General features: G+C 46.0%; 2 protein-coding genes and 1 long non-coding RNA gene across 22 annotated transcripts; 1 reads left to right on the top strand and 2 right to left on the bottom strand.

Annotated features, from left to right (window-relative positions):
* Positions 1–28,725: 28,725 nt before the first annotated feature.
* On the bottom strand, positions 28,726–72,616 carry LOC122185107. Of its 19 annotated transcripts, none has more exons than XR_006180748.1 (14): positions 71,288–72,616; positions 71,078–71,167; positions 70,183–70,252; positions 68,547–68,692; positions 60,998–61,107; positions 58,744–58,843; positions 54,572–54,668; positions 43,646–43,828; positions 41,198–41,535; positions 37,706–37,808; positions 35,687–35,814; positions 32,534–32,670; positions 31,146–31,326; positions 28,726–29,150 (listed from the first exon to the last, which is right to left on the bottom strand). It is a non-coding gene; the product is annotated as an uncharacterized LOC122185107 (long non-coding RNA). The 19 variants fall into 19 exon arrangements; XR_006180745.1 differs by having other exon boundaries at positions 28,726–29,169; XR_006180736.1 differs by lacking the exon at positions 28,726–29,150 and adding an exon at positions 45,932–46,070 and having other exon boundaries at positions 29,918–31,326.
* Positions 72,617–73,830: 1,214 nt separating this feature from the next.
* Positions 73,831–94,844, top strand: DELE1 (DAP3 binding cell death enhancer 1; the record flags this gene model as incomplete). Its single annotated transcript, XM_042880586.1, has 11 exons — positions 73,831–73,947; positions 74,053–74,173; positions 74,528–74,665; positions 79,861–79,916; positions 81,402–81,495; positions 82,210–82,352; positions 83,090–83,248; positions 84,901–84,993; positions 88,415–88,571; positions 88,805–89,069; positions 91,356–94,844. Coding segments are annotated over 10 exons (1,335 nt in total), but the record flags the coding sequence as incomplete, so codon positions are not given.
* PCDH12 (protocadherin 12) lies at positions 92,044–101,841 on the bottom strand. Of its 2 annotated transcripts, XM_042880635.1 has the most exons (4): positions 98,850–101,840; positions 98,362–98,456; positions 97,254–97,405; positions 92,044–92,869 (listed from the first exon to the last, which is right to left on the bottom strand). In XM_042880635.1, the coding sequence occupies exons 1-4, from the start codon at positions 101,604–101,606 to the stop codon at positions 92,508–92,510; spliced, it is 3,366 nt and encodes a 1,121-aa protein (XP_042736569.1). In that variant the 5' UTR covers positions 101,607–101,840; the 3' UTR covers positions 92,044–92,507. The 2 variants fall into 2 exon arrangements, with proteins under 2 accessions (XP_042736569.1, XP_042736570.1); XM_042880636.1 differs by lacking the exons at positions 92,044–92,869; positions 97,254–97,405 and adding an exon at positions 98,180–98,231 and having other exon boundaries at positions 98,850–101,841.
* Positions 101,842–104,638: the final 2,797 nt, after the last annotated feature.

A 104,638-nucleotide genomic window follows, 5' to 3' on the forward strand; every position in this document is an offset into this window, starting at 1 on the left:
CTTGATCTGAGAGATTTTGTCTCGCATCTAGTGTTAGATACCAAGAACCTATCGTTCTGTTGTCCAAAATAATAATAAGAATTGAAAACGAATTGTAAGAAGTGTTAAAGCAATGTGGAAGCCCAACCCCAGCCCTGTTAAACAGGAGTAACAGCTCGGTGTGGGAGTGCGTGCCGACACTGCAACCACTGCCTGCCCCTCTCCAGGCTCTCTGTGTAACTCAGTATGCTCCTATTGATCGGGTTGGCAGCTGGATGGCTGCCAGTGCCTTGTCACTTTGTGTGCTTGAGTGATATATGTACATGCATAACATCACTACATCATATCAGTAAAGATGTTCCTTCAGGTGGAAGTGACAGGCAGGGGCTGGTAGCCGCATATCTACGTGTGCCCATACAAAGAAGGATAGAGAATAATTAGTACAACACCAATTATCTGGTTTTTCTTGGTTTTTTTTTTTTTTACCTTTTAAGCTGAGCTATTATGTTATTTGAAAGTCTGTGGTTAGGAAAGCAAAGAACAAAAGGGACAAGAAAAACCGAAATTGTAGCAAGACTAAAAGTAATCTGATTTTAGGAGTTAAAAGGGATCCGGGGCTGGATAAGGCTCACTACTGAGTGGGCATGATAAAACTGATGGTGGTGATATTGAAAAGTCAAATATGTTCCAGAAATATTTCTCCTCAGTCGTTTTAAAAATAAAAAGCAGGACTGCCTATTGTGAGTTTAGAGATAATGAAATAGTTTTCATTATAAACTAACCGTGGTGGTTATTAAATTAAATTATTGAATCAAATGCATTTAAATATGAGATGCTGTGCAACGCGCTTGCAAGCATCTTGGAGCAGCTCCTGGGGAACTTGTGGCCTGATAACACATGCTGCAACAATGTGCAGCAGAGGGTGGGAAGAGGGGGATGCTCCATCACAACAAAGAGCAGAACCAGATTGCTGAAGTCATTTTGCTGAATGGAATTCCTACAGAAAATAGTGGGAGAGATGGCAAAACGTTCAGACAATGAACGGGGAATAATGTAACGTTATTCGGATGCACCTGCCCAATGACCCTCACGCAGTTTGTGTCCTTGGGAGTGTTAAGCAGTGAGGGTAACCACTGGAGCAGTTTTCTGGGTCCCTCTTGAAGCCCCTCGCTATGCTGCACAGCTTGTGGGTCATGTGGACTGCGTGGGGACACTGAGCTGAAATAGAAATTAAATCCAGGGGTTCAGAAGAAGACCCCGGAGCTTCAAAAGCCGCAGCTAATCCTCCAACGTACATTAACGTACTTAACTCCAGGTCTAAAATACCAAATATTACCACAAAAAGCCACGTGTCAGGGGAAGGCGAAGGCATCTCTGTGATCCTTGACTTAGGGAAATCTCCTCCTTGATCCCAGACCTGGCAGCCAGGTTAGCCCTGGGCATGGCAGCAATGTGCATCACCCCATCCAAGGCTCATCCAAGCATCTGATTGGGCTTGATGATCTGTGGTTGCACTTGATCTTTGGGGTCTTTTCCAAGCTGAGTAATTCTCTGTTGCTATGGTTCGATGATCTGGCTGTTCACCGATCCTTGAGAAGAAACAAAAGCAAACCCAAATCAAACAGCAAACCTCAATATCAGATTTTGCAACAAGTGGTAGGAATGACAGTTCTCCATGATACCACAAACCACAGGATGAAATGCAGCTGAAGCACAGCTTCAGGAATAATTCTCCTTGAATCCCCAAATTAGATACACGGAGAAAATGTACAGCCAAACTCAGCTATCACAAATGGCAGTTCCTCACCTTCCTCTGTCTGTGGCATGTTCAGATAGGTTTGGGAAGGTCTGGACGATGCCAGAAGTCATGGCAGGTGGGAGCTGTGCTGGTATCTGGGTCACGGTGGGCTCAGAGGCAGAAGGGCTCAGCTGGTGCCACGTGTGTTTTCACCAAGGGACCAGAGAAGGACCCAAAACACTTATGCTGGGAGCAGAGCTGCTGGCTGTTACACACTGATCTGCTCACCACCCTGCTTTCTTTTCCCTCTTCATCTTAGCACAGCGCTGCTCTGCAGTGCTTTGACTCAGCTTGTGAGTGGGAAAGCAAAGCACACTGCGACCTCAGGCTGCTCCATTGTCAGGCTTTGCTCAGCACTCCATTCCTCAGGGAGGCATGAAGCCAGCCTGTGGGTATGAAATGGGGCTGAGAAGTGATAGATACATGCTCTTCTCCCAGGACCTCCTCACACTGAGCCTGCTCTGCTGCAGCAGGAACCAGGAGCTTTGCTAATGCATCACAGCTTCTGCAGTGGGATTATAGGGTTCTGGCATTGTCAACTGTTCTTGGTACTTTTCCCTGTTAGTATAATCCCTTATTTTTTTAAAATTCATTTTCTTCCCACAGATACTTGGTGCACAAATACATTAAACGGGTTCTTAAAAGGCTTTTAAGTAAATACGTGACCGAGTGGATTTGCACTTCATTGTTCTTCTTTTGGTTGTGTCATGGAAAACATCAACTGCGGTCAAAAGAAGTATTTGCTTCTGTGATGGCATTTATCCATGAAGATGGTCCTGGTTTGGAACTGGCCATGGGACTCACTGCACCAAGCTGCAGCTCAAACAGCCTCGTGAATCCTGGGGTCTCTTAACCCTGGCAGTGTGAGTGCTCAGAACAAAGAGTCACAGCATCATCATGGTTGGAAAAGATGGCTAGAATCACTCATCCCCGTGCCCACCGACCACGTCCCTCAGTGCCACATCTCCACGGCTCTGGAACGCCTCCAGGGACAGTGACTCCACCACCTCCTTGGGCAGCTGTTCCACTGCATCACCACTCTTGCTGAGAAGAAATGTTAGAATTTTATACTGTCCTTTTCAATTGCTTATTGTCCTGGTTTGACACAGAAGTCCCAATGGAGCAGCTGGAATGGACCTTCGAGCTGAACACGAGCCCTTCATCCTGTCCAAAACAGTCTTCTGTTTCTCCAGTGGAAGCTGCCTCTGTACCTCCTCTGGCACTGCTGAAGGCTGCAGAGAGTTCTATGCCATCTGCTGGGCTCCTCCTATTGTCCCAGCACAGCAGCTGACAGGACATCAGTCCCAGTCCTGTCCTGTAGTGGAAATGCTGTCATGGACTGAAGCAGTGATTGAGCACCTGGTGGGAAGGCAGGATCCACCCCTTTCCAGACCTCTTTCAAGTGTTGGCAGTGGACGTAAGAGCTCTTATCTCTTATCTCTTATCTCTTCCTGAGATCCCTGCCTACCTGAGGCCTTCCAGAGACAGCGTTTTTCCTTCATTTCTGCATCTGTGGCTGCTGCATTTGGGCTCATTCTCATTTGCTGTAGCCAAAGGCTTTGCCATCTTCCTATTATCATCCTATTGTAGTCTTACAATAGGATACAGCCCTGCTCCTCAGAGCTCAGGGAAGTAGAGGTGAGAGGTCTTGGGGAAGGATGAGGATGAGAGATGGGGAAGGAGGTGTTCTGAAGAGCAGCAGCTGGCCCAGGGGCTCTCTGGCAGATGGTGACTTTTCAATGCTGAGATGGAAATCAAGAGCCCCTGCTGTGCTGCCAATGGATATAGTGAAATCTCCAGGCAAGCATGATGTTATAGTGCTTGCCTGTGCCTGATAAAAATGGATCCACCTCCATTGGTTCGTCCTCTGGAGGTAGGTCCACCTCCATGGGCTTGACATCACTCTTTGGTGGGTCTACGTCCATTGGTTCAGGCTCACTGCTGCTCTCCAGAAGCCTCCACTTCTTTGGTGAAAAGTGCTACGAAAAATGCTCTTTTAACAGGCACCTATCTTCCTACTAAAGCAGGATCCTTGCTGTCACTCATGTACATCTCATGCTGTTACAATTCTTCTTTGGACCTGACTTTTTAAATTCATTATTAATCATAGGAAAGTGTTTCTAGAAGTGGGCTGTAATTTATTTATTATCAAGTTTTCCACTGGCACACGATTTGTGCTGAAGTCCTCTTCCCCAGGTTGTGCCTTGGTGAATGCACACAGGCTCTGGAAGTAGGACAGCTCTGGTGGAGTCACTCCATCCCCAGCATGGTGCAGCTCCTGTGGCCACATCATCTCCTCTGTGCCACTCCTCCTGGTGCCAGTCCCACTCCCCTTCACCCCATTGCTTCCTTTGGAAGCCTGAGCAGTATCCCACTGCTTTTGGTGGCAATAGGTACAGCCTGGAGCGTATTGGACCCACTCACATTGTACACATCAAAATGAACACCCTTGATAAGTTCCTAGGGAGGATTTTAGGGAGGATTTTTTTTTTTCTTTTGAAAGAATTTAATCACTTGCAATTACCCATAGAGAAGGCTATTTGCTAGCCAACCAACAGATTTCTTTAAATGCAGAGTTTGATTTTTTTGGTTCTGTCCATCAGCATTTCCCCAGGATTTTGGGTTTTGTGCCCTTTCGTATGTCAGTGCTCTCCCCTATCCCAGCAAACCTGCAGACCACATACAGAGGGCAAGGCAGGATCTGATCACTGCTGAGAGCACTCACAAGAGGCTGTTCCTCCTGCAGACATCGTGAGCACTGAAGATAAGCTCCTAAAACTGGCGCTATAATCTGTAACGCCAGAAAAGCTCTCTCAGCCCAGCCCATATCGCATATTTTTTTACATAGGGGAATGCCATCTCTTTCAGTTCCTCTGCTCTCCCTCTTATGATTTACTTCTTTTTTTTAACCCATAAAAAGTCTGAAATGTCCTCTTGCACTTCTGTACAATTGTACCCAGGATTTTAATAGGAACATTTGAAAAATAAATACTAGCCAAGGAGCACATTCATTTTTATTATAGCTATTCTCTCTGCATATGCAATGGTGAATTAACTCCCTTTCTGCAAGTCTCTCTTGATTTTTATGTATCAGTGGAGAGAAGCTCAGACCATAAAGCTTGTTGAGTCCTGTAGATATTCGTGTTCTTAAATATGTAAAGATACCCCAATGGAGCCCGTACTGTTGCTCCTTTCTGGTGTGATTCTATTTTAGTGCATGTATTGCCAGTGATTTTCATTTTGTTTAATTTTCTTTAAAAGCTGAAAATCTTTCCAAAGCTGTTTCTCTTTCTATTTCTGAGGCTGCCTGTTATTGTTGCAGAGTTACAGCGTGGTATTGCCCGAATATAGGCAATTTTCTACTGCAAGCACATTATCATTATTCTGTCAATACATTTACTTCCTTGGAACCTCTGGGGCAGTGGTTGTTCTGCTCTAGCAAGCACCAGAAGTGGCAGAAATGTGCTGATCCCAAACCCATTTCAGGTGCCCTGGTCTGTGTTGTGCTATGGGGCATCTTGGAAGAGCCTCCATCTGCCGAGAGCCACCTCCCATCCTTGTGTTCTTTGACCTGATCCCACTGTATCTCTGGGTTCATAGGATGGGATTCTTGTGGGTGTACAGCTTGAGCTCTGTGCCTTCTTTATTGAGTTACTTTTATGGCAGCTCATATCCTTCTGGCTTAATCTCATTTTATGTCTTTTCCCTCTCCCAGTCCTCATAGTGGTAACTGCCTCTGATATTTAAATGCCCACATACATGATCAGTCTGTCCTAAGAATAACACTTCACCTCATTATTTAGTAAATGCTGGGTATGGTCTGCTTTACAAATGATCGGGGCTGCGTGGCGCTCCCGTTGCGTGGGCTCCTCTTCAGTGGTCACAATGGTAATAAATAGGTTTATTGCTATTGTCAGAGACATATGTTTTAAGGCCAACAGGGCCTTTATGATTATTTGGTTGGAGATTATGGATTGCTCAGAGCAGAATTTAAAGCACCGAGTCAAACCTAATAACGTGGAGGGGAGCGCACGTGAACTGAATGCATGACACAGAGGCAGCCCCATCCTGGAGCCCATCGAGCGCGGTGTGAGCACGCATGGCTTTAATTGTGCGAGCAGCCCTCTCCGGGCCGTGGTGCTTCTGTGAAGCAGATCTCCCAGGCTCGAGGTGGCGAGGCTCCTACATGCGCTCTCTGAAGAAATCACACATTATTTACAGCTCGGATTCTCGCTGCGTCGATTTCCAGCAGGCAGACCTTGGAGTGACAGCGTCTGCTGGCTGATGCGCTGCATAAACCGCTGCGGCCATACGGGCCCAGGGACAGCGCTGGGAGGGAGCTGCTCTTCCTCAAGATGCCATCCCCAAAATGACGTCCCCCCAGAAGAACGCATTCCTTGCAGGGTCTTTGGAGCCACTTTGCCGCACTGGGTCCTGCTGAGTTGTTGTGTGGCTGATTATGATGCTCTGCGAAGAGCTGTTTCACAACTATGATTTTCCAATTACTTAAATCACCTGGAACCGAGGACTAAACGGGTGTTCCCTGTTATTTCTCTTTCTATTTGTTTATGTGTGGAGCTTTTGGTCCCATTTTCTCCCTCCAGGGAGCACTTGTGTAACATCCAGTGGGGGATGTGCGATCCTGACCACCCTCCTGCTGCAGGTGGGCTTCGTTTCAAATGTACCACAGCCAAGTGTCGGCATCCAGGTATCTCTGAGACCAGGTGTCCCAACTGCTGTTTAAAGGACCACAGTGGGATTCACAAGGCAGAAACTCTGACACACCTGAGTGCTAACTCTGAGTGCTCAGGCACTTCCCATGTGAGCTGTATTTATCCCATTGCAGAGGGATGCTCCCCTTGGCACCAGTCACACTCTCCTGGGAGCTCACAGCCAGAGGCTTAGTAGCGAAAGAGTGTAATGGTATAAGCAATAGCGATCTGACTCAATGCTGTACACACAGCCACAGCAAATGGGGGCATCTCTGCTTGTCTCGAGCCACTTGACCACATGCTGTTGGTACCCCAAAGCTCCCAGGGCTTTGAGGCAGATCTGGGTGCCAAAACAAGACCCAGCCTAACCATTAGGCAGGAAGCATGTGAATGCGGTCAAAGCTCAGTAGATCGGATGGAGGAGAGCATATAGGCATTTCAGGTTGGATATTAAGAATAATTTCTTCTCAGGAAGAGCAGTAATGCATTGTTACGGGCTGCCCTGGGAGGTGATGGCGTTACCATCCCTGGAGATGTTCAAGGAAAGGGTAGATGTCACACTGAAGGACATCGTTTAGTGGGCACGATGGGGTGGGCTGAATGTTGGATTTGATGATCCTAGTGTGATTCTTTCCAGCCTTAATGACTCTACGATAAAGGATGTACGAATGGCTCTCCTCTGCTCAGGATGACTTTATGAGGAAATCATTGCTTCCAGACTTGTTTAAGGCAAGTGAATCACTGATGCCAGGGTTGCAGCAAATTGCACATCCCCTTCCCTGTCCTAGGATACGTTCCTCTCCATTGGTCAAAATTCCCCCATCAGAATCTGGGTAAGGATTTAACACAAAACAGTCATGATTGTTTTGAGAATGTAAGGTTTTGTTGGAGGAATTTCATCATTGCCAGCCCTTCTAGAGCCATTACCCATAAAAGGAAGCTGAGCTGGGAATTACCTATCGAGAGCTGTTTACCATATTGTGGCTTCTGTGAGAACAATGTTGTATAAACCACATACCAGTTAAGTTGTTTAATTAACTAATTATCTATTCAGAGTTTCTTGTAGCTCCTTTTATCTCTGTTCCTTAGCTACAGTACAATATGGAAATTAGAGGAAATTAAAACACTTTATTAGACAAAATAGAATTGACGAGGAAAGAAATAACAGCAAAAGAAATATAGGCCAGCTGATCATGCTGGCAATACGTGGGCAGTACTGGTGGTAGGTGGACGGTTGGACTAGATGTTCTTATGGGTCTTTCCCAGCCGTGATGATTCTGTGATTCTACAAGAAATGATGGTTGTAACTCTGGCTGTTAAAAGAGAGGAAGCATGGTAAATTAAGCCAGTAAACCCAAGTCACCCTGCAGCCAAGGCCTATGAATCTGCAGGTGGGTGCTGTGGGAGCACAGCCGTCCCGTTCTGCCCCTGAGCACAGCTGAGCAGACAACAACTACTAGCAGACAAAGCCAGGCAAAGTGGGGATATGAGCTCTTCCAGGCTCCATGTCCAGGGCTTGTTCTTCACAGCAGTTTCCTCCTGCACAGCAGCCTCTCCCCTCCCCGTGCATTAAGGAGAGCATTAAAGCTGAAGTCCTTCACACAACTTTACTTGAGGTACGTGCTTTCAGAGGAGTGTTTGGACACAAAGAACCGTCTTGTCACTCGGGTAAACAAGACACAACTATCAAGCTCGGTTTGGGGCTTATCAATTGGAACCAGCATGAAAGTGCATTCCCCAGCTCCAGCTTGCAGTCTCAGTGACTGGTTTCTCAAGATAAACCAAGAGCGCATTCAAGTAGTTTCCTCACAGAGTGATATGAAAGTCACATTGTTATTTCCCCACATCTTACAAGCCAGTTCCCTAAATAGGATTTCAGAGGAACAAAGTGAATGGGACGCTCATCGTGCAGGCAATGGGAGGCGGTACCAGGTGGGTCGGTTCCCCTCCCTCAGCTGTATTTTAAGCGCCCCCTATTTCTGGCAATACAAAAGCAGCAGTGTCCCAGGCATTTGGGTGAGAAAGCTCCAGCCTCCTGACCCCTGATTGAGCGCACAGCTAAAAGTGATCCTGCATGCCTGGTGACCTGCTGGCTCAGGGCCACCCCGAGCATCCTCCTCAGTGCGCTCAGATGCTCCGTCTCCAGGCCTTAACAAAGTCCCTCAGAGAATCACAGCCAATCGGGGGTGTCACAGTGCTGTCCCCCCCCCCCCCCACCCTTCACGCCTCTCAGATCAGAGCTTCGCTCTGGGCAAATGGAGCAGCCCTGCTCAGAGCCACGGATTTATTGTTGCTCTAATTACAGCCCTAACGGCCTCATTGCAGTGTAGCAAACAGTTATTATCCCAGTTACAATCATACTGACAATCACGCTCCGTATTAATACGGAAAAGCATCGTTAATAATGGCCATAAACCCCGCTGGTCTCATCTCCAGTGGAGCTCAGCCTTCTGCTGCAGTCAGTGCTAAGGTAAGGCCAGTACCTGTCTCCAGGCCAACACCAAGCCACCACGAAAATCACACTGCAAAAGCCTGCACGGCTGCTTTGGTCACAGCAGTGTTGCTGAAGAGGGATGGGAAGCTCAATGCACTACGAGGGCCTTCCTCCTGTTCTGTGATGCCTAGTGCTTTGGATATGTTATTATGCTCCTTCTATCAGTACGATAATAATTTCGGTTCAGTTTAGCACAATACTGCTTGCATTTAATAGGTCATATGTAGCAGATAATATAAACATATATTAACTTGTATAAGTTATCAAATATTTGAGCTAGCTCTCTTAAAAAGGATGTTTTCCTATTTCAATGCTCTTTTGTCACAAATGAAGCTTTAAATTGAAAGAGATAGAAAACCTCTTCAGGTGCTGTATGGATTTAGTTATCATTTAGGAAGGAAATGTGACATCTTTTGGATTTAAAATAACTTATTTTTCTTTTTTTTTTTAGGTAATAGTATTTATGCACAACCATAACACAAAGGTCTTTCATACAGCAGTTACTTGGGAATAATTTTTGCTGATGGCTCCATCCGGTTCCAGCTTGGCTATGGAGACATTGAGGACACGAGGATGGGGATCTCCTGGCCAGGGCTGGGTCTCCTCCTTCACCACGTCCCCTACATTTCCACTCTGCCACTCTTGCAGAGCCTTTAGCTACACAGAAACCTCCATCAGCTCCCTGGTTGTAGTGTCCATTCAATTACATGGTGTGACATTCCTCAGACTGAAGATAGCTGTCTGCTTTGGGTCCCAAAAACTTCCCCAAAAGCCCAAGTGTGGCGGAGAGTGGTACAAGGGATGAAAGCTCATTTTGATAATACATTGCAGTGTTCACACAGCCCAAGCATCTGCTAACTGCCCTCAGTTTTAGGTTTAAAAAAGAAAAATGGACTTCTTCCAGAGAGAAGTGTATGTTTATCTGCAGGCAATAATTAGAGGCTGATGATTCAGGGACTGCAAAAGGGATAGAAAAAAAAAAAAAGCTTGAGGAGGGACTGCAGGGAAGACAGCTGAAAACTGTCCTAGGAAAAAACAATACTGAAACCCAGCCAGGCTGAGCTTCTCCCACCTTTAGAGGTACGCTTTAGGGATGCCATGAGCTCCCCATCACTCTCTTTGTGCAGTCCCACCTCAGGCTGTAGACATCCCATGTGGGAATGCAGCAGCCTGGGCTGGCACCACACGGCTCCCTCGCAGCCCTCTGTTAGAGAAAGAGTGTTTGTCCCTGTCCCCAGATCCTCTGATGGCATCCCATCACCCAGCTGGGGTGACACCATCGCCATGTGCAGCACTTGGCCCCAGGTGTAACATGGATGGATGTAAACTGGGGCCATCTCTGTACAGCAGGTGTTTAATCCTTCCCTCTGCACTATGAGATGCTCACAAGTTCCATACAGACTTTCAATAGCTGATCCAGCAAGGCTCCTGAACACGCAGTGGGGCTTGACTGGTGCTATTTAATAGTGATTTTATCCAAGTTCACACAGGTATTGGATGGGGAAATGGAGAGAATGTAGCATAAAATAGATTTTTTTTTCTTTTTGCAGAAGCTTTAGATTAAATAAGTTTGTGGTAGCTGGTAGAATAAATTAGATAGGAGCTGGTGAGATAGTAGGAAGAATTAGAGGGTGCTTTCGTGAGTGAGGTCAAGTGAATCTGAGGGGAGAACGGTTTTGGGGCGGTAACATGGGGTTCAGTGGGAGCAGGGGGAGGGGAGGAGTGGCAGGGACCCCTCTGAAGACCACCTCCCCTTTACACACAGCCACTGGTGGTCACCATCTGTTTGCTCACCTCGGTGTAATGGCAACATCCACAACCTCACTGCAGCCACCAATTCCCTTCTTCTCATTTGCAGGGATGTGAAGCAGACTGGGGAAATCTTACTCGGTAACTTTGTGAAGAAATCCAGGAAAGAACATTAACTCTGCACTTCTCATCTTCATCAGATCACTGCCCTTTAAGTACACTCAAGCTCATTTTGCTTTTGCATTTCTTTGCAGTATCTACTGAGAGAGAGAAGTATTTATGCAAAACTATTTCTTTTTCCTGTATGCTTCTCCATTGCACTGCTATCATTTGCACATTAAAAAAAGCTTGTCCGCTATTTCCCTTTGTATTTCACCTTCACACATTAAAAAAAATTCTCCGTCCTCCCGTTGCTCGAGAATATTCTTATATGGGGAAGGGTTTTCATTAATCCTGCAGAGGTGTGGCCCCTTTGCAGGATCTATTGCTTCTCTTTGGGTGCCCTTCCCTGACCTGGCTGGTTAGACCACAGACAAGTCACTAATTAGGTTGTCTATTACCTCCTCCCTGAAACTCATTTTGGGCTGATTAAATGCATCTATAAACAGAGCTCAGCTGTCTCCTTGCTGCACGAGGAAAGCATTGCCTTTTCCTAATGGTGTTTTTGCTTTGACTGTAACATCTGGGACAGCACAGAGTCATTTTCTAAGGAACACAACGTGGTACAGACCTACTGATGCCTCCAGGCTTGCTCCTGGCCCTGTGCAGAGGGACCCACTCATCTGCTCTTGTACATCTCTTCTTTAAAAGCACTAAAACCACCAGACAAATCCAGAACAAGCCTGTGTGGCAGCTGAGCTGAGGTTACAGTGCTGAACACCAAGTACCAGCAGGGTGAATGCAGCTGGGCATCGATGGTGGCCAACCCAGAAAGCCACAGCATCCGCCATGGGTCAAAATGTATCTGTAGTCTTGCCAGGAAACTATCCACTTCTTTTGGCAGGTTGAATTCTTTCCATATCCAAGTAGTTCAGATCAGCACTGGGGTTGTGAAGGTCAGAAGGTGGCACAAGGAGCAGTTCCACTCAAAACATCTGAAATGAAGATGATAATGGCATCATCCCTGCACATAAGAGCCTGTGTTAGAGCCTTCTTCAAAGAGCAAACCTTGGGCAGCCTGTCTCATGACACCAAGGGATCTCCAATATGCAATTCTCATTTCAGAATTACTGGATACAAAGGGCTACAAAGATGACTGGGGGCATTGAGCCTCCTTTCTCTTATGAGGAAAGGCTGATAGACCTGAGACCCTTTAGCCTGGAGGAGAGAAGCTGAGAGGGTACCTTATGAATGCTTTTAAGTATCCAAAGTCAAGTGGATGGGGCCAGGCTCTGTGTAGTGGTACCCAGCAACAGGACAAGGGTCAGTGGGCACAAACTGCAGCACAGAAAGTTCCATCTGAAAGTGAGGAAGAAGTTCTTTCCCGTGAGGGTGGCAGAGCCCTGGCCCAGATTGCTGGTGGAATCTCCTCTGCAGATATTCAAGACCTGCCCAAATGCTTGACTGTGCAATCTTCTGTAGGGAACCTGCTTTAGCAGAGATCTGGACTAGGTGATCTCCAGATGTTCCTTCCAACCCCTGTGACACTGTGATTCTGTGATTCTTTGGAGTGCAAATGAGTTGCAGGACTTCAGGCTGGGACCAAAGCAGCTTCCTGCAAGTGCCTGAAAGTCGAAGAATCAAAGAATCGTTTGTGCTGGAAGGGACCCTCAAAGGTCATCCATATAAGCTCCCCTGTAATGAACGGGGCACCTACAGCTCCATCAGGTGCTCAGAGCCACGTTTAGCCTGAACTTGGGTATCCTTAGGTAGGAGAAGCTGAAGGATGAGGAAGGTCTCTGCATCTCAGTGAGTGGAACAAAGGAAAGCAGGACTTGGAGTATCGGTCTCAATTTCTAAACCTAAATATTCATCCATTGCACAGCAGCACCATGGAGCTACTTGCCAGAACTCAAGCAAAATGTCACCTCCTGGGACATGCCACCAGTCCCTTCCTTCCCACTGCATTATCCCCACAGACTGCATGATGGTGGAGGACAGAAGCAGTGCTGTCACGCATTCCTGCAAAGCCTTCCCTTTGTCGGGGAGCGGCCGCTGTCAGCAGGGATCTTCATCCCACAGCTGGGATGGGGACGACACCTCCAGCCAGCCCTGCACATGGGCACACGGAGTGACAGCTTCAGCTTTGCACAGTCCTGGCCGTGTTTTACGGAAGCTTTGAGTAAATGTGGAAAACACACAATTAGAGGCCATTGCGTGATTGATTTCTGGGCGCAGGGGCCTTTCCTCCTTGCCTGGAAGGCCTGGCAGGTATTATTTAAAGAGCTAATGAATGTTAATGGGCACATTATTTGCAAATCTTGAAGTGGAATATTAGATCAGGGCTCCTGTGTGTCACGGTAATCAGCTTTCCCTCGCTCGCTCTGGCTTGAGGGGGGGGAACACCCTGCAGTCGCTTTGTTGTATGCTTTTCAGATTAATATCCTTTTTCCAATCCAGCAGCTTTTCGCTGGGTGTTTCAGTCAAAGGAGCAGATGGCTCGCATGCTGCTTTTTGATGCCTGACCAAAGGGATTGTCCTGCTCAAAACCGCCCCACCGGGAGCACGGAGCAAGGATCCTGCTTCGTCTTCTCCAGAGTGAAAAAAGAAAGGATGTGGAGAAGGAGCCAGGGATGGGCTGGCAGCAGCTCAGCTTGGGAATGGAGGCTGGCCACTGAAACCCTGAGCTGTGGCAGCAAGTTGGTTGCATGGCAAGCGCCTGGACAGATCTTCATGCTGGGCTTGAGCCGTTCCTAAGCTTATCTTGCATCAACTATGAGACAGCCCTGCCCACCATCCCTATTTTTCCCACATATCTCCTTCCCTTCCCCTCCACTATGCCTACATCCCTCCAGGAGAACCCATCAGCCTGACCTTTATGCAGGTTGGTGGCTGCCAGCCAACACCTTGGTGTGCAGCAACAGGCAGAAAGCCCCTGCTGAGAACTACAGGTGAGGATTGGATCTTCTCCACCATGCTCTCAGTGAGAACAGAGGAAAAGATTCATCTCCTCCTCCATCTCCTGGATTTCCCACAAGTCCCAGAAATGTGTCACTCTGGGTCTGACTTTCCTAAATGGAGACTTTCCCAAGCTTCTGACAGAGGAATGAAGCTGCTGCACAGCGGGAAGCACATCTCAGCCTGGCTCAGATGTGAACTTGCTCCACAGCTCTCAGCATGAGCTGCAAAAGGACACACGGCCACTGGGTGATAGAGGGCCATATTTAGGTGCTGGGAGTGTTGGTACTCCTGCAGAGAGCCACGCAAGATGGAAACAGTGCCCCCACCCTGGGTGCTCACAGTCGCACTGCAAGCTCATGATGGGGGAGGCACAGTGACTCATCAGATCAATGCCAAAACAAAATTCATAGCCCTTGCTGTACATTTCCTGCATCCTAGTTGGTGAAGCAGGAGGATTTCTACCCAGTCTAAGGAGGGGAAGAGTTTTCTGCTCTGATATGTTTGCTATGTTGCCTCCAGACGTCTTACTGTCTGCCACCCGTACTCCTTAGCATATTGGTGCCAACCCACTTTGTATTAACAGCAATTCAAATGTTAGCAGATGCTGTCCATGTTAATCAAAAAGAAGCTTAATACAAATATATGATTACTGTATGAGTATTGTATAAGTGATATTCGGCTGTCTTAAGCTAAAATAACAATATACACTTTTATCCAATTCTGATACATTTATAAATATATTTAAATGGGTATAAATATTTATAAATAGTTTCTGTAATCTCCTGTAATTAGGCTTTAAGCTCTGTGACAGGCAGCATCTTTTTGATCTGCATGCGCTCGCCGTGTGTGTGTGTCAGGTTTCTCTATTAAAGGCAGCGGAGCCGTGCGGGTGCCTCTGAGGAGCTGCATTGCTGGAGGCAGCAGGACAGAGCGACAGAGGGACACACCGCCAGGACCGGGGCAGCAGGGACACGTTGTGGAGGAGCTGTTCCTAATTTCTGCTTTGAGACTCTTTTGATCGCAACTCTTTTTTGGTTTGGGCAGAGGGGCAGCAGGTAAAGGACGATCCGTGACCGTGTCATGCCGTCAGGAGCTCCCAGAGGCACCTCCTTGTGCTTGGGAGCCCTGCTGAGCCAGGGATGGGTGCCATACTGCTCCGTGCCCATCCTTACTACTCAGGGCTGGGAGATGTCACTCAGGTGCCTCCTGGTCATTCAGCAACACCATGCGGTGACACAGTGCAGGCAGGACAGGATGCTCTGCCCGTCCTGCTTCAGGGTCCCACAAGCTGAGCAGGGGACATGAAGCCTGGATGGCTTTTTGGATGAATTCAGGCAGTGGGCACCTGCTGGAGAGCCCACAGCAGCCATTTGGGGCCAGTGACGCAGCTCATGCTCTGGGCAGATGCTACCAAGCTAACTCATGCCCTGTGGGCATAAGGAAGGTGAGGAGAGGACGGAGAGGCAGCACTTGAGTGGCCCCATTCACATCAGTGTCCTGGGGATGTCCATGTGCACACAGTGGGGGGATGTCCTCAGCTCCCACAGGTACCACCCTGCAGTCTCCACCTGTGTGCCTGGTTTGAGGGATGATGGCTGTGCCCTGACCTGCCTGTCCAACCACAGACACAAAAGCACATGAGAGGAGTGAGCTTTGTCCATGGCCTTGGGGGAAAACCTCTTCCTGGGAAGGTGGAGAACCCTTTGCTGTTGGATGGGGAGGTTTGTGAGATGGAGACAAGTGCTGGGAACTGGAGCAAGACCAGACCCAAGCAGGACTAGGGGATGCAGATTATTGCCTTCTGCAGTTCACATCTTCAAAAACAGGAGAAGCAACTGAAAAATACACACACTGCAAGCTGAAAAGTTACTGAGTGATCTTTGCTTTGCAGCTTTGCTTCTCAGCTGTGTATCTTTAATCTTACCAACGTCTTTAATCAGAAGAAAATCTGCTTTATCCCTAAAACCCGGGGTCTGAACATGCAAACAAAAGGAGGAGATTGCACAGAGGGGGTTGTATCCTCTGACCACAGCCATGGTCAGTAGCCTTTAAGGCTCCAAGTGCTTTGTGGGGTTATTGTTATGTAAGTGTCCTGTGGGGCTTTGTGTTGTTGGTTGTTTTTTTTTTTATGAGTTAGCATGGCTTTCTACCGATTTGTTCTTCCATGGGCTCGTGGCATAAGAAATCACACAGAATTGATATGGGAAAAAGTATTGAGGCCATTCTGCTTCCCATAGCACACCTCTTCTGCAACACAGTCTTCCTTGTCTGCTTTTCTCCCTCTTCCCTGTGGCCGAATGCTCTTGACAGCTTTTAGCAGTGATAAGAAAGCTCAGAGGAAATGAAGAGACCAGGAAATAATCCTGCATTCAACCTACAAGATGGGAGCAGGGACGGCACTGGGGGATTTCCGCAGCCCTCCTGCTGGCACAGGGCCCATGATGCCACCTGCAGATAGATGATGGTCTTGGGCAAGGAGTGGGATGGAAGCCATAGGCTAAACATGAAACCTGAAACAGTGCTCCTTCCCGTCCTTCAAAAAATTTGCATCTTGCTTAGTCCAAAATATTCCCTTAAAATGGTAGCACTGATTAAATTTTGTGAACTGAGAAATGCGGAGGAAGGGTCTGATTTTTAATTTAGAAGATGTCAAAAGCATGTTTAGAGTTTTAAATTACTTCTTTTTTATTATTATTATTTTAATGCACAACCTGAGGATTTTAATTGCTTTTTAGCGCCGTCTCTCTTATCAGGAATAACACTCGATGAATAATGGAAAATCTGGGTTGCCACCAAAGAGGTCCCAGACCTGCAGAAGGGATGGTTGGAGGAGAGGTAAGACCTGGGCCGCCACCAGGACACCTTTATGGGCATCCTGCAGAGGTGAGACCTATGGGGAGCAGCCCAATGGTGGCCAGGTATGCAGAGGGGAGTGCTGAAGATGCAAAGATGGAAGGCGTTGGGATGAAAGCATTGGGGTTGGATGGATGGGCACGGCATATTGGCTGGGTGATGCATGGCAGCGTGAGTGGAGAAAGCTGTTTGAACAGGGTGGAAACCAGCTCTGTGCTGAGGGACTTGGAATACTCCCAGAGCAGAATGGTAAAATGTCTGGACAACACAAAAATAGAGCTCCTTCTTGGGCCAGCCAGGAGAAGCGATGGTAGATTCAATCCTGCGCAGGCAACGGGGCTAATTTAAAATGTGATTGAAGGGCCTCTCTAGAAGTGCCCATAATGTACTTAAAGTCAGTAGCATTACAGGACTTTTTTTTTTCGTTAAAAAAAAAAAAGGAAGAAAGAAAAAAATGAAAAAGTTCATTGCGACTTCATTTCAAAAAGGCGATCCACATTAAAGTGGTGAGCTTGTTAAAAAGAATTAAAAAGCAGCTGTCAAAAGGGTAAAATTCTTCCAGGGGACATAGACATTGTTTAAAGATCTTCTATTAGATGATGAGAGCAGATCTATACAATTATCAAAAGAGACTTTAAAAGGGCAAAAAATTAGCTGTTCTCATTAAAGAATAGACTAAAGGAGTTTGTCAGAGGTAAAATAGTATCCTCCAGAAAGTGGAAGTCGTGTCCAAATGAGGAAAATAAAGAAGAGCACAAGATGACAAATTAAGCTTAAAACTACGATAAAGGAGAGCCCTTTTTTTATTAGCAGCTTTCTAAGGTATAGAAATCCCATAATTGACCCTTTTTGTCTATCACCTCGGCAGCAGGAGCTGTGCAGGGCAGGGGAGGGTCGAGGTGTGGGATCAGAGCTGAATGTGCAAAATGGAATAGTACTGAATGGGGCCCCAAACACCTCAACAGTCAGAGCTGATAGTGAGAAGCTGCAGCCAAACGCCTCCGGACAGCAAAATAAGAGGGAATCCAGGAAATGTGCAAAATGATGAGCGTGGGTGAAGCCATCCATTTGTACTTTAAATAGTCGTGAGCCTTCAATGAGCTGTTACTGCCCGGGAAAGATAACCTGGACCTCGCATAGCCATCATGTTATGAAAACATCGCCTCAGCGATCTGTGATGGCCTAAAAAGTAAATTGAGCGTGGAAATTTTTAGAGGAAAATAAAAGTGTTAAACACAACAGAAGAGATCAATCTGTCATTGAGTAGATCAATAATTCACCTGCTACTTAAATACTGCTCACAAATCTGTTCCCTCCACTGGAAAGCAAAGAGAGGAAATGAGAAAGAAGGGTTGACGCAGAGGAAGGCGGCAAAGATGAGGGCTGGGAGCGGCTGGCAAGAAGGAGGGCATGTGAACCAGGCAAAAGAAATGCTTTTTCATAACGATTTTGCATAATTAAACTTCTGCCAAAGGGCACTGTAGAGTCTGGATGGGCGCTGGAGTAACTGAGCAGCGTAAGGAAGAGCATCACAGGGAGGTGCAGTGGGATGCCTCGGGTCCCGCTGGCCTTGCAGCACCTCCCCATACGGACTGTTGGCTCCTCTTAACTCCAGTTCTGGTTTGAAGCTTTGTGGAGGAATCCATCAGGAAACTCCTGAGATGGGAGAGCGGGGCCAATCTGCAACGCGAGCTCAGAGCAGAAGGAGGTCTGCATGGCACAGCAGGTCTGAACTGGAAACAGAGGGCTGCCTTTAGTACGTAGCATGGGATTTAGGGCTGAAATGGTGGAGTAACCATCCCAGCAGGTGTTCAAGAACCATGGAGATGTGGCACTTGAGGACATGGTTAGCAGGCATGGTGGGACGGGCTGATGGCTGGACTGGATGATCTCTTCCAACCCCAATTCCATGATTCTAAATACAGGCTCTTTCGCATTGTAGGGTACACCCAGGTGGTTTTTGGTGCTGAGGTTGGGCCAAGGTCCATAGTATCCCCTGCTGAGGGGCTCTGCAATTGCAAGAGATGCCACGGGTATCAACTGCCCAATTCGGCTACAATAAAGAGTTGGAAGCCCTTACAGCCAAACCCAACAGTCAGTTCTCACACATGCTGCACGTTTTTACAGCTCTGCCAACTGATTTATTGGAAAACAGAAAACTCTCAAATTCTCAGAGCTATAAATGTTCTTTGTTTCGGTTCCTTCCTGACAAGCGTATTTATGATGATCACAAAGGAAAGATCACAACAAATCCTGGCAAAAAATGGAAGCGAGAGGAGCGAGCCAAGCTGCAGATAATAAGTAACAAATCAGGAAAAGGAGGAAGGTAATGGTTGTGATTAAAAATCAGATGCTATGAAATAAAGAACAATTGATGAGAGAAGTGAAAGTATCCATTTAAAAAATCCGTATCCGAATGTGTTACGGACAACAAGAAAGCATTTTAAATTATCTGGAACATGAGAAATCCCAGCAAAATGATGATGGTAGAGATCCATTTTTTGATAGATGTGGTAGTGCTGCCAATAATAACGCAGACGACGCAGAAGGGCCCAAAACCTGCTCAGGGCCTAAAACACTAATACAACATTTTTTTCAGCTCACAGTCCCCACCATTTTCTATTCCAACAGCAAGCACACAGCAGTTACCAAATTGTTAACAGTTTAAAAGATGTTAAGCTGCCACCCTTAATTAGCTGAAATGATTATTAATTTTTAAAGGCTTTCAATTAATTTTTAAACCTGTTTTCATCAGCACAATCAGCCAACTTGTTTATAAATTTGGGAAGAAAAAGCGCTAAATATTTTACAGGAATGAGGGAGGGGTGGGGGGAAAGGAGGTGGTGTGGTACTTCTTATGAGCTTGGATAAAGGATGCATTTCCAAAAGCAGTTTGGGAGCCTGGGGTTTGCCTTTGATGTAGAAATTTATTGCCTTTGTTATTCTCCAAAAAAGTCGTGAGACATTTTGATTTGTTGGGTCGCAGTGGGTGGGAGGTGATGAGGAAGGTTTGGTTCGTGCTTTGTGAGGCTGTGGGTTATTCTGGACATTCAGGATTTTCCCCTCAGTCAAATCACCGTGACTCAAGGAGAATACTGGCAAAATAGCCATAAGATTACCAGGGTCGCTGTGACCCTCGTTTCATTATAAATCCACACGCAACACAAACGAAATGATGTTTAACCAGGGAAATGATGCACTCCACCTCTACCACAAAATATGAGTGTACAAACGTGAAAATTTGGGTTCTAAAAGGCCATATTTAAGAAATAATGCCCTCACCCCCATAACGCAGCACTTCTTGCTTGGCCAGGCTGGGGAGTCTGTGTTTGACAGAGAACAAATTGCTGCTTGGCATCCATGCCTCACGTCAGTGCTTTCTGGCATTGCCATCTGCATTTCATCAGGATCTTGTGTTAGCTGTGTGCTGGATCGTGACACCAAGCAATGGTGGGAACAGCTGGACTGACCTCAAACTTCCCCAGGGCAAAGCCACCAGTGTGTGAGGGCACTGCTTTCAAGAATTGCACAAGATTCACTAATTAAACGGATAGATCTTTTTTTGCTATAGGTTTTGTATGGCAGAAATATATAGCCATGATACAAGGTTACACGGAGCCAACAGGTTCTTGGTCTACATCTGCACCAAGCCCAAGCTGCAGGTCGTCCTGGTCAAGTGAGGGGTGGGAGCGGGGATGCAGGTTCTGCTAAATTCCATGCATCCCCCAGGGGCTAACAGAACCCCACTGCAATAACACTGTGTTTGAAACAAAACAGAGCACACTGTTCAACAAAAGAAAATAAGAAAATGCATCAACAGCGTAGCTGGGAAGTTTCAGTTTTAGCCTCTCTTCTGGTCCCTCTCACTCCATATTGAACACATTCACCATCTTTTGGCAACTTAGTGCTTTTCGAGGCAGTCCGGACACGTGACATCATTCATGTTGATGCAGTATAATCATTAAAGATTATTTTTTTTTCTTTGCCATAATGAGTTTCATTTTGAATAAAGTGTGCTGATGGGAGATATCCATCGTGGTGGGAGCATGTGGTTCCCAGCACTGCAGCGGGAGTGGGGTGCTCCATCACCTGCACCCCTGGGATGAGCTCCCCAGATTGGAGCCACAGCTGCTGCTTGTTCATCCCCACACACATGGGGCTGCTGGGTCCTGGTAGGCACCGGCAGTGGACAAGCAGCCAGGGACGGCTGCTCTTTGAGCCAGCTTGTTTGGGAAGCTGATGAGACTGCAGCAGCTGGGGTTTGAAATTGGGTGCCCTGCAATGCGTGGCCTGAATCACGCTTCCCCACTTCCAAAATCCCAGGAGAGCAGCTCAGAACATAGCAGTGGCCACACTTCCAGCACAACTAAATGTGTAAAAAGAGACAGAAAACCATAAAAATAAGGCATCATCCAGCACCAGCGGTGTTGGCTGTTGTTCACCATCACTGGTGCATATCCTGGCCCATTTCCATGGCAGATGCTCTCAGGTCAGGATGGGTGAGAGGCACAGGTTCTTCCAATCACCAACTGAGCCCTGAAGTTCCCACCAGTGGGCAACACCTTAAAGCTGAGCTACACAGGGTGCAGAAGGACAGGCTCTATTTGAACATGGTGAAATATTTGTCTTGTGTTCGTACAGACCCAGACTGGCTTGCACGCCTGTTTGCCTAACTGATGGAGGCTTGATAGCTGCAGCGGGGAGCTCATTAATTGAATTCCAAAGGGATTAATTACGGCAGGAATAAGAGGGCTCTCTGTCATCTTGCAGGTTTTTCCATGCTGCTGGATTTGAGGGTCCTGGAATGTGGTGGAGGCAGCTGGAGGAGACCACAGTGATCTGCTGTGATATTGCTGACCTGCTGGGTACAGAGAGGGGTAGAACCAGCTCTGTGTGGGACGCCATCTGCTGTTTCCTTTATCTAGACACTGGAGAGGTGTTGAGGTGAGTGGAAGGAGGTGGGGATGGGTCTGTGCTCCCCTCAGGACGGCAGCTGGATGGCCAAGCATCAGCATCAGCAGGAGGCTTGATGTGGTGAGACCTCAGGCTGTGCAACCAGCAGCACAGTGCCAACCATGTTCACCATGTTTTATCCCCACCACATCATGGAGTGCTTTGCAGGCTGGAGCCCAAGAGCTGCATAAGGAGCTCAAGAGCTGCAAAAACGTGCCCTGGTAAAGTGCTTGGCATGCAGGGCGTTGCTGCAGAGCATTTCCTTTGGCCCTGCGACCCATCCGGCTGAGCCCCAGGGAGGGACCAGGATTTCCTGTGTTTAAAAATACACATTATTATATGCATATATATATAAACATAATCCTCCTTCCCTCTTTCAGAAGTCAAAATTAACTCCAGCTGTGCCAGTGATACAGTTCACTGTGCAGACCCACAGATGTGGGAAGGTGCTGCCAGAAAAGCAGTGAGGGGCTTAAGGACTTCCCTGACCACCACAGCTGCTGGGAAAAAGGCATTCTGTGCTGCTACATTCTACACCAGCTCCTGGCCCTGTCTATTCAACAGCTTTTACTGCTTGACCCACCATGCAGAAAATGGTTCTTGGCTGTTAGAGTGTTTTAGCACAATTGCGGGAGGACTTTTTGCCTGGCCCTGACTGTGCTCTGCCTTAGGGACATGGTGGCACTTTGAGGACGCCTGAAGCAGGAGCCTTGAGTCCCATCACCCAGCGCTGCTGATGCTGCAGGGAGGCCAAGTGATTTTTTTCATAGGGCGAGGAGAAGGCTGGGCTGCTGGGTCCTGGAAAAACAAATGGAGGGCCTCCCTGTGTGCAGAAATGGGAGGTGCATGGATGCCACCTCCTTGTGCTGCCCACAGCAAGGTCCTTGAGGGTAGGAAAGGCTGAGTTGTGAGGGGAGCAGCATCCACATCTCTGTAGCATCAGCCATGGCCCTGGGCACCAGCCCCTCTCCTAATCACTGTATGCTCCTCTCCTGGTGGAGCATATGGCTCCCCTTATGCTGCTGTCGTGTCCAATCTCACACGGTGGCCCTGGTGCTCTTAATCAGCAGGCAAGCATGTGGATGCCTTGGGAAGTGAAAGGTTTGGACAGGGGATGGAAGCAATGTGTTGGTTCCTCCCCACACATCTTTAGGTTCTTAGGCAAAAAGTGCAAAGTGCAGCTCAGAATTCCCCTAGATGCATTTCTCCTCTGTGCTGGGGTTGGAGCATCCAAATGAGGGAGATCCCAGGATGTGGGAACAGGATGAGGAGAGGCAGTTTGGCAGGAGGAGGGTTATTGCTCCCAGCGTACCCTACCAGCACCCACACAGCACCTCTGGGGCAGGAAGAGGGACACACATCCAAAATGTAGGAAATGCCTTGCTGGGAAGGAGCTGAGGTAAAGGGAGAAGCTACTCTAGCCAATGTTTAATAGAAAAAGGACTAAAGCTAGAGACAGCTATAGAGAAATAAGAAATCCATTTTTTAATGGATTTGCCTGTGCTTTAGACTGGTTCCAAAAAGCTTGGAGTGATCCAATTAACAAGGTAATGAGTTGCTGAGATATTTACACTGCTTCTGGACAAGGCTCTGGTCCAGGGTATTAATTTGGTTGGGAGGGGGTGCACATTGCAGATAAGTTTCCATTTTTTTCCTTGTGGTTATATTCAGACTCAGACATTATTGGGTTCTTTTTTCAAAGGACTCCCATTATTTCTGACTTAGGGTTTGTTCCCTGTGGGTGTCAGCTCCCCTTCAAAGGAAAGAAAGGGGCTTTTCTGGGGGCAGCAAGGCTTTATGACGATCCAGGGGATAGCTGGGAGGTTGCAGGACTGAAAGGAAACCCAAAAGAAAGGACCTTCCTCCTGGGGGTAGAACATCGCTATTCCAGCTCATTCCCTACTTTCTATATTTAAAGAAGTTCGGGTGTTCTGATAAAACCCAGCTCTTAAGTTTTGGGGTACTTTGGCACAAAACCCTGGGAAGAAGGTGCAAGCAGGCTCTCCTCGAGCTCAAGGACCTTATGGGGTTTTGCTGGCCTGTTATCAGTAATAGAAACAGTGGGAAAGCAACATCCCCAGCAGCTTCAGGTTTCATTTCTCCTTTAGCCCTTGGGTCTCCAAGGTAAACTGTTATATTGCCAACATTGAGTGCAGTGTTGTTTGAAAGTAGTAAGGCTCCAGATCATCAGAGGTCAGGTTGTATTTGATTTTGGCCAATTGGCAATTCCCTGTGTTTGCATCTGTTCCTGGAAGTAAATGTCTTCTTGCTTTCTGCGCCAATGCCAGCAGCAGCCAAAAGCTTCCCAGGCGCCTGAGTGAGGGGAGGTCTTTACCAGCACTGCCCTAGGCTGGGGAACAGAACCTGAGCCCCCATTCCTGAGGCTTAATATTGAGCTGCTTCCAGCATCCCTGGCTGCCAGGCAGGAGAACCTGGATTCAAGCCTCAGATGGAGCAAAAATGGTTGAACCTTGCAGAGAAAAAAATGGGTTTTGTGTGTGTACGTCTTAGCTTGCAGCTGCAATCTATCATCCTGCTGCTTCCTGCAGTACCTGGCTGGTCTGTATGTGTGTGTGGCCAAAGTTCCCAGGCACCTGGAGAAAGGAACAGGGTTAGTCCTCAGGATCCATGCATGGATGTGTTCTCTCATCCACGATGGATTGGCACAGTGTGTTTCCTGGGCAATGCAGGACTTGTCCCATGAGGATAAACCAGCTGCCTGTGGGCATGAAGTCCAACCCGAGCATGCTGAACACATCATTCTTTTGGTCCTACCGGTGGTGTCAGTCCTTTGGGTGATATATCTTGAGCTGGTACGTTCTACCTGAAGTTTTGGTCAGACAGTTTTGCTGTGGGCAGTAGGGGATGGCTCAAGATGACTGTAGATTACTCTTGAAGATCTATCCCAGAATATGCCCTGGGAAGAATGGACAGCACACAGTCCTTTGAAATTGAGTACTCTGCCAAAAAAATTACTTTGGTCATTTACTTTAATTCCTCCAAGTCTTGGTATTGTCAACAACTTCTTGGTTGAGTCCATTTTGCTGCATTACTTCTGCTTCGGATGAAGACCTTGAGAGTGTAAAGTTGGCTGACTTCACCCAAGGCAGAACACTAGATTGTGCTGCAGACATTTTCCAACTAGCAAAGGGGATTGACTTTAAGAGTAGAGGATTGCTGCTGAGAGTCTTCTCTGACCCAGGAAACTATGGATTACCTGCAAGATGTATTGGAATGGCTGGTGGCCAGGGGCTTCTCAGCCTTCAACTAAGGCAAAGCAAGGGAGGATGGAGAAACTCCTTTGGAGCAATTGCCATGTCAAAAGAGCTAACACAGCTGGAGGCTTCCTGCTCGCCAAGAGGTGCTGGCAAACCTCAAGCTCACTCGTCAGAATAGGGAAGTACAAGTCTCTGGGCCCTGTTGCTTGCAGGTATCTGTTGCCACTGGATTTTCTGGTAAAAACACCTCACTAATTTGTTTTCCAGATGCTCCTTCCCAGAATAATTCAGCATCAGGACTGCAGAGATCAGTGTCCCAAGGAGGGATGCTCCCCTTCGTGGCGACATCCCGAGCAGCAGCTGAACACCTCACAGCATGCACACATTTGGGAAATGATGGTCGAGTACAACTGTCCGAACAGTACTGCTGGATGCAGATCTTTCCACAGTGCCCTGCAGGATCTTCTTCCTGCATCTTTGAGTGATGATAGAGCTGGGAAGACCTTTAAAAAAGATTGATTACACACTAAGAAAACAAGCTTTTTTTTCTTTTTTCTCATTTCAGTCCGAAGAGTTAGGTTTCCTAGCTTTGTTTTTCAGATTTTAAAGAAATACACACACCTAGGGGGAGGCAGGCATGTTTCATTAACAGTTCAGCACAGTCCAAAACATGACAGCAAGCCTCCATTTGAAATTACCGACACACCAGAGCAGCCCTGCTGGGCTCCCTCTTTGCAGAACTGCCAGCATCGCTGAGAACTCAAACACCTGAACGTGGAGGCTGCCTCTCTATCTCCATTAAGGCTCTTTTCATGACACAGCTTATTGTCAAGCACTGTTTGCATCTCTTGCCTTCTGACCAATAATTGTTGCCGTTGGTTTGCTCTTATCCCATTTATTATATAGGTTGTTTTATGCGTTTTTATTGCTTCTTTCACCTTTCATCTAACCAAGGTGTATTTTTTCATTGCCTTTTTAACCAGTGCAGTTGGTATGAACGCATTTAGAGCATCTTTTAGAACAGTCTTCAACAACTCTAAATTAATCACTCAGAAATATTTCCTGTGATGTTCCTACCAGTTCCTAAATATTTTCAGCTTGGGCACAGTGTGTGCCTGTCTTGGTGCCCAGGCACATATCGCATTTGGGCACAGCAATAAAATCAGGGCACGACGTACCAAGATAGCTGCTAATAAGGAGTTTAATTTGGTGATCAGTTCACCCTAAGCCATTAGAAAGGGGGCAAAGATGGTAATATCCTGAAGGCAATGAATGCTTTGAGCTGGAAAATAATCAGGGAATGTTTCTGAAGCTTCAAGGATATATGATTAAGAGCCACCCGAGGTCTCCCAGGAGCTGTGCCTGCAGCCACAGTAGTGTAGGGTGCATTTATCTCCCTTTAGGTAGAGCAAAACTCGAGTCACTCAATCTACATCACTCCCTTCAGGATACAGTCTGGGGACAAGGAGGAGAATTCTCCTCCTTTGGAAGAGATAACTCAAAAAATCCCCAGTCCAGGAGCTCTGCTTGAGGAGCAGCACGTTGCCGTGCGCCGGGTGTTTTACGGGAGATGCCGGGGGCTGGCTCCTGCCTCCTGGCACTTCCTTAGAGAGAAAATAAATCTTGAATTACCTTGTTTTCATTTCCAATAAAACTGCATGCTGACAGTTGCCTTGGAGCTAATAATCTGATACGGTGCTGTGCATCTGTGAGTGTTTGTAGCATGGGTGTGCTGTTTCTGTGCTTGAGACTGACAGGGCAGCTCTGTATTGTTTTCCTACTGCTATATTGTGTTCCCAGTGCATCACAATAAAAAGAAGTGGGAAGGCGGGTGATTTATCATAATACAAAAATGAAAGGCATAATAATGTAAATTATGCACGTCATTAACCACAACCACTGCTCTACAATGGACATAGGTTCTACAAGAAAATCGCCCTTAGGATGAAGCTACGACGACTGTCTCTGAAGGGCTTCTTTGTAGGCGATGGAAGACCAACAAGAGGTTTGGAGAACTAGCTGAGAGTCTCATCAGTGCAGTAATAGCAACACAAGGCACAGGGTTGCACGTTCCCCCTGTACCCATGAACGTGTCAGGCACTGTGGGTGGGATCTGTATGGTTACAGTGGTCATGGAGCAGTAGCTCTTATCTCCATGTCTACTCAAGGCGAGCGAAGTCAATGGCATGACTCACTCCATCCTACAGATGGCAGAACAAAGATAGGTCAACTACATGGCACCCCAGCACAGGAAGCCCAAAACAGCCACCTTGGGTGGTTGTTTCCACCACTTCCATCTCTAACGTTGCTCGAGGTGAGCCCTATCCCACGCTGCTGTGTTCTCAAGAAACATATAGGGGGGGAGCTCATGCTTTTCCCTCTTCGAAGAAGAGTTTCAACTTTTTCATCAGATCATCTCCATCACAGGGAAGTGGTGGCACTTTGCAGCAGAGAGTGGGATTTCCCAGCCCCCTCCTACCACCCAGATTCCTAACACTGGTTTACAGCAACTTAAACCTTCCTGCGTAGAATTTTCCCCTGTAAAAATTAGACCTCATGAAAATAAATAATTCCCACAGGAAATTTCAATTTGATTACAAATATTGACTTGCTTGGGGGAAGTTTTTTCAAAAGAAAAATCTATTTGGAATCAACATTTTCAAATTAAACATGTATGTTTCACTCTGTTATAGTACTTAACTTGGAAAAACACCAATTTTGTTTCCTGTGGTTGGGGATTTTAGGAGTTGCTTCCATCCATATTTTTCTGCATGAGCTGAACAAAAGATATGTTTTTAAAACCGGGCAAAGCGGGGGAAAAAGATTTGTTTTAATTGTGAAGGATTAAAAAATGTAATGAAAAATGTTGTAAATCACTTTAGCGCTTCTAAAAGAAAAAGGAAAAAAAAAAAGCATAAATATATGTATTAAAATGGAGCAATTTAGTGAGGATGTGGCAGCCAGAAGACAGATGCAGGAAGGGCTTGGTGTTCCACCAGCAGACAGCAGAGCTGTGGCATGGGCTCCCCCTTACTGCTGGGCTGAGCCCATGAGCATGGGACCTGCAATACCTGGAGAAGACTGACTCTTGAGGCATCGAGGCTGGGAGGTGTTTCTAGGGATGACTGTCCTCAGTTTAGAGGATATCAAAGGGTTGATATAACCATATCAAAGTTGTGCTTCAGACATCACTGTCATTCTTGGGTTCAGCCTGGCTGGACAAAAGCAAAACACAGCAGCTCAAGATATGCATTTTTGTCCATTTTCTCTCAGATTTGCTCTTTGCTCACTGAGAGACACCACCCCACTCTCAGAAACACTGAAGTCAAGCTGAATTACTTTGGAAACCTCATGCACTTCAGGATGGGTGCTCAGGTGTGAACAGGTTGCTTCTGCCATTTATGGATTAAACATAGGTAAAAAAATAGTTCTGCTGTGTCGAATGTAAGGGCTTTGTCAAGAAGGGCAAATTGTTCTTTGTACCAAAAAAAAACCCCAGAAAGCTCTATGTCCTGCTTGTTGTTGGAGGGGAAGGAGAGGGTAGGAGGAAGAAGGAGCAGGAGGAACAGCACCTTTCTGATGTAGACAAAGTTTCCATTTACTCTCACCAGTCCAGAGAGGGGTTCTGATGCAGGCCAGCCTTCAGCCCAACATGCTCTGCCAAAACAGTGTTCATTGTATAACTAACAAATGACTGTCATTAGTGACACTGCTTGGAGATGAGGCCTCACTGGGAGCCTGGAGTGGGGACAGAGGGCTCTCCCCAGGGGGGGCCTCCCCAGGTCCCCCAGCAGCCATAGCTCAGGGCCCTGCTGAAGATAAGCAAGCTCATGCAGAGATGCTGCTCATTGGAGGCATCCCAGTCCCAGCCAGAAATTACTCCAGACAGGCAAAGTGCTTTTAGGAGCACTTTATTAATAGACATGGATAACAAACCACTGGTAACAAATGCAAAAAGCCCTTGGACTAAAGGGCTGTTTGCCCAGGCAATATCCCCACTGAGCTCAGCAGCCATTAGTCGCAGCGGGAGGCACCGGGAGCAGCGCTCACTGTCAGGAGAGCAGAGCTCCTACATCATGAAAATAAATGCCTGATCTATTTACCTTAGCAAAGGTGCCATTTCTGCACCTTGCCAGCTACACCCCACCATGCAGCCACCAGGTTCCAGCAAATGATTCTTGAGTCCTACAGAGCAGCCTGGAGATGTGGTTCAGCTTTTCCCTGTGCTTGGTGTTCGGTCGCTGCTCCAGAGGGCAGTGCAGATGTCTGGTCCTTGCTCTATGATTCCTCAATATTCCTTCTCAAACAATTGTTTGTGTTTCAGATATGCTGTTCTGTGCAGACATGATTAAGCTGTTTAGGGTGAATGATGTTGCCAATGAGGATAACCTCTCATAAGGTTAATTAATCATTTGTAAACCGACCTTTGGATGTATACATTATTCATGAGTACTCCTGAACTAACAGGCTAGATAATTTCCAGCCAGTGGGCTGTGTGTAGAAGTCTTCAGTAATTCCATAGCCGAGGGTAAGTGCAGTGGTGCAGAGAGGGCAATGCCTTCGGGCACCATCTCCATGCATGGTGCCTGTTTTGCCCATCGCTCAGAGCGGAGCCCTGCTTCGGGCTGGACCACAGCACAACAGCAGCTTTTCCTCTCCACCTGCATCTTTCTTCCTTGAAGCCTGACTGACCTTAAACTATCTTGAAGACTCCTCTCCAGGAGCTTGACATTTAAAAGTGCAGTGACAGAAAATAACTTCTTCTAAAAAATACGTGTAACTTATTTATCAGCACTAGTAGAGGGAGAGAAGAATTTAAATGAAGGCATACATATACATTGTGCTTCTCAATCGTGACTTTTTGTTGATGCTGTGCAGTAGCACTGCTTTGCCTTGAGTTGAGCTGCTCAGTGCATTACGGCAGTGGGTGAAGCTTTTCCCCACCTTCCAACCCTGGGCTGGCTGAAGAAGAGCAGAAATGAGGAGAGAAAGGAGCCCTCGGTCAGCCTAGGGCCAGCAAAACTACTAGGCAAGGCATCGGTCTCAGGGGAGCCGAGGAGCTAATTTAACATTTTCCAAGCACCAAAATCAAAAGGCAGGAAACAACAAGCCAGCATTTATTGAGAAAACACCCCATGGATCATTCTTTGTCAGACTGCATAAAGGGGGAAAAAAAAAAGAAAAAAAAAAAAGAAAAGGGAAAAAGAATAAAGAAACAAGAGACTAGCACTGCACAAATTGGTGAGCTCAGGACTAGGGAAACTGCCTACGTTTCTGCAGGGAAAAGCCACGTGCATCCCACATCCATCCACCCACCAGCCTGGCAGCAGCAGCCCCTGCCCAGACACCTTGCTCCCACCCAACGCAGCAGAGCCATGGGGGAGTCTCCCAAACGTGAAGTGCTCATGTATCTTTAATTATTGTTTCAGCCACGTAAATCCATGCTGAATTAAAATTCATGATGGTTCTAGGGTACAAGTGCAAACAATTTGTTCGGTAAACTTTGCTCTAATTGGCATTCTGAAAATTTCCTGTTAATCAAGCCCCTTGGGCTCAGTTTACCAGTGTAGTTCTGCCTGCCAATGTCAGTGCTCGGAGGGTGCATGCATGTATGCCAATTTTAAGGGTCTTTATATGATATTAACTCATACACCTTGTCCTCACATTAATTTGCAAGCAATTTTTTAACAACCTTCCTTGGCCTTGCCTTTTATCGTGCTGCTTCATTACTTGCGGCGAGCAAGCGAGCGGAAGAGCCATTGTAAAACTCAAAATTACATTCAAAACTGTCTCAGATCTGAATGCATCTGAAATTCCTCCCGGCGGGAGCCGTGTTTCCAGTGGCACTTGACTCCAAATGGCCATGGGGGAAAAGTGAAGGAATTCAGGCCAGCACAGTAAATGTCAGTTGTACGGGTGGTGCCGCTGTATGGAGGCTTCAGCCAAACCCACCTCGACACAGGGCTCTGCAGGTGGGGAACACTGTCGTTCTCCTGAGCCTACAGTATGAATATAAACTGAAGAGTCAAGGTATGAGCAGGCCTTGTCATCTCGGTCCTGATGTGCATGGAGAATGCTCCCAGCAGGCGTTAAAGCGTAGGGGGTGGGCTGCTGCAGATCACCCCTTCCAATGTGCTGCCCTGCATAGAAGGCCCATCCAACTCTGGATCTGTTCTCCAAGCAGCTCTCTCTCTCTGCTGCAGTCCCCAGTTGGTCCCACCTGGGGCATCCCACCGCCAGAAGGATTTGGAAGCTTTCCAGTGGCCCCCTTTCAGTTCTGCAGCCCTATCAGGCTAGTCCTTAATTCACATCCCAAAAGGAAAACCTACCTGAGTGTCTCTTCCCACCAGCACAATCACACAGGAGAATGGAAATAACAAAATAATGAGCGTCTGACAGATCAGGGAAGCTGTGGAGAAGCTCTCTTGGATGGAAATATGCTGTAAGGAAATGCAGAATTGGCAGTTCCCTGAAGAGACTAGAGATGGTGCACAACAGCAAACTGCTCCCCTGTGAAAGCAGATAAGAAGCATAATTAGATGGCATTACAGCAGCATCAGGGTCTAGAAGCTGGAAAGAAATTGTATAGAAAGTGGAAACAGGCATGTGCTGGGGGTAGAATACAGGAATAATACAGGTTCGCAGCATGCGAGCAGCCAAGGCTGCATGCTCAAGGTTTCAGGGGAAACCAGCCAGGGTCTGCAAATGCATTAGCTGTAAAATGAGAACAGCAAGACCTGTAGGTGCAGAACTGTCTGGGGAAGGACAGAGCGCTGACCAACTGTTCAAAGCAGGAATTTGCCCCCTCTTCTTCATTTCGGGCTTTAAAAAAAGGTTAATTGTGAATGAAGCTTAACAGAACCACCTTTGAAGGGAACGGTGAAGAAGGCCAACAAAAGGAAAGAAGTTTAAAGGCGTTTGGATTTATCAAATGTATTCAGAATGAGAGGATCTGATAAGATGCACCCAGGAACACTGAACTCTTGGTGATTATCTTCAAAATTTATGAAGGCACAGAGGTCCCTGGAGATGAGAGAAGCACCTTTCTTTAAAGTGGAGACATTAAGAAAATTTGGAATAATCAACACAATCTCAATTCCCTTCAAGAGGTTAGAAGAAAGTATTAAACGAGCAACTTGTAAGATGTAAAATGATGAATAAAATCAAAGAACATTGGTTTGTCAAGAGCCAGTCACGTCAACCCAATTTAATTTCCCTCTTTGATATGGCAACAAGCATACACGATGGCGGAGAAGCAGAAAACACAGATGTGAGACCTCTTGCATTTTCCCATGGGACAGCCCAAAAAAGGTGAGAAAATGCCCTCTAAAACCAATCAGAGCTCAACTGGCAGACTAACCTCTCTCAAAGAGGAGGGATCAAGAGGAGAGGAGGTTTCTCCAGCTCCAACCATCACTCTAGGGAAAGGACCATCGCCCTTCCTCTCCATACAGACAACGGGCCACGTTTCTCCAACTTGGCATCCCTGGAGTGTGGCCACATCCACAGCTTTGCCCAAGTAAAATCAAGGTTAAACCATTGTTATGCTGATTTCCAGCATCTCGTGTTCCTTTACCCTTAATTTCGCCATGACGTCGGCATCCCCACTCATATTCAAGTAGACATGTTTCTATGCAGCATTATCCCCATATTAACCTTAGGTGCTGATACTGAGCCAAGAAGATGCTCTCAGCGGAGCTTTAGGCACTCCACCCACCTTGACAGCAGAGCAAATCCCAGCAACCTGCAAAGTGTGAATGTGACCATGGAGGCTTTGCCACTCCGTTCCAGACAGATGGATGGATGAGGGCCCCTGCAAGCCGTGATCAAGGGACTTGGTGAGCTGTAGCACAGCTGCTGGAGAAATGCAGGAACAGAAGCTTTTGATACAGTTTCAAACAATGTGTAATTATCAGGTAGCTGAAAATTAGCCCATCTGTGCCTCGGGAAAAGACAATGAGAAGTTATGTGTTACTAATGGCTGAAAAGAGCTGGCAACACAAAACAGGGAATCTTCAGTAAACTTTTCTTTAAGGTAATATAATTACACGATGTAATCCCCAAATCTCCCAACTTTTTGGTGGCTTCTGATAAAGCTTATGAGGTCTTCATCCTTCTTTCATTTTCGTCTCCTCATTGCAGCCAGCGTGGATGTTAGCACTTCGTGCCATGCCAGCCATCTGGCTGGGCTACCTTCAGCAGCAGATGTGGGTGACATAAGCTGCCTTTGCAACAGAGCAGCTAACAACTTCTATCAGGTTTTCCTAAAGCAGATTGTAAATACCCGCATGCCTTTGCCACAGCCTCGCTATCTGAAAGCAAAGCACACAAACTTACAATACTGTTTTGAACAAAATTTCTATGCTGATAGAGTTGGCAGGCCGGAGTCCAGGTCTCTAATCCAGGTCAACACACACGCAAGCATCAGCACAGTTCAGATTTAGACCCCTTTTTGTTTTCTCTGCTTTTGGTCATTGCTGATCCAGCATGCAAAAAAAAAAAAAGGAAAAGAAAAAAGAAAAGAAAAAGAGCATGCTTTTTTTTTTACTGAAGTGCATTGAGGATCCAGTGATAAGGTCTTTGGGGGTCAGGGAAGCAAAACTGGAATAGCATAAAACTCATGCAAATAGCCTGGGCAGGGTAAATAGCTCATGATTTTTTTATTCATACTTTTGTCTGTGGAATAACTGGGAGCAAATTGCTTTTTCCTCTCCCAGTTCAAATTATTCAGAGACTTTTTCTGCTGATTTTTGCTATTCTCCCTATTGCGAGCGTTTGCTCTCGAAGATGGCCCGCTTAGCTCTGAATGGAAAGCAAATGTTGCCTTCACCTTCAGTGAACTTTGAAGCAATTGATTTTACCGGCATAAAAGAGAAGCTGAAAAGCGACCGCTCGTGGTTTTTGTAGAGGATGGGTTTTGCCATTTCACAACTGTCTGTGCATGAGGAAGAGGTGTCTCAGAAGAGAGATGACAGCCGCTCTTTCGTCTCGTCCCAGCTCAGCCAACAGCCCTGTCCTCTTCAGCAGGTGGGGCAAATCCCCACACTGTCAGCATCTTGCCAGCCACCACGCTTTAAACCATTCGTAATAGGGAGCATTCCAGCAAAATTATTCTCACTGGCTTTTGTCTGATAATCTGAGGTCAAGAAAACAAACTGCTTCCTCTCTGCTCTCTCCAGCACTGCGGCGAGAAATGCAGCCAAGCTCCGGCACCGAGAATAAAGGCAGAGTTGGCACAAACACAGGAGCTTCTTAAATGAGTTTGCCATTAGCCGGAAGGGCTGCAAATTGAAGCGAAGATAAGCCCCTTAGCATTTCCCTTCTTTAATCCAAGCCTCATAAAAGCGGAGATGTGTTCCTATTCAGTGGGCTTTATACAGAGGCAGGTATTTCATTTACCCAAAAACCCCTGGATCGGATAAATTATTAATGTTATTTATAAAGGCAATTCTGCCATTCAGCAACTTCTTTTGGATCCCTATGCTTAATCTCACTGCTTAGCATAAGATACACTCCAGTTAAAAGGCAAAATCACATTCCTTTACAAGGCCTGCAAAATAACGGAGTGCTGAGGTGCCTGAAAAAGGGTTGTAGTTTAAATACCGCTTTAAAGACTAATACATTTATCAGTGGCAAACACAAGCACTAACTTGTGCTTGCTTGCATCCTCCCTGCGTGCTGGCTGCGGCCTCATTCGCACGCATTGAGAGCCGTCAGATCTGCTCAGAGCGGCGGGGATGCAAAGCGCCCTCGTGCTAAAACAAGCCTTCCTAAGGCAGCTTGGTGGTTGGGTGAGGCAGCAAGTTTCCCTGTCCTCTCCTGCCATTGCCCTGCAGCGTGCCCCCAGACACCCACATTGGTTGTTGGTTTCTGCAGGATCCCCAGTTGCGAGGTGCTACCATGGGTACCGATGTCCTGAGGTCAGCTGATGGTGTCAGGATGCTCCAACACCACAAAATGGCTCATAGGGGACCCTGGGAGAGCCACCACCACCATCACAGATCATCTCGGCCCCAGGAAAGCCAGCACGGCGTATCACCGTGAAGAGCAAGGGAAGAAGCAGGAGGAGCTGGGAGTCCTGGGCTCAGCCGGCATCAAGATTTCAGCTGCAATCTGGGGCACAGTGCAGCAGCTCCCATAGCAGAGTGGTGGTGCAGCACTGCTCCAGAAAAAGGGAGAAAATGGGTATTTCAGGGTAAATGCTGAGGAAGAGGAGACTCAGCATCTCTGAAAACAGATCTGTTGAGTCCTCTAGGATAAGAACAACAGCTTCTTGCTCTCACATCAGAATTACATACAGAATTAACTAAAACATGATATTCTGAGAGCTTCTGGATGAGAAACATTCACAACTGATGTGTGGAAAAAGTGCAGTTGCTAACCAAACATTAGAAAGGACCTGAACTACATGACTAAGGAGAGTCAGCGTGAGAAGAGCTCGACACCAGGAAGGGGCTTGGAAAGCAGCAGCAATGCCAGCTACACAAACCCAACACACAGAAAGAATCCTGGCTCTCTTTCTTAGCAGGTAATTTTGAATTAGCTGAGGGAAGATGATGCATCTTAAAATGCATCTTTCTGAGAGTGTGGGGATCAAGAAATGGAGGCTACAGCAACGTGGCATCAGTGGGAATTTTTGCTAGAAGTGGTAAAAAGCAGAAGGAACACACCAAACCTGGCACTGTATTTGGACAGCTCGCATGTCTGACGCAAATAGCATTTAGAAATGCTACTTGAAATGTCAAAGAGGCCTCTTGGTGTAACAGGGATGTTCTCTCTGACCCACTTGCCCCCAGAAAACAGGGATGGCTGCAGCGGGGCTATGGATGGAGCATCCCTCAGCAGGCACATCCAAACAAAGGACACTCACCTCCTGGCTCCCATGGGCAACTCTCAGCCCCAGATACATCCTGGTTGCAGTCACAGCAGCTGTGAGCCATCCTCTGAATTTGAGGGCGATGCACATGTCACATGCAGGGGAAGAGTGCTGCCTGCAAGCTGCAAAGAGGTTTGGAAAATTTCTCATTAAACGTTTTCTCCATGCAATACATATGATCCCCAAATCCTTTTTCCAGCATTTTCCTCTCCAAAGCCTGCACTACAAACAGTTTAATTGAACAGCCAGCGCTGGCTGATGTTTTGTTTCGCCACAATTTGAACCAAGGCAAAGTATTTTTGTTTACTGAACTTGCTCCACCTTTTCACAGCAGGGTTACAACAGCAGCATGTATCGCTCACGGATGGTGCTGCTTCTAGGGAAGAAGGGCTCGGGGGGATTTGGGATTTGTGTTCTCTTCTGGGCTGGATGCTGAGGACAAGCGGTGGCTCGTGGGTGGCAGTGTGGTTTGCCTTTGATCAGCTGTGAGCAGGGAGGGCTCCTGTGGCTGCACTTGGAGCTGGAGATGCCTAAGCTATCGGTACCACAGAGCAGCATGCTTTAATGTCAGAAAAAAAAAAAAAAAAACTTATTATAAGATTGTAAGTTTGTTCAAGGAGCTGGAATGAAATATTTAAACACAGCACCACAGTATTTTATTCTCACAAAAATGCTGAAATGCCACTTGCAAATCAGAAATGTTTTAAAATTTGCTTTGAAATAGCAGCATTTTTGTGCAACTGTGAGGGGCTTTGTATTTTTTGTGGGTTTTTTGGTTTGATTTTGTTGTTGTTGTTGTTGTTGTTTCTACAAAGAAACAAATGGGAAGAAAAGAGCTGAAATATTGACCATTTCCTCACAAATGAGATGTCTGCTTCTCAGTCTGTTCTGGTGAGTCTGTTTGGAGCCATCATTCCCATCTGGAGCAGAGAGAATCAGCCTCGAGAGCAGCCTATGTTGTTGCATCCAGCATTCAAATTATATTATCTTTGTTCCTTACACTGACGACAAGACATTTAGGTTGGAGAACTCCAGTGGGCATTAGAGCTGCTCTGAAGGGCTTACATGATTTGAAGAAAATGTCATAAAAGAAACACAAGTTCTTGTATAAAAACACAGATGTCCTACTTTTTTATTATTATTGGGGCAGTTTTTGCTTTCTTTAGGTACGGTTTATTTGTTTGCAGTTTTTAATTTCCCTTTATATATATTAGACGTTGTTAAATATAGGAACTCAATTTGTTTCAAGCTCTGTTTAAAGTCTCAGTTACTTTCTTATGCATCTCCTGGCTGTTCCCAACCAGTGCACAGCTCCAGCCAGGCAGCCCAGAGCCACCCAAGTTCCTCAGCTCCTGGGTCCAGGCCATGTTCAGGCTGCACTCAAATTCAGTCAACATAAATTCAAATGCTGAATTCAAATGTCTAATGTCCAATTCAAATTCAGCATTGGAGGTTCAAAGTGCTATTAGGAAAGGGTTATTCACTAATAGTGACCAAGATATACTTGAATTCAGTATCTTAGCAGGATGAAAAAGCCTGAAATCCCCTAAGATGGTGACTGACTTTAAAAAGATCTGAATTGTGTACAGTTTGTTCATAGGGTTTTTAATACAAAATTCAAAGAACCGCAAGGATAAAATGTTGGCAAGAAGCATAAACACAGCTTAAAAATAACACATGAAAGTGTCAGAAGAAATGTATATCACTTATCCAAAACATTGACGATCAGAAATAGCTGATATGGTCGAAAAGAGAGGTAGTGTATGCGAACAAAAATCCTTCAAAACTGAAATGGGTCTGAACAGACAGCGCAGGCAAGGATGTGTCTTGGCCAGTTAAATGTACAGTGATAATGTCAGGGTAGTGAAAGATTCAAAGGCACGAAAGATAGCTTCCTCAGCAGCTGTGTGAGTGGGACAGACCCAGAGATTTTCTAGTCCCTAGGCAGGAGGAAGAAGCTATTGTGGTCACAGGTGTTCCTCCCCGGCTTCAGCTGTCCTATATGTAACCAACCTTTGGGAAGTCAGCAGATCTCCAGCTTGCAAGCTCCTCTAAATCCTCCTTGAGATACAATCCAAATGAGACAGCGTAAAATCTCACACAAGCAGTAGATGCACTGTAAAATAAGATAAATTCAGACCGTTTTAGCAGCGCAGCAAACAGGACCTCCTACCACCTCCTGCTGACCCCGATTCCCCTTCCTCCTCCCCCATTACTTCACCAGCTCACTCATGTTTTGGGCTCTGCTTTTCTGATTTCTTGCTGCTCCTCTCTGAGCCCACCCATGCACATTTATCTCCAAAGCACATAAAGCTGGCTGCGATACCACGTACTCTAAAAGCACATCCTGACACAGTTCCCACTTTACAGGTGGAACAGCACCAAAAACGTAACCGTGCTTGAAAACCTGCACACATCTGGTGGCACGTTAGCTGATGCTTTTGGCTCTGAGCTTTACTTCCTCACCTGCTTCTGGCTCCTGCAAATGGGAACGCAAAACTCCCCTGATCACCGTGCAGGTGATTAAGGGAAATTGCATTGCTGAAATGCTCTGTGGCTGCAGCCCTGCTTCAGCTCTTGTCTTGCCTGCTGGTAAGCTGCCAGCAAGAGGGAAGTGTAGGCATAAAATGAATAGCAGAAGAGATTGCAGGTAATTATGTTTCTTAAGCTGTTAACAGGATTGGCCATTTGATAAATGAGAGGATTTGGGAATGTTTTGTCACTGACAAGCCATTGTAAGATCAGAGTGGAAACAGGAATGTTTCCCTTCCATAGCACGGACAAGAGGGGAATTCTCTTGGGACACTTATACACTGTGAAATTTAGCCGCAACCTGGACGCCAGAGCAGGAGGAGAAAGGACAGACACAGGACTCCTCTTATGCATGTGACTCCTTTGGTTTTGGAGCTCCTCCAGAGCCTTCTTTGGTGTCCCCAGAGACTTTTGTCCTTTTATGGTGCCATCCACATCCCCACATGCAGTTTTTAGAGCCCCCAGGGTGCTAGATCTTTGTCTTGGTGCCCCAAATCCCTCTGGTTCTCTCGACCTTTTGGTTTGCTTTTGCAGTTCTCCTGCTTGCTGGAGAAACAAGAAGAAAATCAGCACTGCTGTTTGTTCCTCTGCTCCAGCATTGCTCCTCCAAGTGGTTCTCAGTGCCCCCAGAGCCCCTCCATTTCCATCCCTGTGCTTCCCAGGAGTTCTGTGTGCCTCTGGGGTCACTCTAAACCTTTTGGTACCTTCCCTATAAATCTCAGCCTGCTTTTAATGGCCCTCAGCACCCTCCATTTCTTTCTGCGTGTCCCCATTGATGCCCCTCGGGGGTATCCATTTACTTTTTGGTGTCCCCACCACTCAAGTCCCCCCATTTGCTCTGATTCCCTCACGAGCCCTCCATGGGTCTCATCCCTAAGAATGCACATGGGGCTGCTCTGGTTTGAAGGGGTTTACCCTGCAGTGAGGAAGGCGGTGTCAGCAGTGAACTGCATGGTGAAAAATCACCAGAAAAATCTTCTCAGATGTCAGCACCATGTGGCCAGTGGCTCCAGGATGCTCTCATAGATGCAGCTCTCTGCTGTGACCCCTTGGAGTCCTTCATCCTGCTTGGCATGGATCCTGCTTTCATTGCAGACCCTGACACTGGGGGGCAGAGAAAGAGATAAGGAAAAAACAAATACAACTCAACTCCCCAAAACTGATCTCTTCTACTGCTTCTCCTCGGATTGCACCAAGGCTGCCTTTGCCAGCCAGGACACTCTCCTTGCAGGATCAGAGCCTGAGGCAGCCCCTACCCATGTGTGGCAGCACAGGAGGAATGGAACACCCCCCCCAAAATCTCCATCTCGGCTTTTCATCTCTTTGCTTTACCTGGTTCTTAGCAGCTACAGCCAGATTACTAGTATTGCTTAGGTTTCCCTGCAGTTATCAGCAAGGAAGGGTTGCTGCTAGAAGCTGTGCCCCTCATATATCATTTTTCCAGCAGAGCACAAGCAGAGCCGGAGGTGACACACTCCCTGCTTCAGTTCTGACAGCAAGGGTTGGGTGCCCAAGGAAGGATTAGATCGGAGGCAATTAAGCTGCCTTCCTTTTTTTGCAGCATGTCCTACACTGGACAAGCAATAACAGAAATTCAGGAAGACAGAAGAGATGTGCACCCTGTCTCACTTTCTTCCCAGAGAGTGGAGAAGCAGCCCCCTATCTGTTGCATTGCCTCCTACTACACTATCCAGTGCATTTGTGTGGGGGAAGAAGCTTTCCTGCCCTTGCCTGGCTGCAGTTCCCAGCAGGCACTGTCAGCCTGCACCTGAGGAGGTGAGTGCACGTTTGGGTAATGTAGGTAGCAGAAGACACAAATAAGTTCTGGCAGTTTTACATCTCAGCTCTTCCCAACAGCAAAGTGGTGATTCAGCCTAAACAGCTGGATTGGAGAGGAAGACAAGACATGTGTTGATGCCAGCTGCAGTAGCTGTAGCTCCATCCCGGAGGAACACAGCATTGGTAGTTCTACACCAGTGCCAGCTCCCTGAGTATCCTGCCCACAAATCAAGATGCAACTAGTTGACTTCTAACCAACTGTAAACACCCACAAAAATTACAAAGGGATTCCCTTTGGGAAATAGGGTTGACCTGTTAATGCACTCTAGCATCCAGAGCACTTTAAGAACAGTGATTGCCAAAGATACTGGGTTATGTGGAAGCAGAAAACCTTCAGCTGTCCTTGCACAACCCATTGGGGCTGGAGAGCAAGGTCTGGCAACCTCAGCCGCCCTGGTTGGGCTTTGCTTTGCTGTGATAGCTTGTCTGGTGGGGTCTGACCCCCACTGTTCATCTTGGTGCTGAAATCTAATCTCCTTACTCTTTAAAGAAAGTCTCATTAAGGCTTCCAAATAAGGAACTCTTTAGAAAAGACTTCTCCTTAAGAGCAATGAGATGAAACTTAAGTGCAGAGATGAGCATGGCCCAACCAGAGCAGATGGGGTTGCCAGAGCTTGTTCCCAAGCCTCAGTGAGTTATGTGGGCACAAAAAAAGCCACTAAGGTTTCCTGCTATCACACAACTCAGTCCCTGCAGCAACTGCTGTTTAACTTCCAATTAAGCTGGCAGGGCCCCTGTCCTTCCAGATGCCCTGCTGTCCTTCCCCTGAAAAAATGCCTTCTACCATCTATTTAACTGCAGTGTTTATGAAGCACATTGCAACAAAGACTGGAGTTCTGTAAGAGCTGTGCTTGTTGCAGCCTTGATAAAATGGAGTATGGCACAAGCTGGGCTGAAGGTAGCACTGGTAAAGAAGGAGAAGCAGTTCTTTCCAGCACTGCAAAGAAATAGGAGCTGTTGCAGCAGGACAACCACAGTTTTTGGCTGCCCTCTTTTAGCTCCACAAACACAGCAATGAGATTTTTCTGAGAAAAGCTGGGAGTGAGACAAGCTGGGGATCAGCAGAAAGGCAAGGCCTGCTTCTGAGATATGTTAGCGAGGATTAAGTAAAACATGCACCAAACCAAAAGTCACCTTGTCTCAGTTGTGGCTTGCTCCACCTTCTGTTTCCAAGAGCAAAACCAACCCAGCACGATGCTCTCATGCCTGATTCCTGCTCAGCATTTCCTGTGGCGCGGCTCCCCAGTGAGGGCTGCAGGGAGCAGAGCAAGCTGGCAAACACTGGCCCCTCCCCCTGTGGCAGCTCCTTGAGGCGTAAATGAAGGCAAAATCCAGTTCTTTCTACTTCAAATATGATCTCTGGAAAACAAGATCACTAACGCTTTGCAGCTCCAGCTGAAGTCTAAAATGGTGGCCCCAAGCGGCTGGTGGAGGGGTGGACAAGAGGTGAAAAAGCAGTTAGCAGCAAGCACCTAGGAAAAGAAAATATGGGTTTTAACACAAAAATAGCAGGATAGCTACTCCCAACACTTCCATTACAACTAGTGGTACTCAGACTCCTGTTGTCACCCAAATAGAGGCAGGCATGAAAAAGTGCTCAGTGGGTTTCTGACCCTCTGCTCCAGCAGCCAAGCCTAAGACATCTCAGACACCCAGAAGGCTTGGCTGGGCCAGGCAAAAGCTCTCCCAAAGCTCACCCAAAACACATCCATAGGCGCAGAGGTGCTGTCTCGGGTGGGTTGCAGTTCAAGCACCGAGATGCCTGTTTTTGCAGCGCATTTAGGAAAGGAGGATGGTTTGCCAGCCTGCTCCTGGGGCAGATGGACAAGATGAGACTCCCACAGGGCTGACCCACAGTGGCAGCCTTTGCCATTTATAGAACCCTGACAGCCATGGGAGCTAGAATAACCAGAAAAAGCTTTTATCTACAGTGAAGAGCATCTGACAGTGGAAGGCCGAGCCAGCTGCTACCTTTCATCCCAGCCAACGCAGTGAGACATGCCCACAGGCACAAAGCCCACATGCCCAGCACAAAGTCCAGAAGCCAAATGCCCCCTCCAAGCAGCCTCAACTCAGCAGCTAATGCCCGCAGAGGGCAACCCTCCTGCAGCCCTAAACTTCTGCAAGAGATGTGCCAGGCCTTCTAAGTGTCCCTCTCAGTCACTGGGAAGAAAAATCTTCATCTCAGATTTAACTGTGCTCCTGCTTGTTTGACCCCAGCAGCCTTTCCCATGCTCCAGCTGCTGCCTCTGCAACCACACCTTGTGCTCTCAATGCACAGCTCTGAAAACAGCACCCCTTCCCACCACCTTGGCTGTGGGGGCTTTTCAGACTTTCCTGGGATAACTGTGCCTCTGGCTAGCAGCAGCAAATCCCCACCAGGCCTTCCATGGATCTTCTGGGATCAACTGACACACCAATAATGAGATGCTCAGGCCCCTCAAGCCACCTTGAGGTTTAGCATTGATCAGTCATCATTTTGGGGCACCTATTCAACATCTCCTGCAGTGCTCACGTCCTCCATTGCTCCCTGCACCATCAGTACTATGCTCCTTGCCTCACAGGGGCTTCTACTGCTTCACTGAGGAAAAACAGCACAAATTGCACTGAAAGCTACTCTTCAGTAAATGAAGGCAGAATCAGACCCACTTGGTATCTCCAACATCCCAGGTGCCAGGTCAAGTTCCTACCTCAAACTCCAACCCAGCAAATGGTGGCAATGAACTGGCTTACTACTGGGAGGAGTCTGGGATTCCAGCAGCTCTCCAAATGCCCTGCCTGGCAGCTGAGTGAATGCAACGGCACGAAATCTCTATTTTATTTAGCACCACCCAAGATTGTTAGCAAACGCAGCCACTAGGCACCAAATACAGCATTACTCCCAACCACATACAGCCCTTGGTAGCAGTGGGCAGCTGGGGAGCCCCAGCAATGGGCACATCCCCTGCCAGGGACACCTCTGAGCTCACAAAGCCATCAGAAGAACCCGGGCACAGGCCTTGACATCTCTGTCCTGCTCCCCAAGCTGTCCCCAAGGCTGCTGACACATGGAATAGCGTTAGCAGCTGGACGCTGGCAGTGGTGGAGCCGTCCTTCCCCCCAGCTCCCCCAGGCACCAGCAACCACATCCCTGTACACAGCTGACAGCTGGGGGAGCCCTGAGGAGCTCCTCATAGCACTCAGCTCTCAGTGCAAGGAGGACTGGAGCCAAACCTCTCTAGTAAGCTGCAGCAACACCAAAGAAGAGCCTGTGCCAAGGTAGAGGGCTGTCTGCTCCTGGGAATGGAGAAGCTGCCCCAGCTCCAAGAGGATATTTAAAATTATTGCAATTTCCAGAGAGGGAAAGGAAAGGAGCAGCAGGGCCACCACAGCCTTGGAGATAGACTGTGAGATGTTAACAATTCTTTTTTTACAGAGAAGGAAAAGACATTGCAATAAAACTTGCTTCTAACAATATATAAAAAGAAATACAGGGATTTGAAAAGGTGGAGGACAGCCTCACAGACATCTGTGCTTGTCATTAGTCTTTGTTCCTTCTCTTCAGAAGATTGTTCCCAAAAAAGAAGGGGAAAAAACCCTCACCCGTAGCTCTTCCACCAGCTTGAGAGGACTGCAGTTTTCAGCCAGTCCAGCTCTTCTCCCAGCAGCCCTGGCACAACCACAGCATCAAACTGCGCTGCTGCAACTCGAGGATGTGGCTCCTGCTCTAGCCCTCGGCTGCTGACCTCCGCCTCCCTCAGCCACAGCATTGCCAGTTCCATCCTGCTGGATAAATCATAAGTTTATTTTCTATTTCATCTTTTTTTGTGAAGAGAACATAGTATAAATACAGAGCTGCAATTAAAAAAACCTCTTTTTCTACCAGCAACCAAGGCACATAAGCTAACCTAGTTTGGTGTTGGCAACCCTCAGCCTCTTTCCTTGTGGTGCTGTTTAAATACCTGAGTTGACTTTCTTGGGAAGTGGTTAGTTCAAGATTGCAGTGTGAATGCCCTTCCCTAGAAAGACCTTTGAGTGACCTTGCTAATCTATTCATACATTCTTTCAGCTGTTGTCTGGGCTAAGCTCCCTATAGTTACCACAAAAAAAAAGCACTAAGATAAAGGAAGGTTGCTGAATGCTGACAAAGATAAAAGGGTGTCAATCAAAATATTTCTTACATTTCAAGTGACTTTTCCACTCCCTGGAACCCTCCACATGGTTTTCAGTACTAACCAGAACCCTCTGTTGGGCTTTTGGCACCCCTCACAGATCTCTCTGTACATCTTGGTTCTCAGACACCGTTCTTTGGAGTTTATCAGCCCAGTGGAATATGCTGCATACATGCACAAGGAGGCTCTGCAAATACCTGCACCAATGTCTGGGGCAATTCAGCTCCCCTGAGCACATCAGAACAGCAGCACAGATAGGTATTTAGAAACACAGCACAGATCAGGCCAGTCAAAACATACAGCTTTTCCTTCTGTGCTCTCCATTTCGCGTTCACCATCTTCTCACTCCTCCATGACCATAACGTGAGTCTATCTGTAAGAAGAGTTGTAAGGCTCCCCTGCTTGCTAGCAACCACAAACCCCATGTGACAGATGAACCACAAAATAATATGGAGGTTTTTCGTGTTCAGAAAGAAGTAGCCCTGGCAAACACTGTTGAAAGCAGCAGCCAAGCCTCTCTGCTGAAGGAAGGCTCAGCAAAGGCAGCACGCCTACCACACCATCTCTCTTCTAAACACCAGCCCCACTCTTCAGCCAAGACTGGAAAGGACAGGATGACCCTTGTCTTTGGTACCCAGCACTTGACATGATAACTGAGACTTTCTAGTTAATCTAGGGAAAGGAGTTTTGAAACAACTTGAAGGAAGCAACATGAATATGCACCAAATATAGTTGAAACCTGCTGTCTATTGAAATGGCTCATTAATACTGCACAGACAAAGCAAATGAGTGATGCTTACTGCAGAGTTACCAGTGAACATATCTGTGCTCAGATTATTGAAGCAGTGCAGAATATTTCACCCCATATGGTTTGCCTGAAGAGGCTGTTTCAGATAATGGTTCTCATGTTGTTTCCATTGAATTTCAATATTCCCCAGAAGATGCTCACTGGAGCACTCCAGAGCAACCTTGTGTCATTTGGTGCCGCGTGAACTGGCAGAATGCTGGGTACTTACAATTAAAAGTGGATTACAGAAAAATAATAATGAGGTTCAAATTTGAAAAGAGGAAGCATTAAATGTTTTCACTGGAATCAGGTTAGTAAACCTAGCTTTCAGCAGGATTTTTAAATGAAAAGTGTCACTCACAAAATAATTTTATGTACATGGATAAAATTAATCAAAATCACTGGATGAAAACTAGCAGAAAATTAAGTATCTACAAAATATGCCTAGGCACCAGAGATCTCTTGGCAGCAAGGATGGAAAGGAAGAACTGGGACTCACGCTCCATCTGCTACTAATGAAAATGAAGAGACACAGTGGTGAGAGTGCAAGACAAAGGTTCAGCACAGGAAAGCCCCTCAGATTGAAAGTGCTGTAACGGTAGTTATGAGAAAAGAGAGCCACTGGGCTCTAAGGTATAAAGAACACAAAAAAAATACCTACACAGCCAAATCCAAGGGCAGCATACCATGCTGTCACGCTACCACCTTGTCACCTGTTGGGGGTGCTACAGAAAAAACTTAGAGTGTAAGATAAATATGTATTCTCAGCCTGGTTAATTTGCTGGATTTCTAATTGATAGCTTGTGGTTGCAGAAATGTGCAGCCCAAAGCAAACACACGTGAGCAGAAAGAGAGGATACAGCACTACGGCAGGGGGTCTGTTAGTCCATGCACAATGAGCTGCATGCATGTATTTCTATTGATACGTACTCTGTGTTTTTCTCTGCCCATACACTCTGTGCAGTGTCAGCAGAGTGGTGCAAGGAGGCCGGAGTGAACATGAGAACAGCTCTGATGAAGGAATGAGGACCTCCAACATATGGTGATGCAGCACAGAGAATGTAAGTGTCTGCGGAGCACAAACAGCATGTGAAAGAGGGGGCAGATTCCCAACAACACTATTCTACTGCCTGCTGTACCTCCAGCCCTGCTGAAGCTGTACCAGGATGCCTCTCCAGACATAAGCAGCACAGGTAGCACTGCCCCCCCTGCACTGCAGAGCTCTTCCCAAGGTACCGTGGCCAAAGAGATGCTGTTCTGCTATCCTAATCCTCCTCTGGGTCTTCATACCTTCAAATAATGAGATTCTTGGTAACAGTAAGTCGCTGTCTTCCTTTATAAAGACCTAAAATAGATTGAATCTGAACACACTTGCTGTGCTGGTGGTTTCATGTATTTGCTGCTACATCTGCATGAGAGGTACCGTGTGGTGTTGAACTCAGTTCCACACTCTTAACAGGGAACACACAGGAACCAGCACTGTTCTTTCTGCCCCTACCCTACAGACTTTCCCTGTCCCCATATTTTTGCTTCTCTCCCTGATTCACAACTATTTCTCCATACTTTCTATGTCCTCCTATCTGCACTGTTTTTGAGTTCTGCCAGCCAGCGCTGGCTCCTCTGCTGTGCATTGCAGGTAAAATTCTGCTCCTGCCTGAAGCCAGGATGGTGCTTGTTGTTGGACAAGGTCTCTGTGGAATACATCGCTCAACACTGGCAAGTCTCAGCAGAACACACATAGACTAACACAATGAGACTCGTGACATGTCAGATTTCAAAGGGAAAAAAGAAATGCACATCTCTCACCAGGGTCATTCCTTTGCTATATTGCAAGCCCCTACTTCAAATATTAAAAGACTCCAGGTTGTCAAAAATGTACTATATTGGGTTGCTGCTGGGGAGGTTATATATACATATATTTATATGTATACAATATCAAATATTTATTACAAAGATACACGTATGTATGTGAACACTGGGGAAATGGTATATTATTCCTGGCTCTTTGGGCATTTTACCTGGCACTTTAAAAAAAAAAAAAAAAAAAAGCAAAAATTAATAGACTGCCAGACACTCAGCATGTAATCTTAAAACAATTGACTCGCGTGGTTAACGTTTGTTAGTCATATCAGCAAACAAAAACAAATACAGAAATGTCAAACACTAGCACTGCATCTACCTCGTCGTAAATCAATAGCCAGGAAAACTCTTGACCTACATGAACAGAAGCATGAAACAAAGAAACCTCAGAATAAAATCCGTGGCTGACGGAGCTTAGTACAAGAAAGTTGTGTTTGCAGAAGAAACCCTAGCAACAGTACAGGGTCACTGCTCGGTGCAGGCAGTAGAATTGTGAAGGATTATGCAGAAAATGCAGAAGTGTTCAAACAGACTTTTATTCAGTATTTGGAAAGAAGGATGATTTGCTTTCATTGCTTGAAGATGATGAAATACTTTCCAGTCTATTAGTAACTGAGAAAGATGTTAGAATCTATCAGCAATGAACATTTTTAAATCAGCAGGCTCAGAAGCTCTGCAATAGTTGGCAGAGAAGCTCCCGGGTCCACTAACACTGAATGTTAATAGCAGCAGATCTGTAAATGCCCAACTTATAAAATCTGTTAAATGAGAAGGGAAGCAAAGGGAATCAATGAACCATCAGAGAAAAGAGCAACTCTGGGTCAAAGCAAGGGAGGGTTTTTTCCATTCCATCTATCAGCAGGACTGTCAGGGGTAACGCGCAGTCCAGTTCTCCTAACGAACTGAAGCCACCACCGTCCCTGGGCTCATTTAACCCACTGGCTCCGAGGTGCCGAGTTGTCATCTGGCAGTCACACAAACCAAAGTTTTCTTCTTGGGAAGGAAACTTTGACTTCTGGGTTCATTTCAGCAGGAGGTTCAGACTAACAGTGTCAGAAGAAAATGGCTAACGAGGTACCAGCTCCCTGTTACTGCCTGCGCATAAGGTCAGATCGCTTTCCAAATGGGATACGTATTTTTTGGTGAAGCCTTTCCTTAGGTGCATGTGAAGCAGCTGGCTCATGGCCACGAGGTGTCCAACACGAGGGCACACAGAAGCAGAAGGAACCAGCCCACAGGACTGCAGTGCTGTGATGCAGCTCTCAGATCCAGAAGCCCCACCTCTCCCAGCCTGCAGCAGCATCCTCGTGTCTTTGCTGGCTCCAAGCACCCACAAGAGAACAGGCTTGGTTAGCTCCATCTACTTTATAATGAAGGGCACTGAGAAGTGAACTATATGAGCATATACTCCGCGCTGCTATGTAAGCTCACTCAAATAACTGAATGGGGCTAGAAGGCATTATTAGGAAGAAACCATCCCTGCCTCAGGATGGCACTAAAATATATTGCACGTGTCCAGCTGTGCACGAAAGGTTCTCTTTGGAGCTTATTGATGTTTTCAACAAAAAAAGGTGTGGCACTGAACAAACTAGTGCAAGTCGAATAGTGGAAGCTGTAATTCACTCTGTTTGATCTCCCGTTTAATGTAATGAGGCTTCGCTGGAAAAATAAGAGCAAAAAAAGATTAATCAAAATCCTATGTGAATTTATTTATGGATCACAAAAAATGTTTCTAGAATATCCAAGACATAGTCGAGGGATAAAGTTAGATGAAGTTAGGATTTATCTCGATTACCTAACCTGGCATTAAAATCCTTTCCACTGATCAGCAAACAGAGGGATAAAAAGATTTCAGAGACATTATGTAGGTCTGGAATAATTCCCAGTACGAATTCCTATAAGAAGAGGAATTGTGGGAGGAATACAAATATTAATCAGAAGAAAAGGTTCTAAATTGGGAAACGGTTCTGGCAATGAGACAAAAATCTAAGTCATTAGTGTAACAACCTCTAATCCCTATCAGTGCAGCCAGTCTCATGACAGAGATAGACGTGAAATGGCTTTCTCTAGAAATGGTTCAGTTTTGATTAATTCTAACATTCTATGTATGGACGTAACAAATATGTTGTGAAACGTATCATGAAAAAACAGAGACATTTGGCTGAACAATCCAAAAGAGAGAAAATGAGAGAAAACTCATTTTCTAGGAAATGGAGGAAGAAATTTTAAAGCTGCTTTCCTCCTAGCTCAATGCAAAAAATTCCCCGGTGCCCAACTCCTTGCAACAACTCGCCCCAGAAAAGCAGCCTATCTAATTAAGTCCAGAACCATGATACTGTTTTGACCCTGATTTCCATTTGCAACACCCTGACAGGCACCAAAATGCCTTATTAAATTTTTTTTTAGGGATAGCAGTTCTGATTTGTAAATAATGAGTAAATATTTTCTAGGTCAAGAAAAAAAAAATAAACAACAAGAGATGTTATGAACAGTCCTGCGGTCACAGCATTCCAACAGCGTCTCAGGCAGTAAGCTCAAAGTCCTGCCCTGGTGACAAGTGCTCATGTAAAGCTGATCATCCCTATCCAGAGACGGAGGAACATACATATGCATACCAAAGCTCACAGATTACTCAGAGCACTCTCTTTTTTGCATGTAATTACAAATCTTTTCCTTTCAGAGGCTGTGCCAGCATAAGAAGCTCCCGTGACAGCCCCACAGTTGTGACAGTACATTGGTATTGGGACAGAAGAGGGAAGGAACTCCTTACATCACACGTTGGCACTGGAAGCAGTGCACTTGTAGTCATGGTCTTTGTTAGAGGTATGTAATAAAGCAGGAATTTCATGCTGGAGTGGAAGACTCGAGTGCTCTTTTACCAGGCTTGTGGACACAAGGCTCCAGCCCTTCTGTGAGAGGATGCTGCATCCTGAATCACCATCAGCTACTCCTACCAAATCTTGCATGTTCTTACAGAAAGCTTCATGTTGAGCAAATGACTTTTAAAAGATCTCTAAGTTACTGATTGATTTTACCACATTGCTTCACACCAAAGGATCCAAAAGTCACCATCAAATTTAGCCCCTTTTAAGGGTTTCCAATTCCCATTTTATTGTAGGCTTCTTATGAAGTGTATTTTAAAGACAGCTGCATTAGACTCCAATTTTGCTTAGCTGTGCTACCAATCTAATTAAGTCACTATTCTCCAAGTTCATACTGTAGATGAGCAATACTGTTTTCCAGAGGACTTCTGAGCTCTGTGGAACCAAGTTCATATGTGCCTAAGCACACCAGAAAATACCTGCACTCATTTAAGAGCCAGGTGGAAATACCCTGGGGACAGCCAGCTGAGCAACTCAAAATGGAAACAAGGTGTTTTCTTCTCCTGCAGCACAAAATGATGAAAATATATCCAAACAAATTGGAAAATGAAAGCAGGATTGAAAGAGGAATGTTTGGAAGCACACCGCACAGCTTTATTCTAAACTAAACTTACCTACTGTAGTAGCCTTGCTCATATTTAATACAACCTAGGTTTTGCCTCCCCTTACCAGAAAGCTGCAGATGTTCTCCAGCCTCCAGTCCTGCATATCTTGTTGGCTACTCCTCTGAGACATCCAATCAACCTGACCACATTCATTCATTATTGATTGCATTTGGAATCTCATCTGCAACTTCTGTGATGACTGAAAAACCCAAGGAGTCTGGAATGAGCAAGATAAGCTCAGCTGAATGTGGTTGTTAGCAATTCTAGTCTTCAAACACCACAGGAGCATTGCTCTAGTAAGGAACAGAAACAATACCTGAATTCCAGTACTTGAATCTTGAGCCCCAGGTAGGAGCAATTAGCTGCAAGCCCTGGGAAGTACAGTGCTGCTGGTGGTTGTAGTATTTCCTTCATTCAGTCAACTCCGAGGTGCTGAAGACCGTGAACTATGAACACTGCTTCTTGTTCCCGTGTTCTGGACATAACTAGTGGCTAGTTCTATATCATTAGTCTACCTTAACATTTAAAACTCCTATACTGGATTTCAAGCCGAACCTTCCTTTTTCCCTCCTTCCCTCAAAGGAAGCTGGGGTATACCACACTTTCCGTTCCTGAGATCCAAACTGTGGATGCTCCTTCATAGCGTTCAGTGACCTCAGGAAGAGTTGCTGGTGGGGTGCAGACCATTTTCTCACTCTCTGTTCTGGCCTAGAAAGTGCCCTTATTGTCCTATTTTGCCTCCTTAGCATCCTTCCATTTACCTCTACCTGCAATAGGACGGTCAGGGCCTCTATCACTTCTGACAGTTGACTGAGCCTTCGTAATTCCATTTGGCAGGACATCGTCTTCCCATCAGCCTTCCAGAAGTTTTTAATTAATTTATACTTTTTGACCTACACAACAGCCTCTGGCGATAAGTTCTACAATTTAATAACATGTTATATGGGAATGTATGACTTTTTGTTTTAGACCTGATGCCTAATAATTCTGTGGGACATCCTTTACTTCTATTCTGAAAAATAATAGCTATCCCTTCTTCGTTATTTCCTAGCTAGGTAGGAAGTTTCAACATCTCTGTCCCACGTCTAACTATTTTCTCTGTCCTGATTTGAAAATCATTCTGCCTTTCTCATATACTCCCTGTGGGTGGAATTCAGATTAAAACACTTCGATTTAGTGGTGGAGTTAAGGTATCTACCTCACAGATTGACACCTACAGATAGAAGCCTAAATTTAGGTGTCTAGATCTCTGAGCTAAATAACTCCCACCCATCATTTTTAGTTCTGTCTTTTATGAGACAGGATGAACAGAAGTGCACATATTAATCAATATGTGGGTTTGTCAAACATTTATATAGTGACATAATCTTATAATCATGTTTTTCTTCTCCTTTTTTCTCTTTCAAAATTTTCTGTCATTCAGTTTGAATTTTTGACTGCTGCTGGTCATTACATCAGTGCTTTCAAAGTGCTATCCTACAGTCACTCTATTTCTGAATGATAATAACTTAATGTTCAATCTGTAACTGAATAAGTATAATACATGATTGAATATGTATACTCCCAGAGAAACTGCTTTGCATTTATTAGCATTGACTTTCACATGCCATTTCTGACACAGTCACTCACTATCATGAGAACCACCCGCCTCTCTTCACAGGGTTAGATTTGACTCCCAGTTAATTTTGCGTCATCCACAAACCTTGCCAACACAGTACTGAAAAGCACAGGTCCTAACTCTTAATAGTTGTGTGACCAAATCATAATGATCCTTTCAGTGGGAACATTGATGTTTTCTCCCAGTTTTTATCCTATTTTTTCTCTATCTTATTTACCTACAAGAGGACACCTTTTTTTTTTTAATCTCAGCATAACTACTTTAAGAGTCTTTGCAGGAAGACTTATTGACATTTGTTTGGGAGTCCTTACACACTATATCAACTAGATCAGCCTTACCTACAAGCGTGTTGACATCTTCAAAGAGTTCAAATAGATTTATGAGACGTGGTCTCCTTCTGCAAGAACTGTAATGACTTTTTCCAAATAAATCACATTTATGAAACCTTCTACTGGTTCTCTTCTATATTATTGCAGTTTTTACCCACTTATTCAGTTTGGAAGTGAGATCTCCTGATCTATGGTTTTTCACATTAGTCCTGGAGTCCTTTTTCCTCAAGGCTGAAGACACATTTGCCACTTCCCATTCTTCTTGCAGTGTGGTCAACTTAAATGACACTTTTCATGCTACATTTAGCTTTCTCTTAATCTAGTGTTTGAGGTCTTTCAGAACTCTTGATTGAGTATTATCTTATCTTGGTGCCTTCTTACTGTTCGTTTTATTGATTTGTTCCAAAATGTCCTCTACTGAAACTTCATTTAGGGACAATTCCTCATACCCTCTACTGCTTCACCACTAATGTACCCCTTTCCATCCTTCCTCTATTATTTCTTCCATATTCGGGCTTTCCACCTTTCTGCCAAGTTTCTGAGGCATTTATTATATCAATAACTTCCTTTAAAATCAGACATTCTTGTTCACCTCTTTTAGGCTTCAGACTTGCAGCTTTTGTATTTCTATATTTTTTATTGATCTAGTTGCCCATTGTTCACAGGGCCTGCTTAGCCTGAACTTTAATTGCTGAGACAATTCTTTGCAATTTCCTTACTCAATATTATTGATTTTAGTTCTTTGCGTTTTTCTAAATTACAAGAATTTGCTCATTTCTCTTGAAGAGGAGCTGCCATCTTGAACTATGCATCGCAGCTTAGTTGGTGAGTTTCCACAAATCTCGCCTATAAAAATATCTCATTGTTTTGGAATGTTAAAACCTTGCAATCTACTTTCACATTGATTTATATAGCTTATCTCTCTTATAAAAGCTACCTCACCAACAACTGAAAATCTGCTTGTCTGGTACTGGGACAATTTATAACACCATGTTCCACTTTCACAATTCCTTTCCCACTCATTCCTCTGTCATTGCTATCCGCATGATTCACAACAACTATTCTCTCTAACACTAAATGTGGATACAGAGATCCAGAAAAGGCCTCCAAGGCACTGCAGAAAAGGAAACTTCCTCTCACATTTTAATAATACATTTTGATAACACCTCCCAGGATGAGACTTGCATGATCACTCACTCCTGTTTAACTTCTGATTTTCTGTAATTCTTATATCTTGCTATGATATGCTTCAACCTCAGCCAGTTGTCTCCTTTTTATATTTGGATATTTATTTGCTCTTTCGGCACATATGAGTTGCCTCTTTTTATTTCATATTCTTGATCTCTGGATCACATTCTCCAGTTTCTCAAATTCACTGAAAGTTTGACCCTGACCTTCAAAGTACATCTTGGGGTGTACACAAATGTTGTGACTGAGTTCTTTGTTAAACCATATAAGCCATTAATTAACATACTGAATAGAACTGGGCCCAGGACACACCCTAGCCGGGTGTCAGTCAAAATAACTTCTCAGTCTGACAGCACACCATTGCCACCCACATGACATCACATCACACACCTTCTCAATGATGAACCTGAAGCTGTGAACTGTGTCCTGCCTGCCAGGACATTTAAGGCCGTGGTTTCCCTTACTCCTTTCTGAATCCAGATCAGAGTCTGCAGAAAGGATGGCCGCCCACTAGGCGGACTATTTTGAGTACACTGGAAGTCCACTTATGGCCTCTGATCATGGCAGTATGTGGATCTATCGGCACATATGCCATAAATCTCATTGCCCCAGGAAGCACTGGCTTTTCTATGCTTTCACAGTACAGTTATGTGTTAGAAGGAGGGCTGCAACATATGGGCTCTCCCTTATACAGAAAGAAGGTAAGTGTCTCACCCAGCCAGAAATACTGGGCACACTGATATAGACCATATTTCTTTAGTCTGCTTCCGAGGGAATAATGTGGAACAGTTTCAAAAGCTTTCCTAAAGCAAAATATGTCCCATCTGCTGCCTCCTCTTCATCTAGTAGACATTATTTTCTCAAAGAAGGAAATTACAGTGAGATCTCATGATTTATTCTTGGTAAATCTATGGTGTTGTTTTTCTTTTTTTTTAAAAAAAAAAAAACTTCTATTTGCCTTAAATTGATCATGGTGTTTTTTGGTTTTTTTTTCAGACTAATTTCTGTGAAGGGTGGTCTCTTGTTCCCTGATTTCTATGTTTTCAGAAGTTAACTGTTTGCCCTTGTATAGTGCTCAGTGATCTCACCTGCCCTTCCAAGAACTTCCAGGACAGTCACTAATGCTTCAGTAATTGCTTCAGCTACTGTCTTCACCCAGAGCAGTTTGAGGCCAGAGCTTCTGATCTGGAAGAGCAAAGACAGAACAAATACGAGGCACAAAAACAATATAAAAGGACATAAGGGAGTAGGGCCAAGTCCAGATTAGTTGCTCTTATCTCCCCTTTGAGGAGGCTCAGGCTCCTCTCACAATGGGCAGTTTAGAAGAGCACAGCACAGCAAGAAGCTGCCTCCCAGCTGAGGAAAAGCAAGCTGACAGCTCCGAGAAGGCTGTATCTCAAAATACATTCATAGTTAAGAACTTTTGGTCTACTGTGCTGTAGGGAATTTAAATACCAGGAGCAACAGTAGCTGTGGATGTGATGACAGAGATTTGCAAGCTTGTAGGCAGAACATGAAGGGGTCTTTTATGAGACACCTATGTGGATGCTAGAAAGTGCCAGGGAGGAGAATGAGGTCCTAATACATGTCACGAATTTTAAAGGGAAATGTAAGTGAAGGATCCTGGAAGGCAAAGTCAAACTGCTGGCTAGAAGATTTAGCCCTAGGGTACTGTTGACAGTTTCTCCAAAACCCTTCCAGTTACACACACAACACCAATTAGGCAGAGGAGAAGAAGATGCTATCCAGAGGTGACGCTCTCCATCAAAAGTCAAAAGTGAAATCAGACTTTTCACAAGGAAAACGTATATGATGTGTTTAATTAAGTGGGAGCTGGGGGAAATCTGTCATGAGCTAAAGCAAACATTGCTAAGAGTTGGTAAAATAAAAATGCTCTGTGTATCCAGCTAGTTCAGAGAAAAAGCTCAGCACAGAGATGAAAACAATTTATAAGTGAAATTGTATTATATCAAGACGACATCAGACTAAGAAGTTAAACAAAGGTGCCCCCTCTAAGAAATATAAACGTGTATAAATAAAGCAAAAGTAATTTTTAAAAAGCTAGATTCACCCGGATAACAAAATCAGGTCTTGACACAGCAACAAAAGTAAAACGCAATGACAAAGCTGGTGGTGTACCATAGTACACAGTCACAAGCAACAGAAAAGAGAATATAGGTCATAAGAGTGAAATAATTTTTATATTTTTTTAAAACATGTAAAGGAATTTAGTGAGACTAAAATCTGTACTGGAAAAGAGTATTCTGGCTGTACTGGCTGAGCTGTAAGGATGTTAGCATATGAGTGGAGATATCTCATCAGTCACCAGCGAAATATGAGTAAGTACTTAATGCTGAGAGGTGAAATACTAAACATGGGGACCTCTATTATTCATAAATAAATCAAGATAATGGCACAAAGGAATAAAAGGCTGGAGAACCAATTTACAGAAACACAGTATGACTGCTTTTCAGAACTATTAGATCCTGAACATTCAGGAAGGCAGGCTGCTCTCTGCTTAACTATTATGCAAGATACGAAAGGAGTATTTTCAAGAAGAGGTAGTCAATGGACCAACAGAGAATATGGGTGGCTCCTACAGAACAGAAAATTGTGTCTTGCAGTGCAATGGTTATGACTTAGGAGATCTTAATGGACAAGGAGCTAACCACCAGCACTCAGGGTAGAAGCAAGATGAAATGGGAGAAGTCATCAGAAATGAGGAATAAGTTCAACCTCTGGGCACAGCACCGCTGAAACTCCTAGTATATCTAATTCTGATGTTCACATTTAAAGCTGTTGAAAGATTAGATTGGGGGCAGGAAAGAGCCATAAGAAGTATATGAGAAGAACGTGTAACTGAGAAACTTAAACAGCTCAATTGTGGGGTGATTCAATAACTACCTTCACAAGGGGAAAATATCAACCAGCACTTTTTAATCTAGTAGAGACATAGGAGAGACTAAGGGTAGAAAAATGGAAGTGATTCAAACCAGAAATGAAGCACACATTTTTTAACAGTAGTGATGATTAAATTTGGGAGCAAACTACCACCTGAAGTGATGGATTTTGCAACTCTTGACATCTGGAACATATGTTCCTGTGAAAAGTTCAAGTTTTGATAAATAAAAATATCTTTTTCCTTATTAAAAAAAAAAAAAAAAGGCAGAAAATTCCTAGCTGCTATTTGGGTTACCTCTCTATATTAAAAGAATAGTAGATGAGCCAGAGAAATTGCTCTGCACATTGAAGGTTGGGAAAAATGATAATTAAAAGCAGGATAATGGAATTCCTAGATAAGAAACACGATATTGTAGGAGCTAATTATCACAATGTCTGTAATGAACATTTTGCATCACTAATATTTTAGAATTATTCGAACATATCTTTATAATAATGATCAAAAGGGAACTGCTTGACATAATCCACTTGAACATTCAAAAATCTTTTGACAGCCTTTCTCAGGCAAGGCCTATTTCAGAAGAATCCTATATGGCCAGATATTTTGGGTGCTACATAAAGTCAAACCACAGACCGGCATGCAGAGATTAGAATAAGAGCCAGAACACTGCCTAATATTACAAACAGGTATTTCACTACAAGATTTAGCTTTTCTATAGAGGTGTTAAGTGACAGTATTCCAAGTACAATTTTTATAATTGCAATCAAGGCACCAAGAACTCTTGTGCAAGTACTTTTAATACACTACAGGAATGAAATATGGCACATAAAGCACAGACAACTTGTAGAGCATCATTAAACATACCACAATCATTAACGAACGTGCCAAGGACAGCTAGTACATCTGTATGTAATTCAAGCGGAGGAGTTGGGTTCCACTGTTTTTTCTTTTTTTTTTTTTGAGTTGCATACTTCAGAAAATTCCAGCTTACCCTGAGTCAATAGAATGTGAAGTACAACCGAAAAAAATACCCTCTTGGGAATTTTCATTGGACTGAGAATTGTGGCACTTCTCAGTAAATGTCAGGCTTATCAGTGTTGTGAGTAAGCATCAGTTAGCTCTCAAACAAGCTGACTCTGTTCATTTTTCTCAGTACTGTATGTAATATTCTCCTGGCAGGGAACAGCTCTTCTAGTAGACTGCAGCACAAATTTGTAAAAGAAGCTTGCCTCAGCTCTGATCCAAAAACTAGAAGAGATCTAGTATATACTATATCACTGCAGAAAGATCTGCTTTTTGACTTAAACCCCAGACTGTTTGAAGTTAAAGGAACACAAAAAATATCAGTTTTTCCTTTTAGAGAAAAACATAGATTAATTGTAAGAAAACACTCATATTTATATTTGGTTACCTACTTCAAATTACATCAGTAGCTTCAAGTATGTCTTTGACCTGTGAGTGGTTAACGACATCAATATTTGCAACACATTTTCATCCTTTTATAAGGGCTCTTTGTTCATTTCCACCATGTAAGCTTTTCTCTTTATATTGCTAGATGAGACCTAGCAGCATCTTGGTAAGATCTTCATTAGCATTCAAATAAAAATTCATCGCCTGCTTGTATAGTGGGGGAGATGAGTTCAGTGCTCACTGTTACCATCAGAAGTGTTTACATTCACAGCTACGTTTCATTTTCTTTTGACAGAACATAACAAAGCACAAGAAAGCCTGCACTGGGTCAGATCGAAGGTTCCCCTACTGCAGCGCCTGCTTTTACATACAAATGTCTGGGGAATGAGCTTAAGAACATAGCCAGAATACAGTGATGCTTTCTTGGAACATTATTCTGTTTCCCAGCATGCCTTTGGACTTTTTGAACCACTGTCTTTGGGTTTACTATCTAACAGGTTATGCCATAACTTCATTTCTCTCCATTAACTTTTTCTAATAACCGCAGAACACAAGTAAACTTTGAGCATCCGTAATATCCCACAGCAAAGGATTTTGCAGCTTAATTACACGTTTTGTGAAGAACCATAAGCCAAATTGATTTCAAGTTCTTGCTTTGGAAGAGATACTAAGAGGGCTTCTGAAGTTTGGAGAGGAGGCAACAAGTGGGATATGAGTAAGGCTTATAAAATTGTGGCTGTAGATACAAGAGGAGGACAGTCCAGGCAGCTGACTGTCAGTCTGACCCACTAGAGCTTTTCTTAAGTTGCTGTAGCAACCTGCATCTTCAGTAGTCTTTCACTGGATTCCACCGTGAATGGATGAAATGTGGTTTCTCACTGGAAAAATGTTCCCTAACAGACAAGATTTTATCCATTTATGCATTTTATTCTTATAATTTCCACTCACTTGCTCAGTACAGACTCCAATGTGACGGTCTGCAGTTCTCCATTTCACTCCTGGGGACCTTCTCAGCAATTGTTGTCACATTAACCATCTTCCAAGCCTCCTGCAGGGAGACTGATTTAAGTGACGGGTTACAAACTATAGTAGCTCTATAATTGCATATTTGTTTTCCTTCAGAGCTCTTGAGTGAATACCATATGGTCTTGGCACTTTTTGACTCTTCATCTTATCAATTAGTCCTAAAATGCATTTTAATGTCACTTAATTTGAGACAGTTCCTTACACTTGTCCCCATAAGTTTGGCTCACAAGGGAGAATAACCAACCTTAACCACAGCAAACATCAACAAAGCTTTGTTTGCCTTTCAGTGCTTTTCCTCTCTTACAGTAATTCACAAATCTCTGGAAAAATACCTGATTGTGGTCATTTTAAATATTTCTACTAGCTGTTTTTATTATTCTTTTACCAGGTCTTTCCTTAAGGGTTTCCCTTGCTTGCCCTACAGGTTTAGCTTGATAGTTTATGGTTTTTGTTGGTGGATTGTTTCAGTGGTTTGTTTGGTTTTTTTTGTAGGTTTTGCTTGTTTGTTTGTTTTGGGTTGCTGTTGTTTTGTATTTCTTTTTGAATAGTTTCTTTATTTGCTCAGCACTCCCAGACTTTGAATACTGACTTCCACTCTGCAGTTGGAATATTGCCTTTTTTGTCCCCTGCAGAATCATTCCACTTCGTGATATATTGCTCTGAGCTTCGGATAGGGTGTTTTCATCTAGTTTCTCATCTTCTGCATGTTTATATCCGCTGCTTTTAATTTCCTTTTAAGAAGCTCCTGCATTTTTGAATAGGTCCCATTCATAAGTTAGTTATTACTGTGAAGTAGTTATGGGGGGAATCAAATACCCTTAAGACAATCCGTCATTAACACCTCAGGAAAAAAAGAAAAAAAAAAAAAGATAGGTATCAACCCAGGTATTTCAAAAGCAAGCAGGCTTTGGAGAAAAGAGAACACCCCCAGCTGGAAAGGAAAGGATGGAGAGCACTGCCACCACACTGCACCCTTGTGGCTTACAGGAATTAATGATTTATATGTCATGGCTAAGCTGTGTTGTTTTTTTGGGTGGTTGACAGCAGGTTCATGTGGAAAAAAAAACGGTCTCACAAAAGAACAACAACAAAAAAAAACCAACACTAACCCAAGAACAAAAACAAAACAGCTAGCATGGGGCCAACCTCTATGGGATGCACTGTGAGCCACACACCCCCATTCTCGGCAAACCAGGGCAAACATGCAGGGGTAACAGCTCTTTGGGTCACCAGCCAATGCTAAGCCAGACTTGGGCATGTCAGCAGCCGGTCAAACTCAGCATCTTTAGGATGCTGGTCCTTCTCAGGATACCAGTGTGTCTGGGTAGCTTTCTGCTCACAGCTGAGGGTGTCCCAGCACAACAGCACCCATCTGCAGAGACAGGCTCCCTCCTCATGCAGACAAGATGTACAAAGTGCAGCGTAAATGGGAATGCAGAGCAGGCAGCTGGCAGCACCCAGGCAGGCCTGCAGACACACAATAACTCACAGAGTGAGGTCTACCAGATGTTTCAGCCTCACAGGGAAGCCACACGCATGTCCTACTGCTGAAACTGTGTTTTGCCTCCTGCCATGCTGCTCTCCTGCAAGAATGCTGGAACATGCTGGTTGTTTGAGAGTTACTTTCCCTTCCTAATACTGGTGGTACCACAGGTTTGTGTAGTCAAGTAAATATCAACAGGAAATAAATCACAGCTTGGAGAAGTGCTGTTCTCCACCCTTCCTCCAGCATCACTTGTTTACACTGCTGCGCTGCAATCTGAAAAATGCCATCTATAATGAATACTAACTAGTGGGAGTCTCTCTCAGCAATGTGTTACTAAGCCTGATTGCTGTGCAGTATAATACGCCAGGAGAGAGCGGGGGCTGGCTGCGTGTCTCTGCTCCATGCAGTCACAGAAGCTGTCAAACCTAGGTGCCTCTGTGATCTCCAAGCAGCATGTCTCCCTACAACCTTTCCTAGCTACCCATTTATTTTTAAAATGTTACCTTGTTACTGTAGCTCTGTTCTTTCAACCAATTTTATTGTCATTATTATTTCTATTTAAAATTCGTGTACTTTTGCAATTTAATCTTTTTTCCAAGCCAATTCACAGCAATATGTTAACTGCTGCCTTGTAATAGAAGTCACCTAGAGGTAATATTCAAAAGTCCTCACTATTAAGAAATGACTCACCTCTCTGTTACAAAATCTGCACCAAATTGCCTTTCACTCCTGCCCTCAGTAAATTCATGTGTCTCAGCTCCATCACCAAGATCATTTCCAGGCTCGCAGTGAGCGCCTGCCTGTGGAGGGCACACAAAAAACCAAAGGATGCCAGAATGACAGAACACTTTTCACACATCAGTGATTTCTACAGTACTTCGCAGCTCCTCGAGCTATAAGAGCCAGGAAGGAGAAGGGGACCTAGGCTGAAGAAGGTGGCAAAAATAGGGTCGAAGTAGTAAAGCATGCTAACAGGTCCCCCGCACACTTTTCAAAATTCCTGCTCTCAAAACGGAATGCATCTGCCTATATTTTGGGACTCAGAGGATACTTTGCATTTCCCTCCTCTGCCAGTAGGTTACATCTTCCAAACATTGCAAGGCACAGCTATGATAATTCTACACAACAAAATGCACAGAAAAGAGGTACTGACCACAAGGCTTATTAATGCATGATTAAGAGTTTGTTGAGGCATGGTTTTTTGCTCTTTAGAATACTGAATTTGGGCAAAACTCAAGTTCTGAAATCCAGTAAGGGTTCATACTGATGCAATGCATGTCCATCGTTTGATATACAGGAGCGTTCATATAAATATACATACACCTCCTGTACACACAGTACCAAGTGCCCCAGCAGAAGTGCTTTGAGACAAAGCCTAATACTTTGCTTTGGTGAGATCAAACTTAACTGTCAGGTGGCTGTTTTGAACAGGAGATAGGAGAACTCATCACACATGCACTTACAATGAGCTGTGCAAAGGTCACTCTGTTCTGTGAATAAGCCCGTGTCAACACTGAGCATATATTAGAGTTCAGAAAACACTTTGCTGAAGAGATCCAGGCTTTCTGGGTTAAAAGGTTATGAAATTTATTCTAATCTCTATTTCTATTTTCTTAGATCTTCACTACCAATCTATTACAGGGAAAAAAGTCAGAGCAGCTAAATTTAAGGTTTCCCAACTTCTTCTTTTATATGACTCTGATCATATCTCTACAAGACTATTCAGAGTTGTAGGACAAAATGTTCAGAATACTCCCAAGCTAACTTGAAATTTCTTATTCATGTAAAACTGAATTTGCTCCTTAATTTCTCAGACTGAATTTTTTTTTTTTTTGTTAAAATATTCCTTTCACCATTTTCTCAAGAGTCTTTTGTGTCTTTGTGCTTTAGCACAGGTTTTCTCCTGGTAAGAAGTCTATACCATTGCCTTCACAACTGTCCTTCAAGTTCTTACATGTTGAAGCAACTTGAATCATTAAAAGTTATATTCTGCAAGTCAAACAGAATAGCTAAGGCACAAAAAGATTTAATTTCCAGGAAGAGAAAAACACCAGAATAATCTGAATTATTTCTAAGCACACAGAAACTAATAAGGAGATGAGGGCTTGTCAACATGAACTCCTCATGAAGAAATCAAGCTGACTCTGTCTAATTTCCCTCTCTGGCAGATAAGACTTTGCAGATAGGGAAGAAGCACCAGATGCCACATACCTCAGTGTTACTGAGGCATGTAACTTTTCCCACATGACATTCACGAGTGCATGAATGCCCAAGTTGAAGGCACAGCACAAATCTGGTTGGAATCCACACTCTGAGATCAGTTTCTAATGATTCACTGTGAAATTTAAAGGAGAAATTGAACGGTTATTCAGCTTTCATCGGTTCCATTCAATATTTTATTGATAGCTGGGCTAAAGAAATGGACTGTTTATTAAACCTGCCAAGATTAAATCAGTGAAGAGTGACTACAAATACACAGGAGATAGAAGTATTAAAAACTTTTGACAACTTGGACAAGCTGTCTATAAAAATAGGAATCATCTCAATTGTAATAAGCGTAGCATTTTAACTTAGGCAGGAGCAAAGAACACAAATACAGCTCACGCATATGGTGGACAGAAAGCAGCCTGCAAAAAAAAAACACAAAAAAACAAAACCTGAAGGTTGTGATGGCTGAAAAGCTGAACAGGGGTCATTCTCTTGAGCAAAGAGAAAGCACTGCATGGACACATTAACAGAAGAATTACCTACAAGACACTTTGCAGGTCCTCTTACTGTATTCAATATTAGTAATGCCTCAGTGCACAGGCATGTCCAGTCTTGGATAATGCTCCTCAAGAAGGGCTGACAGGGCAAGCAGCAAGCATAACAATGGCTAGAGGTCTGGAAAACATGACCTGAATCCGAAGGCTGAGAATGGGAAGTGCTCAGAAGAGAGAAGACTGAGGAAAGAGGGAATAACAGCCCTGACAGGATCAGGACAGTCAGGACAGGTGCAGAACAGCCCTGTCGCTCGCAAAAGTCTGCCACGAAATGGAAGAGAAATATTCATTTCTGCTTATGCCACGAATGCCATCAGCGGGCATCCTGTGGTGAAAGGAGATGAACTAAGTAATAATCTGCTGAGATTTCCTCCAGCTTCCCTCTACAGTGATTCTGTGCTTAGCTGATGCTGATCGGTTTGTCTGTAGTCAATTTGTCCTGATGTACCCTAGTGACTTCGCACAGTCATTGCTCATACACATTTACATCATTTCTGCATTAACATCATCATTAAGGTTACAGTGTTATACCTTCAACTTACCATCTCACGACTATCTGTCTTACAAATACCTTATCAAAATGCTATTTGCCAAACCAGCTTGACTTGCAACTCGTTAATCAGAAGCCATTTTAATAATTAGTGCTCAAATATTAATTCACAAAAATCTTTGTATTTTAATTTTCCTTTCTAACCAGCACAATGGATAAAAGGGCTTATAAGCATTTGGCACCACTGCTTTCAGTCTCACAGAACCTAAATTAGAGCTGCTGCTGACGAAGTCTCCCATTCCACTCACATCTATGGCTATGACAATTTTAGAAAAAGAAAAAAAAGCATAAATCTTGGGCCTCTCAGATTCAAACTCACAGAAGACACCAGACCACTGCTGCTGCCATTAGCACCTGGTCTATTCCCTACTATGGAAACAGAACCAGCAGCACCTATACCCATTCTGACACCAAGAGAGAAGTATTTGAACTTTTTTCTCAGATTATCCATTTTAGGGATTACACATCCCAAATGAAGAACGTATTCCTAATGTCTGCCACTGCCATTCAACCTGCTATCTTCAGTGTGCACAGAATAAGTTAACTGAATGACACAACTGCTTCTTAGTAGCAGTTACTTGCTTCAGGTGCCAAGGGAAATCAGTGCTGCCTTATCAAACAGTTATAATCAATTAGTAATATTGATCAGAACCAGCTCCCCACATGACTTAGCAAATTAAATGGTTGCACTGCAGTGTTGCTGGAAGAACGATGACCCTCATAAAGCTGTGCAGGTTCTGAGAGATATGAAAATAAAGCTCAAGTGCACTAGCATATAATCCGTTAAATCAGTGTTATACAAAACCAGAAATAATGCAAGCCACAGACCTTGTTAGCTCTGTGCATCCTTACACCATGGTTAAACTGAGTTGATATGTCAGAGAGAAAATCCAAACGATTTCAGATTTATCATGTTAATTCTTTACATCACCTTCTCAAGAATTCACACTGCTGTCATTTTCTCTTCCATTTTGATTACCTTCTTTGCAACATATTGGTTTTCTTACTTTTACTGAATAATTCCTCACCTATTATATCTATAATTATTCAAATAATTAAGCATGCCTTTTCATCAGCTAGCAGCTAATTACTTCTACTCCTACCCAGCTTGCTCAGAAAACAGTCAATTCATCTGTATCCCTTTCACTCTCACTGTTGCTAAGCAGTCAGTGCCAGTCAGAATGGCACAGTAACTGGCGTTGTATGGCTCACTCTGGCTTTAAGTGTATTCTGCAGCATCTGACTGGTGGTGCCTTTCAACCTCTGAGCAAATGCTTCTCACCAGTAAGCAAGCTTTAGTCACGTGCTGAAGTGCAGCACCTGTTGGTAAAGACTGCTTATCCCCACCTCTCCCAGAAGCTTTGGAGCTGTTAGTAAGCAGCCACTACTTGCTGCAAGGTGCAGTTTGCAATTGGAGAGATCCGAAAAGAATCAGCTAGAAAGCCTGTTCTACTACCTGCAGTTTTCCTTCTTTGGTTGTCAGGCCTTACCCATGATTTGTTATGTGCAAAAGAAGTTATGAAGCAGTCAGAGCTCTCACCTCTCTGGCACTATCACACATTATCCTTCCAGACCTCTTGTTACACCATCCCACGTCAGGTAACCTGAGAAGTGGACGCTGTCAGCATGACTCTGCTATATCTCACCCTACTTCCCACAGCCTAGTACAGACAGCCTCTGCTTCAAAACACTCAACCTCATATCAAACTTCAGTGACGTGGTGACAAATCAGCCCAGGCTGCTTTTTCTCTAGTTGCCTGTTATTTTGTTCTAGGAGGGGCGAGAGAAGCTGCTGCGTGAGAGCAGGGATTCCCACAGGCTCCAGCCCCAGCAGCCACTTCCTTGCCTGCTCACAGTTAATGGTGAAATGTTAGTGGCTGATCTTTCCAGCCTTCCTAAACATTAAGCTAGGTCAAAATCCTTAAGCTTTTCATGTAGTTTGTGATTACAGACTCTGAAATAAAATAAAATAAAAGCTGGCAATTGCAACGGTTGTGCTTGATTCCAGAGAAGGGGAATTCAAGATAGAAAAAAAATATATATATAGTAAAAATAAATAAAATTTTTTAAAAAAGGAAATAAAAAAAAAACACTCAGAGTGGCAGCCAGAAAGGCAAAATGTTTTTAGATGGCAGGTAGACTATTTTAGGATTCTATATTGGAGGCTCAAAGCAAATGCATATAACCTGTCAAAAAAGACTTGAGAGAAAAACAAAAAGCTAGCATCATAAAACAGCAGGATCAGGGAGGCTGTTGGAAGTTAAAAGGTATCCTGCAAAAAGCTGAAGTTGTGTCTGAAAAAGGAAAACTAAAAAGAACATAAATTCTGGCAGACTAAATGTAAAAGCACAATAATGTAGACTGAAGAAAGAGTTTAGAAGCAGTTTGCTGAAGAAATAAAAAAAATTGTAATAAATCCTTCTTGAACACATCAAGAGCAAGACGCTTACAAGAGCCAGTGGGCTTTGTACGTATGAAAGAAATACTCAGAGAAGATAATGCCATAGCAAAAAACCCCAAACACATTTAAATCACTGTTTACCTGGAGAATCTCCAGAAACCTTGTTTGGAAGAGATAGAAGGCCTGCCCTAATTTAAAACATTGTTAGGAGTAGATTACAAAGGAGACAAAATGCATAATGATCTATCACTGGGAGTGGGTGATATTCATACAAGGTTTTTATAGAATGTTAAACATGAATCATCTGAGCTAATACTTATAGTATGTAACCTTTTGCTGAAAATCACTGCTATTATCAAAGGGCTGAAAGGTAACTAACGAGAAATCAGATTTTAAAAATAAATCCAGCAGCAACTCAAGAAACCACAGAACACTAAGTCTAATGTCCATACTGGTCACGTTGGTGGAAGCTCCAGTAAAGATGAGAATGAGTGAATACATGAATAAATGCAACACGTTAAGGAAAAGTAAACAGTGATTTTGCAAAAGGAATCTGAGCCTACTAAATCCGCTGGAATTCTTTGAAGGCATCAAAGCACACGAGCCACAGAGATGCAGCTGAGAAATTGTCCCTGTATTTCCAATTCACCCCAAGCTTCCATAAGCCTCCGACATTTAAGGTGATCCCTCCTCAAAACTAATCAACTGTGGTCTACAAGCAAAGACCTCACAGAGATAAATAACTCATTAAATATAAGAATTGAAGATTAGACTAAAGGATGAGTTTTCTCAGAGGAGAAAGACCATCAGTGGAGTCCCATGGGGATACGTAATAAGGCCCGTAGTGTTCAGTGCATTCAAAAATGGTCTGGAAAGAAGGTGGAATGGCAAAATGAAGATTTCTGATTGAAATGGAATTCATCAGGAAAATAATTACTGCAAAAATGGAAAGACATGATGACACCGAGCGGACTCACAATAAAATGGAAGGGAAATTTCAGTGCTGACAACTACAATCTGGCTATCCAAGAAAAGCAACACTGACTTTCCAAACAGAGCAGTGCACTCTGAACCAGTTTGCCCAATTTAGGAATCACATCTTGAAAGTATAAAGTTAGTTCTATGAATACATCACCTTATTGCTCAATAGCAGTCAAAAAAAGAAAGAAAATCATAAGTTCAGAATTCTTAGGGAAAAAAAAGGTATGACTACATCACTGTGTGAATTCATGCTGCATCTGCTTCTCAAATATCAAGTGCAGTTCTGGTATCTTCACCTCAAGTAAAAAGAAGGAACAAAAAAAATCTCTAAAGGAGAATGAAATGATACATGGCAGAATGACAAACATGATAAGGAGTACAAAAATGCTTCCAAGTGAAAAACAAAGTTAGCATGCAGAGGTTGAATAGGAAGTGTTGACTTGCCATTTGTCTTTCCCAGTTGTACTGAGCAGGCCAGGTGCCAGCAAGGGGAAATGGACATTGCACGAGCACTCTGTCACCTGCCTTTTTGTTCAGCTACTGAAGCCTTCATATTCTGTCACAGGAATTTCAAGGCATGTGTAGGAATGACGACAGCTAGGTTTCAGGCACAGATTTCAGACAATCCCCAGCACGGTTTCAGGAAAAAACATATGGGGAGTAAAGGAGGAACAAAAGACTGCTGCACTTGCAGTACTTTCTGTGCCTGTTACTTCTAAGTCATCACTCATTAGAGGTCTCTGCTTCCTTTCCCATCTGCCCTTCCCACACTACAACTTTAGAATTAAAAGCAAAAAAAAAAAACCGACAAAAAAATACCACAAAACCATCACCACAGAACACTTAGGCAGCATTTACTAACATTTAACTGACTACAGCAACCCAGCCAGGTTGCCTCCATAGCATTTTAACACAGCTCCTTTCACCTTTTTATGCTTCTCTCATTTTTCAAACTCATTTGAGCATTGTGGGTTCGGGTTATTAGCTTGGCTCCTTCAAGGACAGCACTTCTTTCCAGTCAGGTGTGCAGTGGATTGTACCAATTGGTCCCCTACCTGCTGACAGCCTTAAACTACTGGTGAGCTATTAATAATACGAAAGCAATCATTTTAATTGCAACCTGGTGTCTAGAATTTAGGATCCGCGCAAAGAGTTCCTTCTATCTAAAATATTATTGCCCCATTGTGCATTTTGGAGTTTAGCTCTCATTAAAAGTAATAGAGGGAAATAGTCTGTAGCAAACGGAAAGTGTTTGTTTTCACAGTTCACCTCCTGCTCCTCTACATGAAAACATACTCTCACTCAGTGACAAGACCACAGCTGTTGCCATCTTTTAGTTACCTGCTGAGTGCAATATTTAGCTTGAGGGACACTGAAGTTTTCTGTTTGTTAGTTATCAGGTCAATAACTCTCACCTTATCACTTCACTTTCCATTCTGTTGATAAAACCTGTCAGCCTTCCTTGAGTGGTTCCCGGCCCTCAGAAGAAATCACATTAAATTGGCACAACGAAGTAAATCTGTAAGGGATGTGCTCCTGACTTACCAAAGGGAAGGGGGAGGGCTAGAATTTTCCTCCCCACTCCTTGCACACCTCCCATGTCCCAGTACTCAGAGCTCTGTTGAAATCCTCCCTACAGATTCAGCAGTTCCAATCAGCTCAGGTCTTTCAATATGGCCCAGAGGAGATGTCTGTGGAGCCAAAATTGATATGGTTAAGTGCAAGAGACAATAATCATTTCTTCAAGTAAAAGCTAAAAATACCCAGAAGAAAGTGGAATTTATAATGGAGATTTTAAAGATCTGTGACATACCAGAGCCTGCACAAGGGTTTTAATGAGAGGGAAGGCAATTTAATTGGTCAGCGAGGGCAGCTGCTTTCCTGGGTGAGGGATCTAGAAGGGCTCACATTCCCATTTAATGCCACGAGCATCACTGCTGTGCTTAACATGGCTGCGACAAGCCCGTGGTACAGGAGCACATCATCAGATTCGGGAGAACCTTGATAATCAACGTCTCCGTGCTGTCAGATCACAGAGCTGAGCTACGAGGAGGAAGCAATAAAAAGAGGAGGCAAAAGCTGACAAGGAAACATTTCCAGAGGTAATTGCGCGACCGGCCATCTTTGGTCGTCGACATTTGTTTAATTATTGTGATAGAGCTCAGCGTGGGGCACGAAGTAAAAACAGCCCATTAAATTTTAAGGTCTGTTAACGCGGCGTTAACAGGGAGCTGCCGAGTACAAGGGTTAAAATCTGCAGGTCTCCCATGTGAAAACACTTTGGGAGTGTATGTCACCGTTCAAAGGAAACCCAGAAATAACTTCCATGGACCATTCAATTATAGGCAATCACCACACAGCACTCCCTCTACTTGTGGCATTGCTCATCAATCAGGTTTTCTGTCATTATGTCTCTTCTCATAGCAGTCACCAAAAGGCTCTGAGCTCCCTCCGAATTCATGTGACATTTACTGTCAGGGGCTGTCAACACCAAGAGATTCTCCCAGGGCCTCGGAGTTCATCACAAAGCAACAAGATATATCCCCCAGCCACGTTCCCAGCATCAGCTCTGGATTACAGTGAGTGACTGAGGGGCACTGCAGCAGGCAGGGAAGAGCGAGCAGCAGTGCAAGCTCCAGCTTATGCCCAAATACCTTCCTTTCCTTATTTTCATAATAGAAAAACACAGCCACATTAAGAGAAATACAGCTCAGGTTTTAAGTCTGTAATTAATTATGATCTTCTCAAAAGCATCCCTTATAAGCCTTTTAGTAGAAAGACGAGATTGTTTACTTGGAAACGTAGGCTTCCCATCTTTAGCATTGATCCTGCATTCATTGTCTGTTTAACAATAAACTGACCTAGTGGAATAAATTTATAAACCTTAATAAATTGCAGTTGGCAGTATTGACAGAGTGTGTATGTGTACATTTGTTTTTGTGTGGACATATTATAAGAAATCTAATAAAGTAAAACAAACACATTTTCTTTGTCTGTGAGCTGTGAAACTAGATCATCTGTAATTACAGTGTTTCAAGCAGACTTGGTCAGAGTCGCCTGATATTTTTACCATAAATATCTAACTAGAGAAAAAAATGCGCATCAAAGCTTGCATCTTCCACTGGGTTACTTTGCTCAGGATGCAGAAAAAGGAAACAGACAAAATAATTATCCAACTCACCAAAGACCACTGTGAGACAGGAGGAAACAGTTCCAGTATGCAGGGAAGGAAGTTCCAGTGGCAAATGAGTCTTAAAGAAACAATGAGGATCTTGGATAAGTTGGTTTTGCCCAGACTTTAAAGGGGGACTGACATTAACAAGTATTTAAACCAACAAATAAAAGAGTGACTTCAATTCTGAGGCTTTTGTAAGATCTGAGAATTTGTATGACCTCTTACAACTTCAGTGTTTGGTTTTAGCTTACTTTCTAAAACCAGCCTGGTTTCTTCTTTCCACCAAAATAAATATATTCCTTAAGGAGCAAAGTATTTATTTTCTTTAAATTATTACGTGATAACAAACCCTGATCTCTCTGCCTATTCAGGTCACTCGGTGGGCTATTCCACAGATCCCCATCATCTGAGCCAAGGAATCCAAGCAATTTTACATCTGATTTATAGCCCATTTATCCAACCCATACCTCACCAACCTGGTCAAGCAGTACTATGGGAAACGATGTCAAAAGCCTTGCTAAAGTCAATGTACACAATACATGCAGCTCTCTCTCTGTTCACTGAGCCAGTCTCACCACAGAAGGCAAGCAGGCTGGTGAGGCACAATTTGCACCTGTCAAACTCACAGTGGCTGTTCCCCAAACCTTCTTGCCCTTCACATGCCCTGGCTTTCCAGGGAAAGATGTGCCACCACCTCTCCAGAGACTGAGGTTACGCTGACTGCTCTAAAACTGCCCAATCCCTTTTCCCACCCCTCCTGCATGTATGCAAGATATTTGCCTTTTTCCAACCAACAGAAACCTCTCCTGAATTACCATGACTTTTCAAAGTGACCTTGCAATGAGATTGCCTACTTCCCTCAGCAATCCTTGGAGGCAAGGAATAAAATCCCACCACCTACTATCAGAAAAGCTGTAGTCAGGCACTCCGGCACCTGCAGCAATTCCTCATGGCTTATCACCTTTGTTCCCATGTCCTTTCCGCTCTCTCACTGCAAGGACACAAAGCAGCTGACCTGAGCAAGCACAGAACACACAGCCCTGTTTGCACAGCTCAGTCACATCGCTCCACCATCACACTTACTCCCTTAGCCATGTTACCCCACACCAACCTTGGCTATCTCCACTTGATTCTCACTCTGGACAGTCCCCTGCCTCATTGCTCAGAGCCTCTCTCATCTCCTCTCATTCAGCTATTTTCTTTTTCCAGAGTAGAAGCCATAAATGCGCAGCAATTGCACAACTGAAGTTGTTCCAACTCCTGTGGCATCCTCATGATATGAATCAAAACAGATTAGCTTCGCTATTGACTTGCCAGTTGCAGAAAAGACAGAGTATCACACACCAGGCAGCTGGGGACTTGAAAGAAAACTGGGATAACAGCAACAATAATTCTGTGATTAGCTGAGATCTCGGATAAACCCATAGCAACAAAGAAAGTGTACGTTTCTAGGAGCATTAATTACTGATACTACATTGATGAGAGAGAAAATTATGGCAAGATTACAGAATGGAGGTGCTTATATTTCTATTTTGCATCTAATTTTCATCTCCAAACAAACTTAGTAGCTTGGGAAATACATCTAGTAACATTATAGCAAGACAATCATAACATCCAATGTTTTATACAGATACATTCACTAAAACAGATAGCTAAACAACTTTATAATTACAGTATCAGGACAGATCTGTGGAGAAAATGGTAAACAACGTGCCCCATATGATACAACAAAAAAAGAAAAAGAAGCATGAAGAACTAAAAGAAATCTAGCGGTTGGATAAAGCTTTCAGAATGACAGCAGAGTGATTCCATATCCCTTTAAAAGCCACATTCAGAGCTGAACCTTGCAGCCATCCACGCAGACAGCAGGAATAATGCTCAGCAAGAACTATGAGTTCATAACAGGAATTACCAGCAAAGGGAAAACCATATTCTTGAAAAAGAGACAAATTGCCAGAATGACCAAGCATTTATGTGCCTACAGAACTAAGAAACAGATATGAAAGTGCACCATTCGGCTGCAATGAGCACAGGAGCAGCAACATTCATGCTTCTGAAGGAATTCACCAGGGTAAGGAGAATAGGAAGCACATCAATTTCTGTGCACACTGGTGCTGCTGATTGGGAACTCTGCCATCTCCTGCTGCAGCACAGCTGAACCAAACACAGCAGTATACAGAGCCCAGGACCCTCAATGAGCACCTCCATCACAGAGCCAGGCTGTGGGCTCACTTCATGCATTATTTCATACATTTCCATTCTCCAACGTTTCATGTATTCAATTTCCCAACTTATGAATGTTCATAACTAATCAAACCACTGATTGCAGGATTACTCAAGTTTCTGATCACACCTGACATGACCTTTTTCATAGAATCATAGAATCGTTTGAGTTGGAAGGGACCTTTAAAGGTCATCTAGCCCCACTCCCTGCAATGAACAGGGACACCTAGAGCTCCATCGGGCGCTCAGAGCCCCATCCAGCCTGACCTTGGAGATCTGCAGGGATGGGGCATCCACTGCACTTCTGAGCACTCTCTGCCAGTGCCTCGCTTCTCATAAAAACATCTTCTTTGTATCCACTCTAAATCTCCCCTCTTTTAGTTTGAAACCATTTCCTCTCATCTCATCACAACAGACCCTGCTGAAGAGTCTGTCCCTTTCTTTCCTACAGCCCCTTGAGATACTGACAGGCTGCTATAGGTCTCCTCTGAGCCATCTCCAGCTGCACAGCCCCAGCTCTCAGCCTTCAACGCCTCGCTGGGAGGTGCTGCAGTTCTGCGACCGTTTCTTTGGCCCTTCAACAGGTCTGTGTCTTTTCTGCACTTCTCCTTGTGCAACTGAACTGCAGCCTGCCCAGATGCTGCCTCAGGCCCTGATAAGCCCAAATAAGGCTCTTTATGAGATGATTAGATGCTATATTCGTGCAGTCTGTGGCACACTTCATGCCTCCCCCCACAGGGACGCTGTCAGGCAAGCAGGAGGCCTCTCTACCCACAGAGCCCCCCGAGGAGCAGCACAGCCGCCTGCCCCACGGGATTTATCCCCCTGAGCTACAGGGACCCCCCAGGCCCACATCAGACCACCCCCCTGTCGTCCCGCTCGTTCCCGCTGCCGGCTGCCGCCCGGGTTGCGGCCCGGGTCCGCCGCGCCGTTCCCGCGCTGTGCTGAGGGGCGGGCAGGGCGCTCCGGCTCCTCTCTATGGTACGCGCCTCTCTATCCCCGTCCTCACGGCCTCAGACCGCCCGCATCCCCTTCCCGCTGCCCTCAGCCCGTTCAGCCTGTGCGGACTCCTCTCTCTCCACAGCCCCACGCAGGAGCTGTCGCCGCAGCCCCGCGGGAACACCCCCGAACGTCCCCGGTCTCCACCCTCTCTATGGCCGCGAGGAGCCGCTCTGCTCCGCGGTCGCCCAGCTACGCGCCCTCTCTATGGTCCCTCGGGCGACATGTGGCGGCTGCTGCTGGGCCGCGGCGGCCTCGCGCGCTGCTTGCCGCCTCCCGCCCGCCCCGCGGTCGCCGCCGCCCCCGACAGAGACTCTGCCGACAGCCGCGGCTCCGCGCGGTGAGTGCGGCCCTCACTCGCTCGAGGCGGCGCGCCCTGCCTGTCCGTCGAGGCGCGAGGGCCGCCGTCACCGCCTTGTGTTTTGCAGGTGCTGCGATGCGCCCGGCTGTCGGCACGGCGGGCCCCGCCATGGCCGCGAGCGTGAGGGACGGCGGCAGCCGCTGCCCGGCCTGCTGCCGCGTTACTCCGTGCTGGACGCCGTCACCTGGGTGAGGAGCGGCCGGGTGGGCGGGGGACGCCGTGCCCTGCGGGGAGCCGGGTCCAGGAGTGCTGTGGGCTGGAAACTCCTCTGACTTGTGTTGTCTCTATTTCAGGGAGCACTGGCCGCGCTCCTGCTGCAGCTGGTCAGGCAGATCTCGTGGCTGCGATCGCTGCCGGACGCCAGGAGGGAGCCCAGGCCTCCCTGGTTGCCCTCGCTGCCCGCACGGCACGCAGGTCAGCAGCGCTGGGTTGGGAGGACCCGGCTGTGGGCAGGATTTCTGCCTCCCGACAGCTCGCATCTCTCCTGTTGCTGTCAGAAGCTGACAGGCAGCTTTCAAGCTCTCTGGAGGGATCGAGGGCTGGTATCTGCTCGGGGAATCTTACTCTTTCCTACCTGTTTGATGCAATCCTACGTTATATTCTGCTTTCCATTATATTTGTCCTCTGATCGGGGCCTTACACAGTGAGCAATCCTGCTCGGCTTTGTTGCCAGAGCATAGAAGGCAACTAGAATAGATAAGTTCTGCTTTGGCTCCTAGAGTGGAGGCAGCGTGGCTCATGGAGATTGACTTGTGCTCTGTGTTTCAGTGGTGCCTGACGCTTCAGCCGGCCTTCCCTGTGCCCAGCTGGGGCCCTGCTTCCTGCAGAAAGCAGAGGTTGCACCAGAGAATTCATCCTCAGGCCTCTCCTCAGGGCCAGGAGAGAGGCAGCTGTGGGCAGAAGAAGGTATGTACAATGTGCTACAGGGCAGGATGCCTGTAGCAGAAGGACTTCAGAGTTTTCCTAAGGCAAAGCTAGGACCCAAGAAGCATGTGGCCATTTCTTGAAACATGGAGGAGGGAATGGAAAGACAGAACTCTGGAGTGATGAATCAGGAGTCCAGAGACAGGGAGGAAACAGCTCCTGAAGGCAGGGGAGGAGCCCGTGGTATAACTGTGCAGCAGTATTGACTTTCCCAATGTTGGTCTGCCTTTGTGACCAACATACAACATCCAGTTTCTATTCTTTTATTGTGGACAGACATTTGCAATCAAGAGGGTTCAGGAGAATATTGCAGAGTGATCTGAGAGGCTCACTATACAAAATGATGCTAAGGGAATTATTTTCTTCCAGGAGTATGAAAATGAGTGCTTGTGCTGCAGACAGGGTGGTGAGAGGGGGTATTAAAGGAATTCTAATTAAAACAGGCTTTATAAAAACAAGAAAACATACTTTTTAAAAAGTAGTGTCATCCAGGAAAATGTGCCTGGACATCTAACACGTTAAGTCATATCAAGGAAGGTCAGGTTAAGCCTACAATACGTTTATTCATTTGACATATAACTACTAATAGTAGCTTTGCAGGAACATGATTGTGGTGTAGATGAGACACATTAAATAAACAGCTCACAGATGTTAGATGATGTAACGTGTTGCAAGAAAGGTCAAGGGGGTTCCCCATTCATTGCTTGCTTCTGTGCTGATTTAAGCTACTGCCCATCACTGCTTATCAAAGCCATCTCCTGTCAGAGGTTACCATTCCCATCAGTTGGCAAATGGAGCATTTTGTTTCCATGTTCCTAATTAGCTCCAGGAAAACAGCCAGGTTAATTTACCTAAACTGCCAATTAGACTGTTTAACCCATCTGCTTTTGTCTGAAGCGTATTAAGAAGCATTCAGATACACTGCCTTGCTGGCAGATGACTGGACATGGACCTCTGGGAGAGGTGGTGGGGAATAAGTGGAGACAGGTCTGTCTTCACTTGGCACAGTTGGCAGTGGATGTGTGTCTATATCTTAACAGTTTCCTACTGAGAGTCAACTGGGAGAGCTTTTAGGCAAACTGACAAATTGAACCGTGACAAGTCACTAAGGCCACATGCTCTTTGTTCAGATGTTCTCTGGAGGCTATGAAATCACTAAGTCTCTAATGATGGCATGTAATCCAGAGCTGAAATCTGCTGTACGACCAGACTGAACACTGACGAATTAAACACTAGGTTTTGAAAAGCAGGGTTGTTTGTGCCATGGAACTGCAAAAAAAATGTAATTATAGGGTGCTAGAAACTGTATTATAGAATAGAAATGTTAGGTACCTGGATGAGTGTACTGTATCAAAGGTCTGGAAGGGCTTAGGAAGTCATTTCTCTGACCAGCTTGCTCCATTACCTGAGTCTTAACAGAGAGCAGAGTTAGAGTTTGTAAATCTATTAGAGTTCTCTGGAGAAGTCAACAGGCATGTGGAGCAAGATTATCCAGCTTTTAGCTTTCTGAAAATCTTTCAACCAGGACCTAAGCCAAAGCTATCTGGAGGAATAAAGCTGTTGTGAGGGAAGACAGAGGGGCTGCTCTTCGGCTAGAAATTCCTTAAAGCGTAAGAAATGGCTTTCATGATGGAAAGCCATTACTGGTGGATTCCCCGAAGTGCTTTACAGAAACCTGTTCTGCTTAGCAGAGTCAGCAGTGATTTGGAAAAAGGTGATGCTTGAGGTGACAGGAGAAGCAAATGAATTACAAGATTATTCAGGACAGTCAAACCTAAAAGTCACAGCAAAAGATTGGCACAAGACCTAAGAGGGCGATCTTAAGGTAGGTTAAAGGACTGTGTGCAGGGAACTGTAACTGTAAATATACGTACGGAGTGAAGAGTCTCAAATTAATGATTGCATTGAAACTGTGAAGTCAGTGCTCAACAGCAGCGAGGTAAATGAAATGTTATTTGTTGCAAAGGAAGGAGCTGAGGCCAAAACAGTATCATAGATCTGTGTAAGTGTAACATAGCTGCCCCTTGAACAATTTAGGAAGAGCACTCTGTCTTAAAAAACAGTAACCAAAATGGCATAGACGAAGATGAGAGAGAGCAAACCCTAAAGAAAGACTGACTCTTTTGCTTTAAAGTAGTGACAAAGGGTGGTAGGCAGCAGAAACGTGCTACTCTGAGACTGCTAGAAGCAGCTACTCTGTTTTCTTGAGCGGCAAAGACCTCTGTGATGTATGCAAACATCCCAGCTGCGCAGATAACCGTCCCAGTTCCAGTATAACACAGTAGGGTAGAATCTATTATTTAAAAGAAAGAAAAAACAACCCAAGAAGTGTGTTTAAAAAGAAAACTTGAGGAAATCTGTTGAAAAGTTGCTTAACATATAATTCCAGGTATTACTGTCAGCAAGTTTTCAGGTGCATGATCACATCCTATTTTTTTCATCCAATTTTTGTCTCGCTCAGAGCTTTTCTTTCTGAAAGTTAAAGGCGTGTAGTGCAGAAGCAGGTGATTACAGCCATTCTCAGTGGTACAGCAGCTGAATGTTGCCTTGGGGAGTTGTTTTTTACCCCTGACGGGACTGTAAAATTTGTTATTTCAATTCTGAGATTACAGGCATTTCCAAAGTGTGTTTTCATTTCAAAGCACAATGAAACCAATTGGAAACACTCAAATTTTCCATGAAGCAGCAGTCCTGGATTGTGGCCAGCTCTTGTTGTGAATTAATTCCTGTGAAGTGTTTGGATGTTTCGTTGTGAGCAATCTAGACTATCTATGAGAAGGTTAATAAATCTGCATTTGGAGTTAGCTTCGAGTAACATTTGGTAAGTGCAGGATGAACAGTGGGGAAACACAAAATATTTATTAGCTGTAAGATCTCATGGGAAAAGAAAAGAAAAGGGTGCACAGTCATGTTACATCATAATACAGATTTAAAGGGGTAGAAATATTGTTGCACAGAAAATTCTAATCTCAATTTGCTGAAGCAGAACAAGATTCCGTGCTGCTTGGGGGTGCCTTTATTTCTGCACATATGACTGAAGGAACCTAAGCAACATGTTAGATTGTGTGCCTGGTTTTGAGAGGGCTGCTGTGAGACAAGTTCTAAGAGTAATGATTTCCATGAGGAGTTTTGATTTGTGGCTTGCCCAGCTTCAAATGAGACTTCCAAGAGAATTAATTGATTTAATCCATCAGGAGATAGGACTGAGTGTCAGGATTGGCTGGTCCCTCTGTTTTCTTCCAAACGATCTTCTGATCTCTGGGAGTGGTAACTCTAGTCTGGGAAGATTGCTGGGATTAGATTTGAGGAGAGATTTCCAGTTGTGGGGAGGTGTAGGATATATGGGATGCTTCTACATTCTGATAGTTTCCTGAGCACATGAAAGGATTAATGTTTTTTAAATGAATGGCTTGGACATATTTTTAATACAGACAATTTATTTATTTTTTCACAAGACTTACTGTTGTTAGAAAAAAAACAAAACACCAAACTACGTCATGAGGGAGATACTGACAGAAGATAGAGAGTTGCAGTGAGGAAGATCAGATCATTTTATGTCTGATCTGAAAATAAATGTAAAGTACAACTAATAAATTTGCAGACTATATTACTTCTGGTGGAATGGTAAATTGAACTTGTGTTTGCCATAGTGATCTTGCTTGTTGCGTGAGTGAGACTTGTTTAGATAAAATACATTCTAATACTGCCAGAGGGGAATTGTTTATCCAGGAATAATGAGGCTGCAGCTGGAAGGCAGGTCACAGCTTCATGCCCTATAGTTTGGTACAGGCACTAAAGAAGTGATCTTGCCTGTCCCATGCTCACTTCTGCCCCTGTTGCCAGCACAGGCTTTTGCAGAGCTGTATGGTGATGGCAGTCAAGGCACTGAGGCTCCAAAAGGACTGACTTCTCACTCTTTTTAGCTCCCTGCTCTGCAGCCGTGCAGCTTGAGAAGGTGAGGAGGAGATGTGGGGAGGAGATGTGGGGAGGACACAGCCACTTCTGCTGGCAGCACCATCTTAGAGTGATCCCAGCTTCACCACCTGGTGTCAGGTGCCCAGTGGGACATAGCTGCTTATGGTGATTCAGGTTATAAAATAATTGGCCTCAGTCAAACCTCGCTGTTCGTCCTTCTTGCTGGAGGTCACCGTACTCTTGGAGCAGCTGGCATAAATGCTTGTGTAATCACTTCCAGCACGGTGCTGTCGAGAGCAAAGTGCCTGAGCTTTTGTTGTAGATGCTTTCATTAGATGATTCTGATTGAACTCAGACAGATAGTGGCTAAACAGGTGGCTGTGCCACCAGCCCTGTGAGGGCGGTGATGAGTAGGGGGGGGTGATAACATGAGCCTGCACACAGCACAGCCAGAACAGCGTGTCTGATCATCCCCTTGTGGAAGCAGGACTGTATACTGCAAGGAAAATTACCTGGAAAAGGAGCTGGGGTAGGCAGGCGCCTAGGCATAAGATCTCAGTGTGATGCTGTGGCCAGCAGGAACAGAAATATGATTCTGACACATGCAAAGTAGGCAGTTATGAATTTGAATAAGGAGGCAATTTTATCCTTTCCGTGACACTGGTGAGAGTGTCCTCACTTCAATAACAATGTTGAAATTTCAGGAATAGTGGCAAAAAAAAAGTCATAAAATTAATCAACTCAGGCAGAAAAGTACTTCAGTTGAAAGATGTGAACAGCTCAGTCTGTTTAGAATCACAGAAAAGAATCAAGAGGGGTTGATTAGTTGTAACAGGACTTTGAAAAAGAGAATGGGCTTTTTAGTGAAGAGACAAAAGCCTAGGAGAGCGGGTGACGGAGAGCAGAAACCAGATGTATTTTAATTTGAAATGAAGCACGGATTTTTAAAGCCATGATTATGAGTTGGTGGAACAAACTTTCAAAAGAAATGGGAGGCTGTCTGTCTTTTTGTACCAGTGGGTCAAGATTGGGCCCTTTCTGGAGGAGGTGCATTGGCTGAATCCAGGGCTGCATTCACATGGTGCTTAGCTAATTGTGATACCAAGGTCAGATCAGTCACAGTTCCTTCTGTTGTCAGTGTCCCTAACTGGGCACACCATCAGTAGTCTAGGAAAGAATTGAAGAGCAGAGAAAGGTATCAGAAGGAAGACGTGAATATACAGCCTTGCTTAACCCTGTTTTTTGTCCCTCTTTTAATGCAGGGGAGTTCCCAGTCCCTCAGTGCTCCAGCCTGAGGCCAGTTCCACACAGTACAAAGGTAAGCTTTCATTTTTTCGTGAGCTCCGTCTGTGCCTGAGGCCCCTTTGCTACAGAAAGGCATCTCAGTGCAACCCCAAGCAGAGCCTGAGCAATCCACTCACACGCAAGACTGCTTTCTGCACTGCATAGCTGGAGGCTGGGAGAATGAAAGATGTGATGTGCTGCCTTTTGGCCAGAGCAGAGTTCCAAGAGCCACAAACTGACGTCCTTTGGAGTGTCTGTGTAACAGCAGTGCTAGTAAAGAAGCACTGGAAGAAAATGTGCCCAAAAAAACCCACCAAGTAGCACCAGTGTGGTATATCTGCATTTTGATGCTATCGTTCACTAGGTGTCTGTGTACTGTTGCTATTTTGGTTTTCTCCAAGCAAGTCCGTGACTGGAGAAGGTGGTGTCACCCCTCCCAAAGCTGCAAATCAAGACTGAGATTTGTTTGTTAGAGAGAGGAAGAGAGAGACTTTGTGCTTGAAGAGGGTATATCAGGTTGAGTCATGAGGTTGTAAATCATATTATTATTTTTGTTGTGATTAAGCCTGTTAATTCCTTGCAATCCAGAGCTCCCCATTTTAAAAGTCAGTCAGCTTAGCAATTACTCAAGGACACTCTGAACGGAATGGAAATATATTCAGCAGTTAACAAAGTAAGATCCTCACTGAAGTGAATGTGACCTCCTCTAGCAGAAAGATTTTCACTTGGTCTGCCCAGGGAGGTGAGGAATGAGCTCCCCATCCATCTGCAGGGCCATGTGCAGTGGGGCAGGTCTCAGGAGGCTCTCTGGAGAGCAGATGAGTCGGTCTGTGTCTTGTCCTCCTGTGAGCAGCTCAAAGTGCTGGGTGAGCTGTAAAGCTCTTTGGTGGCAAGGGGCATTTTTGCAGTGTGACTGTCTATGCAGAGGCATCTCAGCTTATGTGCAGTGTGTGCTGCCGCCGCTCGATGGCACTAAATTTGTACTCAAGCTTGGAGATGAAAGCTGCAGGCCAGGCTAATCCTCCCACCTCCCAGAGCTCCAGTGAAGTTAAAAAAAAACCTGTTCATTACTGAGGAAGAAAATACATTGTTTCTGCAGAGTTTTATTAGGGAGACTGCAGTGTTCTGTAAGCTATCAGTGTGGGCTCAGCTTGAATTGTGTAAAGGATATACAGGTGTGTCAGTGTGTGTTTGACAGAGAGAAATGCCACTTGTGCATTGATCTTGGAGGGCAAATGAGGGCCAATCTTACTTTTGAAGAGGAAAACTACGTGTGGTATGTTAAATTCTGATATGTTCTAATGATATCTGAGTGAGTACACCAGGCTCCCTGCTCAGAGGTGAGCAATGTCTGTGTGAAACAGGGAGATTTTTGTGTGGACACGTGACACCAGATTACATCACCCTCTTGATTTACTACAGGACAGCACAAATATCAGATTGCTCCATTTCCAAGAAGAATCTCTTGTAGGGTTTGCATGTTTTTGCTGTCTTATAACTTTCTTCTTTGACTCTGCAGGAAAACCCAGCTCAGCGAGAGCATTTGGAGGAAGCTGCTTTTCAGTTGCAGCAGATTTTCCGAGTTGATATATCCATTGCATTCAATATCCTTGGTAATGTGGACTTAGGTTTGTTTTGTCCTTAAACCACACGTTCCTCTTTTTGGAGGGCCTCCAAATGGTTGCAGGCCTTATGTGAAGGCAGAGATGGCATATACCCAAACTGAAGCCTTCTTTCAGCAATTTCAACTATACTTTCAGAGATTTATTGCCCTTTGTCTCATCCTGCCACCTGATTTATGTCAGCATTTTTAAATCCAGGCTTGGTTGAAATCTGCACTGTTGTCCTGACATCTGTATTTGGAAATTAAGTCATCTCTGTCCTTTTTGCAACATGAGCTGTCCTATCTTCATAGCTCTTTTTTCATTGTCTGAGATCTCAGTCTTCCTGGCAAGCTGAAAAAGCAATTGCAGAACTGCAACTCTAAGAAGAGCTGAAGGAAGATGTAGTGATCTAAGAAAAAACTCCCTGCCCTACATACACCACTAGTTGCAGCACTAGAAAAGTAAACTGCTTCTCCATTAACCATATGCTGTGCTAGTACACGGTCCTTCTTTGTAATGAGATCAGAATACTTCCTAAAATACTGTGTTGCTGTTTTCCCTGTGGAAACTTTGATTATGTGGGATGGGGGCTGGTGAGCCTGCTAGGAGTGGGCTGGACCATTTGGCATGGGGCAAGGATGGTCAGTAGCTCTGGGGAGTGTCTGCTGCATTTGAGGCTGCGTTCTGTTCTTTTCCCCTATTTTCAAACCGTTTTCTTCCCAGGGATTGAAAGTATGAGAGAAGGCCATTACCAGACAGGCTATACCTGCTTCAAACTGGCAGCAGATCGAGGCTACAGCAAAGCCCAGTTCAATGTGGGTCTGTGTTATGAGCATGGCAGAGGCACGGGAAAAGACTTGGAAAAGGTATCCAATGCTTGTGCAGTCACGTATGTGTGTGGCACGCACTATGGAAGCAGTCTTCATTGGGTGTGCAGTCACTTTTCTCCCTTTGAATGGGTATGACAGTCTCTGAAGTCTGACTGGAAAATGCTGGAAGTAATATAAGCTGCAGGTTGCAGTGCTGGCTTCAGTATCGTAGATCCCCTCGGAGATGTGCTCCTGAAATCCCCTTTCTCATAGCTGCTGAGGTCTTGTTGCAGGTACACAGGCTGTGCCACTAGCAGCTGCAAGAGTACCCAGGAGAAACCTGTCATGTTGCTGTATTTAAAACACCGCTGCACATCCGAGCATTTCTTTACATCATGAGCCTTCCAGTTTGGCTTCCTTAACTACAGCCTGCCACCTAGTGAGTGCAGCCATAGTCAGCATCCTCCTGTACCCGAAAAGATCTGCAAAGGCTGCTTGTTTTGAGTAATTGTGCAGATCCCCACTGGCATGAAGTAAGCTTTGGTATTGATGGCCCAGTGCCATATCCTTCAAAACTCGGACTTTTGACTAGAGAAGGCAGAGGTGGTTAGAGGGCTCTTGAGCAGTGATAGTCCACTGCAGAAGAAAAATGTGGGAGGGTTGCCAGGGTAAGCATGTGCAGCTTCTGATAGGTCTGGACAGAGAGGTTAAGCTTGTCCTGGCCAGAGGGGAGTCGTATCATGTTTGAGGGCATGTATTACCTGACTGACACAAGCATATTTCTCTGTTTGCAGGCAGCTTTTTATTACTACCGTGCAGCCAGCAGCTGTCACCCCATGGCACAGTACCGCTATGCTAGGTGCCTCTTGTGCCACAGTCCTGAAAATGAATGGCACAGGCTTCAGAAGGCAGTGACATTCCTGGAGCAAGCAGCAGAGGCTGGACTTACAGAGGTTGGTGTCCACCACGTGAGAGTGATTATAAAAGCTGAACGTTTTCATAGGAAAGAGAGAAGTTTTTTTAGGACTAAAAGCAAAATTCTTCCTAAGTACTCCTACTATTGCCCATGTATGGGGACAGCCCTGCCTGCATATGCATGGCATATATAGGTGCCCATTCTGTCAACAGTGCTGGTTGTCTGTTTCGCTGTTGGGCTTTTTGTTGTGGTTCTCATAAACCCCCTTAAACAGGACATTTTCTGTGTGCTTATGGGATTTTTGCTTGTTGGTAATTTCTGGTCCCATCGTGCATCTGAGATAGATACTTGCTTCTTAGCTTTCTTGGTTGAAGAGAGGATGCAGCCATAACTGATACCAACTATGTAAGGCTCTTTTTTAATTTACAAAAGAGGGCAGAGCTTGATGCACCAATTCTTAGAGGCCTGGTAAATTGCCCATTCTCTAGTGCCAGGTGGCAGCCTTTTATGTTCCATGCCTGGAGAACGTGCAGCGTGGATGCATCAGCTGTCAATGAACACAGGCTGCTGCATCCAAAAGATAGGGGTCTTCATGAAAGTAGATTTCGGGTTCCTAGAATGCAAAGGGTATCCTCAGTTACCACAGATCTCCACAACATCTGTATTTGGATCAAACGTCATGTTTTGGCATACTTTTTACATCACTAAAAGCCGTTCTCACCTTGAGGATTAAGGGCAGTTGAAACTCTGGTAGAACAATCTCTCCAGATCTTTCTCTTGCCTGCAGCCATAGTAGAGATAGCTTTCCAAAATATCTTTTGAAAGAAACAAGAAAGTGCAAGGATCCCATTTGCCCCATTTAGACTAGTCTATCGTCCTGCTCTACAAGCATGAGTCTGACTGCAAAACTTTAGGATACGTATGACTCAGGTGCCTGCTTCTGAATTACATCAGCTCTGAAGCTGGAGCCAAACATGCATGTAATTGTTCTTTCCAATGCCTAGATTAGACCAGCAGCTCAGGAAAACTGACCCTACAGTTGAAAAACTGTATTTCATTGCCCCTCAGTTGCAAGAGTACAGGTTGCTTTGGTGGAGGAACTTCTGTGAGATGCTTTGAGTAGGAACAGATCCTCATACAGTGTCTCTGACTTTTCAGGATGATTCATCCTCATAGATCTGTGTACCCTGTCCTCCTTTCCCACTCTTTAGGGGATACATTTAGGCATGTGGCATCTTGTGTTATGAATGCAAGCCATTCTGGCAGTGACTGTATCTCATGTAGCACGCTGTTCCAGGAAGTACATCTGCTATGTCTAACGGACAGCTCACAAGTAGGAGCCGTTCTCTGGCTCTGACTTCCACAGTACAGTTTGAAACAAGGTTCTGGGTCTCATACTGTTAGTGTGGTGGTGTTACTGTGTGTGTAGTGGAGTTTTGTAGATCAGATGGGATTTTTCATGTTTATAATGACAGACTGAGTTTCTTAGGACAGCCTTCATTCTCCTAGCAAGCTCTGCTGCAATCACGATACTGTGCACGTGAGTCTCACAGGTGTCCCTGATGAGTTGCCAGAGATTATGCTCTGCTCCAGCAGCAGAGCTTTTACTGCCATTTGGACAACTTGCAAAAACAGGAGTAATTAAGGTGGAAAATCCTGGCTGATTTGTATCATGTGGTTTTGCTGCAGGCACAGGCTTATCTCGGAGTGTTCTACATGAGGGGGCTACAACCTAAGGAAAAGAGAGGTCTCAAGTACCTATTGCTGGCAGCAAAGAATGGCGTAAGTAATCCCTGTGTAAGCTGTGGTTGTTCTGACTTTGGGATTGTTGCAAGTTACAGGTGGCAGATTTCAGGGCTTCTTGAGGTGGGAGTGACTGCCAGGACTTCACTGTGCTGCCCAAAAGGTCAGAGTGGAAAACTGGCACACCCTGGGGAGGAAGCAGGCCCTGGGATGCACACCCTACAAAACATGAGCACAGAAAATGCCGTACTAGGTAGGAGCAGTTCTTACAGAATCAGTGTTTATGCAGTTTCCAACAAATACTCCCCTTGCATAATAAAGCTTTCCTGTTGTGGAGCCTTTACACCCTTCCAGTCAAAATCTTTCACCACTGTATCACTGGGAGAATTTTGTGTGTCTATCTTGAATCTCTTCTTCAAAATAAGCCCATTATTTCTTGCTTCCTACAGAGAGGATGAAGAAACTATTTCTATTCCTTTACAGGGACCTTTTCTGTACTTAAATACTTAAATCCCCATTCAACCTTCTCCTGTTGTTTCAGTTTCTCCTCACACATCATGTTGTCTGCATCTTCTTTCTCTCTGTTGAATTTTCTCCAAGTGACCCATGCTTTTTTGTGTGGGTTTTTTTTGTTGTTTAGTTTTTTGTTTGGTTTGGTTTTTTGAAGGACGATGCCTGGCACAATACTGCTCCTGTGGTCTTACCCATACTTGGAGAAGTATAACATCTCATGTCTTACAGCATAGTTTCTGCTTTCTTTACAGCACTGTGACATTGTTCACTCATTCTCTGATTGCAGTGTATTATAAGGAGCTAGTTTTTTGGGTTTTTTTTCTGAAGAACTCTTTCATTTTAACTTGAGTTCCTACAACTTCTTTGTTGGAAAAAAATGAATAACTTCCCTTTTCTGGCAAGCACTTCTGATTCTGTCAGCCTTCAGTATGTCCTCTGTGAGTCATTTCTTTTGCAGGCTGCAGAACACTAGTTTGTTTTGTCTCTCCATGTAGTTAAACTGCAGTATTTGTTTTGTCAGTCTTCTCCGTATTTTTCTAATTTTCATCCATCTTAAAATACGTGGACTAAAACTGGACTTGGGATGAAGGCATGCCATGCCATTATGCATGCCATAATGAGATCCTCTGCTTAGTTCTGTATTCCTTTCTAATAGTTCCTGATGCTGTTTTCCCATTTGCTTGCCAGTGATTGGTGACTTGATGGATTCAGGTAGATATCACAGGGATTCCCAAATTTCCTTTGCTTTTGTCAGCAGTTTCATCTGTGATTGCGTTGCCCACTCATAGTGTTGTGAGGTCTTCATTAATTAATTCTTTACAGTAAGTTTGATGATTCTTAATGACATTACATCTCTTGCAAACTTTATGACTACAGTTTTCACCCACTTTTAAGGATGCAGATATTAGACCAGTGGTGAGACTAGATCAGGATAGCCCCACATGCTCAGACATCGCGTTCTTGATGGTTGTGTTTAATTCCAGCTCTGCTAGAGATCTCCTGTAAGCCTCATAGATGATTTCTTCCTTCCAGCCTGATGCCAGATGCGTATGGCTGCACGAAATACCAATGAATCATCTCATTAAACAGTTGATTGTCCTTTGCTGGATGCACAGTAAACCCCTGAAAGCAGAAAATCCAAGAGGTAACTGCTGGTCCCAGCAGTACTCCTTAGCAGGTCAGAGTTTAGGTCACAGCCAAGACAGTTCTCAGAAGCCAGTCATGTTTCCCCAACTCTGCTTCCCAGTGGATGTTGGCCACAGACGTACCACAGCCTTGTCTTTGATGACAGGCATATGTGCAAGATCCCTGGGATGTAACCCCATGTGTTCAGCTGGAAAAATTCCTCCATGAGTATGTTCAATTACCCTTGGCACCCTGGAGTGTTTCAGTTCAGTAGAACTTATGTTTAGTTGGCTAAAAGACTATTGGTTATGAATGAAGAAGAAATGGCACTGTTTAACTACAACTTAAGAAGGAGAAAACAAACACAAAAATTCAGGGATTTGATATTTTTCAGGTTTTTGCTGTGCAGAAGCCACAGGGGTAACTCTGACAAGCATTCTTCCAAACACTGCAACACTTCAGAGAACTGTGTTTCACTTTGGTTACCAAAGTAACCATTTTATCTATTTTATTCTCCCTAATTTTATCAGAACAAGCGCAGAATATAAGAAATGTGTTAAAGAGTGTTCTTAAAGAACTGAGTCAGATTTCAAAGTGTACTACAGTCACACATGCCATGCTAATTTGGAGATCTGCTCTCCTGCTGGTGGTCTTTGAGGTGTTCATCACGTAAGGCACCACTAGTGGAATATTTCATCCTTATCTAACTTTGTATCTTGTCATATCTGAGCAGTCAAGCCTTCAACATGCTTACCTCATCTCTAAAGAAGTTTATTGCTGTCATAAACTGAGACTCGAAACATTTTGCAGGGCGCCCACTCGTTGAGTTCTTTGCTTTCCTCCACCAGCTAGATCCCAGACAGCAACACTTGCAATATGTTCCTTTCTTATGGCTTTATTAAAACTTGCAAACTTGCCACTTACTTTTTTTTTCCCCCAAAGCCTTATTTAGATCACTTTTCTGGCAGTTACACCATTCAAGGAGCATTGCTGGCTTTTTCATTGGAAAAGATCTGTGTGACCACTTGCCTGTGTGTGTTTTTCAATGTCTTCAGGACTGTCATCTTTCTTTTTTGCTGTGAGACCGTGTTCCCAGCATTAGATGAGAAACATAAAGTGCACAGCTGACATGCAAACATATTCATGAGTTTGGATTTGCTGACCCATCTGCAATTTCTGGTTCATTCTCAGCAGTTGCGTGTGCCTGAGTAGTTCGTGCTTTTTCTGTTACACTTACTTGCTTGACTTCCTTTCTGCTGCCTGAGATTTCTTCTGGAATATAATGAGGTGAGGCTGAGCATGCTAGTGGTGCACTGTTGTGTTGGAGGCCTGATGGACTGCAGGGTTGCCAAGGGGAATCTTCCAGCCTTGGTAACAAGACCTCTGGCATTTGTTATGTTTTTACAAGACATCTGTGTGAACTGTGGTACGGTATTCCACAGGGTGTGTTCACAGTTTGGGTGTGAGCAGGATGTGGGTGCAGTGAGGCCTCTTAGCTGTGACCCCCAAGGCAGTCTGGATGCTCTGGGGAGACAGCTGCTCTTTTGTTCCCGTGACACAGACCTGGACACTGAAGGGCAATTAATGGCTCTAATTAGAAAGGGATAGGGAGGAGTGGAGTCAGAGGTATCTGGTGAGAATTTCTGCTTGACGATGTGCTTGTCAAAGGAAGGGACAAAATTACCAAAGATACAGTTTGAGGAACCAAAGATAGAGGAATAAACTTCAAAGTTGGTGCTAAGGACTGTCTGTTCTCCTTTTGTGTGCTGTCGTCACTTCTCCATCATGTGGGGCTGATTACTGTGCTGTCTCCTGTGGCTAGGATGCCCAAAGCAGATACCATGTGGGCGTTTGCTATGAGAAGGGCCTTGGGGTGCAGCAGAACCTGGCAGAAGCGATGAGACACTATCGACAGTCAGCTGCTGCAGGGAACAGAAACGCTCAGGAGAGGCTGCGAGTGATAGAAGAGGAGATGGAAGGTACAATGGGCCGTGGGTGAAGAGGGTCTGTGGGACTGCATCGTGACACGGGCCTGTATTGCCAGAGGAAGGGTGGCACAGTACCATGGCAAAAGGAATCCTTTTTATTGGAGGCAAGGGAGCACTTTTCTTTCTCAGTTGTTTTTACTTCTTAGCAGCTATTTCCAGTCAAGTGGAAAAGCTGTTCCCATAGTCTGATGCATCACAAAGATCTCGTTTTAATGTACTTTCAGATGTGCAAAGAAAGCACCCGTTCCCTTTCGGAATGAGAGCCTCTTCCTCCAGCCCCTGTTTCTGGGCCACCGAGCGCATGCCTGCAGGTCTCCATTCCTTCCAGCCAAGACAACCTGCCCTCACCCTGCCCCACTCCTGGAGTGCAGACAGGCTCCACATGATGACACTTGGCAGCACAGAATGGAGCCATGCCCTAGGAGACAGGGCGAGTCCGCTGGAGCTGCAAGGTTTGGAGCCCCACCACTGTGGTTACTAGAGCAGCTGGTAAGTGGAGCAGGCAAGCAAAAGGGAAGGTGGGCCTTCTTGTTGTGTGGGACTGGAAGCAGGGTAGTAGTGAGCGGTAAGAGAAGGTTCCTTTTCCATTAACAGGAAGCTATTTTAGAATAGAGTGGTTTTCAAATTAAAGCTTGTGATATCTCCTATGCCACCATGTAGCTTAGCCCTCTCCCTGCCAACGCAAGGCTCTTTCTTATGCTCCTTCACTTCCATGTGAAGCTAATCCCCCACCTTGCTAGGGTGGGTACAGTTTGAGGCTATAATTTCAGTAGCTATGTACATCTTTCACATGGTTTCAGAGCAATGCTTGCAAGGCACCATGTGGCAATGCTGGCAAATAACTGGGTGAGTCTGGCCTGAAATCCCTGAGGCAATTTGATCTTACCTCAAGGTGGATTTCCAGTACAGTCTGGGCTTCTCTCTACACAGACACTGCAGCAGTTCAGTCTGCTTTAAGACCTTGTCCAAAGCAATGCAAGCAAGAGAGTTTTCTGGTTATTAGCGCCCAGGTTTCTGTGGGATGCAGTTGATGAATCCACACGTGCTGGTGGGAGTAATGCTGTCTTCAGCCATTCTGTGCCTTTGTCGGTGCCCTTCAGTCCCCAGTTATTATTCCTTCAGCTCTGGCAGTGAGTTGCTCTCACGGGGGCACCCCTTTGAGTCACAGTAAGCAAGGTTTGCTTCAAAATTTATATTGTACGTGTGTGCTAAGCACGTCATCTCATTTCCACCAAAGTGGCTAAGGGACATTCCCAGCAGGCAGTAGCCAACATCAGGCAGGCAGAGGCAAGCAGCTGGTATGATAATTTCTTCCATTGGGGCAGCTGACTCCGGAAAAAGGCATTTGTCCACGCAAGTTTAAGCTGATTCAAGGGCATCTGTACAAATTGTCCAGCTTCCTGTAGCTATCTGTGCTGCTCTGCTGCTTTGTGTAGATCAGGCTCTGAAAACAAAGGCGACAGCCCCATCCTGAACTTGCTGTGGTCTCCATTCAGCAAGGGAGGGGCACAGCAACAGCTCAGTGCATCCGATAGCTCAGATTGTTCTTCTAGTCTGGTCTTTCTGCCCAGACCAAACTTTCTTGGACCGTTTCCTTTATCAAGCAGGATATAATTAGCAGGAAATTCCTCGGGTGTATTTCCTATTCTGCAGTAATCCACTGTGTGCTTACACAGTGATCAGGATAGGACAGGAGTGAGGGATGGGGGGAGCTGGAAGCAATTTGCAGGAAACTGAACTAAGGGGAATTTGTCTCCCTTTTAACCTGCTTGCTGTAATGTATTTTTGTGTAAAGACTGTCCTTTGACAGGCACGTTGAAGTAGTGTACCAGAAGAAGATGTGAGGCTCTGCCATGTGTTTGTCCTCTGTGCATCCCCAAGATGCAGAGGAGTCCTGTCAGGCTGCAACTCCTTGCTGTCGCAGACATGCCACCCTCATAGTTTGCACAGCTGCATCTCAGTTAGAATTTGGCTCACTGTCATTGTTTTGGTGCAAGAGCCTGTTTTGTTTGTAAAACAAAACAGCAAGACATTTGTATCAGCAGGATGAGCATGCTAGGGTAAACTCATCAGTGTCATTTATTGACAGAGATAGGGTCATCTGTGAAACGCTTTGGAGATTCCGACTACAACAGTGGGTACCTGGGGTATTAAGAAGGCCACTTGGGGAAATCTTAATGTGTTGCTCTTGCTATTTGGTCCCAAGAGCGACAGGGAGAAAAAAAAAGGTTTCATTTAGTTTCCTTTAAAATTATGTGTCTGATTCTGTGCCGCTGTGGCTTGTGTATGTGCATGCTAAAAACAGGGCACAGCATCCTCCAGGTGCATGGAAAGGGAGTGTGGGTAGGATGCTTTTGAAAAGCTCGTATCTGTTGGGTGGCACTGCCCATTCTTATTCAACTTAGCAATAAAAATGAAGGCTAAAAATACCCCCCTGAGACACCTGATGCAGCAGCTTCAGTGCCAGCAAATTGCTTTTGGAGAAACCTTTGTTGTGTGAAGTGTGGAACCTGTGGAGAACTCAGTGCAGTGCTTCTAATGTAAAGGTTGTGTGGCAAAGGAAGCAGTGTGTGCAGAGCACTGCTGGCCCTGTGCTGTGATGGGGGGTAGGCTGGCAGTCTCTTCTCAACATATCTTTTGTAGTCACTCAGGAAGCAACTGCGCTGTGTGTTCTTAGCAGTGGCAGTGAGGGCTTTCCTTTATTCCCATAGCATGATTCTACACAGCATTGCTTTGCTGGAGTGACACACGTTTGTTCTGTGCTTTGTGTCTTAGTTGGAAAGCAAAAACAATGGTACAGAGAAAGGAGTCCTGCGTGTGTGTGATCCAGCAGTGCTTACCTGTGGTCTCCATTCTGCCAGACCTTCTACTGCTCCTCTACCCATGTGCCAACTGTGTACCAATGCCAAAGCCTCTCCCAGTGCCTGTGTCCCTGTTGTCTTGCCATTTTGAGTGCAAGTTCCCATGGTTAACAACACCTTTGTGTGCCTCTTCTTCTATTACTAGTATCTGTATCTCAGTTTTTCAACACATGCTATTCAAAGCAGTCTTAAGAGCTCACATACGCATGAAACAAAATGAAAACCTACAGTATGGGTGAAGTTTGTGACTGAATATTTCAAAGCTGTTTTCACGCTTCCCTTTTCCCTGGTTACCTTTGACAGACTCCAGCCATCTGTTGTCTGCTTCGGGGCAAGAACTAGGCTCCAAAATCCAGTGGCCCGCAAAAGAGAGCGCAGAGAAAGGAATTGTGAGCACCTAGTGTAACCACAGGAGAGATGCCAGAGTAGAAGGGGGTGATTTGGGGCATTTTACAAAATGCCAAGTTCCCAGTGTTAGAAAAAAGCTGAAAGCATCGGTGAAGAAACCCCTTTCTGAGTTGCCTTTTCAGGCTTTCTGCAAACACAGCATTGTCTCAGCTATATTGGACCTTGTTGCAGAAATACAACGTTAGGAAAAAAAAAAACCAACAAATTGTTTTATTTAAATAAGAACTGAGATCATGGAGCCCAACTCTGCAGCATGTTGCAAAGTCCGTGGCCATACTGGTTTATCCTCTGTGCTGCACAGCCTGTAGTCACATGGGTTTATCTGTGTCGTTCTCGGGTGTGATCTGACAAAGCCCCCTCGCTCAATCTGCCTGCCCTGGGAGGAGAGGGCCCTCCTGCTGTTGTGTGAGTTGTGTGTGATCGTAAGGTGAAAGATGAGGGTGGAAGAAGAGGAGAGACAGGAACAGGCAGGGGGAAGGGAGCTAAATGCAGTGAAATCAGTCGTGGAGAAATTTGATGGCGTGAGGCAAAGGAAGATACATGCCTATCGTGATCAGTCTAGACATGAATGACGCTCTGGACCTCTTCAAACACATGTGCACCCAAATAGAGAAAGCTCTGTTTGACTCTCGTCTCCTTGCCACAGCTGCCAAGCTGCCTACAGAACAGGAGCACTGTCATCCAGTCCAAGGCTCTTCCCACGTGCTGACAGCTGCCGCAGAAGCCCCGAGCCTGTTTCGTTGTGCGCTTGGACCTTCTGGGACAGAATCATTTCGAAGAGGGTGCTCATTTCTGAGAGGAAGGTGCTGGCCAGTCTTGTCCCAGCAGCGTTCGAGTCAGACCCGTTGCCTTTCCCAAAGGTCTCAAAGGTCCGTGGTTTTTCCTGCCCCACAGCTTCCTCATCCTGCGGCGAGTGCAGGGAGCCAGGGGTGAAGACGTTGTCCTTGTAATTGCCGGTGGGTGGCAGGGAGAGCCGTGCCACCCATGCTGGATCAGCCGTCAGCCTCTTGAGGGCCAGCTCTGGAGGGAGCAAAAGCAAGAACTGGTGGTGAGACGTGAGGTGGAGGAGACCAAAGGAGAAAAGAGGAGAAATGAGGAGACTTCCTGAAATGGAATCTTGGAAGACTGATTGTAAGCAAATCTACAGTTAAGCTACCAGCAGCATAATTCAAACGGACAGCTTAAAAAAACAAACTAAACTTGGTTGAAAACTCCTTTGTTTTGTTTTGTTTTGAATAACCATTAGGATTTCTCTGCATTCCCATTTGTTGTGGTTTCTAGCGCTCCTCACTAAACGGTAAGCAAAGCCAAAGAAAGTGAAGGCTTAGGACTACAGGGGATACAACAACAGAAAGGGGAAATGTCGAACAGAAAAAGGTCAGCGTTGGACTTTCCTTCCAGGTTACTCTGGAGTAGGGATTGGCTGCTGAGTAGTCAGGTTGAGACCGAAAAGAAGTGGGTTATTGCAAAAACAGTAATAATAGAAGTGGAATGAAATTCTGGATTATGAAATGCACAGCTGGGTGGTTGAGAGCTGGCAACAAAATATTGAGCTATAAAGTAGTTGTTCATCAATTGGAAACAGATGAGCAGCAGTGGGAGCCCAGTGTAGGCGTTGGCTGCGGGCTCATTAATGTACCAGTAATGTGATTCTGCCCTGAAATGGGCAAATGAAATCATACAGTGTGTTGGTCAAGGTATTCCCTGTTGGCATGAAGACACATCCGTGGCATTGTTATTAGGTCTGGCAAAACCTGATTAGAGGTATTACATACAAATCTGATTATCCATCCCTAAGAAAGAGGATCTAAAATGACAGAAGTGCAGAAAAATATGTTGAGATGAAACAGGAGCAAGCCGAGCTTACAAGATGGAGACCCCAGAGGTAGGGTTGCTTAGCCTGCTGAAGCAAATGCTCACTGGGGATCTGACTGCAACCTGCCATTATTTTGATGAGTTAAGCACCGACAAAGGAAATCTCTATGCTTAAAATAGTGTTGGCAACAGAAGAAATGATTAAAAGTGTCCGTGAATAAACATATACTGGAATTTAAAGGAAGGACCTCATAGCAGAGTGAGCTTGGAATATCTTCCTCACCAGGCAGCAGGGAAGGAAATGGATTCTTATTTTAAAGTAGAGTTTTGCAGTTGATAAACAGACTGATGTACACAGAAGCTGCTCTCCAGCCCTGCTCTGATCCATATCCTAAGCAGAGCCTAGGACTGCTGGAAGGTGTGAAGGGACAGGCAGGTTTGTGAAAAAAGATCTTCAGTAAGGGAGCAGCAAAGCAACTGGTGTCTCCTAACAAAAATGTGAAACACCACAACAGCCTCGATCAGAGGGCAAGAGTGGGTGTCATTGTAAGTATGCCTATCTCACTGACTTAGGTGAGCTCAGAAGGGGGAATGTCCTCATTCTCATGCACTTGTGCTGTTTCTAGAAGATAACGACCTGCTGGAACCTGAGACAGCCTCAAAGACAAGTCTCCTTCCTCAGCCAGCTAAGTAGTTACCTTTTTACTCTGAGACAGAACTGTGCCTCGGTATGCATGGGGTGAGGGGGAGCTGGGATTCAAAACTACGGAAGGAGAGGAAGGCAGATGCATTACTTACATTTTGTTTCAGTGAAAACCTCACAGTTCTGTCATGTTTGAAGCTTTCCTTCTGCAGCCTCGGCATTTTCTTTTCATCACGGTGACTGTTCCTTAAGAGCTCTCCCAAGTATGCTGAAGCCCCATGCGTTTGCTTTAAAACAGCCACAGCTCTGTTCTCCTCAGTCTGTGTGCAACCACTGTGCTCACTGAGTACTGTGATGCTTCAGCTCTGGAGCAGAGCAGCCTGCTCGCTGCAGGGAGAGCTGAGACTCAGTGGGCTGATTGTTCTGGCCCTTGCAACCGTGAACTCCTTCAATTAGGTATGTTGAATTTGTCTGATAACCTTACTGCCTTATTTTAACAGTGTTTTGTTTTATTATCAATAAAGATGTATCTTGCCAGCCACCGAGTGCTCTGTTTTGCTGGTAGGGGATAGGTGCTGCTATGCTGTTCTGCATGTGAATAGCTCAGGTGGGGGCTGGCTGCTTTACGGTGTAAACAACCCAATAGCCGACTGGGCCAGATCACTCCTGCAGTTTTTCCCCCACTGTGAATAACACAAAGGCCCAGCCAGCCCCAGCCAGCTGTTAGGATACTTCTGAGCACAAGCAATGCTTCCTTCCTCCCTCTTTCAGGATGCAGGTCCACTTCTGTTTGTGTTTGGGAGAGAAGGAAGGAGTCCAGCAGCTCTGTTGTCTGCTCTCTGTTGCCTTTTTGGGAAGGTCTGGGCTCACAGTTGGGACTATTCTTTGCCACAGCCTCTTTTGTCACGTCCAGCACTACAATGTGAGCAGGAAGGCACCAGCACAGACTCAGCATGCACCACTGGTATTTACGGTGAAATTCAAGTGATTTGATAAAAGGCTTCTTTCCTACCAACTGCAAGTACGGAGGCGTGCCTTTTTGGGTATGCCTGGCCATAGCGCAGATTACTGAAGTTACCACAATTTGCTGCAGTCATCCCCCCAACTTAAATCATCTGCTTGCAAGTGGCATGGAGAATATATAAATCAGTGCTATAAGCCAAGCAAAAAACAAACAAACAAAAAAAAACACAGCAGGCCGTAAGCATTCCTGAGGAACACTGAATAACCTTGTTCTGATCGGTGGGCATGGAGAGCCCGTACAGCCCAAGATCTTACTGCGGTGTGAAAGGAGAAGGTGAAGCTGCAGCAGCAAAATTCAATGAATTCTTCATCACTGCGCTTGCTGTGGAGGAGCACAGAGGCTCCACAAAGCAATTTCTGTGCAGGACGTGAGTCAGACTAACTCTTTCAAATGGAAATGCCAGTAGAAGAGATTTGGAACAAATCAATAAAAGGAACATGTAGAAAATGTCAGGCCCAGATGGTATCCACCCCAGAGTGCTGGAGGAACTCAGATATGAAATTGCTCAGTTTATTAGCTGTTGTTCGTTAACTACTTCTTCAAATAAATACAGTATCAGAGGAGCAGAAGGTAGAAATGATGACATGAGCTTTTAAACTCATAAAGGTGAATCTGGTCTGGGCAGATTCATAGGAATCATTATATAGAGCTAATAGCTGAATACCTGTTACACAGACAGGAACTGACACGGCATTTGCAAGACTGTGCAATCTCCAAATGTGTCTGTGAAGAAGGTAGATTATGAGTCCTGGCTGATGGAAGACACCTGAGTTTGCAGAGGACCTGAGCTGAACCTCAATTAACAGCCAGGTTGTGTTAGGAACTAAGGAATGTTAAAAGCTAGGAAGAAAGGGAAGGAGTAAATCTTCCCCAGAGTCATTAGAGGAGTCTCAGCAGTCTGAGACCTGCACTGTTCTCCATAGGGGTAAGCGATGCAGAGCAGTGGCTGTGTTAGCACTGGTTCCACTAAAACACCCAGAGAGGTACAAGCAAGAGTTGCTGAAGGACCTAAATCCCAGTGATGTGAGCAAAAAATGGCTGGTGGGTTTCTCTGTCTCTGGATAACCAGCATGGGAACCCACACATCGTGTTGGTTACTCCTACCTGGAGGGATCTGGGGCCAACGCGTTCAATGACAGCTCAATGTGCAGCCTGGGCAGCAAAGGGATGAGGAACAACCAAAAACTCCTTATACCTCCAAGGCAGATGAATCCCAAACACTGCACACAATTCTGGTCAGCACATCTCAACAAATACATTTAAAAGCTGATAAGAATGTAGAGGACAATAACCAGGATGTAACAGGAGACAAGAGCGAACCTTTTGAGCCTGGTAGGAAGGAGGGACCTGGTGGGGCCCAGGGGCTCTAGAAGATCACAAGGAGCAGAGCTCTTAACTTTTCTTACTCCGCGTGGACCAGAGGCCATGAAACAGAGGTCTCAGACCAACATGGTAAGCAGAGTTTTTGATTAGCATGCTGTTAAACTGGACTTCACTCCTACACTACAGCAGAGGCCAACCTCACAAATCAGAGCAGATGGATCTATGGAGGAGAAAAGTCTGCCAAGGGCAGTCAGACACATGGACAAATCCAGCATGAGGCTTAGCAAGTCTCTTTGGTGTCAAATGCACCAAGTGTGCATCAGCACTCTATGATGAGCTGTCCCCTGCCTTAGAATCAGAGAATCATTAAGGTTGGGAAGACCAACAACCAACCCATCGCCACCATACCACGAAACCACCCCCCTCACTGCCACATTTACCCTTTCCTTTTAAACCTCCATGGACAGTGACTCCACCACCTCCATGGGAACACATCCCTCAGCCCAGCCAGTATTAACTTGCCACTGGGGTTAGCAAGTTGTATGGGGACATCCCACTGCTGTAGCCCAGTCCCAGTGCATGCAGCAAGGCAGCCTCACCAGCCTGTGGCTCCAGCAGGGTCTCCAGCTCCTCTCCCACCAGCTGCTGCACCGACAGCTCAAAGCCACTCTCCGAGTCGCGGTCCTCAGCCTCGCTCTCGCCGTGCCCGCTGTCCTTCGTGCTCAGGCAGTCAGCATCCAGCCCCGCTGCCCTGCAAGGGTCCAAATACCCAAGTCACACATCAGCCCCTGCCTTGCTTATTTTAAAGATGGTTGTCCTAATCCCCCATAAAATGACCAAGAAATGGGTTGTGAGCATCATTCTCCAGCTGCCCTTCACCCCACAGCTCCACACGCCCCGTTCATCTGCGAATGGCCCTTCAGATGGGCCTGTATGTGTCTTCAGAAATGCCACATTTTAGTCTGTTGTGCTTGAAAACGTGAGCAAAAGCATGGGGATCAGGGGTGGTCACAGACTCTTGGAAAACTGGGATCCAGCTGGGTGCTGGGCAACCTGAGTTTGGAGAAACTGCCTGTGTGCAGGACCAGGTGAGGAGCACACAAGCCCAGTCCTGCCCCAAAGCAGGTCTTCATCCTTCACCAAGCACAGCAGAGGGAGCTGTGATTTTTCAGAGAGAAAGCTGTGTCTGGCCATGGCATGGAAAATGGGGACAGGGGGGACACAGGGAAGTGGAGATGAAGACCTGGCATACTCAGGAGCTTCCATCTAGAGCTGTCAACAACATAATTTAATGGGAACAGCATAAAGTGTGCCTCTGAGAAAGTCTCCAGCACACAGCTGGGGTATCTCAGACTTTCCTATGTCTTCTGGCAGTGTCTTCTGACCTTGTGCAGGAAGAGATGCCCTGAACCAATATCAACATGCACCCAGAGCAGTGTGACATCTCATCCTTTCATCTGTGTGCTGCTCCCTCCAGAGCTGGGACCCTCTCTGCTCACCTTTCCATCACACTGATGTTTCCTCAGCAATGGTAGACAGTTCATGGCCATTGGGAACTGAGGTGAGTACAGAAGAAGCTGCAAAAGGTACCCCAGGGAAGAGACAAAGAGCATTCCTAGGAGGGATCTGAGTCCATTGGTGTAGAGGTGAGAGCAGAGGAACATCTCCTGGGGAGGAGGACCTCAGGGAGGTGTGAGCAGACCTTACCTGCTGCCATTCTTGGCCGTGTACTTGTTTCCCCTGTGGTTTGTTTTGGGCTGGAACTGACCCTGGTGCAGCAGAGACAGCAGCTGGGAGATTTGCTGTAAGGCAGGAAAAGCACGTTGAGCCCTGCAAACACTGCACAAGCTGCTTCCTGCCCGGACGTCCCCTCTGAGCTGCGCCACCTTTTTATAGCGTTTCCTCCTCCTGCAGATGGCTCAGCATCCCCACGTTGGGCAAAACAAGGCCCCTCGCAGCCCACCTGGCCCCAGCACTTCCCCTGTGCCCTGGCACTATCCCTGCATGAAGCCCCCTCCATGGGAGATGGTTTATCCTCCCCCACCATCACCCCAGCTCCCTGGGAACATACGCAGGCCCTTCCCTTGGTGGGGTGGCCCCCACCGTTCCATTCCCTGGACTGCATAGTCCCACCCCTATTCCCAGGCAAATATTGGGGTCTCCATGCCTGCCACAGGTCATGGGACATCACCTACCTGCACAGGGGCTGACTCCATGGCAAATTCCCCATTGGCACTCTGCTCCGCCAGGGCCACCAGCGACAGCCGCACCAAGCTGCGCAGGATGTGCTGGGGTGGCCGGGGCTGTGGGGCTGACAGCGGAGGCTCCTCGGGCGGTAGCTTCCCCACCACGTCCGTGGGGCTGCTTTTTGGCCTGTGGGACGGGCAGGGCTGGCGTTGCACGATGGGGAGGGTGAACATCCCCTGCTCCTCATCTGAGTCCCTGGAGACCCTCTGGTTCCTCAGGGTCCGGTAGAGAGTAGGGGTGAGAAGTGGGGGAGGCTGCGGGGAGTCCTCCACGCTGGGCTGTTGGGAGTCAGCCCCCCGGGGCCAGCCCCGTGGTGTGGGCACCAGGTGAATGTCGGCCTTCTGGATCTGCCGGGGTGGCTTCTTCAGCTGCTGCTGCCTGTGGGCGTCCTCTGCCTCACGGCAGTTGTAAGCCATGCCGTCCTTCTTCTCCTTCTTGCGCAGGGATAGGGTGAGGGCCGAAAGGAGCAGGCAGCTGCCCAGGAGTGCAGCCAGGCAAATGGCAGCCACCACGGGTGGGCTTAGCCAGCCTGGCCCCCCAGCTGACATTTTGGAGAAGGCTCCATGGTGTCGGAAGAGCAAACGCACGCAGGCCTGGGCGTGCAGGGGTTCATCCCCGCCATCACTGATGCGGACGGCCAGGTCTCGCTGGGTGCCAGCCAGCCCACTGGCATTGCTGGCGTTGAGGAAGGCCTGTCCCGAGAACGGGTCCAGCACCACGAGCCCTGCACCATCCCCACCCACTATGTCATACCTCAGAACCCCATTGCGGCCGGAGTCTCCATCCCTGGCCACTATGGTGAAGAGCAGAGGAGTGTCGGAGCACGACACGTTGGCCAACACTGTCCCCATGGCACTCCCGTTGCCAGAGGTCACCCAGACACAGCCCGTCTCTGTACCCACCAGCACGGACAGCGTGGCCATGCCCCCCACCAGCGGCGGCTCAGTGACCACGGGCGCGTTGTCATTACGGTCGAGTACCTCCAGCCGAACAGTCACATTGGAGGCCAGCACGGGGTGGCCACCATCCTCTGCAGTCACCAGGAATTCCAGGCTGCTCATCTGCTCATGATCAAAAGCTCGGAGGGCAGTGATGTCCCCACTGGTGGGATCGATGGAGACCAGGCCTGACACTGCGGAGTCCCGGATGCTGTAGGTGACCTTTCCATTGAAGCCCAGGTCAGGATCGGTGGCGTGGACAGTGAGCAGGAAGGCTGGCACATCGCCATTCTCCTCCACGACACACTCATAGGAGGTCCTCTCAAAGGAGGGAGCGTTGTCATTGACATCACTGATGCAGATGGTGAGGTGCTTCCACACTGCCAGGGAGTGCTCGCCCCGGTCCCGTGCCACCAGCGTCAGGTTGTACTCAGCACGCAGCTCCCGGTCCAGCACGGCATTGGTCATCAGCAGGTAGCTGTGGCTGTTGGTCTGCTTCAGCCTGAAGTGCTCATCCCCTGGGCTCAGGGAGCAGTGCACACGCCCGTTGTTCCCTGAGTCAGGGTCACTGGCTGTCACCAGAGCCACAAAGCTGTCTTTGGGGACAGCCTCGGACAGCACGGGTTCCCATGCCGCCCAGGTGACACGGACATCAGGAGCATTATCATTGACATCCAGCACCCGGACCACCACCTTGCAGTGTGCTGGGATGGGGTTGGCGCCCAGGTCCCTGGCCTGCACATCCAGCTCATAGGCATGGGTCTCCTCGTAGTCCAGTGGGCGTCTCAGGACCAAGCTGCCCATGCGGGCATCAATGCCAAAGGTGCTCAGCACCTCTGGAGGTGCATGCTTACTGAGGCTGTACTCAATCTCCCCATTGGGCCCCTGGTCGGGATCGGTGGCCGTGACCGTCAGCAGCAGCGTCCCAGGCAGAGCATCCTCCCGAACCTCAACCACTAGGGAGCTCTCTGCAAAAATGGGGCTGTTGTCATTAGAATCAAGGACAATTACTTTGATTAAAGCAGTACCTGACCGAGGAGGCTCCCCGTGGTCGGCAGCTGTCAGCACCAGGTCGAAGGAGGAGTGCAGCTCCCGGTCTACTTCTTTAATCACGACGAGCTCGGCGTGCTTCGTGCCGTCAGAGCCGGAGACAACTTCCAGTGCAAAGTGCTCGCTGGGGGACAGCGCGTAGGAGCAGCGCGCGTTAGGGCCAGTGTCGGCATCCAGCGCTCTGTCCAGCGGGATGTGCATCTGCGGCGACGCACTCTCTGATATCTCCAGCTCCAGCTCAGGCGTGGGGAAGCGGGGCGCGTGGTCATTGATGTCCAGAACTTGGACCTCCACGTGGATCAGAGCCATCTGCTCAGCTGCCAGCACGTCGAAGGACACCCAGCATGGATCACTGTGCCGGCACAGCTGCTCCCTGTCCACGCGCCCGGCCGTGCTCAGCTCGCCATCCCCGCTCCCCACGCGCAGAGGAAACATCCAAGGGCTCTGCAGCAGACGAAAGTTTTCCCCCATTTCACCGCTTTCACCGTGCTCAAAATGCTCAGCCAATGTCCCTATCACGGTGCCCTCCGGCACCTCCTCAAACAGGCGGTACTGCACCGTGATGGTGGCCACCTCCTGTGCATCAGCGGAGAGGAAGAAGAGCCACCAGAGGGCCCGGAGCTGTAGGGCCAAGTGACCCAGCAGCAGCAGCCCGCTGAGGATGCCCATTGCCCAGCTGTGGGCTGTGGCTGTGGGCTCACCAGCCTGCCTCTGCATCCTGCACAGACCTCAGGGTGAACGCCAAGGCACCATGTCTTCACTTGTTGCCCATTGCCACTCACCAGTTGGGAAGGAGAAGAAAGAGCGAGGGGTTCTGGAGGCTGTCCCCTGCCTTGCCATCGCCCCAGGATGGGAGGCTGAGCATCCTGGGCTGGAGCATCCCAACAAGGAGCAGTGGGGTCGGCCGCCACTGCAGCCAGGAGTGGTGTCTGGCGGTGGGAGGTGGATCAGCTGAGCTTCCTATGGAAACTCCACCTACAGGAAAAGGGAGGCCCGGCTCGGCACAATGCCGGCGGGGTGGGGGCTCATGGATCAGCAGGCTGTGGGGTCTATGAAGTACAGAAGTTCTTGTCTCCAGCCTGCGGGGACTGTCATTGTGCTCACCTGCAAAATGCATTTGATAGAGATGGTGCTGGTCCTGGATCCAACAGCAAACCTACACACATTCTCATCATCCCAAATTGGGATCCTGCTCTTTGCCTGTGGAGGAATACATGCTTGGGGAAGTTCTCTGCAAAGCCCAGAGGTGACAATGGGCATCTGTTCCTGCATCACCTGAGGGGCTCCTTCCCCACACTGTTGTCTTTCTGACTTGCTCTCATTTGTTCTAATTTGTCCAAATCCAGCTGTAACCCTCACTCCTCTGCTTTTTTCTGTTGATTTTGAGGGTAATGTGTCCACATCTTTCACCACATGGCTTTTGAGTGAATCAGTGTTTGATCTTCCCCTGAGCGCTCCAGGAAGACTTCTGGCAATGCATGAAACTCACTGCAGTGTACAGACTGGTGCAGTTCAGCCATGGCACCGGGACTCATGATGCTGGGCTCAACCCCGTATCCAGATGACCTTGGCCGAGTCATTTCCCTTCTTTGTGCAGTGGCTTCCTCTATGGCCGAGGGAGGCAAAGTCACAGACTGCCGGCAGAGATGCTCTCAGGATGCCCACGGTGGGAGGAGAGGATGTTCCACAGCCCCGGGTGGCTTTGGGTGGTGGGGAGGGATAGAGCTGCTTCCTGCTGGGGTCAGCATGGCCTCAGGAGCTGCTGTGTGTTGTGGTGTGGCAAGCAAAGTGACGCAAACAAGTGCAGAGAAGGTGGGTGGGTGATGAGCTGGGATGTGCCAGGAGCACCGCCAGTAATGTAAGATTCAGTGCTCAAAATGAATGAGGTCCCCTCCCGCTCTTGCTTCCTGTTCACTCACAGGCAGGCTTCCAGCTTGCAGGTGCTCCAGGACCTTCACAGCCAACTTGCAGCTCCAGACTTCCCCTGGGTGGCTGCAACTCACACCCTCCACAGACAGCTCAGGATAAGCACCTGCTCTGCTCAGCTGTTGCATTGATCTTCAGCCACCCACGATGCTGCTCATGCCTGAAGGGGATGCAGAAGGCATTCACTGGTGTGAGAGCCTGGCTGCTTGAAGCTCCACCACGGGGACACCCCACCAGCCCAGAGCTGCACATCACCAGGCAGACCCAGCCTGGACACACTGGATCAATCTCTGCCGAGGCTTTCCAATTTCATGTGTTATTTGGGGCTGAAATCTCCCAGCAGCTCCACAGAGAGCTCAAAAGATGGATTTTCCCCAGGACTGAGCTGTAGGCGGCTTTGGTCAGGTTTGGATACAGGCTGCAGGAGGGTCCTCACTGCTCCGGTACAGTGGAAGGGGAGTGTGTCACACCAGAGAGCATTGCTCTCATGATTACCATAAGGAGGAAAATGTGAAAGGAAAAGAATTGTTTCAAGTCTATGAAAATTAACATCAGAAGTGAAGAGTTCAAAAGTAACATCAGTGAGAGGAGTAGAGAACGGACATGCATGAAGAGGTCCCCAGATCTGTCCTCACTGAGATGATCAAAGCCTCATCCCACATCCGTGCGCAAATCAGGAGCTGTTTGTTCCCCTCCCTGCTCCACAGAGGGATGCAGTGCCAGAGACCCAGAGGGATGAGCCTTAGGAGGGGTTGCAGGCACTCAGTCCCATGCTGGGTGCTGCCCAGGCAGGCGACTGTGGGTGGAGATGGGGTGAGCAGAAGGGTGGCTGCTCCCCATCAGCCAGCTCCATCACACCACCAATCATGATTTGGGGCTTCACTGTCCCTGTTTCCACCCCTTTGGAAGGGATGCCTGTAGCTGAATGCCTCAAGCTGGAAGGGACCCACAAGGATCAGAGTCCAACCCCTGGCTTCACACACCAGCATCCAACCCAAACCCTACAGCTGAGAGCGCTGTGCCTGCCCCAGATGAGTTCCCCTGCCCCAGAAGCAGGGGCCACCCCCCCTCCCCATAACCTCCTTTCAGGCTGCTGGGCTGGTCGGGGACCTGAGCACAGAGCAAACAGGGGAGAGTGAGCCCCACGAAGCCGGTTTTGTTGGCTTGATTTGGACAGCTTGACACACCTGAGCAATGGCAATGAGTTTGGAAGAGGTGGGGTTTTCCAGCTCCTCCCGCACAAGTGATAGATGTGGGCCAAAGCACAAAGCCCTGAGTGGCTGCAGATTGATGAGCGTAGTAATAATTGCCCGTTTTATCTTTCTCCTTAATATGCACGTGGTTTTTAATCTCATCTTTGCAAACACGGCATCTCGGTGCCGAAGTTGTCCTTTAGGGGGAGCTGCGACCAAAGCTCCCGTTGTTCTCCGTTAAAGCATCTGTCAAAACCGACCCCAGCTTCGAGCCCGCAGAGCCCGGACATTGCGATGGCCCTGCGTGGGTGATCCCACTCCTCACGTGGCATAAACCAGAAAGGTTTTACAAAGCTCATCCGCTCGCTGCTCACCTGTGCTGCAGATGACCACTGCGACCACCTCAACCTACAGGCATCACATAAAGAGCTGCCATTGGAAGGCTGCGAGCTCTTCAGGGCTTGTTAATTTCAGATGTGTTGAGTTACAAACAACTCTGTGCTGCCATTCTTTGGATTTGTGCTTGGACTAAACGATTCTTTCCAACCCTAATGATTATGTGATTCTGGAGAAGGGACTCTCAGAGGGTTCCAGCCCAAACAGCACACCTTATCTGCATAGGGGAGCTGG

The sequence above is a fragment of the Lagopus leucura genome, unplaced genomic scaffold (assembly GCF_019238085.1).
Source record: "Lagopus leucura isolate 7727_CA_CO unplaced genomic scaffold, USGS_WTPT01 Super-Scaffold_100027, whole genome shotgun sequence".
NCBI lineage: Eukaryota > Metazoa > Chordata > Aves > Galliformes > Phasianidae > Lagopus > Lagopus leucura.

Excerpts from the sequence above, each read along its gene's own strand:
- PCDH12 (XM_042880635.1), bottom strand. The coding sequence starts at position 101,606 with ATGCAGAGGCAGGCTGGTGAGCCCACAGCCACAGCCCACAGCTGGGCA. Across the intron at positions 97,406-98,361 it reads ACGGCCAAGAATGGCAGCAG|GGCAGCGGGGCTGGATGCTG; the intron begins GTAAGGTCTGCT and ends GGACCCTTGCAG. Across the intron at positions 92,870-97,253 it reads CCTGCTGGAGCCACAGGCTG|AGCTGGCCCTCAAGAGGCTG; the intron begins GTGAGGCTGCCT and ends TGCTCCCTCCAG.